This window comes from Thamnophis sirtalis, unplaced genomic scaffold (genome assembly GCF_051295495.1).
Source record: "Thamnophis sirtalis isolate CommonGarterSnake01/CBP01778 unplaced genomic scaffold, rThaSir2_p1.2 scaffold_4, whole genome shotgun sequence".
In the NCBI taxonomy this organism is placed as follows: domain Eukaryota; kingdom Metazoa; phylum Chordata; class Lepidosauria; order Squamata; family Natricidae; genus Thamnophis; species Thamnophis sirtalis.
In genome coordinates, this window is record NW_028261384.1 from 52491064 (window position 1) to 52623879 (window position 132816).

The following is a 132816-nucleotide window of genomic DNA, read 5'->3' on the forward strand; positions in this document are numbered from 1 at the left end:
GGGGCGGGCAGCGGCAGTGGAGGTGCCCTGGTTCTGCAGGGAGAGCTGGGCCAGGGGATCGTGAGGCTGGGAGGCATGCGATTGGGGAACGGAACAGCTGCCCGGCAAACCCCCTCTCCAGTTGGGCACAATGCCACTCACCAATCTAGTGGTATCCCAAAGGCATCAAGCAACTCAAGCACCTTCCCCCCCCCAGTTCCCGCAGCTTGGTGCCTTTGGGATACCGCTAGGTTGGTGACATTCTGCCTGGCCAGTGGGAGGGTATCCAGGGGGCTTATTTTCAGGAGGGGGCTTATATTTTTGCCCACCTGAAAAATGTGGCATGGCCTTAGTTTCAGGACATGCCGTATTTTCGGAGAAACACGGTAAATCATCCAGCATCTTTAATTTCTACCATTAGGAATAAATTTGGCTTAAAGAAAGAGTAGATTTTGTGTCCAATGAGCCATTTAACTTACAGAAAAGCATCTTACCAGAAAAGAAGCTGCAATAATAATTATGTACACACAGTCATTAAAAATGTGTCCCAATGTATCTGCGATGTGACATGCCCACAGCTCTGTGCTGATTTTTTTGTTCTTTTTTCAATCCCAAATCAGCATCATCTCCAGAGTTGCCATGGTTACAGGTGCACTGAAAAAGGAAGGCTACAATGAGTCTTGTCATTGCACAGTGACCTTGTGCTGTTGAAAAATGTACTGAAAGGAATGCAAGGTATATTATTTATATACCGAAAGGAAACAATGCTGGTGGGATATTTGGATTGCAGGGTCTTGCCACAACAGTTTATCTCTAAAATGCCTGGATGGTCATGACTCAGATTTGAGTGGATATAACTTTAGCTTTGATATATAAAGGTTGTGCTGATTCATAAAGCTGTATTGCGTAGGGTGAAATTAGAAGGGACCATAAAGGTCATCTAATCCAACCTCCTACTATGTACTGGAAAACCAATTAAATCATAACTGAGAAATGGGTGAAGGAGCTTTTAACTAAGTGACCATGATGTTTTAAAGAACAGCGGAACTCTTCTAAATGTAGAGTTCTTTATGCTCAGAACTTGATCACTCAGGCCTAAACTACAGATATTCTCTTCCATTGGAACCTTCTATATATTATTGCACCTCAACCCTCATCTGCCTGGTTAGCCATGGGGATGGCTGTGTCCGTTTTTGCTCCCATCATTTCCTGAAGCCTACTAGGCCACAGATGGGGGGTGGGGGTCCATTTTTGCTCCCAGCAGATCTCAATGAAGCTTGCTAGGCAAAAAACAGGGGGTACTGAGAAAGAAAAAGAAAAAGAAAGAAAGAAAGAAAGAAAGAAAGAAAGAAAGAAAGAAAGAAAGAGAGAGAGAAAGAAAGAGAGAAAGAGAGAAAGAAAGAAAGATTCAAGATTCAAGATTTAATGAATTTGTATGCTGCCCAATCCCAAAGGACTCCGGGCAGCTTACATAAAAACAGTTTTAAAAAATACTAAAAAAATTAAAATAAAGAGACAAAACAAGTTAAAAGGACACAACATGCACTCAACCTTAGTGGGGCTGGAACTCAATCAAGGGTGAAAGAAAGGAAGGAAGGAAGGAAGGAAGGAAGGAAGGAAGGAAGGAAGGAAGGAAAGTGGGGAGGGGGGAAAAGACAGGAAGGAAGAACTACAAATCTGGCACTAGACACAGCTTCAGAGGATAATCCAGGGCTGGAAGGGACCTGGAGGTCATCTAACCCTGCTCCAGCAAGACATTGTTAAAGTGAGTTTCTATCTTGATCCCCCAGGTACATGACTACATAGCCATGCCCACCCAGTCACATGATCCCACCAAGCCACACCCACCAAGCCACAGAACTGGTAGTAAAAAAAATTAGATTTCACCACTGATACTGTCCCACTTTAGGGCTTCTTTTGAAATCAGGGAACATTTGGCCGTCTCATAAAATGATTACTTGACATAGGAGCTTGTCCGTTGCATTTCGCACCACCACCAATGTACAGTATCTGAATGCTACCTGCCTATCTCAGTAAACCATCTACCTGCAGAACATTGGTTATTTCTATTTCTACTCCCCCCCCCCTGCTTTTTTTCTGGCCAGATATCTATACTGTACTCCAAAACAAAGCTGTCATTTTTTAATTTTTTTAAGAACGGTTTTTGGGTTCCATTTGGATCTCAGAGGTATTTATACAAATAAAGAAAATGCTGTAATGTAAAGCTTGGCTTTGCATTGTACTAATTACTCATAGTTTAATTAAAATCCTTTGTTAAAGAAGTTACAGTTCAGGGAACATGGCACACATGAAAGGAGGGATTTAAGCGCTATTAATGCTACTAGGCACCATTTTGGAGATCCCAGAACTATTGGTTATGTTACTATTTATCTCATTTTACTAAACTCCCTGGCTGGACTACAGAAGAACCCTTTGAAAGAAAAAGAGGAAGTTTTATCTCTTCTCACCCAAAGTAAAATATTCTGAACATTCCTTGTTCTGTTTAGGTCTTAAAGAAGCAATCAGAAAAATTCTTCATCATAAGATCCATATAAAATGGTTTTGATATAAATTAAACATTCACTCAGACATTTACTTGACCCCTTTTCCCATTTTTTGGGTGTTTTTGGCTGTATAATATCTGTTGATTTATTATAAATATTTTTTTCTGCTTTCTGTTGTATTTTTTAATTGATATAAATGGATAAAATAAACTATTTCAATATTTATTTTACTGAAAAGCAGCTTATAAAGCCTGCAATACCCATTCCCAATATTTGGCTATGTTAATATATCAAAAATAGTATTAAGCAGTGTATGTTTAATATTCAATTATTGAGAATCCAGAAATAAAGAAATAAGTTTAATCATAGTATATACTCTGTACCAAACGTAGGCCTCCCATCTGAACCAGAAAGTTAAATTGTCCTCTTCAAGCTCACTATCTGCCCTAGATGATGGTAGGTCCTCTGACACAATTCTTGCAATTTGAAGGGTTCATGAATGAACCCTTAGAAGGTAAGCATTATATTTGTAACTTTGTAGCATGTTATGATCCCCAAACTTTGACCTCCTGGGTGTTAACATCTAAACTGTCTTAGTTTTGAATAGAATGACCTACAGTTTGTCCATACAGAATGGTAGGCTGCAGTACCCCAACAATTTTCTTTTCAGAAGCTTCTAGCTTCCATTTGTGTGAAGAAATGTTCTCAGAAATGCAGATTATTCCCAAGGTCAGCAAGCTAGTGTTCCATTTATTGGTTTATTAAATACCAAATCAAGTCAAGAAGCAGGCGATAAGAAATTAAATGGACAACACTGTTAACATGTCTTAAAAGATTATTGTATACTTTGTATGGTGCATACAAAGGCTTGCATTATGTTCTCTCCCCACACCCCCAGTAAATAAATGAAGAGACATATATTCCTTCCTATAAAGAAAATTCTGGGAATTCTGGACACTTCCATATTGGAAAGTCAGTTTTACATATTATATATCATTTTGGCAAAACTTCATGTTATCTATAACATATAAACTGCAAATTTCCTAAGTCACAATAAAATAGCATGTGATATTCATTTTGTGGGGAGGTTCCTTCTATTTTGTTATTACTATTATGATTCAGACTATTTGAAGTTGTGATCTGCATCAAAGTGTTGCAAAAGCTGAGATCTGTTTCCTGTAGTAGAATCTGTTTTTTGCATCAGAGTTGCATCAGGCATTTTGGAAACTATGTTGGGAAAATTTTATTGGACAGCTTAGTCTCTTGAAAAAAATATGTGTTTCGTGCTTTTTGCAGTTGTTTTGAAGAGGGATAGAATACATGGAACCAAATATCCTATAAAATCTGATTCATCCATTCTATCATCCCATTAGAAAGTAAAAGATTTATTCTCTCAGAATTATTTTTTTCTTTTCCTTCTTTAGAATTGTTTGTAATTTATCGGTAAGAAAAGGGTTTTAAAAATAATAATAATCCAAAATTCAGGAGATATTGCCTTTATTAGGTCCACTGAAGTTTTTAAAAAATCAATTGCAGTTATTCCATCTCTCCAATTGGCAAATAAATTCAGAGGGAAAAATAAAAAGGGGTTAAGAAGAGGTCATCAATGAAATTGATCTCAGAGGGACGGGGGGGGGGTATCAGCTTAGACAGTTTAATGGAGTAATAGCTCTTCATTCATGCCATTTATTTTAACAGGTGCAAAGTTCTGTTGGATTAGAACAAAAGCTCTTCCTAAATTTGTTAGAAAGATATAAATAAGTGTGATTACAAGGAGGTTCAAAATCTGAAAATTATGAATGCAGCATTATAATAGCTGGGTCCATCATTTTGAAGATTTTGATCCATACCCGCCCAGTCACACTCACACCTTCAAACATCTCTGGAAACAAGAATATGTTTATAAATGTTCCTCTTGTGAGCAATTATTTATTTCCTATCACAATTGAACGTGACTCTCAACACTTTGAGCATTTAAATTCTACATATTTTTTCTTTTAAAAAAATCAAACAACCATATGATCTAATATTTTTGTGAAAGCAGAATAATCTAACACAATATCATTATCAGTTTTGTACAGGGGCAAAAATCATAAAAGATTGAAAATATCACATACCTAATATATTAATGAAGCTATTTCCTATAAAATTATATACATATATTTTAAGCAATATCATACTTGTTAATTAAAGGGAAATGTCTGACTATTTAAATACATTTCTTCAAATAAGTAATTGAATTCAGTGAATTCATAATCCATGAATTCATTTAAGGAAGGAAAGTACAAGGAAAGTGACTTTCCCTGTACTATGCAAACACCAAACTCAGCAAGAATTAATCATATCTGATGCCTAGTTTTGTTAAAATATTATTTTAGACATTTTGTTTCAGAGAATACTGAACTAGAATCTCTAGAATTCTAGAAAATATTCTGCTAATCTTTCTTTCAAAATCAACTCAAATCCCTTCACTTTCTTGGAGATTCACTTAGATCTATTTCGAAGTAGTTATTTTCTAAGATTCATCTTGACATATAGTCATTTAAAAATATGTATGTATTGTTCACATAGAATCAGAGATAATGTGTTTTCTTCAATTTCTTGCCTATATATGACATTCTGAACAATCTAGAGATACTTTTTTGATATTTTTAATAGCACACAATGAGAATACAAAGATACCTATACAATACAAAATTTTAAAAAGCTGAATAAAAAGAACAAGTTTGGTATAATGGTTGTGCACTAGGAACTGGGAGACTCTGTGTCTATGTCCCAATGTCCCATCTTAGTCATGAAGCCAGCTGGCTTAGTCACACTCTCTCAGACTTAGGAAGAGGAAGGAAAGAGTAAACCATTTCAAAATTACTCCAAGCAGTCATGAGAAGTTAGAATCTCTGTCTGTCTGTCTGTCTGTCTGTCTGTCTCTCTCTCTCTCTCTCTCTCTCTCTCACACACACACACACACAAAAACAAAACACACAACACATACACACCCACAAATAGGAGGTCTTCACTGTTGTGGTGCCTACCTGGAGGTTTGAATTGCCCCTAAACTGCTATCCTTTAAAGCAGGGGTCCACAATCCCTGGGCCATAGAGAAGTACCATGCCTTCTCCTCCAATTCACGGAAAAAATATTTTCTATGAAACCAGTCCCTGGTGCCAAAAAGGGTGAAGGCCACTGCTTTAGAGAGAATTATTTCAGAAAAATTGTCCAACTAATTTTCAGTTTATCTTGCAGCCATTCAATTTCTGTATCCAGATCCAGAAACACAAATGCCATTCAGTTCATCTAACAACATTAACAAGCTTTATATTTATTTATAAAACATCAGCAAATATTAAAAGAGTTAACTAAAAACTGGGACAAAGGGGAGCAAGACAGAAACAGAGAAAAAATATTTCTATTATCAATATATCCATAGGAAAATACAGAGAACTTTACTGGGGTCATTAACATGGACAATCCCTAAAAGAAGTACTTTTTGCTTATTCCAGCCTTAACCCTTTTGTGTATATAGCAGAATCAGACCAGAATGGAAAAGAAGACATAGTTTGGTGGATTGGGGTTGATGTAGCCATAGTTTGAAACCTTGGCTTTTTCTCCAGGTCTGAAACAGTGTGGGGTGCTTGTCTGGACTGAGCAATAGTTGGCTTCTTCATAGAACACATTCTGTTCACCTTGTTATAATCTCATTGTTTTGGGAGGCAGAGGGTTAAAGTCAGAGGTTGGATTCAGCTGGTTTGGAATGGTTTGAGTGAATCGATGTTAAATTTTTGTGCATTTCGGAGAACTGGCTAATGTTAATTGCACCACTGACTGGCCCCGCCTGCCCCACCCCTTCCAGTCACTCCTTATCCCTAGAGTCACGCCCACGGCATAGCTGCTGCTGCTCTCTGGTTCCTCGCTTGCCTCAACCATGAGGCCCAGCTGCTCTTTGCCTGCTGAGCCTTCCTTTGCTCCTTACCCTGCTGCCTCCCACATGGCACCCACTGCCCAGCATGCTTGCCTGCCTTCCCAGCAGCCTCCCACATAGCCCCCATGGCCTGGCCCACTTGCTTGATGCTGCCTCCTACTCATTGTCTGCCTGCTAGCAAATAATAGATGCTGCAGAGACAGGGTGATTTCCTATTTACCATTCCAAGCCCCTTTCCCACCATCTTGGGCTGACAAAATAAAAGCCATCTAAAAATTGTGACTGCCTGCCAAGCCTGCCTGGTGCATGCTGGCAAAAGGAGGCATGGGGAAAAAGGGAAGGGGCAACAGAACCTTCCCATTTTCCACCTCCATTAAGCTGTCTGCGCTGTGCTTGATTGGGATGGGGAGGGAAAAAAGCAAAAAACCCACTCAGTCCGTACTCACCAGCACGACAGTGAATCTCTTTTCCAGCTTGCCCAGTTTGGGCATTGGGAGCTTGAGGGGTATATTGTGTAACCCCCAGTCCATTTGTTGCTCCTCCAAGCCTCGCTCTGGCTTCAGCTGACCATCCAGACCCTAGAGGTCATAGCAGGCTTGTTAAGGCATGCAATATGCTGCTACTACGCTCCTGGGTTCCCCGCACAAATGCTGGAAGTCCGGTACTCCTTCCCTGTCCAGTCACCCGTGTTCCCCTATTTCTCCAGCGACCGATTCCCCCAGCATCCCATGAATGCAATCCTCCAAAAAATTTTAAGAATTAGAGCTGCATGGAGGCACGGCACACTGATCTCTGTCTCCTTCTAGGACTGGTGTTGGAAAAGCCCACCCTCTGCCTCCTCCCCACCATAATCGGATTCCCTTTCTTCCAGTGCTCATGTGTGGATCGCTGGAGCTTAGTGGCAGCTTTTCACTCCAAGCAACCCAGGCTGTAAAATGCAGGGCTGGGGTGAGCAGTCCTCTTTAACAAGCTCCAAACCATTGCTGCTCCTCCAAGCCCAGCTCTGGCTGCAGCTGACTGTCCGAACCCCAGAGGCCACAACCAGGCTGAGTGGAAAGGAGTACAGGAGCAGCCAGGGAATGACTCTACTTCCAGTGCTTGTGCGGGGAACCCAGGAACTTAGTGGCAGCATATTGCATACCTTAACAAGTCCACTTTGACAATGTGAATTGGCAATTTATGTTTTTACAACTGGAGCAGATGAATTTTGGCAAGAAATTTACTCAAACTATACAAATGATATATCAGAAACAAGCAGCAAAGATAATGGTAAATGGAGAATTAACAGATCCAATTGAAATAAAGAGAGGTACGAGACAAGGCTGCCCATTATCACCACTACTCTTTGTCTTAACATTAGAGGTCTTAAACAGAAAGATCAGAGAAGAAGAAGAAATAAGAGGAATGAAAATTAAGAGAGAAGAGTATAAGCTACAAGCGTTTGCAGATGACCTAGTTTTTATCCTTGAAGATCCATTAGAAACAGCACCCAAATTGCTAGAAAGAATAGAGGATTATGGAGAAGTAGCAGGCTTGAAAATAAACAAAGATAAAACAAAGAATATGACAAAGAATATCCCAGCAACACAAAAGGAAGAGTTGTCAGAAACGTTGCAGATTCAAACTACAAGTAAGGTTAAATATTTGGGGATATATCTATCACCTAGATGTAGCACTCTTAAGGAGGACAACTATACCAGACTAAAACAACAAATAGCAATTGATTTGGAGAAATGGGAAAATCTGCACTTATCAATGATGGGAAGAATTTCTACAATTAAAATGAACATTTTACCTAGAATTCTATACCTGTTTCAGACAATCCCAATCAGATTGGGTAAGGATTTTTTTCAAGATTTAAATAAAATAGTTTTGAAATTTATTTGGCGAGGGAAAAAAGCTAAAATAAAACTTAAATTACTACAAGATGCTAGATCTAGAGGAGGATTTGGCCTACCTGATTGGGAGCTATACTATCAAGCAACAAACTTGATGTGGATTAAGGAGTGGATATCATTAAAAAACTCTAGATTATTGAATGTAGAAGGTCATGATTTACTGTTGGGATGGCATGCTTTCTTATGGTATAAGGGAACTAAAGCACATGGTTATTTTAGAAGACATTATATAAGGGAGGCGTTGTTATTAAACTGGGAAAAGGTAAAAAAAATTACACTGTTTAAAAATTCCAGTCTGGATATCAACAATTGAAACATTTTCATATCCAATAATATATAAAAAGGAACAAACAGTTAGATATATTGAATTATTGAATGTAGAGGGTGAACTCAAATCTATTCAAGAGTTGAAACAAGAAGGGATGGAAATGAACTGGTATTCATATGTACAGATACAATCTAGATATAATGAAGATAGAAAAACCAAAGGTTTTTACAATAAAATGACTGAGTTAGACAAAATTGTAACAGCTACTGATGAAAAAGTAATTAAAAAACTATATGGATATTTATTGGAGTTTAAATTGCAAGAAGAACAAGTTAAAGAAACTATGATAGCTTGGGGGGGGAAATTTTAGGTATGGGATTGACTTAGAGAATTGGCAGAAATTGTGGTCTCAAAATTATAAAATGGCAATGTCTACTGCATATAGAGAAAACTTGTATAAGATGTTTTACAGATGGCATCTACCCCCAACCAGAATTGCAAGAATGTTCAAGAATAAATCAGAAAAGTGTTGGAAATGTCACCAGATACCTGGTTCATACTACCACATGTGGTGGACTTGCATTGAAGCTAAAAGATACTGGACTAAAATCCACATGTGGTTGGAGAAAATGACACACAAACAAATAGACTTTAAACCAGAGGTCTTTTTATTGGGGATCATTCCAGAAATCTACAACAAAGACTTAAAATATTTGATTGTAAATGTATTAACAGCAGCTAGAATTGTATTTGCAAAAAACTGGAAAAACGAAACAATACCAAAACAGGAAGAAGTTATCCGAAAAATAATGGACTGTACTGAAATGAGTAAATTGACACTTGAAATTAGAGAATAAGAGGATGAGCAATTTTATAAGATATGGGATTTGTTTTATCGGTGGCTAGGGGAAAAAAAAAAACCTTGGAAATGAAAAATGATATACCTATGTTTTAATTGAAGAAGTTGAATGATGATACAACTATGCTGTGAAATAATCTAACAATGATACAATGAAAAATTAATATATCAATGAATTGCATACTTTAGAATTTTTTGTTTTAAAAAGGATAAGGATAATAATGATTTTATGAATATTTAATAGAGGTCTGGTGATATAATGTATAATGTTAAGATCATATTATAATGATATTTCGCTGCTGATAAACAATTTTAATAAGGGAATAATTGAAAACTGGTATATATATGCAGTGACGTTTTGTTGAAAAAATGAAGGAATAAGATCTCTGTTTGAAGGTATGAAGTACAAGGATAATAATGAACATAAGTATATTTTCTGAAAAAAAAATACTAATGTTAACTGAATATATATTGTAGAATGAAAATGAGGTTTTTAGTTATACTAGATGAAAAGTTTGAGATGGTAAATATTATTCGAGGATGTGGATGTTAAAACACTTGTAACCAAACGACATGCTGTATGTGATGATGGTTTTTTTTTCTTTTTGTGTTTTTTTTTAATTGTTGTGTCTATTAAATATATAAGAGATACGGTGTGGGGAGGGGAAACGTAGTTGGGATGGATTGCCACAGGTAGGGGAATAAGAAACGATACTAAATTATAATCTATTAAATGAAACAATGAATGTATAAGAATGATAAATGTTAAAACACCTGTAACCAAACGACATACTGTATGTGATGATGGGCTTTGTTTTTTTCTTCTTTTGTGTGTTTTTTTTCTTTTCTTTTTTCTTTTTTTCTTTTCTTTTTCTATTGTTGTGTGTATATGTTGTCTATGTAACCAAAAAAAAATTATTAAAAAAAAAAAACAAGTTCGCTGGTGGCCTCTGAGGTCTGGATGGTTGGCTGCTGCAAGAGCTTGGAGGAATGCAGATGGACTTCAGGGCTCACAATCTACCCTTCAGTCTCCCAATGCCCAGACTGTGCGAGCTGGAAGAAAGATTCACCATCATGCTGGTGAGTACGGACTGAGTAGGCTTTTTGCCCCTCCCACACTCCTGCATCTCAATCCTGTGTGGTGCACACAGCACAATGGAGGTGGAATATGAGGGGTTTCCATTGCCCCTTCTCTTTTTTCTCCCCTAGCCTCCTTTTGCCAGCATGCACCAGGCAGGCTCAGCAGGCAGTCATGATCTTTAGATGGGCTTTTATTTTGTCAACTGAAATGGGTGGTGGTGGTGGAAAGGGCTCAGAATGATACATAGGAAATTGCCCTGTCTCTGCAGCATTGGCTCACCTGTGCTGCCGCACCTTTCTGTGAGTACATTGAGTTAGCCACGCCCAATCAGTTACTTGGCAACCCCCAGCCATACCCACCCAACTGTCACTAGGAAAAAATTGTTGTTAAATTACTTGAATCCCACCACTGGTTAAGGTGCTGTAGTTGTTTTTAATTTGTATGCCAACCAGAGTCAATTTTGAATTGGGCACCTTTATGAATTTCATTATAAATGAAATAGATATAAATGTTTTTATCTGTTATATGAATATCAGAAAGGTAATTTTTTAAAGCAAAAGTTATTAGAATTTTCTAACCAGTTTTGGCTATTGCTTGGAAACCAAGGGAGATATTTTTTAAAATTCTTATTAAACATTTTAAAAAGAACACGAGTGATGGAGAGTAGAAGAAATATAAAAAGAGCTTGGATTGGTTTAGTCATTAAAGCCTTAAGATAAAACCTGGGAGTTCTAGTCCCATGTAATCCATGAACGTTGTCTTGGTGAGTCTGATCTAGTTACTCTCTCTTACTTAATTCATTCACAAGGTCACAATTGTGGAAAAATAAGAAAAAGATGAAGAATAGGTATGTCTGCTACCTTTATTTATGTAGAAAAGCGGTTGGATAAAGCAGAAAAATAAATAAAAGTAAAATATTTGAAAATAAGCCTGGGATTTGAAATGTCACGGAAGGTACAGTTTTCAGTAGAACATTAATTATTGAAATAAATCATTAAAAAAAGAACCCAAACTCATTCTTAAACTTTAGGAACACATAGTGAGCACGGTATGGAACACTAATTAGAATAATAGGTTGCAATAAATCAAAGCAACACTGGAAGTCAACATGAGAGAATTTCATTTGCCAAAACCTTCCCAACTCGGAAACAAAAGTTTGCATTTTCCCAGACCTTACATTTGCTGATCTGGATTTGGAGCCTGGAATAAAGGGAGGAGATTTTATCTTGGATTTCATATGCTCCACAGGGATTAAAGGCTAAACAGAAAGGAAGGTGGAACCCACAGCATCTTATACCTCAATGGCCCAGGCGCAGCAGTAACACGTCTGCCCAATTTTTGGGATCAGAACAGGAAGAAAGTTCTCTCTGTATGGAAAGAATTTTATAAGAAAAAAGCTATTTCCCCCCGATAAAGCTATTTAAGCATATGAGGAAATTAACTGTTTCACCAGCTTTTCACACCTTAGTTGTAATTTTGTAATTTTGTTTTTGCTTTGATTTTTAATTAAATTCCCTGTATTTTATTTGCTGGTTTACAGTAAAATTTTATTTTCTCATGATTATTCATTCTCACTTGGTAAATCCTTAACAATTGAAAAGCATAATAATGATAATGATAATATTCTTAAAAGTAAAAATAGCATATGGATATATTTATAAATAAACATATTTATAATGAAGTTTCTAGAGATCTTCTCTCTTGTGAGTGAAACAAATTAGAGCTGAGAAGCTGGAGAAATAGGGAAGGACTACAGAACAACTTAACAACTTTTCTTATAATTTGAGAAATCCCTATACAGGTAGTCCTTGACTTACAACCACAATTGAGCCCTGTTACTAAGCAAGACAGTTGTTTAGTGAATTTTGCCCCATTTTAAAATCTTTTTTGCAGTGGTGGGTTTCAAATTTTTTTAGAACCTATTCTGTAGGTTTTTTTAGAACCTGTTTTGTGGGAGTGGCTCAGGGGTCATGTGACCAGGTGGGAGTGGCTTGGCAGTCATGTGACCAGGTGAGAATGGCCAACTTGGAAAATGTAGTAAAACTCACTTAAAGACTTTCTTGCTTAGCAACCAAAATTTTGGACTCAATTGTGGTCGTAAGTTCTCTTTCTTTCTTTCCTTCCTTCCTTTTGCCTCTCTCTCCCTTTTTCTTTCTTTCTTTTGTCTCTCTCTCCCACTTTCTTTTTCTTTCTTTTTTCTTTTCTTTCTTTCTTTCTCTTTCCTTCTTTCTCTTTCTTTCTCTTTCTATCTTTGTCTCTCTTTTTTCTCTCCCTCTCCCTCCATTCCTTCCTTCCTTTCTTTCTTGTGTGTATCTCTTCCACTTTCTTTCCTTCTCCCTTCCCTCTTTCCTTACTTCCTTCTGTCTTTTCTCTTTTTCTGTTTCTCTTTCTTTCTCTCTTGCCTTCTTGCCTTCAGGCAGAGCTGATTCTGCACCCTCTACATTTTCCTGGGCAGAGTCACGCACTCGCCAGCCTGCCTATCTTGTCTTACACAAGTTGGCCAGCAAAACCTCCCATCTTCCTGAGCAGCTGGCAGCTGCAAGAGGTGCGAAGGGGAGGCAGGCGAGCCATGGCTCAAGGCCCAATTCACGCTGCAGAAATGAAATGCCAGCCTTCGGGTTGCAAAGGTGAGAGGCGCTCGCCCACCTTTTGTTCACTTCGCATGGGGGCACCCGATGAACCAAACAATTAAGCATGAACTGCTGGGCTCCTCCTCCTCCCTTTCCCTGCTGTATTGAGCACAGGTGTGAGGGAATTGCAGTGGGTGGACTCAAGCCCTGCTCTCAAGGAAGGAGGCAGAGATGAGGTCCCGGGCTTGCTTCCCTGCCTGCTTCCTCTGCAAGTCATGGCAGCGGAGAAACAGAGGCTTCTTTTTTGCCACCCTCCCAGTTGATACAGTCCTCCTTACATATGCACTGTGTGTGAGAGAGAGGGGAGAGAGAGAGAGAGAGAGAGGGAGGGAGGGAGGGAGGGAGGGAGAGAGAGCTGCCTCATTTCCAATGGGGGGAATCCATGCAGAGGGAGGAAAAACGCCTGGATTCCCTCCCATTGGAAACGAGGTGGCTATCAAAGAGAAGGAAGAACACGCACCATGTGGACTTCTCCCAATCCTCCACTCTGGCAAAGGAAGTGGGTGGGCGTGGCAAGCCTGGTGCGAGTGAGCAGCAATTGGACGGGCAAGGGGAGTGAAGGGGGGGAGAGCCAGGGGAGGGAGCATTCTAGTACGGAGTCTCTGGAACAATGGGTACAGGAAGGCACGCTAAAATTCACTATCCGTTGCAGACGAGGAACGCGAGGGGGATCCCTGCCCCCACGGATGGGTTCTGGACTAGAGGAGCCACCTCTTCCTCCTTTTTAACCAAGCGATCTTCAGCTGCTGCATAAGCCCATGAGCACACGCTGCCCTCTTCTCTCTGATAGCTGCCTGGTTAAAAAGGAGGAGGATGCTCCGCTAGTCCGGAGCCCATTTGCTGGGGGAGGGATCCCCCTTGCGTTCCTCATCTTCCCAGATGGGCTCCAAACCAGCAGAGTCGCCTCCTCCTTTTTAACCAGGCGGCTATCAGAGAGAAGAGGGTAGGGCGTGCCCGTGGTCTTGTGCAGCACCCAAATTCTCGCCTCCTGTTCTTCGGCTGTTGCACAATCCCAAGGGCATGGGCTGCCTGGTTTGCTGAATCCGGTGCGGCTTCAGAGAAAGAAGGCATGTGAGAAAGACCCCCTCTCCAATCCCCACTGGCTGAATGTTTGAATGAAGGAGGCTGCAGGCTCCTTTGTCCTCGGCTATGCGACTTTCTTTCGTTTTCTGCTGCCCAAATGAATGAATGAGGCAGAGGGAGCATGAAAGGAGATTGCGTCCCTTCTGTCTCCCTGTTGCTCAGAAAAGCAACTCCAGGAAGGTCCTTTGGTGGCAACAGGCGTCCTAGAACCTGCCTGCTAGCAAAGGACCTTCCCGAAGTTGCTTTTCTGAACAACGGGAAGACAGAAGGGACAAAATACCAGCCGGCTGGGAGGGGTATACAGGGCTGAGGGCAGGGCAGGCTTACTTCCGGGTCCGGTGAAAAAAATTGGGACTTTTTAAGAATGCCCCGAGATGCGGGACAAATTGTGCAGAATCGTGACTATCCTGCCAAAATCGGGACGTCTGGTCACCTTACACTTGCTCCAATGAATGGCCTGCACAAAGAGACACAGAAAGCAAGACTTTAATTGCATGCACTACCACATTAAGGATGAAACCAGCACACAAAGCAATAAAACAGCTACTTACATAGGAAAGATGACTGTCCTAGCAGTCATACTCTTTTGCCTCTTCATCCTGTTAAATAATACTTACTGCAGAAGAAATAAAACAATATTGGACTTGATTGTGGTTGAAGCTGAGGACTATATTACAGGTAACAGAAGGGACCTCTGTTTTAACCCAACAATGTACAGTCTTTTCAGGAAGGATGTCCCCCAACAAACATGAAGTTTTTCATCTAAGAAATTAGATCAAGAATGAATGTCATAGGTAGATTCACAGAGGAATACAGATTTCTTTTTCTTAAATTTATTCCTCAGTTAAAAAAACAGGAATATATGAATTAGGTTCAGTTCTTAGGACAGACCAAGTAGCTATTCAAGAGTTTTGAGTTTTGAGTTTAATAAAATTTGTATGCCTCCCATTCCCATTGGGACTCTGGGCGGCTCACAACAAGACAAAAGAAACATTTAAAATTTAAAAATAGAAAATACAATATTAAAATTCCACATCATGCATTCCATCTAAGCGGGGCTGGATATCAATCAACAGCCCCAGGCCTGCCGGAACAGCCAGGTCTTGACAGCTTTACGGAAAGCCGGGAGAGTGGTAAGGGTCCATATCTCTACGGGTAGATCGTTTCACAGGGCCGGCGTAGCAACAGAGACGGCCCTCCCCCGGGGGGGCCGCCAGCCAGCATTGTCCAGTTGATGGCACCCGGAGGAGGCCCAACCTGTGCGATCTTGTTGGTCTTTGGGAGGTAAGTGGCAGGAGGCGGTCTCTCAGGTAGCCAGGTCCTAAACCATGTAGGGCTTTAAAAGTAATGACTAGCACCTTGAAGCGCGTCCGGAGACCAATGAGGAGCCAGTGCAGCTCGCGGAGGATAGGTGTAACATGGGTGTATCTAGATACACCCCATATCGCTCGCGCGGTTGCATTCTGGACCAACTGTAATCTTCGAACACTCCTTAGGGGCAGCCCCATGTAGAGCGTGTTACAGTAATCCAGTCTTGAGGTGACGAGGGCATGAGTGACTATTCGAAGTGCCTCCCAGTCCAGATAGGGCCGCAACTGGTGCACCAGGTGAACCTGGGCAAAAGCCCCCCTGGTCACAGCCGACAGATGGTGCTCTAACATCAGCTGTGGGTCCAGGAGGACACCCAAATTGCGGGCCCTCTCTGAGGGGTGTATAATTTCACCCCCCAGGCTAAGAGGTGGAATGTCTGGACTAACCTTGGAAGGCAACTTCAATAGCCACTCAGTCTTGTCTGGATTGAGTGCAAGCTTGTTCGCTCCCATCCAGACCCTGACAGCCTCCAGGCACTGGGACATCACTTCCACTGCTTCGCTGAGTTGGCATGGGGCGGACAGATACAATTGAATATCGTCTGCATATTGATGATATTTGATCCCATGCTGGCATATGATCTCACCCAGTGGCTTCATGTAGATGTTAAATAGGAGGGGGGACAGGACCGAATCCTGCGGTATCCCATATTTGAGGGGCCTAGGGGTTCACCTCTGTCCTCCAACCAACACCGACTGCAACCTGTCCCAGAGGTAGGAGGAGAACCACCTTAAGACGGTCCCTTCCGTGCTGGTTGGCACCATTAGAGGCCTTAACGCATCTCAGTGTATTTAATTGGACAAGAAACATAACATATAAAGACATTATGACATTATGACAGAAGATGGCAACATGAAAACAAAGATGGAATTAGAGCAGCAGGGCAGGAATCTGGAATGGTGGGAATATTTACAGATTAGAAATAGGTTTAAAAGCGATAAGGTACGGTTTGGTGTACGCTAGATAAGATTTTGTTTGGTGGAGATAAGAAAACGTTATCGAAGATTTATCAGTTTTTGACCTGTCAAAATGCTAAAGAAGAGATGGATAAAAGCCTTCTAATAACATGGGAGAGAAACTTTGGTTATGAGATTGAAATGGGCAAATGGTGGGATCTATGGAGTAAGACTATTAAACTTACAATATCTATAGCATTTAAAGAAAACATATACAAGATGGCTTATAGATGGCACCTCCCCCCAACGAAGTTAGCCAAAATGTTTCCTGGGTTATCTCCACTGTGCTGGAAATGTGGAAGAAGGGATGGCACATTCTACCATATTTGGTGGTCTTGTACTGAGGCCACGAAATACTGGAGAAGGATTCAAAAATGGCTAAAAGAGGTTACTGGGGCAAGCATGGAATGGAAACCCGAGAATTTTTTACTAAGCATAAAACCAGAAAACATGAGTAAATCTATATGGTATTTGAGCCTACTTATAATTGTGGCTGCAAGAATAACCTATGCACAATTTTGGAAATCCACTACCATATCGCTGGAAGATGCCATAATTAAAAAGATCTATGAATGTGCAGAAATGGACAGAATGACGGGTCGGCTGAGGGACAAAGGAGAAACAGAACATTATCTTAGCTGGAACCTATGGTATATGTGGGCGACAAGGAGAACAGCAAGGACTTAAAACGGGGAAAGTTAAATAGCAGTTGTTAACAATGGGAACTAAAAGTGAACATGGGTATTGTAATAGATCCCTGAACTTTGTAACGAAAAGATGCTGCTTAGAGACTAAACAATGAGGAAGGGAAAAAAAAGTTGGGCTGTGAATGACTGTCACCGCGGGGGGGGAGGGGGGTTGTATGTTTAAAACTGTATTTGTATTTTTATGTTTTATCCTTAAAAAAAATGTTTAACCAATAAAGACTATTTAAAAAAAAAAGAAATAAATACCTCTCTACAGAAATAAAGCACAACAATGATGAGGAAAAAAAAGACAGTGCCTCCCACTCCCACCTCCTGTCGCAGAAGGATATCATGGTCGATGGTATCGAAGGCCGCTGAGAGGTCAAGGAGCACTAGTATAGAGAAATATCCTCTATCCCTGGCCCGCCAGAGATCATCGATCAGTGCGACCAAAGCAGTTTCTGTGCCGTAACCAGGCCTGAAACCCGACTGAAAGGGATCCAGATAATCTGCTTCATCCAAGGTCCGCCGGAGTTGAAAGTCCACTACCTTCTCAACAACCTTCCCTACGAACGGGAAGTTGGAGACTGGACAATAGTTGTTTAAAATGGCTGGATCCAGGGATGGTTTCTTAAGGAGGGGTCTCACCACCGCATCCTTTAGAGGATGCAGGAAGGATCCCTCCAGAAGAGAGGTGTTAACAATCCTCTGGAGCCAGCCACATGTCACCTCCCTGCTGGTTGAGATCAGCCAGGAGGGACATGGGTCCAGTAAACAGGTGGAGGCACTCACTGGTCCCATGGCCTTGTCCACTTCCTCAGGAGTGACAAGTTGAAACTCGCTCCATAAAATCCGATCAGGACCTTCCCCCAGTGCCTCGGCTGGTACCGTCCAAGTGGAGTCCAGGTCCGTCTGGATCCGAGCGATTTTATCCGACAGAAACTGAACAAATTCCTCAGCTCTACCCTGTAAGAGTTCGTCCGCATTCCTCCCTTTCAAGAGGGAGCAGGCTATTCTAAATAGGGCGGCTGGGCGAGATTCTGCGGATGCAATAAGAGTGGGAAAATGCACACATTTTGCCGCCTGTATCGCCACTAGATAAGTCCTAATAAAGGCTCTTAATTGTGTTCGGTCGGATTCGGAGTTACTAGCCCTCCAGCATCGCTCTAGGCATCTCTTTTGGTGCTTCATCTCCCAGAGTTCCTCGGTGAACCAAGGAGCCCTCCTGGATCCACTGCCGCGGAGAGGCTGTAAAGGCGCAATCTGGTTTAGAGCCTCCACCGCTATATTCCAAGCAGCGACCAAGGACTCCGCCGGACTGTGGGCCAGAGAGTCAGGTATCTCACCAAGTGCCGTCTGAAGTCCCATAGGGTCCATCATGCGCCTGGGGCGGAACCACCTAATTGGTTCCCCCTCCCTACAGTGGGGGATTGGTTTCCGAAAGTTGAGCCTCAGTAGGAAGTGATCTGACCATGACAAGGGCAAGATCTTAATGCCCTTCAAATCTAGATCACATCTCCACTGCTCTGAGAGAAACATGAGGTCGAGCGTGTGACCCGCTGCATGAGTCGGACCCTGAATTACCTGGGTCAAGTCCATGGCTGTCATGGAAGCCATGAACTCCTGTGCTCCATCAGAGCGTTCACCGAGCGACGGCAGGTTGAAATCCCCCAGCACTATAAGCCTGGGGAACTCAACCGCCAGCTCGGCTACTGACTCGAGGAGGATAGGCAAGGCTGTTGTAACGCTGTTGCGAGGTAGGTAGGTTAGCAACAAACCCATTTGACCCCCAAGGTCCAACTTCACCAGAAGGGACTCACACCCGACAATCTCCGGAGCAGGGATTCTACGAGGAGCTACGGACTCTCGGATGATGACTGCCAGTCCCCCACCCCTTAGTAGTTAGTAGTGTCATGGTTAGAAGCAATGGTAAAGCAAGATATGGATTTAAAACCAGTAATATCAAAGGGAATACAATACATATTTAATTTTACACATGTTTATAGCTGCTGGAATTGTGTTTGCACAACAGTGGAAAAACAAAGATATGAAAATGAATAAATATTAGAATGTGCAGGAATGAATAAATTGTCAATTAAAATCAAGAAAGCTTTAGATATTTTTTCATGTGGGATTTATTTTATCAATTGCTAACTAACAAACAGAAATTAGAAATCTAAAAGTATGAAAGAAAACACCAATTACGTAAGGAAAAGTCACTAAAATGTATAAGGAAATATTATTAGTACTTGATCATTATTAATGTGTAGATAAACTGCGGGACATTACACACGCATACACACAAACTATGACAGTGCCAGGAAAACACCAAAAAATAACAATTTCCCCCCAAAAGACTGCAGATGAAACCACTTTTTTTCCCTAACCCTAAAGATAGGAAAAACAAAGCCACTGGAATAAAAACCATCAAGGCATTGTGGGAAATTATAAAGGACAGTGCCAGGAAGCTCACAGAACCAGCAACCACCTCACAATTACCTAAACAACCAGGTATCACACAAAAACACACAAAATCTGGCAAAACTGCCTTGCACCAACCTGGCCTGCCCATAGAAAAGCAGCCACTTTGAGACACATAAACCATACACCAACCTGCACATTTAAAAGCAACATATTGCATCACAAATAAAACATTTGCAAAAAGGAATGACATTTCTTGTAATAAACATATTCTATAAACAATAAATAAAAAAAATTCCCTAAAAATATTTTTTTTAAAAAATATATTCTATAAATAATTTTAAAAATCCTTAAAAACCATTTAAAAATATTCTATACACAATATTTTTAAATGTATTGTGGATAGAATATTTTTAAATTGTTTTATTTAAAATATTGAGTAAAGAATATTTTTAAATGGTTTATTTTAATTTATTGTTGATAGAATATTTTTTTAAAATAGTCTAAGACAATTTAAAAAAAGATTCTACCAAAATAATTTAAAATAAAACCATTTTAAAGTATTCCACACACAATAATTTAAAATAAAACCATTTTAGAGTATTCTACAAACAATAATTTAAAAGAAAACCAGTTAAAAGTATTCCACACACAATAAATTAAAATAAACCATTTTTAAAAAGTCTATATGCAATACTTTTAAATAAAACGATTTAAAAAAATTCTATAGACAATAAATAAAATATTCTTTAAAAAAACATTAAAAGCATAAAAGAAAAAAAAACCCGGGTCACTTACCAGCAGGCAGAATCAACAGCTCTTGGATGCGATGGATGCAGCAGGGAGCAGGCAGACAACGAGGTAGCAGGTAAGCTGGACTGAAGGGACAAGGGACAACCAGGTCACCTAGGCCCACCGCCTGGCAGGCTTAGCCAGCGAGGTGAGGCTGGGGACTGGGGGGACTGGGGGGTTGCAGGAAACCCCCTTTCGGCCACGCAGATACACCAGCTTGCAGCATTCACGAGGAAAGGCCTGAAGATCTTCCCTCATGAAAGCCGCAAGCTGGTGTATGGTAGGCTCCCGCTGCTGCCCACCTCCTTTCAGCCACACGGCATATGCCAGCTCGCAACTTTTGCGAGCGAAGGCCTTCAGGCCTTCCCACGTGAAAGCCGCCGGCTGGCATATGCTAGCTTACCGCCACCACACCCCTTTCGGCCACACGGCATACGCCAGCCTCACTTAGCTTTGTTAAGTGAGCTTCACCATATTTTACAAGTTGACTATGCCCACCCAGTCACATGACCCCCAAGCCACGCCCACAGAACCGGTAGGGAACATTTTTGGATTTCACCACTGCTCTGCACACCCCTTTTTCAACTTCTTTTTTTAAACAAAGTTTTTATAAAAAATTGTTACAAATTTTATTTTTTATAAACAAAGTGTTGCTGTGGCTTTCCCCTTTAACATCTTCTCATATTCATAGTTCATTTTACATCATATTTCCAATTTCAGCTATATTATTTTCTTTCCATATTTTCCATCTTAAGTTTAATTTCTTCTTATTACATAAACAATATCATTCAAAGTTAATCAAATTTATCATTTCATTTCCATCTGTTATTCTATTTTACTATAGGTAGCATATATCCTCAAATTCAATTTTTATATAATAAGCATTTCAGTTAGTTATCCACAATTAATAATGTTAATATACTTCCTCACATCTTAATTAGCTGAATACCATTAACAATGTTAACACATTTTATTTTATTCTATTGGTAAATCCTTTTCATTCCCTTCCTCCTTTTCTAACCATTTTCTCTTAGTCTCTCAGAGATTCCACTTCTTTTATGTTCTCTTCTTTCCATCCATTCACCTACCTTCTTCTATATCTTCTTTTTATAATTTCTATATTTTCTAATTCCCAGTCCTTTTTCTCCCTTTTAATTTTATTATTCTGGTAATTTCCCCAGTTTTTTCCCCAATCTTTCCTCACTATTCCCTTCTTTACTGTTTATTTTTTTCTTTTTTGGGGACCATTCTCCCTCTTGTGTGCCACTGTGAATCTCAGTGAAATCATCTAAATATTTTTTTCAATCCCTCTTTCTTCCATGATATCTTCTTGTTCCTCATTTGAACCCTCTTTTACCCTCTTTTCTCTTCTTCCCTCATCTGAGTGCTCCCTCTGAATGTCTAGTTTTTTCTTACCATTTAATGTTTCACGTGCATTTTTTAACATATCAAATAGTTCATCATACATCCAAAGTTCCATAATGCCTGTTAAACTAATTTAACAAATTTTTAATTTGTTTCTGCTATATCACATTTAATTATAATTTAAAGTCCAGGGAATTTTCCCTGTTTTATTTCCAAGTTCTAAAGTCCAATTCCAATTTTAGTCCAGTCCAATCCACATTAAGTATTTTATTTTATTTTATTTCTTTCCACAACTATAGTAAGTGAAATCCAAAACATTGTTGCAAAAACAAATACTCGTTAAAGGTTCCCACAGCTTCAAAGTATCTTTTGTTGTAATCAAGGTCAAATTCTGCAGCTTTCCCTTTTGTTCCTCCACTAAATCTTGTAGTATTATCATCTCACCAGTAGATGTCTCTCTCTCCACAGTACACTCCAATCAGCTGCTGTTAAAAGCTGTCAAAATCCATTTTTAATCCACAAAAAAAGGAAAAAAGAAAGAAAAAGAAAGAAAGGAACTCCCTCCCCCAAGTTCTTTAGTTGCTTTTAGTATCTCGGTTCACTGACAAATGCGCACCCGACAAATGCACGACGACAAAACCACCGCAACAAAATGGCAAAATCTAAAGCGCGCCCACTAAAGTGCATTGACAAATGCGCGCTGACAAAAGCATGCCATCAAAAACAATGCGAAAACAACAGTAACAACGTTAACAACCCTAACCCTAACCCTAGCCCTAATCCTAACCTAAAAACCCTAATCGTGCTTTTCTGAGTGCGGTTTTGTTGGCGCGCTTTAGTGGGCGCGCTTTCGACTTCGCCGTTTTGTCGCGGCGGTTTTGTCGGCGCTCATTTGTCGGCCGCGCATTTGTTGGGTCACGAGTATCTCCAACTCCAGTTTTAGAAACAAAAATCTTCTAAGGCTTTTCTGTTTTGATCTCCGCTTTATCCTTCTTCCTCCATTAAAAATCCAGGCTGCCAAATAGCTGCTAATTCTGCTCCGGGTCTCTTTTTAGATCCAAATTTAAATTTTCTTGTTACCTTTGGGTTGGTCATTCTCTCACCCAAATCACTCTGTTCAGACACCGCTCCTGCTCAAACAGCTTGGTCTGGTTGCCCCGACTTTGAAGCAGTCGTTTGAATATGGCCACCGCCCCCAATGTCAGTTTTGGAGAGCTTATTTGACCTGCCGAGGAACTGCTGTTTCCTCTTGGTTGTCCAAGATATCTCTCCTTCTTCCCTGTCTCTCCACGATGGTTCTGATCCGAAGATCCCCTGACAGCAGTTTGTCCAGTTGGGTTTTTGCGGAGATCATTGGAGCTCCGCTATTTCCCACTGGTCTCGTTGCAATGCTTCCAGCTTCTCCCCTTTTTTGGCTTTCACGCACCCCATTTTTGGCCTCTTCCAGGCCACCTCTACCTATCCCTGCCACCTGGAATGGGCCAAAAATGGAACATGCAGAGGCTGAAAATGGGGTGCGTGGAGGCTGAAAATGGGGCTCACGGAGGTGGTGATAGGTGGCAGCGATGATGGGTGGCGATGGTGGTGATGGCAGAGATGGATGGTGGTGATCCCCACAGCCTAGAACAGCTGATAGGTGGTATTCCAAGAGGGAGATCCAATTGCCAAACAGCTGCTCATGCTAAATCAGGCTGTGCTCAAGCTGACCAGGCTGTTTACCGTTTGCTGCAAGGAAGCAAATTGCTAGGAGGCAGAGAAAGATTTATTTTTCTTTTCCTCCCCGAAAGCTAGGTGTGTCTTATAGTCTGAAGCATCTTATAGTCTGAAAAATGCAATACATCCCAGAGTTCTAAAGGAGTTGGCAGATGTCATCTTAGAACCACTATACCACATCTTTCAAAAATCCTGGAGCACTAGGGAACTACCAGAGGACTGGGAAGAGCTGGTGTGGTTCCCATTAAAAAAAAAAGTGGGGGGAGAACGGACCTAGGAAACTACAAACCAATCAACTTAACATTAATATTCTGGAAGATACTGGAAAAGATAATAAAAAACAGATCTGTGAACATCTAGTGACAAGTAAAGTAATAACTAGAAGTCAGCATGGGTTTGTTAAAACAGATCATGCCAAACTAATCTTATTTCATTCTTTGAAATAGTGACTAAATTAGAAGACCAACAAAATGCTGTGGACATAGTGTACACCAGTGGTAGTCAACCTTTTTCTACCTACCGTCCACTAATGGATCTTTATTGATGGAAAAATTTCCTTACCGCCCATCAGTTTTTGCGCAAGTGCGGAATATTTTTTAGAAAGGAGGGTGTTTTTTTAAAAAAAGAAATGTATGTACAGTTATCTTTTTATTTCTACTTTATGCATGTTTATAATGTTTTTAACTTTATAAAGTTTAATTAGAAAACAATAAAGTAAATTGAAATTAGCTATACTAGTGATTAATGAGATCTTTGTGGCTGATGCTGCGAGACTAAATATTTGATATCTGGTTCGATTTTCGTAAGGAACAAACAAAGGTCTCCTCTTTCGGTCATATTCAGATGGTTTTTCTGTTTGCTCATAATATGATTAACAGCACTAAAGCCTGATTCTACAAGATATGTGGTAGGGAAAGGTATCAATAAATTGAACATCATTTTCCACATATTTGGATATAATGCAGGCATTTTTTAATTTTGCCAGAGTTTTTGGTATCCACCACTGCCAAAATTACATTTACTCTCTTCGTCATATTTAAGTTCTAATAGTTCTTCTTGGCAAGTTATATCAACCTCAGCAATATTTGCTGTAAAAGGATTTATCATCCAGTCATGCACCTTTAAGTTTAAAATATCTTGAAATCATTTTTCCATATCCAATTTGAGTTTGTTGAGGTGGCTACTGAATCTTTCAATATCCCTGAGTTACATCATTGTTTATAGAGGACAATTCAGGAAACTGATGAAATTCTTTCTTTAAAATATTATGACGGAGAAGATCAAGCTTTTTGATAAATAATAACACAATATTTTTGCAACTTATAAGAGTTATATTGGCTCCTTGAAGCTGCAAATTAATTTCATTAAATCTCTGGAAAGTGGCTGCCAAATAAAAGGCATCATCATTGTTATTGTCCTGGCACAGCTGTCAAAACATTCTATCACACTTGGCATTAAATTTGATCTTATTTACAGCTTTAATTATTATACTCAATGATGAATGGAGACTTGTACTTAAATGTTTTCCTACAATATGTTGTCTATGCACAACACAATGAATACACAAAACGTTTGGCACTTCTTCCTTTAAGTAAGCAACAAACCCACGATAGCGGCCTACCATTGATGGTGCTCCATCAGTAGCACATGCAACAATATTGTTCACGGGTATATTATTTTTTGCAAAGTATGATTTCACAGCATTAAATATTGATAATCCTTTTGTATCTATACTCAGATTGACAGTGAATAGTATTTCTTCTTGCAATGTATTGTTTTCATCAAGGTACCGTACATATGTCATCAGTAGAGCATTATTATCTGCAATGACAGACTCACCCAATTGTATGGAAAATGAAGAATTTTGGAGAATACCTATAAGTTTATTTTCAACATTAGCCGCCATTTCGTCAATGCGTCTCTTTACTGTGTTATCGCTAAGGGGCAAAGTTTTTAAAACTTCAGGTATATCCTGATGCATTATTGTTGAGATAAATTCTTTGATAGAGGGTATTATCAAAGTTTCTCCAATATTATGACTTTTACCACTTTTTGCAATTAAGTGTGATATACGATAAGCTGCAGTTAATCCATCCTCATTTTTTGCATGTTGTTTTTGAAATGATGCAGCTATTGTTGAACGATTTTGAAATCTTTTATAGATTTCTTGAAAATATTCAATGGGCTTATCTTTATCTTGCGAATGCTTTGTAGCAAGATGTTCTCGCAATCGACTTGGCTTCATTGCTTCATTAGATAATGTCTTGTGGCACAGTAAACACATTGGAAGCTGTTTATTTGTAACAGATTCAATGAAACCCATCTTCAGATACTCTGGTAAATAGCCACGAGCATATATATTTTTTCCAGACATGGGTTCTAAATTTGTTTCACAATTTAACAACTACTTTTACGTTTTGATCTGCACTCTACACAGTGCTTTTTTCCCTCCTCTTTTCTCTTTTGTTACAAACACCAAAAACAATGCTGAATTAGGTGCCAATATTTATTAAGTGTCACCATAAAAAAAAAATCATTTTCCTGTATTCTTCTTCTTTACCTTTCTTATAGTATTTCACTATATCAAGAATCTCTTTTTCCCTTTTTTATTTTTTCCTTCTTCTTCCTTTACTTATTTCTTTCTTTTATTTTATAAGATAACAAAACTTAATTTATGAGCCAGACTAAACACTGCTTACTTTCCTCATTTATTTTATCCCGTTTTCTCTATTTTTTCCCCTTTTTTGTTAATTTTTTTAATCTTTTTCTTTTTATCTCCTTTTTTTTAACCTTCCTTAGGGCAATGTACAAAAGTAAGGCTGAGCTAGTTAGCCCACTTATTGTTATTAGCCAACAACAATTCTCTCCTACCTATAACTTTCCTTTCTCCTATTTTGCAACTGCTCTGCTCAGCTTCTGCCTGTCCCTGCTATCAGTTTCCACTCCTCCTCTTCCTCTTCCCATGTGTTTGCTTGTTTGCGTGCACACACTCTCCTGCCTATAACTTTTCTTTCTCCTATTTTGCAACTGCTCTGCTCGGCTTCTGCCTCTCCCTGCTATCAGTTTCCACTCCTCCCCTTCCTCTTCCCACATGTTTGCTTGTTTGCGTGCATGCGCTCTCCTGCCTATAACTTTTCTTTCTCCTATTTTGCAACTGCGTACGTTGGTTTATTGATATGTGCGCTTGTGCCTGCCCACTCGCTCAAAAGGAGGTTTTAACCTCTGAAGTACTTACCATCCACCTGGAATCCCAAAATGCCCACTAGTGGGTGGAAGGGACCAGGTTGACGACCCATGGTGTAGACTTTAGTAAGGGATTCTACAAGGTAGACCATAACCTACTTCTTGGTAAGTTAAAAAAATGTGGGATAGATAGCATCACCATCCGATGGATTTATATCTGGGTGACAAACAGTACTCAATGAGTAGTTCTTAATGGTACTACATCTATATGGAGGGAAGTAAGCATTGGGGTACCACAAGGCCCAGTACTCTTCAATATCTTCATAAATGACTTCTATTCCTTAGAATGAATAGAAGGGGAATTTATCAAATTAGTTTCTCCCAGATTAGCAGATGATGCCATGCCAAAGGTGGGGGGGAGCACAGGGGGGGTCATGTGCCAGCATGCCACACCCATAATGCTATGCGCGCAAACCCCCCTGCATGCACATGTGCACGACCAGCGAACCCCCCTGTTTTTGCTGCTGTTTTTTCACCCTCCCCAGGCTCCAGAGGCTTTCTAGGAACTTGGGGAAGATGAAAACAGCCTCCCCCACAGACACCCTCCAAAGGCCTCAGGAGCTTCGCTGAAGCTTCCAGAGGGCAAAAAATGGACCTACAGGGAACCTGGAAGTTCAGGAATGGTAACTTCCGGTTTGTCCATAGGGCTGATTTTTGACTTCCAGAGCCTTCAGGAGGGTTAGGGTTAGGTTAGGCAAATGGAAGTCACTTCCGATTTGTTAGTAGGACAGTTTTTGCCCTCCGGAGCCTACAGGGAAGTCCCCTGAAGTCTCCTGAATGCTCCGGAGGTCGAAAATCGGTACTACAGACAAACAGGAAGTCACCATTCCTGAACTTCTGGGTTCCCCATAGCTCCATTTTTCACTTTCCGGAACCTTCAGAAGGCTTCCCTGAAAGTGTCGGAGGGCAAAAAACGGCCTGAAAAGAAGGCCGATGTCAGTTGGCCAGCGCGCGCATGTATGCTGGCCAGCTGATAGGGCAACACCTCACATGCCCTGACAAATGGCTCTGTGTTCCACCTGTGGCACGCATGCCATAGGTTTGCCATCATGGCCCCAGATGGATCTTGACAAGCTGGACCCTAACTAACAAAATAAAATTCAATGTAGAAAAAAGTAAAGTTTTACATTTGTGAAAGAAAAACCCAAAGTACAAATATAGATTGGGAGAAACCAGGCTTAATAGTGGTAACTGCGAGGGATCAACACTGTGTGGTAGCAGCCAAAAAAGCCAATGCAATCCTAAATGGCATTAACAGAGAGATTCAATCAAGATCATGTCAGGTACTAATACCACTCTATAAAGCCTTAGTAAGACCACATCTAGAATACTGTATCCAGTTTTAGTCACCATACTATAAAAGAAGATGTTGCGACTCTAGAAAAAGTTCAGAAGAACAAAGATGATGAGAGGACTGGAGACTAAAACATGAAAAACGGTTACAGGAACTGGGCATGGCTACTTTAGTGAAGAGAAGGACCAGGAGAGAAATGATAGCAGTGTTCCAATATTTGAAGGGCTGTCACAGAGAGGAGGAGGTCGATATATTTTCCAAAGCACCTGAAGGCTAGACAAAGAATAATGAATGTAATGATTAAGGAGAGATTCAAACTAGAAATAAGGAGAAATTTTCTGACAGTGAGAACAATCAACCAATGGAACACCTTGCCTTCAGAAGCTGTGGAATCTTCACCCCTAGAAGCTTTCAAGAAGAGACTGGGCTGCCATCTGTCAGAAATGGTGTATGGTCTGCTTGAGTGTGGTGGGTTGGACTAGATCATCTACAAAGTCCCTTCCAACTATATTATTCTGTTAGTATAGTGTATACTATGCTGGCCACTAAAATTTGTAAATCATGGAATAGTGCAGTGTACAAAGCCTTCATTTAGAATTTATTCAACAAACAATAAGCCATAATTTAGCATGTATAAACCCAGAAAAATACTGTTAAATCAGGATGTAAAACTACATTTCTTCATCAAGCCACACTAGCTTAATTCATTAAGCAATAACAGATGGTTTCATGCATCACAATAAGATTAAAGCAATATGTATAATGAATGTGCAATGTTTTATCCAACCAGTATGAGTAGGTGCCAGAGTAGGTCAAAGACAGAGTTTTTGCAGCAATTTCCATATTAATAGCAACACTAAATTGCAACCTTTCATATATTTTTTGAATATACAAAGCTTAATGTTTAAATATAATATAGAATATTTCCCAAACAAATATAAAAGGCTTTTACAGTTGGTTTTTAACAAACAAAATCCTACAATGCAGCTAGTGTGTGTGTGTGTGTGTGTGTGTGTGTGTGTGTGTGTGTGTGTGTGTGTACAAAATCCTACAATGCAGTAGAACAAAATCCTACAATGCAGGGGGAACACTAATCCTCATGGTGGTATCCCAAGGCTCTGTTTTCTGCACAGCACTCTTCAACATCTTCATCAATAATTTGGATGAGGGGACAGATGGGGAACTTATCAAATTTGCAGGTGACACCAACCTGGCAGGAATAGCTAACACTCCAGAAGATAGGTTCAAGATACAGAAGGAACTTGACAGACTGCAAAACTCTGCTCTATCTATGAGAAAAGTAAGGTTTTACAGTTTGTAATGCCTTGGTTAGACCAAAATTAGAATACGGCATCCGGTTTTCGTGCCACAATATAAAAAAGATGTTGAAACTCTAGAAAGAAAGCTGTGAAAAGCAGCAAAGATGATTAGGGGTGTTAGATACTTGTTCCAACTATAGTGGTTTCCACCCAGGTCCTCTGTTGAGGCAGGAACAGAGGTTTAATCCTATTGATTGAAGGGTCAGACAGCTCCCTATAAAATGGCTGCTGTCAGACTCAACCTTCGCTGGATTGTTCTCACTTGTACTTAATAAAGAGCTGTTGTTACCATTAAGCCTGTGTGTGCCTATCCATTACCCAATCTAACAAGGGGACCGGAGGCTAAAATATATGAAGAATGATTGCAGGAACTGAATATGTCTAGTTTAATGAAAAAGATTAGGGGTGACATTATAGCAATGTTCCAATATCTAAGGGGCTGCCACAAAGAAGAGGGGCCAACTTATTCTCCAAAGCACCTGAAGGCAGGACAAGAAACAATGGATGTGAACTAATCAAGAAGAGAACCACCTAGAAGTAAGGAAAAATTTAATGACAGTTAGAATAATTAATCAATAGAGCAACTTGCTTCCAGAAGTTGTGAATGCTCCAAAACTGGAAGTTTTTAAGAAGAGATTGGACAACCATTTGTCTGAAATAGTATAGAGTTTCCCGCCTGAGCAGGGGGTTGGACTAGAAGATCTCCAAGGTCCCTTCCAACTCTGTTATTCTGCTAAACTGTTTTGGATCTCAAAATCCAATTCAGATTTTCCCCTTAACTCCCCCCCCCTGCATCTTCCTCCTTTGCCAGCTGGATCCTCCATTTTGAATAGATAGTGATGTTTGATTCCAGCATAAATCTACAGCATACGATTGACTCACCCAAACTAGAAGCTGCGTTAATTCTCTCAAAACCTATTAGGCAATTCTGTAGTCCATTTTTACTTTGCCAAAGTCAGCAAGGGGAACTACTATCAACATTTGTCTCACTGATGCTCCTTCAGCTTCACATCCACTCTGTCCTGTGAAGACAAAGCCCCTGTATTTCACTGCTGCCTTGCCAGTTCCATCCTAGATGGAAATTCTTGGAATGGCAGTGCCATCTGATCATTGTATTGTTGTTAGTGACCCAAATTTGAATTGCTGTGGCAGCCTTGTCTGAACAGTGGGAGAGAAAACAGCCATTAAAATTGAATAAAATAAAGTGCTTCCTATTATGAAACTAGGTGGTTATGTATATGTATCAAAACCAAATAAGCTGTGGGAGATGCACTCCTCAGCTGTTAAAAAGTTAAGTTTTCCCCAGCTAAGCGTCAAGTTATCAGGGCCAAACACTTCAGCAGTTAAAGGCTGACATTAATTTACTAGAAAGATGTTTAATTGTCTGGTCACCATGGGAATATCTAAGTATGCATACAAACAGTAGCTAATATAAGGCAGCATTTGAAGGCTCTGTTGGTTGCTCTATTCATTTATTGAGCAACAGGCCTGAATACTTTTTGATTTCCTGCTGAAAAATATTCCAAAAGAGCAACATTCAGAATCAGCCCAACATCTTGTTGCTTGAGGATGACAAGATGATCCTCCCACGTTCCAGCAGATTGGCTGTTCCATCTTCCTTCAATTCCTGAGAAGGTACCATATGTCTCATCACATTTGTTTAGAAATATATATGGGACAACTTAGCGGTGAGTGAAACATTCACTTCAGAGAGTTTTTGTTTTAACTTAAAAACGTTGAGGAGGGAAAGATGATAGAAATAGCATATTTGGATTGAAATAGAAATAGCATATTTGGAGTGATCAGGGAACCCCTTGGTTTTTAAGGCTTTCATATAAATACAGCATGCCTGAGACTCTATACATGTTGCTGATAAGAATTGACTCAGATTTTTAAAAGTATCTTGTTGGCTAATTGTTCAGTTCTGCCTACCGAAAGTAAGTTTAGTGGAATATATATTTGGAATTTACTCCTAGATAAATAATTATAGCTCTATAGCCTGAAAAATTCTGCATGAAGATTTCCGATGTGCAAAAAAAAAAAAAAGAGGCACCAATGGGCAGAAAGAAAACTACAACCCCCAGGATGCAACGTGGCAGCCATGCCGGGACCGAGCATGAGCATAGGTGGGTCCTGCCTGGGAACAGCGCCGGCCGAAGAGAAATGGTGATAAACAAAAGAGCGATTTAAACACACTCGCTCTCGCGTAGGCAAAGGAGCAGCCGGAAGGAGGACTACTCTTCCAGTGATGCGGGCCACTGCCACTGCATCGACGCCGTGTGAGGCAAAGTTATGCGTTCCCAGTAGCGGGCGGAGAGCCTATTGCTGCAACAGCAGGGCGAGAACTACTGCAGTGTCCTAGGAAGCGCTGCAGGAGGTGAGGAGCTGGCTTGTCTGTAGAGGGCCAGTTCTTTTTGGGACGGAGACAGCAGCGGTTTCCGCTGAGAGAAAGAAGGGATTGCAAGACAAACAGCACTTTTTCCGATTGCAGAGTACGCTCTGAGACTCATATTCAAAGAAAGGCAGCTTTTTTACTCCGCTATTATTATTTTGATGGCATTCAAAGTCAGAGGGTGAGTGAAAAGACTTGCCTTCATTGCGAGTCCTTTTAATTCTTCTTGGCCTTCTGTTCGCCCTAGGGGGACTTCCCCTCGGGATGAGTGGGGTTGGATGAGCGAGTGCTTTCACGAAGTCTCCCAGTTAACTAATGTCCTAACATGGGGATTTATTTTACTATAAGTTTGGGAGGTTGAAATTGATGCTTGATAATGATATTTGGAATTTTCTGTATAAGCACAGCTAGGGTAGGGTTGGATTTAATCACAATCCCCCACCATATTCTCACAACCTTTGGAAAATGCCAGCGTTCAAAGCAAAGCTTTTTGAAAAGAGAAAGGAATTGCGGGACAGTTCCTTGAGGTTTCTTTGCTTCACTAAAACAAAAACACATCCGCCAGCACATTCAGAAATTAGTAACCAACTCTTTCTTGAGTGTATCACTCTATATTTTCCCCGGGCGTTTCCAGATCTGTTGAACTGCAGCTTGCGTGCTTCCTAGCAATGGGTGGGCAATTACCAGTACCTGCAGTCAGTGTTCAGGTTCTGTAGTGCAGCGTTTTTAATATTAGACCTGATTTAAAATGTTACTATATTTGGATCCCATTGCATGTTCACATAGATTCACAGTTGAGATTACCATATTAGATATCTTCAGACCTAATATTTACTAATTCATTATATCTGGAAAATTGGTTCTACAAATGAACCTTAAAATTGTTACACATTATGTCATATACTGTGTTGTTGGATAAGATTTGTAAAGGATTCGAACATGAGTAGTGTGTGTATGTGTGAGATAACCAAATAAGAGACGCAGTGTACTAAAAATGTATTAATAATTACCACATTAAAAACATGTGCTATGGCTGCACATTCTAAGCCATGCAGGAGTATCAGAAATATTACTTAGTTACCAGTACTGATATATTTGGCAGTATATCCTACTGAAAGTAGATTTCAAAGTAAATAATCCTACATTGTTGACTGAGGCAAAACAAACTTAACTGCTATTCCCAGGGAGCAAATCTATGAACTTCAGAATTCCCAGTTTAGAACTCAATTCAATAGAAAATAGTGAGTAAGTCTTAAACAAACTGATTTCTTAATTTTATTTATTTATTTCAGTGCAGTAGTAGAAGAGGTAGGGAAAGTCCAACATTCTTGTGCCCTTTTAAGAGAAAAAAAACATGTATATTCCTCATATGTATATCTGTCAGAATGTGTTCTATTAACTGGTATTCAGTTGATTCTGTAACATATACACTGCTGAATTCCACAGCCTACTTCAGGCCAGGGTAACAACAGAAATTATAAGGTTAAAAACACCCCCCCCCCCGCTGCCCCATTGTTGAGGAAAGCCACAAGTTGGATTTCTGGTTTGAAACTCTTAGGGACTTCTATTAAGATAAAATTAAGGTTTCCCCTGCCAATCATGTTTGACTCTACAAAGCGGTGTTCATCTCGGGTTCACACCCAAAGAGCCAGCGTATTCTGAGGACACTTCTGTGGTCATATAGTCAGCATAATTATCACTGAAGGCACATGGAATGCTGTTACCTTCCCACTAAAATAGTATATATTTATTTACTTGCATGTCCATGCTTTCAAACTGCTAGGTTGATAGGAATTGGGGCAAGAAACAGAAGCTTACTCTGTCATGTGGTACTTTGGTCTCGAACTGCCAGACAATCCCAGTGTCCTCCTTTGTTTGAATTAGCAATAATAATAAATAATGCATTGTAATAAGGCTAACTCCAGCAATAATTTATCCCATGAAATATGTGTGCATCTACTTCATTGCTTTGATTTAGCAGTAATATTTCAGCATAGTACAGTGTCTCAGACCCTGAAAGTGTTACCCTTATGCCTCCCAAGGGCCACTTTGCGCCTAGGCATCCTTCTTTAGATATTTAATTCAGAAAAATCTTCCCAATACAAATGGACTGCTTTAAAATAATATTAACATCACCTGTGCTTGCCTAAACAACATAATTGATTTTATTGATCTCCTTTCCAACAGCAAGTCAGGAAACCAGCAACAATAAAGGGAACAAACTAGGGGAAGAAATATTGCCTTGTGCTTTGGTAATGTGGTGCGCCGGTGGCCTGCGGAGCTCGCAGCAGAGTCGGACAGTGAGGAGGTTGGAGAGGAACATGGGCAAGTCCTGGAATCTGGGGAAGGCTCGGACAAGGGCTCTGCGTCGGAGGCAGAGAGGGGCCAGGGCCATCTGTGCTGCCTCCAGAGCATCCAGAATCGGACAGCAGTGAGGCAGAGGAACAGGCTCCCCCTGTTCCCAGTGCACGCATGCGCAGAGCTGCCAGAAGGCAAGAACAGTTAAAACAGAAGGGACGACTCCGGAGTAAGGTTTGGAGGTGATTGGCCCCTCCCATAGGACATAAAGGAGGAGCAAAGGCACATGAGTCTTTGCAGGAGGCAACTTGCTGGTCAGTTTACCTTCTGAAACTCCATTTGGACTCTTTGTTCCATGTGGTAATTGCTAAGGTAATTGCTAATTAAATCTTTGACAGTGTTTTCAAAGAAAACATCAGCCTTATCCCAAAGGACTTTGGCAGCCTCCTACAGAACTGTTTCCAACTATTTGGGACTCATTACTGGCTCTGAATGAATATAATTCACAGCCTTTGAAATAAAAAGAGGGTTTTTGGACCTAACCGTGTGCTTTTTATTATATCTGGATGCCTAGCTCAGAACAGGTAAATGCTGAATGTGTTCAGAAGCAAGTGCAATATTGCAGTTAGGATAATATGGAAGAACAAAATTCATTCTCCTGGAGCCTTTCAAACAAAAGCTCTTGGTTTTCAGTGCCTTTTATGTTTTTATGGGAAAGACTGATATCTCAGTAAATACTGCTTATATAAGTCAAATCTATAATTGGAACTTGTTAAGTAGGAGGAAGATCAGGAGGAAAACGAAGAAGCAATTTCATATTAAGATCTAGAATTGAGTCTTCTTCAGAGTTTGCCGAAACAATTTTTCACATCATAGCTCATGCTTTCTATATTTACGTCTTATATAGTTTCTGATAAAAGTGGTTGCAGAAGAAATTAAGTTTATCTTATTATATTCTTTGTATTTTCTAACATAGTGGTGAAGGTTTTCATAAGCTGGTGTCTTCCAGACATGTATGGTCCAACTTTTCGAGAATGTTTATTCCAATGTAGAGTTGGCTGCAACTTCTAAAAACTGTGTTCCTAGTGCCCCAGAGTCATGGTAGCGAACCTATGGCATGCATGCCAGAGGTGGTATGCAGAGCCCCCGCTGTGGACATGCAGACCATTGCCCCAGCCCAGCTCCATCACATTTCTCCATTGTATTTCTTGCTGTTGTTTGCAGGGAAACAAAAGTTTGTAACTAAAAAAAAATTCACTTTATCAATTCCAACTTCTCACAAAAGAAAAAAAGATCTTGCGAAGTTGGAATTGACTGAGTGAACTTTTTTACTCTCACGCTTCACAATGGGGGAGACGGGTCCCCTCCTCCTGAAGCACATTACAACTCAGAGCCCTGTGTCGTCTTGGCTCATTCTGGCCTCCAGATGTCAGTTGCTTTTCCTGCAAAACTGCCTTTGTTGGGATGCCCTGCCTCGCTACTAAGCAGCTGAACTTTGGCGCGCTACTCCTGGGCTCATCAGCCTATGGACATCAGATTCTCATCACCCAGCACCAGTTCAAGGGTTCTTCCCCCCCACCCCCAGCGGTGAGAGAGGGAGGGAAAGAGAGAGGGAGAGAAAGAGAAAAACAAGGGCAGAGGGGGAGGGAAAGAGAGAGAGAGAAAGGGAAAAGAGAAATAGAGGCAGAGGGGGAGTGAGGGAGGGGAAGATGGGGAAGAGAGAGAGAGACCCAGAGAGAGAAAGAGGGGAAGGAAACAAAAAGGGAGGGAGGGAAAGCGAGAGAGAGGGAAAGAGACAGGAGGGAAAGAGAAACGAGAAAGGGAGGGAAAGAAATACAGAGAGAAACAGAAAGAGGGAGAAAGTGGGAGGGAAAGAGAGGGGGGGAAAGGAAGAGAGGAGGGAAGGGAAAGAAAGAGAGGGAGGGAATGATATTACAAAAGTTTTTATTTTTTTATTGTTGCTAAACATAATATTTCAAAAGCAGAAAAAAAATGAAGGGGCATAAAAGTGCATATATTTTGTTTTTCTTAGAACAATTAGCTGAACGCTGCCTTGTTTATCATTATTTTAGGTAGTAAAATCTTGGTATTGAGGTTAAATTACTATGTTGGCACTTTGCAGTTTTGGGTTGCAGTTTGGGCACTCGGTCTCTAAAAGGTTCACCACCACTGCCCTAGAGGGTTACCAAGGTAAGTAGAGGTGCCTGAGCGAGGAACCACTGTGGACCAACAGCCTCTTGTTTAAGAGGCCAGGAGAACCGGGATTCCAGTGACACTTATGGGGGGTAGCGCTACACTATATTTAGTGAAGGAACTGTTTTCTAACTTTCCAAGCTCCCTTGCATTCGACCTTGACAAAGAAGAATTAAGGCCACTGCTCTTTACCTTGTAGGGAAGAGATATTGTTAGTTCTAATAGCCAATCCTTTTTATGTTGACCTCACTCCTGGCAGCTACTTTTTCCTGATCTATAGGTAGGAGGAAAGCCATCCATTTCTCTACTTAAAATGAGCAGAGAACTTTAACAGGAAGCTTTATGCATTTCTTCTTTTCTATCTTTGTGGACTGAATAATGCCTTTTACTACTCTCTAGTTTAAAGAAATAACATTTAGCATACTTACTGATATGGGGAGATTATTCTCACGTCCTCTATTATATTACTTGCTGTAGATATCTCATTGTGTTGTATGGCTCGTTCAAAAAGTTTTCAGAAGTGTACACCACATTTTTTTCCTCTAGTTTTTTCCTCTATTTCTGTTGTCAGGGTAATAATTCAGTAGAGAAGTACATTATTGATGACAGGTGAATTTTCTTTAAACCAGGCAAAAAGGAAAGACAAACAAAGTTCAAAGAAAGATGTTGAAGAGTTGTTTGCATAACAAAAATGTAGAGCCATTTTGTTTCTGGATGCCAATACCTTAGTTTTCCCAATTGTGAAATGTTTGAGTGCTAAGAGTTATTTGTTGTTTTAACTTACCACTGCAGTTCTGATTAGAAAGTCATTATTATTTTAGAGCAAAGTCGACTTCAAAGGCAGGATCAAGCAGGTGATTTCTTCAGTTAAAACCAGTAAGTTATTTCCAGTTTCAAACTAGTTCAATTAAATCTCAGCAAGATCAAAAAGCCAAGTCAATGATAATTAATCCCATGGGTTTTGTTTGGACCCAAATTCAGCTAACTTAATCTGATCCAGTCCACTGAGTTTTAATTAAGTATTTTTATATGCTATGCTTCACTTAGGATCATGTTTCCTATTTGAAGAACACATTGCCAATGCTCCTCCGAAGAGGTTCAAATGTATGCCTTATTGAAAAATGCATTTGCACTTGATTTCTCCAGCCTGCAGGCCCTGATGACATGAAACTAGGTAGTGGCACTTGCCGATCTTTGCCACTCATATTAGAGAATGAGAATTGATCATATACTGTGTCAGATCTTTGTTGCTTTTATCTTGAATTGCTACTTCTTTATTGTGTGAGAAATAAAACAGCCAGAAGTAGTCCTGCACATTCCAGTTTTCAATATGGTTCTGTAGCTATGGGCCTTCTTTGCTAACTTTTCAGACTCCTTGCTTCATATGACCTGAAATGAAATCTGGTGTAAAACCTCGACAGTTGTGCATTGACTGGGTGGTGAAGGGGTCCATGACCGGGAAGCCAAAGGGGTCCATTGGTTCCCAGAATAGAGACTGGTGCAGAGCCACTCCGAGTGGTCCACTGAAGCTCTGCTGAGCCAGGCTGCCTACACGTTGGTCACCCCAGAGATGTGCTCTGCCATGATGGATAAAAAGTGCCTCTCTGCCCAGAGACCCAGTCGCTTGGCCTCTTGCATAAGGGACCTGGAATGGGTCCCCACTGATGGTTGATGTGGGCTTTGTCGACTACGTTGTCCATTAGTATTAGAAGATGTTTGCCAGAGACCATTCCTTGGAACTGGTGTAGGGCCAGGTAAATCTCCCGCAGTTCCAACCAGTTGATACTGTGAGCCCATTCCGGCTGGGACCAATGCCCCTGGGCTATCTGTGTCTGAAGATGGGCCCGCCAACCAAATAGGCTGGTGTCTGTGGTGACCGTCAGTCTCTCGGGTTCCCTGAAGAGGCTGTCTCTAGAGATGGCTGAGGACATCCTCCAACGGAGAGATCGAAGGATGTCTGCTGGAACACATACCTTGGCTGATGAATTGCTCCTGTCTGCTCTCTGAAAAGGCAAAAGAAACCATTGAAGATCCCCGGCATGCAGACATGCCTGGGGAACGATGGAGATGCAGAACACCCTCTTCCCTAACCCTAACCATCTGGCAATGTCAAATGGGGATATGGAGATAAACCTCCATCAGATCAATGGATGAAAAGAAGTCGCCCTCCCTGACATCCCCCAGAATGGTTTGAAGTCAGTGCATCTTGAACTGCCTGTATACAAGATAGCGGTTCAGCCTCTTAAGGTCCAGAATAGCTCTCCACACACACACCTACCTTACCCCTTGAGGCCTTGGGAATTACAAAGAGGATAGAATAGAATCCCTGTCCCTGTTTGCCTTCTGGGACTGGTTGAATTGCATGGATGTCTAGCAGACATCCATTTATTGCTGACTCCATGAGGCCCCTCTTATCCAGTGACATGAACACAGGACAATGGATGAAGAATGTTGGGGGTGTGGAAAAGAGTTCCAGAGAAAGATTTGAGCTCACTGTCTCTTGAACCCAGGTGTTGGATGTAATTTCCTCCCATCAGTCAGCAAAATGGGAGGATTGGAGGTGCAGTTACTTGGGGCGGTGAAAGTAACAACCTCCTCCTCCATGAAAGGGCCACTTCGACAGTCGACCTCTGGTTATCCTGTCAGGATACTGCCTCTGCCTGGGGTTGTAGTTCCCTTGGCCCTGGGAAAAACCTGCACTTGCTTCCATAGTCTGAAAGGGTGGTCAAAGGGAATACGGAGATGGCTGAAAGGACCATCTAGATAGAAGTGGCAAGATCTTTCTGTTATCCCTGGATTCAATGAGGAGGGGTTCCAGGATTTTGCCAAACAAGTGTTGCCCTTGGGGCTGATGCTAGTCGCCATTTGTGCTGGGCATCCACCTGCTAATGATATACCATAGCATGATGTGGGCCACTATAGCTGATCCCATGGCCTTTGACACAAAGCAAGCCACGTTAAGTGTGGTGTCTGCAGAAAACTAGACCGCAGCCATGAGCTTGCCAATGTCCTGCTGTGATCGTAAATCCGCTGCTGGGATCCTCTCCTGTAGTTGTCTTAGCCAAAGCAATGAAGTACAATTAAAAAATGAAGCTGTCGTAGATGCCCAGACTGCCCTTGCAGCTCTTGGTTATATAGCTTATAGAAACTAACCGAGCCAAAGCTCTGTCTCCAAAGGAGGCATCACGATTCTACCACACTGCTGGGAGTCCGCAGTGCTTATTCATATTTTAAAAAGTCCATTGGTAGAATTAATGATAATCAATCCAGGGATTCCAAGAAGGAGGGAATTTTGACCTGTCTGTCCAAGCTGACTGCTGAGTCAAAAAGTTGGGAAACCCCTGCAAGAGAGGAGTGACTTAGCAGCTTTGACAGATTCAGTCCAATCAACTTGCAGAGAGGTCAACCCATTCCTGGATGCTATTTCCACCCAGATGGAGAAAAATCTCTTCTCCAAATTTTACTTTGCATGGGTTGATTATTTACTGAAAAATATAAATGTATTTTTAAGGTTTATGTTTATTCAGGAAACTTGTAATCCCTTTTGCTAGAACTCCAGGGTGGTTTATGATAAAATTTGGTAAAAACCACAATTTAACTCAAGTACTTATGAATGAGGTCATATAAATTTAAAGGTTTGCAATGGAACAAAAAGTTTTTTATTGATTGCTACATTTAATTTTTTTTAAACTAGAAACTTTTATTTTTATTCTTTTACTTTGTTGAAATTCTTTAAATATTTTGAATATTTTTGTTCTTTTTACTTGATTTGATGTCCAGTTATTATTCCTATCTGTATTTATGCACAGAGCGGGAAGTGTTGCAGTAGCAAGGGGCAGGGTTGTTTTATACATTGCTGAGTAACCATGCTATGACATAATAACATGAATGATTTGGGGGGTATTGGGATTCCTGGGTATATCATGCAATAAGAATGAGGGAGCCGAGTTCCCTCATTCAGAATCATCTCATTCTCTAATCCCACAAAATAAGCAGAGGAACTTTGTAAATACCTAAATAATGCTTCTAGAGATTCTGTTAATGAACAGGTAATGATAGTATTGGAAGTTTTGTGTGGGAAACACAATAGATAAAAGAAATAATGGTAGGAAGGGAGTCCTAACTCTTAATACAGCATAATGGAGATTTCAGATCCAACACAGTTTTTGTATCACAGGATATGCTGTATGTAATAAATAAGTATGATATATCTGGCTTCTAGGCCATGTCAAGGGTTTTTCCTAAGGCAAAGTTCCAAATTGTGATCCACAGAACCAGGATATGACTCAAAAATCCATCATCTGTTGCTGTTCACATAGATCTGTGAATTTATGATAGCTCCATTAGAAGCTCATCAGTCAAATTGATTTTTGCAATATATTGTAACATTAAAACTGAAAAGTACCAAAAATCTGTAACTTATAGTGGACTTTTTCAATATCTGTGTTTTCTAGGTTTATCAGCTCTTAGAATTTCCAGCTAGCATGACCACTGCTGAGAATTTTGAGAATTGGCATGAATCCAAGTTAGACGAATTTAGTGTACGGTATAGTGTACGGCACAGCAACCCAATCCTGTTTCCCAAGCAATAGGCTAGTAACTTGATAGTTCTGTGACTACCGTTGAAAATAAAATTTGGAGCTGCATTTAGGGAGTGTTTCTGCTTTTCCAACCAACCTAAAGCAGTGTTATTAATGTTCTGTTATATTCTCTGAACTGCTTAATGTAATATGGCAGTTTCATCTCATGCTTTTTGCCCCGGAGGCTTTAGTTATGAATAAAGTTAAACATATAAGACAAGAAACCTTTCAAATACATTTGGCTGCAGAACCAGTCCTTATGAGTATACAGACTTTCCCTCACCCAGCCTGCAATTTTCTGGCTTCCAGGGGTTGTAAAAAAGACCTTGTTAACTCTGAACTGTAAATTGTTGTGTATGGATGCCTGATAGATGCAGAGATGCTCACTCTCAAGTGGTTTTGAGGTCTCTTTTCATCATATGTAGTGATTGTGCTGATTCCAAGAAGTAAATTTTATGTTCCTTTTTTACATCTTACCTGCTAGTAGCCATCTCTGCATTCTGTGTCTCTGACCCAATCTTCAATCCAGTGATGTAAGATGGAAGGTGACACTTTTGTGCATTTAGATATCATCAGGCTGCTGCTTTACTTGCAAATGGGGACAAGGGAGGGAGGCGTATTTCAGCAAATAACTGGTCCATTGTATTGTTGGCCTCGTTTTTATACAATCCTTTTTAAATATCAGTTTAAAATCAGCATTGATTTCCACAACCTTTTTTCTCATGAAACACAAAGCTTTTATTTGTAATTCCTTGATATACGCAATAGCAGCAGTAGCAATAGCAATAGCAGTTAGACTTATATACCGCTTCATAGGGCTTTCAGCCCTCTCTAAGCGGTTTACAGAGTCAGCATATTGCCCCCACAGTCTGGGGCCTCATTTCACCCACCTCAGAAGGATGGAAGGCTGAGTCAACCCTGAGCCAATGAGATTAGAACCGCTGAACTGCAGATAACAGTAAGCTGAAGTGGCCTGCAGTACTGCACCCTAACCATTATGCCACCTCGGCATATAACTACGCAATAGTTAACATAAATTTCCAGAGAAACTTAAAATACAGATTTATTTTTTGTGCATAAATAGATTTGATGTGCATAATTTTATTCCATAATGTCAACTTTAAAAAAAAGATATAAACACTGCTTTATATTATAAAATGTACAGAAGCATACATTCCTTTGCAGATATCTCTTTCACAAGCCTTTATGGTGGGAGGGGGAAGGTGGAGGGTCTATGGGACAGTTTATGCTCAGAAGAATTTTAGTGGACTATCCAATGAAGTTATTCATCCTAAAGTGAAGTTACAACTTGATTCCAAGTTAATTTGCAATTAATTTCTTTTACAACTCTATAGTGGGAACTCAGTTTTAAAAAAGAACAAAAAAGGCTTTTCACATAACCTTTTTGACACATGAAGTTTAAAGGCCAATTAGAGCAGTATATTTCTGGAAAGCCAATTTTTTAGTCTAAGACTAGGTTGATATTTAAAATAATGCATGGCCTCAAAGTAGAAAAGCACTTTAGCATAGTTCTTTTTATCACAGCTAAATTGAAAGGGACAATTAAAAATGTCCCATATGCACCCAAGGGATTTCCAGTGGTGATGTCAAGATGAGTGTGGGGAAGAAGATCAGGGCTCTGACTTCTTATCTCAATCTACACGCTTGGAGGACCCCTGCGCTGATCTTGGAGAGAGACACAGAGGAGTAGGGAAACCCTAGGAGTAATGAAGCAGAGGGCGACCGCCCGCTACAACATGGGGCTACCATTTTAATCCAGCGCGCAAGCGTCTGCCTTGTTTCAATGGCAGACCTGAAGTTGTGACAAGCTATTTAAAGGGGAAAGAAGAATTTAATCCACATATTGTGTCATCAAGAGGATTAGTGGATCTGCTTGCAAGTGAAAACAGCGGTGATTGTTGGCAGAAAAGGAAGATTGCAGAGAAGGATGGGCAAAACAGTGAGTCTCTAGAGATTGGGCGAGAGCCCTACAAAAGAGTGCCAACTTAGCAGAGATGAGAGCAGCTTTTAGAGGCAAAAGTCCAGCCCAAAAGAACTAACTGATGTAAGTGAGCGATTGGGAGGGAAGACAACAAGAAAGAGCACGAACTGACTCTAAGACATCCAGACTCAAGTGGAAAAAAAGAAACCGAGAGGGAGGACTTGAAGAACTGTGGTGTGCTTGGGGGTAGCGGTTTGCAGACAGTAGTTGGGAAAAAGAAGAGGACAGCAAAATGGAAGGGAAGAGGCCGATGCAACAGCTGTGCCGAAACTACCTAGAACTGCTTAGAACAGAAGAGTATGGACAGTTTTGCAAAGACTGAACAGAAAAGTAATTTACCCAAGAACTTAAAAAAAAAAAGTAAAAGAAAAGGTGCTGAATGAATTGACTGTGTTAATAGTTTGGTGAAATACTTATTGGAAGATATACATAAGAAATTTTTTTAGGTTATGATAAATAGAATTTAAACAATTAAGTTACAATTATATACAATATTTATATATAATATTTATAATATATATTAACAAGTATTCATATCCACATTTACATTTATAAATAAGTTAGTGGAAGTTGGTGGATACCTACCTACCTACCTATCTATCTATAAATGCCTATTTGAATTAATTGCATTAAGGATATAATGAAATAATTGCATTTTTAAGTTATAGCACAATTGGTCTAAATAAGTATTGAGGTTTCCTCTCGCTGTCTTTCTCTTTCCTTGTTTTCTCTTTCTTTCTTATTATTACTTGTTTTATATATATGTATGTATGTGTGTGTGTGTGTGTGTGTGTACGCATGCATGCATGCATACACACACACACACACACACACACACACACACACACACACACACACACACACACATATATATATATATATATATATATATATATATATATATATATATATATATATATATATTCTGTCCCCCCCTTCACGGCTTTTAACACACGGCAAGACAGGCAAACTTAAAAGGACTTTTCTTTATCAGTTCACAGTTCAAACTGGCTTCAAGCCCAAAAAATAACATAAATACAAGTCTTTGACCAGATAACCTAATGGAAACAAATCTTTCTTACGGCAACTCAATTTGAAGAAAATGAAAGCAAAACACTTCTTCCAAAGTCTCTATGAATCAGGTTACAGACATACAGAGCACTTATCCAAGTGAATCTTACATAAACCACGACTGATGATCAAACAATGTTGTAGAAACTAAGGCACGTACGAAAGAACGTTGACTCCAGCCACTAGGGCATGGCAGCATCCATCCTTTTATCTCCAAACTTGCTTCTAACCAGCCCCAGCTGCATAATGAATCTTGTATCCCGAAAAGACTCACAGCAGACATCTGCTGAGTCACAACACTATCCCCCACTGCAGGGCCCTTTCCCCGGGGTCTGATGGTCGGGATGACGTGTCCCCAAGATGACCCGCACCCATTTCCCTTGGTGCCTTTTTCATGAATCCCAAACCTCTGGAGGCATAGCCCCCTTGAATCGGAACTCTTTAGGTATCTGGTGGCCACCATGTTTCCTTCTGCCCTTCCCGGCGTCGACACCCTGTCCAGGGTCATCCACCCTCCAAAAGACATACCCACCAGCCCCCCCTAACGTCGGAGGTTGATGGCAGCTCTACCAGCTTCGGCCGAGCCTTAACTCCCTGTCCAGGGTCCTCCACCCTCTGCAAGGCTGACCCACCAACCCCCTTTCCGTCGGAGGTTGATGGTAGCTCTACCAACTTCAGCCGAGCCTTAACTCCCTGTTTAGGGTCCTCCACCCTCTGCACGGCCAACCCACCAACCCCCTTTCCGTCGGAGGTTGACAGCAGCTCTACCGATTCCTGCCAAACCACCACATAATCCCTCCTGCAGAGCCCTTCCCCCGGTTTCGATGATCGGGGTGTGGCCCAGAAGGGTTGGTGATGGCCTCCCTGGAACATGGTCCAAGACATTGGCACCCCACTGGGAACCTAGAGACAAAGTCCAGTGTTGCGGGGACCGGAGTCGACAATGGCTGGAATCTCGGCGGAGTTCTCTTTGTAGACCTGGCCCAATGACACTGAGCACATGACTTCACGCACCTCCATACATCATTTTTCAGATGGGGCCACCAAAATTGACGGGAAGCCAGGCGCAACGTCCGAACAAACCCCCAATGTCTTGCTGCAGACGCGCAATGAATCTGCGCGAGCACCCGTCAACGGATGTGCCCTGCAGGAACATAGAACTGGCCCCAACACTTCAGAAGATCCCCTTCCAAAGTCCATGGGGACACCGGCCTCATTTCCGCCTTTTGTTGCTCCACTCAGTCGTCACCCCGCTGCGCAAACCCGTACCAGAGTCTGCATGCTCACGGGATGACAAACGGCAGCGCAGGATGCAATGGGTAGAACAGTCCGAGGTGGAAGCAAGTTCGCAGGGTCGGAGTTCTTTACTCGGCAGGGCATCCACTCTGGGACTCCACACTCCCTGAATGCACGCTATCTTGTGCGAATGGGGTAACACGGCCGCACCAACATGCTGGTTGTCTGACTTGATCGTGCGTTGCTGAGGGACGGCTGCAGTCTGCGCAACCTTTCTGTTCTTCTTGGGGTAGCTCCCTGCCAAGTGTCCAAGATCCCCACAGTAAAAACACAATCCCTCCGCACGTCTTCTGTCCATCTCTGTCCGTGACACTCGAGGTCGGACAGCACCCAACTCCATGGGCTCCTCCCAGTCCACTGCAGTCTCTTGCTGAACCAGCATGCTGGTGGTCTCCTGGAATACACGGCGAGGCTTTCGCCTCTGTAGCCGGGCGTCTATCCGGAGGCACAGGTGGACCAACGCGTCGAACATCGGTGGCCTGTCCACCCTCGCCAGTTCATCCTGCAAGGCCTCAGACAATCCATCTTGGAACGTGTCCAGGAAAAAGTGATAGAGATAATTTATAGAATAACAAAAGATGAACTGATGGTGTACAAAGGAAAGGAGATACAAACCCTGAAACAGATTCCGTGAAGAGTGAGGGAGCAATGCAGAGACTATTGATTTTTGGCAACACAACTGGTTAAACGAGATATACAAGATTAAACAAGGTGGTTGGTATCTGAAGAGATGCTGGTAATTTATCAGGAGAAAAGGATTAAAGTTGATAATCTGGAGAAGGCACAGGATTTATACGAGCAACTACTAGGCCCAGAAGAGGAACAGAGCAGTAAAGAGGAGTTAGAATCTAGAAGCCAGGAAGAACAACAACAGGGAATAAAAGAAGAACAAGAAGAAAGTAGTAGGGAAGAGAAAGAGCGATAGAGAGAGGATGAAGTGAGACCAATAACAAGGAGCCAAAAAAGAATCTAGAGCCAATAAAAAATAAAGAGAGGTAAAGAATTAGGAGGATGGAAGAGGAAATTCAATTATTGCCAGCATATATTAATCGTTTAAATTTGCCAACAAAAAGAAAGCTTATCTGGGCAAAATTAACAAAACAAAAGGCAGATATAATATGCTTATAGGAAACACACATTAAAAAACAAGCTATAAAATACCTAGAATATCCCAAATTAGGAATATTGTATGCAGCATCAACAGAAGAAAAGAGAAAAAGGATAGCAATATAGGTTAAAGATGGGATAAAGACAAATTTAATTTATGCAGACACGAAGAAGAATATTAATGATAGAGATATGGATAAACAAAAAACCGGTATTATTGATAGCAATATATGCCCCAAACGAAAATCAGAAGGACTTTTATAAAAAATTATACAAAAAAATTAGAGAAATTAGATTGAAGAATATTTGTATAATAGGAGATTATAATGCCATAGTGGACAATAAAAAGATTATGTAAGTGACAAAAAAACTAAAAATAAAAAGAAGTATTACCAATGACTTGTTTTGAGATGATGGAGGAGCTAAATCTAATCTAATTTGGTCATGGATTGATATGGGGAAATTGGGGCAGAAATACATATAATTGAAATATTACCAAACACATGGGCAGATCATAATCCCATTAAAATAATTTGGAAACTAGACGAAGATGGATATTAAATTTGCAAATACTAAAAGAAAAAGAATTTATTCAAAAATGTAGAAATGAATTGGAGTTATTCCTTAAGGAAAATACAAAACAACAGCTATCTATACAAAATCTATGAGACACCATGAAAGCTTATTCCTGTGGAATTATTATAGCATATTCGGCAAAAAGAAACAAAGAAAAATGGGCACAACAGAAGATACTAGAGGAGGAAATTAAAAAGTTAGAAATAGAATTATAAAATAAGCCACAGAATGACCAAATTAGAAAGGATTGGATGTTAGTAAAAGACAAATTAAATATATTAGACCAGGAAGAAATGGTAAGGGGCCTAAAACTAACAAAATAAAACTCATTTGAGCAAGCAAATAAACCCGGAAGGTGGTTGTCATATAGATTGAAAAAAGAGAGAGAAAAAAGGTTAATATATCAACTTCAAGATAAAACTGAGGAATTACAACATACAATGAAAGGGAAGAAAAAGATTGCCTACAAGTACTTTGAAAGTCTGTACAAAGGGGATCAAGTAGATGGGGAAAAAATAAAGGAATATTTGAACAGAGAAGAAAGCCCTTCAATAACAGAGGATATGAAAGAAATGTTATCAAAAGAAATAACGAGACTAGAATTGAAACAGGCGATCCAAAAACATAAAAATAATAAAACACCAAGCCCAGATGAGTTTCCAGCAGAATGGTATAAAATGTTAGATGAATTGAATGAACTGATAGAACCCTTGATGTTGGAGATGTATAATGAGACACTGATGAAAGCAAAAATACCTGATTCATGGAGAGAAGCACACATTACATTAATATTTAAAGAAGGTGCAGATAAAAAAAACAGATTAAAAATTAGAAGCCAATCTCATTGTTAAATGCCGACTATAAAATATTCACAACAATTATAGTGGAGAGACTGAAAAAAATATTGAATGACTACATACATCCTGACCAAAATGGATTTTTTTCCAACAAGGCAAATTAGGAATAATACCAGAATAATAGTAAATATCTTAGAGTACTATGAGGCACATTAAGAGAAACAAGTGGCACTTGTAAGTATAAGATTGATATGTACAGATATGATGACATAACAATATTAATGTGATAATTGTAAGATGTTGTAGAGGAAAAAACGATTAAAAATTGCTTTAAAAAAAACCTCCCATATGCGTCATGGATCTGCCCAGGTAGTAAGCGTATCATTGACTCAGCAGCTCCCGTTGTTTTTCGATAAGATATCCATTCAAGCCTTATAACTCCCTGTTGGTTAATTTTGCTCAAATTAATTTTATCTTCATTTAACTTTGGTAAGTATTGCAAAGTGTTGTTTTATTGCAGGTAGTATTCTTAACTATTCCATTTTAGTTCTGTTCCTTTACTATTACTGGTACTCTAGTTCTGTTGCTTTTGGTGTTACTTCATCTTCCTGTAAATTTTTACTACTTTATTGTTTCATTATCCCAGATTTTCAGCTTATTGATCCTAATAATACATGTTTTTAAGTATCTTATTTCTTTTGCTTATCAAGTGCTGGAATTAAATACATTAGCACATGGTTTAGGCTTAAAAAAAATTAGCTTCAGCATATCTGAAAGGTACCAGATTAAGGAATATAGCTGTATCTTACTACAATATATTTGCCATAAGTTACACTACTTATAGTTCAGAATGCTTCCACATCACATTTGAAGCATCAGTTGAAAAGATCATAATCTTATTTTACAGACGTACTATAACTCCACTCAGGTAGGAGTGCTTTCAAGCAGAATAGTGTGATGTGAAATCTTGCAAATTTTGATTGGGGGGGGATTATGGGGAAGCATTTGTCATTTTAAAATGGGCATCAAGGACAAGCTTGATAGTCGGCACTTGCCCCCTCGCTGCTTTCCCGGCCAGCCACCCAGCTAGGCAGGGCAGGAAGAGCTGCAGCTGGCAGACCACAGAGGTGGTGGGGGCGAGCCGTAAGTGAAGAGAGCACCAGCCAGTATTGCTGTCTCCTTCTTGTGCAAGCCGCAGCAGCGGAAAAACAGAGGCTTCTTTTTTGCCACCCTCCCAGCTGATCCAGTCCCCCTTACACATGTGGAGTGTGAGAGGGGGTGTGTGTGTGTGTGTGTTTGTGACAACTGCCTGGTTTCCAATGGGGGGAGAGAAATCCATGCAGAGGGAGGAAAAATGCATGGATTTCTCCCCCCCCCCATTGGAAACCAGGCGGTTGTCAAAGAGAAGGGAGCGCGTACCATGTGGACTAACTCCCAACAGCCGAATCCTCCCCTCCCATTCCTTGTTTGGCTGTTGGAAGAAGCCCATGTGGCACGCGCACCCGTCTCTTTGACCGCCACCTAGTTTCCAATGGGGGGGGGGGGAATCCATGCAGAAGGAGGAAAAATGCATGGGTTTCTCCCCCCCCCCATTGGAAACCAGCTAGCTGTCAAAGAAAAGGGAGCGCGCACCACATAGGCTTCCCCCAATCCTCCACTCCGGCAAAGGAAGTAGGTGGGCGGGCCAAGCCAAGTGAGCGAGCAAGCAGCAACTGGGCAGGCTGGGGAAACAGGGGGGGCAGGCCAGGGGAGGAAGCGTTCCAGTATGGGGCCTCTGGAAGCTCAGATACGGGAAGGCACGCTAAATTTCACAATCAGGTATGTATACCAGCTGAAACCCACTCCTGATTTGTCAAGCAGCAAATAAATCTCTGATATCCCATTGAAGGGAATAGGATCAGAATAACAAGATGATAAATCCTTTCCCTTGGAAATTACATTATTGGGTTAAATAAATAATGAACTATTTGTGGATCCTCAGATGTTTCTCTTGATGGAAAGATCAATCTTGAGAAACTGGAATTTATACATGGATTAAGTTGAAGAGCAATGCCTTCAATGAAATAATTCACCAATTGATGGCAGTGTTGATGCACCAAAAGCTCTGGCATATTCCTTAGAATTTGTTATTTTACCTCAATGGATGGAGAGTTGCTATGAAAAAGTATAGCCTGAGTAAGACCCGTGCTCCAGTGTCCCAGCAACAGCAGGACCAGCATGCAGAGCGGGCTGAGGCCAAGGTGAACTGAGAGTTTGGACCATTGCGGCCGCAGGCAAGTAGATGGTGGGATGGAGGGCGGGGCCATTGGTAGCAGTGCTCTCACTTCCGCTGGCCCCTGTACTCACTGTCTTCTGTAGATGAAAAAAGAGACATTCCTAGTGCTTATTTTTGATCCCAAAACTGGGTTTTATTTTTGGGGAAACACGGTAGGTAGGTAGGCAGGCAGACAGGCAGACATGGATGTGTGGGTGTGGTGTGGTGGAGGAAAGGTCCAGAATAGGGCAAACAGTTGTATTTTGGACAGGTAGGACAACTTTTTGTAGCAACAATCAGGGATTAAATCCAACCTTTTAAGCACAGGCAGACATTTAGTTAACTGGTTCATAAATCGGTTGTTTGAAATGCAGTCAAAACTCTGTACAGTATTTTAAATGTAGTTATACTATAGATTTAGGATGATTGAACCTCAACATTATGTGGACCCGGGAGGAGTCGGAACTGAGCATTAATTTGCTAGAACTTAGGGCCATAAGGTTGGTGCTACAACACTTTGTACCTTTTATTATGGACCGGCACATGTTGATCCTAACTGATAACATGACAGCTAAGGCGCACGTAAACAGGCAGGGGGGCATGAGGTAATGACAACTTATGAGGCAGGCAAGTGAATTGGGAGACTGGGCGGACCCATGTACGGTCCGTAGTGGCAAAACACATCTCGGGTAGAAAACGTTCAAGCTGACTGGCTCAATAGGGCCACGGTGGATCAAGTGGAATTGCAACTCCATCCTTGTATTTTTCAAGAAGTCACACATAGATTTGGGGTTCCAGTGGTTGACCTGTTTGCCTCCCCGTGCAATAGACAGCTACCCAGGTTCATCACCAGGTTCTGCATGGGGGCAGAGGGAGTGGATGCCCTGTGGCACCCCTGGCTCCAGGGGCTTTTCTATGCCTTCCCTCCGATTCCGCTGCTGGCCAGAGTGATACGCAACATCATCGACAACAGGGCAGAAGTCATCCTCATTGCTCCTCACTGGCTGCGCTGCCCATGGTTTGCGGACCTCAGGGTGTTGTCTATAGAGAGCCCCTGGAAACAAGCAGTTGGTAGAGAGAAGTATATGTTATTGTGGGAAAAATTGTAAGGAAATTAAAATAAAAAATGACAAGTACAACAACAATTAGTAAAATGAGTAGAAAGGCAGCATCCAATCCAACATCTTCACCCTTAAATCAGTGCACAATTGAGAGCACACTGGGTATAGAGAAAGCAAGCTCAACAATGAACCTTCAGTGTATGCAAGATGTATTAGCAATGATACAATAAACAATGAAAACACAAGAAACAATTACAAAAAAGCATGAAGAAACAATTACAAAAAAGCATGAAGAAACAATTACAAAAAAGCATGAAGAAACTAGGAGAAATCATGAAGAAATTAAACTAGAAATGGGAGAAATGAAGAGTGAAATTAGAAGAATAGATGATAGAATAGGGAAAATACAAAGTGAAATAATGAAAAATGAAGAAAAAATTCAAAAAGTAGAAACAAAGGTAGAAAAAATGGAGAAGAGAATAGAGATGGTAGATGAGAAGCTGACTACACTAAACAGACAATTAGGGGGGAAATAGTGTTTTTGGAGCTTGAAAAAGCTGGCTTCTTTCTGCGCTTTCAAAAATAGTAAAAGAAAAGGAAGAGGATTTAGAGGAAACAATCACAGAGATTGTTGCGAACATATCACAAAAAAACAAACAAGAAATGAGAAGGGTCATAGATGAGGTGACAAATTATGCCAGGAGACATAGGCTCCCAAAAGAAATCCACGTACAATTTACTAGAAAATCGGTAAGAGATGAAGTATATAAGAAAGTGAGAGAAGAACAAATAACATATAAAGGAAGAGAGGTACAAATCCTGAGACAAATCCCAAAAATAGTGAGAGACCAGAGAAGTCAATATCAGTTCCTTACACAACAACTAATAAGGTACAATGTAATGTTCAGATGGCTCACACCATCTGACCATCTCACATCAGAGGGAGTGATTATTACCTGGCAGGATAAAAGATATAAAATAGATACAGTTGAGAAAGCACATGAGCTCTTTGAACATCATTTTACCGCTGAGGAAGAACAAGAAAGTAAAGAGGAACCAGAGAGTAGAAGTCAAGAAGAATAGTCAGTTGAAAACAGGGAAGAAGAAAGAGAACAAAGAAGAAGACAGGAAAGAGAACAAATATAACAAGAAGGTAGTAAATAGGAATAGAGACAAGAAATGCAAGGAAACTAAGGGCGGCACACAAATAATACAATGGAACAAGAAATTAAGTTACTCTCACTAAATATAAATGGATTAAACTCACCGGAAAAGAGAAGGCAAACTTTGACTAGATTACAAAAAACAAATATGGACATAGTATGCCTTCAAGAGGTACATATTAAAAACCAATATAACAAACTACTAGAATATCCAAAGTTAGGAAAATTATTTATATTAGCAAAACAAAAAAGAGGAATTGCAATATACATGAAATAATGGATAAATGCAAAAAAAAATATATGCAGATGAAGAGGGGAGGATTTTAATGATAGAAATAGAAACAGAACAAAGAAAAATTCTTCTCACAGCAGTATATGCCCCAAATTAAAACCAAAAATAATTTTACAAGAAGATTCACCAAAAAATAACAGAAATAAAATATGGGGATATATGTCTAATTGGTGACTTCAATGCTATAACAGATACCAACAATGACTACAAGAGTAACAAAAGAAATAAGAAAAAAAAGAATGCTACCATCTACCTTTTTCGAAATGGTGCAGGAATTGAGCCTGAAAGATGTATAGAGAGAAAGTAATATAGGAAACAAACAATTTATATATTATTCAAACCCCCACAAATCATTGTCAAGGATAGATATGATTTGGTCAACCCAAGAATTGAGAAGAGATACAGGATTGAAATAATGACAAACACCTGGGCGGATCACAACCCAATAAAAATAACATGGAAAGGACCAAAAAAGAAAAAGAGATGGTCAATGAATCAAAGAATAGTGAAAGATAAAGAATATATAAAAAATGATAGAAAGAGAATTGAAAGTTTTCTACGAAGTAAATAAGAAAGAAGAAACATTGTTACAAAATTTATGGGATACTACAAAAACTTTTACAAGAGGGTTGACAATAGCGTTTTGGCAAGGAAAAACAAGAGAGAGACAAAAACAAGAAACATTAGAGAAAAACTTAAAGAATTGGAAATGGACCTGCAAAAAAAACCCCACAAGAATCAAAAATAAAGGAGAAAAAAGAACTAATAAAACAAATTAAATTTGATGACACATGAAAAGATGGCCCAAAAAAAATCAAATTTGCAAATCAAAACTATTTTGAAAATGCGAATAAACCGGGAAGGTGGTTAGCACACAAATTGAAAAAAGAAAAAGAAAAAAGAATAATACATCACAAGATGAAAGGGGAAACATACAATATCGAAAAGAGGAAAAAAAATAGTACAGAAATTTTTCAAGAATCTGTACAGCAAAGAAAATATATTACAAGACAGTATCGAACAATACTTAAATACAAGGAATCTACATGAAATTGAAGAAGAGAGAAGAGAAATGCTAAACAAAAAAAATCACAGTGATAGAATTAAAGGAAGCATTGAAGAGACAAAAAAATAATGAAACACCAGGCCCAGACGATATACCTGTAGACTTTTATAAAGCCATGCAAGAGCAGACAGAAACAGTGATTTTAGACTTATTTAATGAAGCACTTATAGAAGCAAAGTTACCAAAATCATGGAGGGAAGCATATATAACATTGATACCCAGAGGATTCGGACCATCAACAAATAAAAAATTACAGACCAATTTCTTTACTAAACGCAGATTATAAAATCTTTACATCAATAATGGCAGAGCGAATTAAAAAAATATTAAATGAAATTATCTACACATATCAAAACGGCTTCTTACCAAAACGTCAGTTAAAAAAACAATATGAGGATAATTATAAATACACTAGAATATTATGAAGAGAATCCGGGAGAACATGGGGTTCTACATGGGGTTGCCCCTGAAGTGCATCCGGCGACTACAGTTAGTCCAAAATGCAGCCGCGCGAGTGATAGTGGGCGCACCACGGTTCGCCCACGTTACACCTGTCCTCCGCGAGCTGCACTGGCTACCTGTTGGTCTCCGGGTGCGCTTCAGGATACTGATGACCATCTTTAAAGCACTCCATGGTAGTGGATCTGGGTACTTGAGAGACCGCCTTCTGCCGATTACCTCCCTAAATCGACCAATTAGATCGCACAGACTGGGCCTCCTCCGAATCCCATCCGCCAGTCAATACCGACTGGCGACCACGCGGAGGAGGGCCTTTTCTGTTGCTGCCCCGACCCTGTGGAACGAGCTCCCCATGGAGATCCGCACCCTCACCACTATCCAGACCTTCCGCGCAGCCCTCAAGATCTGGCTCTCCCAGCAGGCCTGGGAATAGGCTCCTAATTACCCGCCCGAGTGTTTGACTGTTGAATGAAAGTTGGGTTTTTATTACTTTTCTGTTGTTCACATATTGTTTTGTTTTGACCTTGCACCTCCCCTTCCTTGTGGTTGTAAGCCGCCCTGAGTCCCCTCAGGGAAAAGGGCGGCATATAAATCCCAATAAATACCTAAAAAATACCTAAGAACAAGTTGCACTGGTCTTTTAAGATGCCCAGAAGGCCTTTGATAACTTGAATTGGCATTTCATTATCACACAGTTAAAAATGATGAGATTTGGAGAAAAAATTATAAAAATGATAGAATCAATGTATTCGGCCCAGACAGCAAAAATAATAATAAATAATGACACTATAGAAGAAGTTAAGATATGGAAAGGAGTGAGACACAGTTGTCCATTATCACCTTTATTATTTATACTATCATGGAAGTTCTACTAAAAGAAATTAGAAACAATCAAGAAATAAAGGGATTGAAAATTTAAAAAAGAGGAATATAAAACAGGCATTTGCAGATGATATGGTATTCATGTTAGAGGATCCATTAAAATAAGAAATTAAATTAATCCCAAAAATAGAGGAATGCGATAAGGTAACGGGACTTAAAATTAATAAGAACAAAACAAAGATCATTACAAAGAATTTTACTAAAAAAACAAGAGCAAGAATTAGAGGAAAACATGGGAATGCAAATAGCAAAAAAAGTAAAATACCTAGGAATTTGACTGACAGGGAAATGCTCAGCAATTAAAGAAGATAATTATGTTAAAACGATTCAGAAAATTAAAGATCTGGAAAATTGGAGGAAACTATAAATATTTTTAATGGGAAGAATTGCCATCATTAAAATAAATATACTACCCAAAAAAATATTTTTATTTCAAGTGGTACTGATTAGCCTAGGGAAATTTTTTTTCATAGATTTAAACAAATCAATTGCGCAATTTATTTGGTCAGGGAAAAAACCACGAATTAAATTAAAAAAAAATTTTTTTTCACATTTCACATTTATTACGATTTATAGGCCGCCCTTCTCCCTGAGGGGACTCAGGGCGGCTTACAATCACGGGAAGGGGGTGCAATAATACAAGACAAACAGTGAGTAAACAAGATAGATAATAAAATACCAACTTGCATTCAACAGTCAACCAACACTCGGGCGGGTAATTTAAAAACTTATCCCCAGGCCTGCTGGGAGAGCCAGGTCTTAAGGGCCGTGCGGAAGGTCTGGATGGTGGTGAGGGTACGAATCTCAACGGGGAGATCGTTCCACAGGGTCGGAGCTGCAACAGAAAAGGCTATGCATTGTTACAAAACAGTAGAGAAAGAGGAGAATTTGGACTTCCCGATTGGGAACTTTATTAACAAGCAGCAACTCTCACCTGGATAAAGGACTGGATCAATTTTAAAAACAGAAGATTATTAACAATAGAAGGTTATAATTTGGAATTGGGTTGCCACGCCTTTATCTGGGATGGCAAAGACAAGATTCATAGCTATTTCCAAAAACATTTAATTAGAAAAGCTCTACTACAAACATGGTTAAAAATCAAAACAAAACATTATAATAAAATCCCAACCTGGCTATGCACCATGGAAGCTCTGATATACCCGAACATATTGGACATTAACAAGATAATAAGATATAAAGACATATTAGACAACCAAGAAAGACTAAAAACAAGGCAAGAACTGAAAGACGAGGGAATAGATATTGGCTGGTGGCCCTATTTACAAATACAGGCAAGATATAAAAAAGTCAAGGAAAGGGATGGATTCTATAAGGAGACGCAAGAGCTGGATAAAATTTTACAGGGAACCGAAGAAAAATTGATTAAAAATATATATCACTACTTATTAAAATTTAAAATGGAAGAAGAAACTGTGAAAGAAATGATGATAACATGGGTGATAAACATTGGGTATAGTATAGAATTGGCGGAATGGGAAAAAAATTGGGAAATAAACTACAAATTAATGATGGCAACGACTTATAGAGAGAACACGTACAAGATGTTCTACAGATGGCACCTTCCACCAGCAAGAATTGCAAAAATGTTCCCGGAGTGTTCACCTATCTGCTGGAAATGCAACAAACAACAGGGAACATACTACCATATGTGATGGACATGCACAGCTGCGAAAAAGTATTGGAAAAAAATAAAAAATTGGCTAGAGGAGATTACTACACATCAAATTGCATTAAAACCTGAATTATTTTTGTTAGGGATTATAAAAGGAAATTATGAAAAAAAAATACTAGATACTTAATTTTACACATCATTACAGCAATGAGAATTATATTCGCACAAAAGTGGGAAAATAATTATATACCAAGAGAAGAAAATGTAATTTAAAAAATATTGGAATGTGCAGAGATGGATAGGCTCACAAAAGAACTAAAAGAGAAAGGCGAATCTGAATACTACTCCGTATAGGGTTTATTGTACAATTGACTAGAGGAAAGGAGGGGAAAATCAGGAAAGCAAAAAAGAAAGGAAGAAAGATCAACAAAACAATGGACAACTACAAAAATGGAAAATGATTAAAAGATTGAAATATGAGATAGACAATAGCAAATATTACACAAAATGATGTAAATGTAGTAAAAACTGTTACGCATAGAACATACAGAATATTATATATAGAATGAAAAAAATGTATGAAATGTAAATGTACAAATATATGAAGTCGTAGTTATAAAAGATTTATTGGTATAGATAAAACAGACACAACAGACAGGTAAAAAATGTAATGTTGCAAAGATGTAAAGTTTGTACAAACAAAATAAAATTTATTTTTAAAAAAGAGAGCCCTTGCAGGATTCCACTGGACAGGGTGTCATTGCGCCAGGGGTCACTGGAGCACCCAGAACCACAATGGCTCCAGCTGACTGCCTGGCGATTGAGCAGGACACTCTGACTCATTCTCCCCTAGAGTAGTAGACACCATCCAGGGCTCCAGGAGGCCCTCCATGGTCCACATTTACAACGCAACCTGGCGGATCTTCTGTACATGGTGTTCCACAAAGGGTGTCTTTCCACCAATAGCCTCAGTGTCACAAGTGTTAGAATTTTTACAGGATGGGCTAGACAAGGGCCTATCACCTAACACTATAAAATGTCAGGTGGCTGCTCTGGCCATCGTTCTGTCCGGGCGTGGGGGGCCAACCTCTATCTCAACATATTGCAGTAAGGTACTTTCTGAAAGGGGCATCAAACTACGACCTCCTATAGTGCATAGGTATCCTACATGGCACTTATCGAAGGTGCTGTTGGCTCTTACCAACCCACCCTTTCAGCCCCTCCATTCAGTTTCCATGCAGTTTCTCATGTGGAAAGTGACCTTTTTGGTGCCCATCACCTCCACCAGGAGGATTTCGGAATTACAAGCCCTGTCAGTCAGAGAGGGTCTGTGTACCTTTCACAAGGACAGGGTGGTGTTGAGACTCCACCCATCCTTCACCCCCAAGGTTGGTTCATGGTTCCATAGAACACAGAAGGTGGTTCTCCTGAATTTTTGCCCAAACCCTAATAGACCGTTAGAACAACAGTGGCATGAATTGGATGTTAGACAAGCACTGAAAGTTTACATACAAAGGACAGTGGATTGTTCGGAATCCCTTTTCATCTCTTTTCAGACAGCATCCTTGGGACACAAGGTTTCAATTTCTACCATCGGTAGATGCTTCAGGGGATGCATAGTCGCTGCTTACCGAAATTCTCAGGAAGAGGTACCTCTGGGAGTCACCGCACACTCTACAAGAAGTGCTGCGACAACCGCAGCCTGGGTGACTCAGGCACCACTGGAGGAGAATTCTAGAGCAGCAACGTGGGCATCACCTTCGTCATTTATACATAATTATAAATTAGACAAGTTTGCATCTTCCTATGCAGCATTTGGAGGGAGGGTCCTGCAATCAGTGCATACTGACAGGTAACTCGGACCAGGGTAGATCCCTCCCATATGGTCACTCCAACTTGGGTATGTTCCATACATGGATGCTATCCCCACCTTATTGAGAAAGAGCACTGGTACTTACCCGATACACCTCTTCTAACAAGGTGATGATAGCATTTAACGTAAGGAAGAGTCCTCGTTGATACCTCTGGCAGGATTCACTTGATTCATTAAAGGTTGTTGGTTCAGGATAACGCTTTGAGTCTTTGTATATTTATTTTCCTTCGCCGAAAAGCTGGGTGAGAGTATCCACAGGGAAGGGTTATGAAGGGTACTAATTAATTAGTAATCAGACTCAGTCCAATCAGAGAGCAGACAGGGTTAACCCATATATGGATGCTATCAGGTAAGTACCAACACACTCTTTGGTTCTGAAGTGGGATCAAAATGCTAGCTTTGGAGGGAGCGTAAATCAACTTAAGAATCCCTTAACCAAACAAGAACCAAACAAGACGATTTAAAAAAAGCAAATGGAATTGATAAAATAAATCTCCTAGATAAAGAATTGGCACAAAAAAATCAAAAATGCTAAACAGAACTTTTTTGAAAATGTAAACAAGACAGGAAGATGGTTGGCATATAAACTGAAAACAGAGAAAGAGAAGAAATTGATACAAAGATTGGTAGATGAGAAAGGAGCTTTATACTACCAAAATGAGGATTTAAAAAAAAATCAAGATTATTATGAAAAGCTGTATGTTTCAGAAGAGAAAATTAAAGAATATTTGGAAAAGCAGAACTACTTAAAGTACCAGAAACAGTGAAAACTATGTTAATTAAACAAATATCAATGATGGAATTGTCAGAAGCAATCAAGAGACAAAAGAGCAATAAAACATCAGGACCAGAAGGGCCATTGGCAGAATTTTACAAATGTAAAATTCAGGCTAGAGGTCTGAAACCTTAAACACTCAGAGCCATTTGGACCTATTTCTCACAGAAAACAAAACATCGGGAGCCACAAAACCTGGGGGGCATGACCAACTCAACATCACTCCCACCCAATCACATGAAAGCCCCCACCACCACCACGCCTTCCCAGGTTTCATGGCTCTCAGTGTTTTCTGTGGGAAATTGGTCTCTCTCTCTCCCCCTCCCTCCTTCCCTCTCATTTCTGTTTTTCTCTCTTTTTCCTCTCCCACTCCCTCTCCCTCCTTTCTTTCCTTCATCCCTTTCCCTTTCCCTCTTTCTTTTTCTTTCTTTCTCATTGAATACAATAACATATCCAAAATAAAGTTATTAATTATGGGAAATTGCTTCTCTGTAGTGAAGAGAAGTTCTTATTGTTCTTAGTGAATTCTAAGTTATTAGAAGCTGGCAAGATTGTACTAACAGCAATAGCATATATATTTTGATTTCTTTTAGATTTGACAATATAATGCATTATCCAATTATAAATAATCTTATTTTCAGATGCAATTTTTGCCATCTCTGTTATTTTCTTTTTTTAAAAAAAGACAGACTTGCTTCTAATTTGTGCCTTCTAGCAAACTGCAATTTTTTTGGCAAGAGATGTAGCTTGCCATTGTTTTTGTCATAGATCTAAGAGAGTTCTTTCTTTCTTTCTTTCTTTCTTTTTTTTCTTTCTTTTTCTCCCCTTCTCTCATTTATTTCCCTCTCTTTTCCCTCTCTTTCATTCTCTCCCTCCAGCGCTCTCTCATTTCTCGGTCCCCCTCTCTGTCCCCCTTCTCTCTCTCTCAATTGTTTCTCTCTTTTTCCTCTCATTTTATTCCTCCATTTTCTCATTTCTCTCTTTTTCTCCCCTTTTCTCTCACTCTCATCTCTTTCTCACGTGCGCGCACATGGGCACAAGCAGGATAGCCTCCTGGGCCAGGATCATGGCAGCGGCAGGGATGGCGACTCCTTCTCCTGCCCCCCGACTTCCCAGAACCAATACAGGGTATAAATCTTTAGCAAAAAGAATCTAAAATACAGTTTAAGAAAAAAAAAAAAAGATGGTGAAGAACGTATTTCCATTGAACTCTAGCTCCTCCTTGCTGGACTAACTCTAGATAATTTATAATTCCTGATCTCTAATCATAAGCTATATGGAGTTTCTTAGTCCCGTATTTGTTTTGAGTATAATCAATCCATCTTTTCCACTCCAGTTTGTATCTCTCGTTTGAATGGTCCTTAAGATATGCAGATATTTTGGCCATCTCGGCTAGGTTTGTTACTTTCAATGTCCATTCTTGGATAGTAGGCAAATCTTCCTTCTTCCAGTATTGCGCCACCAACAATCTAGCTGCAATTATTAAATGCAATATCAGATTAATCTCTACAACTGTACAATCAGTAATTATGCCTAACAAAAATAACTGAGGGATAAACTTTATCTTTTTTTAAAGAACATTTTGCATAATCCACCATATTTTAATCCAAAATGCTTTAACCTTTTTGTAAATCCACCATATATGAAAATATGTAGCATCCATACACTCACATCTCCAGCATTTAGGTTGTAAGTTCGGATACATAGAAGCCATTTTTTTAGGATCTAAATGCCATCTATAAAGCATCTTATAAAAATTTTCTCTCAAGTTTTGGGCCTGTGTAAACTTTACATTTCTCACCCATATCTTTTCCCATGTATCCAGCATTATTGGTTCTTCGACATTTTGAGCCCATTTAATCATGCAGTCTTTAACTAGTTCTGTTTCCGAGTCAATTTCTATTAGTACATTATATAATCTCTTTACATGCATTGGACTTTGATCTCTAATTTGTTTAAATAAATTATCCTCGACTTGCATAAAGCCAAATTTTTGATCTATTTTCCATCTAGCCTGTAACTGCCCGTATTGAAACCATGTTTGAATTACTTTTTCCTTTTTTAGTACATCCAAGGGTTTCAGTTGTAGTACACCTCTTTCTACAGTTAGAAGCTGTCTATAAGTAGTTATATCCTGTTTTTATACTATATTCATATTTTCTATTGTCTAGGAATAGCTCACATAGGTATCTTATCATTTAATTTGTATTGGTATTTTTTCCAAACCCACAGTAGAGCATTCCTTAAAATATGACTTAAAATTCTTATCCACCTTTTTGTTGTATAGCAAATAAGCATGCCAGCCATACACCAAATCATACCCTTCAATATTAAGTATTCTATCATCTGTTAAATTAATCCAGTCACTAATTATAGACAGAACTACTGCATCATAATATAGTTTTAAATTGGGTAATTTCAAGCCTCCTCTTTCACGCACATCTTGCATTATTTTTAGTTTCACTCTCGGCTTCTTCCCTTCCCATACAAATTTATTAATACCCTTCTGCCATTCTAGCAGGCTTGCATCTTTTTAAAGTATTGGTAATGTTTGAAAAAGAAATAAAAATTTAGGTAAGATGTTCATTTTCAATGCTATTCTTCACAGCAAAGATAACTGTAATTTTTCCCATTTTTTCATCTCTGTCTGTATATTATGCCATAGTGGTTCATAATTATTCTTATATAACTTCCCGTTTGAGGTTGAGATATAAACTCCTAAGTATTTGACCTTTTTAACTATTTCACATCCTGTCGTTCCTTCCAGTTCTTCCCTTTGTTTAGTGTTCATATTTATAGCTAGTATTTTTGTTTTCTCTAAATTTATTTTGAATCCTGACACTTGACTATATTGATTAATCATATTCATTAATACCTTACTAGATTCCTGTGAATCATCATCATATAACATTGGGTTAATGTTATAACCAAGTCATCCACAAAGGCACGTACTCTATATTCTTCCTGCCTAATCCTGATTCCCTGTAGGTCCCCCGAACCTCGTATTTTATTCAAGAGTAGTTCCAAAGTTATGATAAACAATAGTGGGGATAAGGGACAACCATGCCTTGTACCTCTCTCAATATTAAATGAGTCGGTTAGACTCCCATTAATTATGATTTGGGCTGTTTGTTCCTGATATATTCTTTAATTGATTTTAGAAAGTGCTCTCCTATTTGCATTTTTTGCAATATTTTCAGCAGGAATTTCCAATTCACTCGATCAAAGGCTCTTTCAGCATCTAAAAATATAAGCGCAGCAGGGATTTGGTTATTCTTCCCCAGGCATTCTAATGTATTGAGAATTAATCTTAGTACCCATTTGTCTCCCTTGAATAAAACCTGTTTGATCATTATGAATCAATTGCTGAATAACCAACATTAACCTGTTCGCTAGTATTTTAGTGAAAATTTTGTAATCTATATTAAGTAGTGATATGGGTCTATAATGTTTTGGTTGAGTAAGATCTTGATCTTCTTTGGGTATCAAAGATATAAAGGCTGTCTTCCAAGATGGGGGAACCTTCCCTTCCACTCGGATCTTATTAAATAATTCCTTAAGCGGTTCTACCACTTCTAATTGCAAATTTTTGTAATAGAGCCATCTGTACCCGGTGCTTTCCCTGCTTTTAGCTGTTTAATTACCTGAAGAATTTCCCCCGAAGTTATTGGTTGGTTCAGTCTTTCTCTATGCTCGTCTTTAACTATAGGTATTTTTCTTTGTCCAGGTATCTATCTATATCTAGGCCTTGAATTTTATCACTCTTGTACAATCCTATAAAAAGACCTTTTGAATCTCATCCTGTTGATACACTTCCTTCCCTTTAAAATGTAACTTCGATATATTATGAGACTTCTGTTTTTTCCTGATCAGGTATGCTAGCCATCTACCAAGATTTATTTGCATTGCAGAAAGTGTTGTGTTTTGCATATAGCAAATTAGTAGCCACCTGATCTGACATCAACATATTAAACTGCTCTTTTAATAATGTGATTGTTTCTTTAATCTTTTTATCTCCTGGTTTTAAGATTAGCTCCTGCTCTCTCTTCCTAATTTCATTTTCAAGTTGAGTTCTCTTTTCCCCCGTTTGCATCTATGTAGTCTATTCATATTTATCAGAACTCTTCTCATATATGCTTTACTTGCATCCCATACCATTTCCATAGATGTACCCTTATTCATGTTAAAAACAAAATATTCTTTTAACAACTTTTTACATTCATTAATATTTTTCTCATATCTAAATAAGTTTTCATTCAGTCTCCAAGATCTTCTTGCTCGAATCCCAGCCCCCAATTCCATCCAAATCGGATTGTGATCTGATAAGGCTCTGGAGCATATCTTCGTTTTTTTTACCCTAAAAGCAAATAATTGGATATTAATATGAAGTCAATCCTGGAAAAGGATTGATGTCTATCAGAAAAAAAGGTAAAGTCATATTCTTCTGGATTCCTTTCTCACCAGATATCTCTCAATTCAAAATCCTCTATCATGTCAAAGAAGGACAGGTAATTTTGCTCGCGTTTGGGTATTTTGGCGGAGACCCTTCTTATCTTTCTTGGTATCCATAACACCATTCCAATCACCCAATAATATGCAGGATCTATAGTCCCAATGTACTAATTTAGCATGAAGCATTTTATAAAATTTATCTTGTTGTTGATTTGGAGCATATATTCCCAATAGCAGTGTCTTTTCCCCTTCTAATACCAAATCTATTGCAATATATCTTCCATGGGAATCTGCTTCAATTAATTCAGTTTTCAAATCCTTCCTTAAATAAATGACTATACCATTTTTCTTCTCTGTGGCAGAAGCTATAAAGTGTTGTCCAAGTCTTGTATTAATCAGGTATTTTTGATCAGTTGATCTAATATGAGTTTCTTGCAAGCAGATTATATCATTCTTGAATTGTTTAAGATAGTAGTTTATTTTCTTCCTTTTCTGTGGGGAGTTTAAGCCATTGACGTTCCAAGTTAGAAACTTAGTTGTCATCTTTAGCTCCCTGAAGCTTTTTAAGAGCCATCTGAACATCTTGGAATTTAATCTTTGGCCTGGCTCCTCCTACTGCTTCTGAAGTAACACCTGTAGGCTCTTGAACGGTGGCTTGTGCTTGTTGCTTTTTTAATTCCTGTTCCATTCACCTAGTAACCACACGAGTTTGTCTTTGTCCCTTAGCTTCTTGTACCTCCGAGAAAACAAGTTGATCCACCTTTGTTAATTCTTGAGTGGTTTGCTGTCTATCCTGTCCTTCTTGCTCTCTTTCTCTGGATCTAGAGGGGGGGGGTGTCCAGCCTTCAATATGTTGCTGTAGAAATCTTGGGCCTTCAATACTAAATTGAGGCGATATCTTTGTCCAAGATAGCTGAATGCAATGCCGGCTGGCGCGTCCCATCTAAACTGTATCTGGCGATTTTTAAGCTCTTCGACTAAAAAGGCATAGTCTTCCCTAGATCTCAACATTTTAGGTGGTATCTCCTTCAATACAGTCACCTCCTGACCCCCAATTTGAAGCTTAGTTTTATAGGACTCCTGTAATATCGTATTCCTCATATCTCTAGTAGCAAAATACACCACAATATGTCTTGGTAGTTGCTTTTGTCTTGCCAGCCAGGAGTTAACGCGATAAACCTTTTCGATTTTCCAGTCAAAATTCCCTCCTGGCCTTCCCATCATCAGGTCAAAGGCTTCAGAGAGAATCTGTTTCAGGTTCTCTTGTGTTTTCTCCAGGAGGCCCCTTATCCTTAAGGCAAATTCCATTTGTCTATACTGTAACATTATGATTTCATTTTCTGCATCGCTAACCTTTTGCTGGACCACATCCATCTTCATTACCAAGTTCATATTAGAGTCGTTAAGATCTTCTAGCCTTTCTTCAAGTCCGAGTGTGTAGCCTGATAGGGAATTCAAAGCCATCAGGAAATCCCCTCTATTTGCTTGATTACATGTCATAAGCTCTTCGGACATCTGTTTGTTAGCAGCAGATATCTCTTCCTTGATTTTTACTTCCATCATATCAGCATGATTTTTTAAAGCATCAATTAATTCTTTCTGCAAGATTTCTCTTGTCAAGGGCTCCCCTGCAGAAGTAGGAGAAAGTAATGACTGTAATTTAGTAGAGGGCACTGGTGAGCTCCTGGCACTTTTCGATGTGGGGGGAGGAGGGGGGAAATTTTGCTTAGAAGCCATCTCAGGTTTAATCTTCTTTAGTCAATTAAAAAGTCCAAGCAGTCCAATTACACAGCAGTTGCTATTTAGTTTGATAATAAATCACTTCTAGGCTTCGCAAGAATGCTATCAGAGTCTCGCCCCTCCTACACGCTCCTACACAGCTCGGCGCCATTTTGTAGATCTTTCAGCAAGTAATTATCAGAAGGAATTCTTTACAAATGGAGCTAAGGATTTATACATACAATTAGAAATTCACAGGTATTGGTTCAGCTCGACTTGAAATCCGCAGTAAATCATTCATTGTGCTGAGGATGAGCGAAGACCTTCATTCTGCAGCAAAAGGCAGAATAAATCCTGGCGCAGAGCTGCTATGCTGCCGGTGCCCCCCCCCCCTTCCTCCCAGATTTTAGGCTGAGAGGATTAGTTAGAGGGCTTCCCAAGCATAGCTTCTCGCCTCCCCCTTCTAAGCCCGAAGGGGAGGTAAACAAACTGATTGCTGTTTAGACAGTTTAACGACGCCAAGATTCGAGAGCTGTTAGAAATAACAACTCCCTGTCAGGCCCTGCCCACCGGAAGTCTCTATCCAAATGTTATTGATATAAAAAATGTTAGCAGATATAAAGATATTGTAAATGAAAAAAGGGGAACTTAAAACTAAACAACTGAGTGATCAAGGGATTGAAATAACTTGGTGGTAATATGTGCAGATACAATCTAGATATGAGGATGTTAAAATGTATGGTTTAAATAAAGAATTAACAGAATTAAATCAGATATTAACAGGAACAATTGAAAAATTAATAAAGAAAATACATAGCTATTTGTTAAGTACAGGGCGGGGCATAACCTTTTCCTAGGGGGTCACAGCAACACTTGTAATAACAACACAAATAATTCATACACCATTCGAAAGCCCATCAAAAACTGAGTTTATTGACACGATTTAATAGTCAGTATGACCACCATTAGCCCTTCGAACAGCATTCAAACGAGGTGGATAAGAACACAACAAATCTTCAAACAGTTCCGTTCGATTTTCCAGATTTTTCAACACAGTTTCCAAATTCATTCTCAAAGTTTCAACCGAAACAAATTTAACATTTAATAGCTCATTCAATTCAGTTTTTTATGGGCTTTAAAATGAGGTGTCGCGGAAGTTGTAAACTGCTGTCGATCTTGCTGTGACCCCCTAGGAAAAGGTTATGCCCCGCCCTGTATTAAGATGGAAGATGAACAAGTAAAAGAGATGATGATAGTATGGACTAAAAAATTGGTCATTCGATTAAGTTAGATCAATGGCAGAAATTATGGGATAGAAATTATAAATTAACAATGTCTGCTGCATACAAAGAAAATCTTTATAAAATGTTTTATAGATGGCATTTTCAACCTACAAGGTTAGCAAAGATGTTTAAGGATAATGTCACCAGATACCAGGTTCATACTATCATATGTGGTGACCATGTCAAAAAGCGAAAAAATATTGGACAAAAATACATACATGGGTGGAAAAAATTATAAAACAACATCTAGATTTTAAACCAGAGACATTTTTGATGGGCATTTTATCCAGCAAGAGATCCCAACAGATGAGGATATGATTAGAAAAATATTACAATATGCAGAAATTGATAAGCTAATACTTACAATAAAGGAAAAGAAAGAAACTGAATATTTTTTGACTTGGGACATTTTTTTTATCAATGACTAGCTGACAAAAACAGGAGCTAGAACAGGGAAATATATGGAAGGATCAATGATATAAGAAAGATGCGTTAACTTGGTTAAACAAATATTATTATGATTATTATTACTATCAATATTAATATAGGTTATATTAATGCAGTGAATATTGTTGTAAACACTTTGATTATTATTTCTTAAAATGATTTGTACCCATATAACACTGTTCAATTGGAATTGGAATTTTTGTATGTTATAAAAAAAAAAACCCACTTCATCCTAGGTTCCCATGTTAATTGTGGGTTTTTCTACCCACCCATCCACTTGTATGGGGTCACTGCACTCTTATTTCTGAAAGGTTGCAATCTAAAATATTAATCTTTGACAGGAGAAGTATGCTTGTATATATCAGTGTTTGTGATTTGTAGCACAAATAGCCCTATTCTTGGAGAAAAAGTGTTGTTATCTTGGGCTGATTTTCCAATGGTTTGAGATAGCATAGCTTTTACAAAAGAGGCAGGAGATCAAAATGGGTGATTTCCTGTTTTAATTTCTTTTTTTGCTAATGTTCCATTTTTCTCCTAGCCTTTTGTTTTGGTCTGATCTGTGTGCATGCATGCATGCCTCTCCTTTTCATTGCTCCAAAGTATGACAACCCAATTCCCAACACATTTTTTGGCTTTGCAAAAATGTTCCCTGGTAAACTGTTTCCATTTCCTTGCCCTCTGCAACTATTCAGAAACATTACAGAGATTACCCAATTGCCCTCAGGAAGAAGAGGCAGCTGGAGCAATAGACCAGCCTGACAGGGAGCTTGCTCAGAGAGCCCCCACAGAAGGGGGCAAAAGGATCCCTTTGGAGTCGAAGATGAAGCACAAGCGCCTGCTTTTACTCCTCTAATGCTGATGATTGGGGTGGATGAATAGGGAAAACATGGAGAAAATTGCTGAAGATCTTCTTTAGCCTGTCTCTCACTGGGGATGACAAAAGTGGGAAATGTAAGCAAAACCAAATGCTCAGGTGTGTATTTGTGGTTGTAACTTTAATCTGCATACATTTTTATTTCCGCAGCTGTTAGGATTAATAAGAGTTAAGGCTATTTGAAATGTACTGATTTGCACATGCAGTTCTTCAGTTCTGGTCTCTGTTTGGGCTATTTTTAATACTGTGTTTTAATGTTTTGTTTGTGTTAATTGTACATGTGTGTATGCATATGTTCTCATTATATGAGTTTTTCATTGAGCCACTTGTACTTCTTTTCCTGCAAGTTGAAGGAAGAATAGTTCGAAAGTCTGGATTGGGATTTTCAATTTTCTGTGGTCAAATTTTATCCAATAGGGAAAGATTACTGTTGATTCACAACTACAGTGCTCCAAAGATGCTGACCATTCCTGTCACCCTCAGCTGATACAGCTTCATGGAAAGTAATAGGACTTGTACTCTAATTCATCTGAAAGGTATCCAATGGCTTTTAAGTATTTTCATTGATGTGACATCCAATCCTGTGAGGCCTTGGGACAAATTTAGTGCATAAGAAACAGATCTAAATATTGCCATATCTTGATCTCATCTCAAATTCCATAGAGTTCATATTTTGGGTCTTTACTAAAGTGATGAAGCGAAGCACGCAGGTATCTTGAAGAAATGTATCTTGTTAGAAATGAGTTCATGCAATTTTAAATGTATACAATTTACTTTTTTAGATTTCTCTGTATATTTTTGCTATGCATATTTTTGACAGTTTCTTTATTGATATTCAATTATTTTTAGAGCTAATGGACTTGCAAGCCAAACCTAATAATGATAATTAGAAATAATGCTAGAGTACAATACAAATAAACTTGTAATTTCTGATTCACAATTGAAACCAACATTTCCATTGCTAAGCAAGTCAATTGTTAAGTGAGTCGCACCCAATTTTACAATCTCTTTGTCACATTTGTTAAACAAATCTCTTCAATTATTAAGTGAATTTTGTGATTGTTAAGCAGTTTCCCCTATTGACTTTGTTTGTCGGAAACCAGTTGGGATGGCAAACAAATAAGTCAGGTTCTCCTGTGTGCTGCTTGGGGAATCCAAGCATGGATTAACTTTGTCCATTAGCCTAGAGACTGAGTTATGTAAATTGGTGACCACGCCTCCTCTGACTGGATGGGTCAGTTTTTTAACTCAATCCAGCCAGAAGAGACGTATTCCAATTTTCTCCAGACTAATGAGACAAATTTAGGATTTTTCTTGGATTCTTCAAGGGTTTGTTCTGCCTTTTGACTTATTTTGCCTTCTAAGGGAGAGGCGGCAGCTCGCTGCCTGCCCAATCTTTGTGTCTTGTTCCTCCGAAAAGGACTTTTACTGCCATTGCATAGTTGCATCGGAAGCTTAGTGCCTGACTCCGGGAGCCGTTGGAATGGGGCTTTGTGGCAAGCGCCTGAGACGTTTGAGCTTGGTGTCTTGCAGCCGTGCGGGTTTTATTGCCGCCAGCCCGATAACAGCGCCTTGCGCTTCTCTGCCACGTCGGAGCCCGAAAGACACCCGCCGTTCGCGGCGTGGCTTAGCCGGAGATTTCTGAGGGGGGGTTCCCACCGTTCGTGGCGCGGTCTGCCTTGCCTCTTCATTGCCGCTTGCGCTGGGAGAGCGCTGCCGCTGCCGCAGCACTCCACGTTGTAGGAGCCTCAGAGCGGCTTACCGGCTGAATTGGCAACTTAAATTTGGCGCCTGAGGTTGCGGTCGCCATTTTGGGGGTGTTTTCGGCGCATGTGCATTAGGCAGCCTAGTTACGAGCATTGCTGCTCTCGGCGCCTGAAAGTCTGCTGACTCATCAGCCGCCCATTTCCCTCACTTCGGCCCTGATTGTTCGAGTGGGAGGACCGTTCTATTGCAGCTCCTGCTGACCACGCAGCCTGTGCTCAATCGTGTAGTAAAGCCTGTGCTTTGTGTGCCCTTTGAGTCTTTTCACCTCTATTCTTACAATGGCTGACCAATCCACTTCAGGAGGTACAGTAGAGCCTTTGGCAGATAGCCAGCATTCTACCCAAGCGGGGGTTAGCTCGAGGCCTGGCAGAGCCGCCTCTAGGACCACCAGTCATAGGCCCAGGGAGGCATCCAGGGCTCCGGATAAGGCCCATAAAAAGAAAGACAAGTCTAAGGCAGCAACTAAGTCCTCTGGGGAGGATAGAACTTCCCCCCCAGCACTATTGCCTCAATGTGTTTCTCCAGCCTCAGTTCCTCAGCCAGCAGGGAGTCAGGCCTGGTCCCTTGATCGCCCTTTGTCTGTTATTCCGGAGGCAGGGGTGGGGGGGTTGGGGATCCAACTTCCCCCAGTCATTCATGAGGCGCACGCACTCTCGGCCTATGCTCTGCCACGTGCTGGGCTTTCTGCTACCTTTACCCCCACTGCTGCACGCCTGAAGCTTATTGAGGGCCATGATCAGGGCCTTTCTCCAGATCTCTACCTGATGATCTCTGCAGCTATTTCAAGGGGGGTGGATGAGGAATTACTCCGTAGGACTCAAGCCCCAATAGTGGCCAGCGCCCTAGGTGGGCCTTCTCTTCAGGTTCCTCAAGTAGATCTTCCAGATTTACCAGCGGGGCCTTCTTCTTCCCCTCTCCCCTCACATTATAGGGAGGATTCAGCCTTGGTCGAGGAAGAGGAGTTGATAGATAGAGATTTCTCTGATGATGAGGGTCTGATTTTTGATCAGCCTAATTCCTCTGGCCTGTTTAAACCTACTCTATTTAAGTCCTTATTATATAAAGCTAAGGCTACTACTCGTATGGGAGAGATGGCTCCCAAAAATAGTTCTGCAGTAGGCCTGGATACTACTGAGCACCTATTTGCTGAACCAGTTTCACTACAGGAAGTGATCCCTTCCCCAAAGTTATTCATGGACCTTATTCAGAAACAATGGGATCAACCGACTGCGGTTGCTCCGCCCAGCAATGGAGACAGGAAATTATACACTTCCACTCCTGACTTAGAGAACATTCTGCAGTTTCCGACTGTGGATCAGCCAGTAGCCACCCTAGCTTCCCCTGCACTGATTCCATCAGAAATTTCTGAGGGCCTGAAGGCCGAGGATCGCAAGGCCGAGACCGTCATTCATAAGACCCATCAGGCTGCGGCCTGGGCCTTGCGTGCTGCTACTGCGGCATTGTTCTTTAATAGAACCTCTGTGCTTTGGCTCAAACAATTACAGGAGAGACTGATCCCTGATGAGGTGCGTCTTCATCAAGATGTCACCAAGATTATGGCCGCGCTAGAGTTCTAGGCGGATGCCACTCTCAATGCCGCCAAGTTTGCTTCTCAAGCTGTGGTGTCCAATGTGGCGTCACGTCGCCTGCTGTGGCTCCGCCATTGGCAGGCTGATGTTAAGTCTAAATGGCGCCTGGCGTCCACCCCTTTCAAGGGTGGTGCCTTATTTGGTTCTGTGCTTGACCCCATACTCATAGAGACCAGGGACAAACACAAGGTTCTCCCCTCCTCCGGGGGGCGCAATACCAGGAGGCAGCAGCCATATAACAGGCAACAGTCCTTTCGGGGAGGTTACTCGGAATACTCCGCAGCTCCCTTTGTTCCCCACTATAACAGGGGCTTTCACCAGCTATAGGACCATGGCCAGGATCATGCGGGGGCCAGAGATAGGGGGCGCCAACAGCATCAGGCGCAATCCCACAACAGGAGGTCCTTTCGTGGATCTGGGAACCGGTCCTTTCGGAGGTACCGGTGACTCCCAAGGGGAGGAGCAGGTGGGCGGACGTCTTCTGGCCTTCGCTCATCAGTGGGCGGAGACCACGTCCGACGCCTGGGCCCTTCAGGTGGTGCGGGTGGGCCTCACCCTAGAGTTTCTCTCCATTCCCCCAAGACGGTTCATCAGGTGCCCCGTCCCCAGGTGCTCAGTGAAACGACGTCTCATGGAAGCCGAAATACATCATCTCATCTCCATCAATGCCATAGAACAGGTTCCCAAGGGGCAGGAAGGCCTAGAGTTTTACTCCATCCTGTTTCTGGTGCCCAAAAACTCAGAGGGATGGCGGGCCATTCTAGACCTGAAAAGACTCAATTGGTACATCAAGTATCAGAAGTTCAAGATGCAGTCTTTAAAGAGCATCCTGGCATCCATCCGCCAGGGCGACATGATGACATCAGTCGACATCAAAGAGGCATATCTCCATGTGCCCATCCATCCAGCGCATCGGAGGTTTCTTCGCTTCCACTTCGCGGGCCATCATTTCCAATATCGGGCCTTGCCTTTCGGTCTCTCATCGCCCCCCCCCCACACCTTTATCAAGCTCCTAGCAGTGGTGGCGGCCTCGCTTCACTCTGTTCCGGTGAGAGTGAATTGTTACTTAGACGACATCTTGGTCCTGTCGTCGTCTCGAGAACAGGCCCTGTGGGATTTGCAAGTAACAATGGACTCCCTGCGGAGGCACGGCTTCATCTTGAACCTCCCCAAGAGTCATCTGCAGCCAACTACATCGTTGCTTCACTTAGGGACTGTCATCAATTCTGCCACCTGCAAAGTCTTCCTGTCCCTGGAAAGGCGGCAGATCATCCAGCGGCTGGCAACTCAGGTATCCACGCTGCTGCTGGTGCCCTTGGCCCTTCTCTCTCAACTGTTAGGGAAGATGATATCTTGCATCAACATCGTCCCCTGGGCCAAGTTTCACACACGACCACTCCAATGGTTCCTGCTTCCCTATCAAAGGTCCCATACCAATCATTCACAACTCAAGGTCCGTCTTCCGCCCAAGCCCCTCAGATCACTTCGGTGGTGGGCGTCCTCCAAGATCCTCAAGGGGTGCCCGTTCAAGGAGCCGGAACGCATCCAGGTTACGACGGATGCCAGCCTATTCAGATGGGGCGGCCATGCCCTGGATCGGGTGGCGCAGGGTCGCTGGTTGGACCGGGAGCTGTCCAACAGCATCAATTGGCTAGAGTTATGGGCCATCCAACTAGCTCTGCGAGAATTCCAGGACATTGTGACTCACAAACACGTTCTGATCTTAACCCACAATGTGGCCTCCAAGGAGCATGTCAATCGCCAAGGGGGCACACATTCCAGGGCCCTCATGTTGGAGGCAGAGAAATTGCATCATTGGGCAGAATCCAGACTGTTGTCCCTTCGGGCGGAACACATTTCGGACGACTCCAACGTCCAGGCGGATTGGCTGAGCAGAGCCACAGTGGATCATGCAGAGTGGCAGCTCCACCCCGACCTCTTCCAACAGCTCTCCCGCCGGTTCGGCCATCCAGCGGTGGACTTGTTCGCGCAGCCCCACAATGCGCAACTGCCCCGGTTTTACTCTAGATACGTGACTCCTGGGGCGGAGGGAGTGGATGCCTTGCACAGCCCGTCGCCGGCCAGCCTTCTCTATGCCTTCCCGCCTCTACCAGTGATTCCGGCGGTCATCCAGAAGATCCTGTCGGAACAAGCGAAGGTTCTCTTGGTGGCTCTGATGTGGTCCCGACGAACCTGGTATGCCAACCTGGTGCACCTGTCGATCTTGCGCCCGTGGAGGATTCCAGACGATCAGATCCGGCTCAACCAGGGGGCCCTCGTACATCCGAACCCCCAGTTGCTACAATTAGCCGTGTGGAACGTGAGCAGACTATTCTGACTGACCTTCATTATTCCAGTGAGGTCGTTGACACGATTCAAGCAGCCCGTCGTCCCTCCACCACTCGAATTTATGAGACTACCTGGCAGGCCTTCTGCAGGTGGTGCCTACGGAATGGGGCAGACCCTCTCCAGGATTCGGTGCCCCGAGTATTGGACTTTCTGCAATCGGGACTCAACAAAGGTTTGGCACCCAACACGCTTCGCAGGCAGGTCACGGCCCTTGCCACGGTGATTGGGGGAGGTCAGGGACACTCCTTGTCCCAGCATTCGCAAGTCAAGGCTTTCCTGAAAGGGGCAGCCAACATCCGGCCTCCGACCGTGCACCGCTCCCTACATGGGATTTGACTTTAGTACTCAGGGCGCTTATGAGCTCTCCATTTGAACCTATTACTTCTATCAGTCTTCGACTACTAACTCTTAAGACCGTGTTCTTGGTGGCTATTACATCAGCCAGGCAGGTTTCCGAATTGGCGGCCCTGTCAGTTCGGGCGGACCTCTGTATATTCCATCCCAACAGAGTCGTTCTCCATTTGGACCCAGCCTTTCTACCAAAAATCAACACGTTGTTCCACAGGTCTCAGGAACTCGTCCTTCCGGACTTTTGCCCCAACCCTTCTCATCCACAGGAGCGCCAGTGGCATCACCTGGATGTACTCAGGGTTCTTTGTCGCTACATGAAACTCACAGCGTCTTTCAGGTGGTCGGAAGCGCTTTTTGTGTCCTTTCAGCCATCATCCATGGGACAGAAGGTTTCTCCCTATACGATAGGTCGATGGTTGAAGGCGTGCATTGCTCTTGCTTATGACAGCCAATCTTGGCAAGTACCCAGGCGCATCACTCCTCACTCTACCAGGAGTGCGGCCACCATGGCGGCCTGGGCCACGCAAGCCTCAGTGGAAGAAATCTGTAGGGCGGCTACCTGGTCTACTCCATCGCCATTCATCAGACATTACAAGGTTGACGTGTATGCCTCGGCTGAGGCCTCCTTTGGGCGGCGTGTGTTGCAACAGGTGCTCCCCCCTGCGGGGGACCCTGGCCAGCCTAGCTCCCACCCTGGATCTTAATTGCTTTGGCATGTCCCATGCTTGGATTCCCCAAGCAGCACACAAGAGAACGACCATTGACTTACCTGAACGGTCCTTCTATGTGTGCTGCAAGAGGAATCCAAACCCACCCGCAGCTTCGGCTGGCCAGGGTTGTCGTGACTTTGACTTGACTGACCTTTCACTGACTTGTGACTTTGACTATGACTGACTTTACCTAGTTGTGACTTGTGTTCTGACATGTTTGTATACTGTTGGGCTACGGCCATCACTTGTTATTGTTATTGTTATACATCATTAAACGGCTGACTTCGTACAAAACTGACACATCCAGTCAGAGGAGGCGTGGTCACCAATTTATATAACTCAGTCTCTAGGCTAATGGACAAAGTTAACCCATGCTTGGATTCCCCAAGCAGCACACATAGAAGGACCGTTCAGGTAAGTTAACTGTCGGACTCAGCAACTGTTGTAGTACATACTGGTTGCCAAGTGCCTGATTTTTGAGCATGTGACCATGGGGGTGCTGCCACAGTCATAAGTGCAAGAACATTTTTTTTCCATTTTTTGCCCTCTGGAGCCTTCAGGAGGCTTCCCTGAGGCCTCCGGAGTACAAAAAACAGCCCTATAGGCAAATTGTAAGTTTGGGAATGTGACTACCACTTTGTTTGTAAGGCCATTTTTTGCTCTCCGGAGCCTCGTGAAGGCTCCGGAAGATGAAAAACAGCTCTGTGGGCAAATTGGAAGTCATCATTCTTGAATTCTGGGTTCTCCATGCAGCCATTTTTCGCCCTCCCGAGGATTCAGGGAGGGTGAAAAATGGGTCCATCATGGGCCAAAAGCGGGGGAGAGGGCAGGGGCCACACGTGCATGCGTGCAAGGGGGTGTCACATGCATAGCATGGGTGTGTGCACACCCACGCATGCCCCCCCTTGCGCTCCCCTGGCTTTTGGCACATGATCCGAAAAAGGCCTATACTAAATACCATAAATACCAACCCAGGAAAGAAAGGATCAGGTGACGATAAAAAGCTACCACTAAGAATATGGCAATATGAAACAGTAACCTACCTGACCATTTGAGACAAAATTGAGAGAGAATTAATGGGCACTTTCTTGACAGTGTTTTAAGGCTCTGGAGATTTAATGCACCGATTTTATTGATTTAAAACAAAAGGTGGAAATTTGGCCATAGGAAAATAAGAACATAAATTATTTTTGGGCTACATATATGAGAGACAATTATTAACAGTGTTTGTAAACCTGGATGGCTTTGAGATGTGTGGACTTCAGTTCTCTTGAGGAATTCTGAGAGTTGAAATCCACACACCTTAAAGTTGCTACAGTTGAGAAACATTGTCCTAATATGTAGAAAAACCCTTTGAACTCCTTTTTAGAGAAGTGGAGTGTACAGATCAAGTTTAGCATAAAATCCAAATGGATTGTTATTGGCTGAAATCAATGCAGTCTGATTAATTAATTAGCAGTTAAATTGCTTTGGGCATTGTTAGGAAAAGACAACTTTAAGAATTTACTTATGGAAATGAGATTTTTTAATAGCAATGGCTTATTTTAGTAATTTTACAGTGTACCTGTAGGATAATTTAATCAACTTTACTTTGATTTTATAGTTTATATTTTTTATTAAGATTATTTTGTAAAGTGCCATTTTCTCTTCACTTTTTTAAAATAATCAGGACACTGAAACATTTTGGCATAGAAGTTAGCTAAACAAGAGAGGTAAAAGCATGTTTCAATTGTCTTAACTGTGAATAAATATTGATACTTTGGAAACAAAGAAACACTGTGGTACTTAATATTTCCTTTTTGTTAATTACATTGTTTTAAAAAATCCCTAATGTACATTACATGTTGACTTACCAGCTTTTACAAACTTTCATGGTCTAGATAAGCCATTTTCTTAACTCATTCTAATCCATGATGTATAGGTTAGTTTTATATGTCACTTGCTCCTTTGCAACTGTGCATCAGCCAAGTTAGTTGCCACATTTCCCACTGAACTCAGTGGATTCTCTTCTTTATTAAGCACTGCAAGGAGGCGCTGGGCCAGGAACTGGAGAAGCTGGTGAATCGCTCGGAAGCCACGCCGCGCCCTTTCCGAGGAGACCTGCCTGGAGCGAGGGGGGCCATCGCCAGCACCGCCACCGGCTTTCGAGGAGCCGGTGGCGGCGGCTGGTGTTGCTTCCTTGGTTGCAGTCGGGGGCGGCCGAAGGTGGCGGCACGATAGGAGGCAAGGACATGGCGGGGGAGACCTTTTCTCCTCCTCCTCCTCTGTGTCCTCGCTCAGCTGGGCATCTCTTCAAAGACTCAACAGCTCCAGTGGAGTTCCTTCCCAGCCTTTGGCGAAGCAGCTCAGCGGGGCAGCAGTCGGCCTCGGCAGTGGCGGGGCACTTTGCATCGCGGGAGCCACCAAGCGCCCGGGTCTGCAGCAAAGGAGCTTGGCGGCTCCCGAGATGCAAAGTGCCGTGGGAGCCGCCAAGCACTTTTGCTGCAGGAGTCTATCTAGCCAGTAGCACCAGGAGACACCCCCCCCCAGAGAAGAATTGGGGCCACCAAAGTTCCCACACCCACCCACCTTTGGGATGCAAGAGACGGCAAGGCTCTCGTGTGGTCTCTTCTGACAAGAGTGAGTGTCCTCCTTCTCCCCCACTCCTCTCTCCTTTCAGGTCCATCAGGCGCCTGGGGCGGAACCATCTAGTTGATTCCGCCTCCCTGCGGTGAGGGGTAGCAGTACGGAAGTCAAGCCTGATGAGGAAATGATCCGACCATGACAAGGGTTGGATGGAAATATCCCCTAAATCTAGATCATTCATCCACTGCCCAGAGACAAAAATAAGGTCGAGCGTGTGTCCCCCATTATGGGTAGGGTCTTGAATTAACTGAGTTAGGTCCATAGCCATCATGGAAGCCATGAACTCCCGAGCTGACTCGGATGTCTCGCCAATGGAAGGCAGATTGAAATCCCCCAGGATAATAAGCCTGGGGAAATCAACTGCCAATCCAGCTAATACATTCAGCAGCTCCGGCAGGGCCGATGAAACGTAGCAGGAAGACAGGTACATAACAAAAAGGCCCACCTGAACTCCAAGGCCCCATTTCACAAAAAGGGACTCACACCCGCCTATCTGAGGCACAGTGACCGCCTGAGGTCTGAGACTTTCCCTAATAACCTCTACAAAAATAGAGTTCACATTAATTTGAATTGAGAAAGATATTAAAATGCTTTCAATATTTGAATAATGTATCCATAGCCACAATAAGAGACAGTGGTCCTATTTCTACTGTCTTTCCTAGAAAATAAGACAGGGTCTTATTTTGTTTTGACCCCCAAAATAAGCACTTGGCCTTATTTTCGGGGAGGTCTTATTATTATTTTAAATTTTATTTTATTTTAATTGAACAAAAACACAAAAAAGAATCATCCTTCATTACATCTTGTAGAAAGCGTGTTGATTGGTTACAGATAACTTTCGTGCATTTCTTGCACAGTCATTACTTATAGTTCATATTAGATTATACACTTTAAATCAAAAATCTTTGTATATCTTATTATTAATGTACCACAATTCTCATTTGACTACAATTATTTGAACATGCTTTTACCTCAAATCATTCATACTTAAAGACACAACCACATAATGGCATTCATTAGCTATTTCAAAAAATCCTCCAGTAACATTACACCTTTATAACATCTTTTAAATATAAATCAATTAATAAAGTTTCTAAACCTTTCCTCCCCCTTTTTTCCAATTCACTGTTTAGAATTTATATTCAGGTTACTTTTGCCAATACCATAGCATGTATATATTGTTAAACAATGACCATTAACATTTCCTTGTTATTATTATAATTGGCTAAAAATCATTTACTATTTATGTCTCATCTCGTCTCATCAGACACACCCCCCCCAAAAAACCCCACACCTTTATAACAAGATCTAAATAAAAATGTGTTAATACAATATTATAGGTCTTTTTCCTAAGTCACAATTTGCAATTTATATCCAATTTTTTTTACTAGATTACCATACATGTATATATCATTAAGCTGTATCCATTACCATTTCATTATTATTATTACAGTTAATTAATTCTTAGCGAGTAAACATTTGATAACAATCTAAAACAATCTAAGAGTTACAAAATTCCTACTTATTAATCACCAAAATCAACTAATTTTTTATTATCAACATTCATTGTCAACCTGTATCTTTCCAGTAACAAAACAGTCTTATCTCTCTTGCCAATTGTGGTGTCAGTCTTCTTTTTATCTCCTTTATAAGGTTTTTATAGACTTCTCTCCGCACTTTGTTGTTTGAAGGGTCTCTCAGATAATCTCGTTGTCCACCAGTTGTTACTAAAATTAGCTTGTCTTTGGTTGTCAATCTTGCTTCTAAAAAATTTCTCTTCTTACGTCATCATTAGTAATTTTTTTTTCCTTCTGTGTCCTGGAATCTGGGATAGAGCTCCAATTCGTCGAATTCCCTTTTCCATATTCCCTTCTTTCCACTTTCACCCACATTTGCTCCATTAAGAAATTCATCTATTGTCTTATCTTTATCTTCTATATCTTCATTCTCCCCTTTAATTTTTGGGGCTCCAACCCCATCATCTTTTGCTGGGAGGAAGACTAGTCTTTCCAACTTCTTCTCAATTCTCCCATATCCTTCCAATAGATTTTGAATTCCAGCCAAGATATTTTGGAATTTTAAGGTTTCCTCATCTGAATATTGATCCATGTTTCCAAAACAGAAGAAAGGAAAAGAAAAAAGAAAAAAACCGAATAGCGACTGCCACTCTAGCCTTCCAGGCCTCTTTTATTTTTTATTTTAGATTGACTTGAACACAAGTTCTTTTATGCTCTTCAAAGGAGAAGGGTTCTGTTCCCCTCCCCCTTTCTTTCCCCTGCCAAAATAATTCTCAGAGGCACCTGTGAAAACAATCCATGCCCTTGGTTCTTTATCAGTTTCTGTAAACAAGTTGCAAACCCTTCAGCTACAAAGTTAGTGAAGTCAAATAAGGAAAGAAAAGAGCTACGTTGTTTCAAAAAACCCAGCCTCTAACTGGGGAGGGGGGGTGTCTTATTATTTTTGAGGTGCAGGAGGTGGCGAGCATAGTCACCTCACGGTTGCTGCTGTGTTGCAATATTTTTGGGGAGGGCTTATTTTGGGGGGAGGGTTTATTTTAGTGCATATGCTCAAAAGCCCAATCTTATCTTTGGCTGACTATTTTAAAACATTCTCATAATTTGAAAACAAAGGAGACTCAATTTCTTACCTGGATCCTACAGGTCCTTCTGCAATAGATTCTTTGCAGTTTCTTGGCACTGATGTGATGGATGCAGGGTTAGAGTTATAAAATGTTTATGTTGGACTGACATGTCCATTAGGCAGTAATTCTATACATACATAAGTGGTCATATGTCACACTGAAACTCAAAAGAGTCTTCTTTTTTCCCTGCTGTTTTTTTTTTTTTTTTGCTGAAAGAAATAAGATACAAAAATAAAAACAAATCACATAATCAGTTTTTGATAAAAGAAGATCAATGAGGCTATACATATACCTTCTTTCATAAAAGTGTCCATGAATAAAGTTTAATATGAGTACTTTAAGTGCAGAAATTGTTTGCTGGTATGTAGCATCTACAGTATTAGTCTGTAATGTAACATGTATTTTTGTTTAGAGAACAAGGCTAAAATTAGAGTGAATCTGCTTGGAGCAGCTGTTTCAAAGAATATTTTTAAACATTATCTGCAGTTCTTCCTTCTTGCACAAAAACTGAAGAATTTATCAAGGGTGGAGGGGGCAAGATGGAGATTAGCCATTATTCCTATACAACAACATAATAAATTTTAGAGGACTGTTATAACCATAACTGTTTTTGCTCTTACTTTATTTTTTTAGGTCTCTGCTCCATTATGATAAAGAAGACTGAGAATGCATCCCTCTTCCTTAGTGTTTACCACCTACCTACTTGCTAGGACCTGGGTCCAGAATGAACATAGCAGCAGTATTTAACGCCTTGCTAGTGTGTGTCCTTGCTGCTGTGCTGTGGAAGTATATCAAGCTGCATGATCATGTCTTTGTGCTGGAAGAGGAGTTAGTCCTCATGCGTCAGTCCCAGGAAATCTCTCAGGTCAGCATTGACTATCATGTCGCACTTCAAGCTCTGGTAGAAGATGGCACCAAAATGGTGTGTACTGGCAGGATGCACACTGACCGTATATGCCGTTTTGAGTCTCTCTGTTATTCTACCGAAGCTGAGGAATTTGTCTTCTTCCATAGCAGTTCTTCTGTTATGCTTCCAAACTTGGGCTCCAGAAGATTTCAGCCTGCCCTACTTGATCTCTCCTCAGTGGAGGACCATAATACCCAGTATTTCAATTTTGTAGAACTACCGGCTGCAGCTCTGAAATTTATGCCAAAGCCTGTTTTTGTTCCTGATGTAGCACTGATTATGAATAGGTTTAATCCAGATAATTTGATGCATGTTTTCCATGATGATCTCCTTCCAATTTTCTATACAATGCAGCAGTTTCCAGATTTGGATTTGGAGACCAGATTGTTCTTCATGGAAGGCTGGGGTGAAGGACTACACTTTGAGCTATACAAATTGCTTAGCAGCAAGCAACCACTCCTAAGAGAGCAGCTTAAAACACTTGGGCGGCTCCTGTGTTTCACCAAATCATACGTGGGTCTGTCTAAAATCACAACCTGGTATCAATATGGTTTTGTTCAGCCCCAGGGGCCGAAAGCCAACATCTTGGTCTCTGGCAATGAGATCCGACAGTTCAAAACATTCATGATGAAGAGGCTAAATGTGAGCTTGGAAGGAATACCTGGTGAGGAATATATAATAGTATTCAGCCGAACCATCAATAGACTAATCCTAAATGAGGCAGAGCTAATTTTGGCACTTGCCCAAGAATTTCAGATGAAAACCATTACTGTTTCCATAGAAGACCATACATTTTCAGAAATAGTACGCTTGATTAGCAATGCATCCATGCTTGTCAGCATGCATGGAGCTCAACTTGTGATGTCTCTCTTTCTACCAAGAGGAGCCACTGTTGTGGAACTCTTCCCTTTTGCTATAAATCCTGAACATTACACCCCTTACAAGACATTATCTACCCTTCCTGGCATGGATCTTCAGTATATTTCATGGCAAAACACTGAAAAGGGGAATACTGTGACTTATCCAGACAGACCCTGGGATCAAGGAGGAATTGCCCACTTAGACATAGCAGAACAAGATCGCATTATTAAGAGCAATGAGGTTTCCCGGCACCTGTGTTGCAGCAACCCGGAATGGCTTTTCCGTATCTATCAGGACACCAAAATTAATATTGCTTCCCTTATCCAGATCATCAGGCAAACGGTGAAAACCAAACCAGGGCCTAAGAAGCAAAAGTGGACTAGTGGCCTCTATCCAGGCAAAGTTAGAGATGCTAAATGCCAAGCCTCTATCCAGGGTACCAGTGAAGCTAAGCTCTCTGTATCTTGGCAGATCCCTTGGAACCTGAAATACTTGAAGGTCAGAGAAGTAAAATACGAAGTTTGGATTCAGGAGCAAGGAGAAAATACATACATGCCTTACATTTTGTCCCACCAAAACCATACATTTTCAGACAACATTAAGCCGTTCACAAACTATCTAGTGTGGATCCGATGCATTTTCAACAAAAATCTCCTTGGGCCCTTTGCAGATATGTTAGTTTGCAGCACATAATTGTTCTTTAGCTACTAGCTTCAAAGACGGCAAACCCAATCTTGGTCTCCTGTTGTTTAAGAAGGTGGATAAGAACTTGCAGACCATGGTAGTGCCTACGTGCTACTTTATTGCATTCTGAATGCCTTCTCTGTTCTGTGTAACATTACATCCAGTTAGTAGATAAACTCTCTTAGTTATTTAAAGAGGCAACAGGCATGAGGCTACAAAATTGGAGTGGAATAATTGTTTTGTCTTATTGTTCTAGGAACTTTTCTGTCTCTCTCTTGTGTGGTAAATCTTTTAAATCTAGCTTTATACTGGAATTTAGTTATGTTACTGAATGTACAGTTTTAAATTTATTTTTGTTTGTTTCCTCAAAGGTCTGTATTCCAGAGTAGAAATTTGGTGCCAGAATATTTATTAAATTGTTGAAAACCTATTCAAGCACCTTCTTATTTGTCTTGGATATTTATGCATTAAATAGAACTCTGTTCAATCTGAATAGGGGACCAGTGCTGATATGGTTGAAAAAGCCAACAAAATATGATGTTTCAAAATGACCTGAGTAGGCAAAAGATGAAGAAAAGTCCCCCAGTGCATTCATATGGCAGATGCAATTGGCTCAGATTATTTTTTCCTCCAATGGAAGTCCTTTATGATCTAAAGCAGAGCTGTTAATAAGGAGTTTGAAAGAATTCCAGTACTCTGGATGGTTTCCCTAAGTTATTTTTGCTTTTTGCTTTATATTCCTATTTTTGTAGTAGAATATCTACTACAAAAGCTGCAGGCTACTTCAGCTGACTGCAGTTCAGCAGTTCGGCTGTTCAAATCCCACCAGGCTCAAGGTTGACTCAGCCTTCCATCCTTCCGAGGTGGGTAAAATGAGGACCCGGATTGTTCTTGGGGGCAATATGCTGACTCTGTAAACCGCTTAGAGAGGGCTGAAAGCCCTATGAAGCCGTATATAAGTCTAACTATTGCTATTGCTATTGTTGCTTTTTGCCCAAACCCAATGCCTAGAATAAACATCTGATAAAAAATATAAAGATGAAATCTATGAAGACAGCAGATCTTTGTTCATTAATATAACAATAAAAGTCACCCTGTAAAGAAAACATGGAGTTAAGAGATATTTAAATGTTTAAACTGGTAGGAAATTTAGAAAGAATTGGGATATTGAGCTATTTATAACAAAAAGTGCAAGATTCTCACAAAATCTTCTTCGACCAAATGTATTGAAAAGAGGAAAGTCACTGGAATCTTGGTAACTAGTCATATTTACTTTAGCATCCAAATAGAGACTTCTTGGTCATCTTTCTAAACACTTATTGATATAGTGGGAGGTGACTATCAGTTTCCCTGATGGACAGTATAGACGAAGCTTTGCCAAGAATCTTCCTGATTTTTATGCACTCCAAACCCCCTTAGCTTTAGCTAACAAAAGAAATACTCAGGGATTTTGAAAGTTCAAAAATACCTTGTGGCTGCAATTCCGCCTTTCCTTACACAAATACTGATAGGAAAAAAGTCATCTCAATGATCTGTAGATGAGAGTGAATGGGAGCAATGTCTTTTCTTTCCATTTTCACCTTCCTAGCACTAGAGGATGAATAAATGAAAAGTCATTGAGTATATAAAATTTGACATACATTTAATATAGAGTATGTAATAAGATTGCTGTCCTTTTTTCATAATAGTTGTTCATCAAGTAATTTATTCCATATACCATATAATATTGTGCTCAGTCTTGTGTTACAGTTATGAGATTCATCCAAAATTATGAGACCTATTCAAATGGATATTTTCCCTTAGTGTTATTTGCAGAACTGTGCCATTTAAGCATGTAGTGTTTGGGAATTCAAGGATTATCTCAGGTATGTACTGTTGCTGTACCCATATACTTCTATGAAGCTTCTTAAATTAAGAATCAATTATAAATACATGTCAGTTTTGTTTAGGGTTGTCCTTAAGGAATGTTAAAAAATGCTATCATGGTGATTGCAATAGTATAATTGAATCTCTGCCTTTTTGTGTGCTGGACAAACTGTGAAATTTTGATTGTACCATCATTGCTATCATCTTAACTTGTTTGACTCTTTTGTGTTGATATAATGGGTTACATTGAATGGACTGTTGTCTGTAAATTCAAGACACCTGAATCCCCCATGATAATGTTTGACCTTGAGATGGCCAAAAGCAGTATGTTTAAATAGAATGTTTAAAAACAGAAACATTAACACAATAGAACGCTTCTGTTGTTTCCCTCTGGGAGGAGGTTTTGAAGTATTTCCAGCAGGACTACCTGATTCCATAACAGCTTTGTTCCCTATGCCATCTGTCTGGTAAACTCGCAAGTTTCATTTTTCTTACCATATACATGCATACATCCAAACTAAACTCTGTTGTTTCTCTGTGATATATATGAGGATATATGTGTATGTATGTATGTGTGTGTGCGTGCGTGCGTGTATGTATGTATTTTATCATGTTTATGTAGTGTATATTGGAGGCAGTGACCCTTTGAGAGTTGTATGCAATGACATTTCATTTTAATGTACCGTATTTTCACGACTATAAGCCGCACTGAAAATCCTAAAATTTTATCAAAAACCGGCAGTGCGGCTTATAACCCGGTGCGCTTTATGTGTGAAAAAAGATCGAAAATCTCTCCCTCCCGACGCTCAAACTTGAAGCTCGCAAGCATGCACACGTCACTCGGGTCTCTCCCTTCAACCTCGCTACTTTCTGAGTCGGAGCAGAGAGCCACCCAGCTCCCAGCCCCTATAGACTGGGCTGTTCCGTCACCCCCGCCGCCGCAAGAAGGGACGGCAGACCAGCGCAGCCCTTCAGGATTTGCCGGCGCCGAGCACCCCATCCGCCCCGGCAGTCGCCCTGCCTAACTCCGCTCCGCGCCCCAGCCGGCTCTGCGCTGCCGGTCAAGGGTGCGCGGGTGGCCGGTGCGGCGCCGGTCTTCCCAGCACACCACGCCGGCCGGGCAAGAGCCGGGAGAGCAGCGGAGCCCGAAGCCCTCCCGCGCCTTTCAACTTATGTAAGCATTGGTGATGAATGGTAACAACACAAGAAATTGTTTGTGGAAAAAGAGCACCAGTGAGGGAAAAGTGATGAGAAAGTCAGGATTTAAAACAAAACACATTTTTCCAGATAGACCACTTCTTGCTATATTTCAATTGTTTGGAGATACAGTTTCCCTAATTCATTTCTGGCTATTGAAACATCAGTTGTGCAGCTGGAGAAGAAACTCCTCAAGTAGCACCAGTAGAAATTCACAACAATATTACAAATAGTGATGAATGTGTTCATTTTTCTTTTTCAACTCAAATTAAACCTTTGGAGAAACGAGATTTCAGTTGGCATTAAAGGGGTACATCACCTCAAGGTGATTCATTTTTAGGCTTTCATTTTAGTACCAATCAACTGTTTATGTTAGGATTAATGATGTCAAATGAGAACTTCTAAGTTAGGCCTTCTTTCTGATAATAGTTTCAGAAAATCTATCTCATATTGCAGAAGCTTTCTCTATTATGTGTCTTTTCCATGAGTTAGACTTCAGTGCCTAAAATCTCTCAACTCACTATGATATATTTCTGTGTGTGTGTGGGTGGGTGGGTGTGTGTGTGTGTGTGGGTGTGTGTAATATGTGGGTGTGTGTGTGTCATGAAATTAATTTTGAAGGAACCAAATTAATCTCCAAAACTGAACACTTCAACAAGAGAATAATCATGGAAGCTATCGAAATAGAGAAACATCCCCATAACATGAATAAACATGCCGATACCTCCTGCCTACCAGACATCTGGAAACCAGCCTTAGTCAACAAACGAGCCCCACCCACCACCCAGGCCGTTATAACACGAAACAACAATGGACACACAGCCAGACACACAGCCAGCACCAATCAGCACCAATCTACCAATCATGATACAACTACACAACCAATCATTCCACTTACTGAAACAAAGCCAGCACTCCATACACACCCACCAAGATTTATAGAAAGACAGCAGCTCCGACATATATACGTGTGTGTGTGTGTGTGTGTGTGTGTGTGTGTGTGTGTGTGTGTGTATATATATATATATATATATATATATATATATATATATATATATATATATATATATATATATATATATAATATGTATATATATGTGTGTGTGTATGTATGTGTGTGTGTGTATATACATGTGTGTATATATATATATATAAATCACAACCACAAGTCCATCAAGAGTCCATCACGACAGAAACCCAATATTTTTACTGTTGCCTTTGTTATATTTGTGTTTTTATTTGTGCTGATTTATTTATTTATTTATTTTTATTTTTATTTATTTATTTATCAGCACAAATAAACACACACGCGCGTGCACACACACACACACACACACATATATATATGTGTGTGTGTGTGTGTGTGTGTGTGTGTGTGTATGAATAAATAAATGCTGGTCTTGTTGTATTCGGGTCTTTTCCCATGTAAGATTGAGATTGTCTTGGCAACATTTCAGCGAGGTCTCACTCGGTATCTTCAGGCTGGGTTTTGGGCTTAAAGCGTGATCGGAGCTGCCAACTCTCTATAAATCTTGGTGGGTGGATGTGGAGTGCTGGCTTTGTTTCAGTAAGTGGAATGATTGGTTGCGTGGTTGTATCATGATTGGTAGATTGGTGCTGACTGTGTGTCCATTGTTGTTTCGTGTGGTAATGGCCTGGGTGGTGGGTGGGGCTTGTTTGTTAATTAGGGCTAGTTTCCAGATGTCTGGTACGTGGGAGGTATCGTCAAGGTAACAAGGAGTTATTGTTTTCTGCACCTTTTGTTGCTATCCAAAGGTTCTCTTAATTTCTGTAGACCAAGATATCCCCTTTTCTTGTTAGCAAAACATCCAAACTGTTTTTGTTTCGTTTCTGTTGAGATGTAACCAACCAGGAATGGGAAGGGCTTCTGAAATGTAATGTTCCTTTTTGTAATAAAAGCAACACGATTTCTGTTTTATGCACTTATGCTTGAAAACATGGTATAATCCGAAGTTTGAATAATGTTGAAGAACAGGAGGAGGAAGACAACCAAGGTAACAATTAGATAAGAGAAATCTGAGCCCTGGCAAAATGCAATTTGAGAAAGTATCTTAGATATGACTGTAATTCTCAGGAAAATAAACTGAGGGAATCAGTCTTGAAAACTTTTTTACTGTAACCTTATAATAAAAATAATATTAGAATTTATAATTCCGGATTCCTAATCTGGTCTACATTAAAAGGCTGGTATATATTTGAGGTCTGACTGCACATCTTTGTGGGGGAACATTGATGACATGTTATTCATATTTAATTTTTAATTCCTAGTATTGATCAGCTAGAGAGAGATCTGGTTGGCTCCTGGTATTCCCCATCTGCTCCCAGAAGTTCAGCGCCAAAGAGTAGTAAAAAATTAAACATCAGCTTCAAATTGGTTTATGGACAATTAGGGGAAATAGTCCAGAGGTGGCATTCAGCAGGTTTTGACCAGTTCTGGAGAACTGGTAGCGGAAATTTTGAGTAGTTCAGAGAACTGGTAAATACCACTTCTGACTGGTCCCACCTGCCTCCATCTATTCTCTGCCTCCCGGGTCCCAGCTGACCGGGACCTTCCTCTGGAGTGGGGAGAGAATGGCAATTTTACAGTATCCTTTCCCTGCCATGCCCACTAAGCCACGCCCACAGAACAGGTAGTAAAAAAATTTGAATCCCACCACTGAAATAGTCTAAAAATGAAACCACCTGGAAGCATTTTGATATCAGAGATAGCTAAGCTTAGAATTCAGGAATTATCTCTAAAGAGATGGCAAAATTGCAGTCTGTATGTGCAATTCTTTTTGAGAACCACCAAGTCCTCCAAGTTGGAACAGTGGCTAGAGAACATACCCAAGAACACAAACCGAATATTATAGGGCTTGTTAATTGCAATGTGTTCCCTAGCAACCAGGTTGAAAAGCCAAGTCTGCTATTTACTGTAAGTCTGGTAATTTCTCTTGTAAGGAAATTACTGTGTTTGTTCTGTTTGTGAGCCTGGTTGCCTTTTGGCAAAACAAAAGACCAGATTCTTTGGTGTCAGTTTGTTTCATTAAAGGCCTCTAGACTTGGTCAATACAGTTTGCAGTTTATTTATCTTTCCAAACCCCAAAAAGATTGTCTGTACATGCTGGGAGGGATGGTGAATTTTGTCACAGATGGCTGGTTGCAATTATTCCTCTACCTTCTACTAGAAGTATTTTATTAGTAGAAGTGTTTTTTGGAGAATTGGTTCATGATCAATACATCTATGATTTTAAATCTTAACTAATGTGTATGTGTTCAGCAATGGTGGGTTGCAGGTGGTACGCCCCGGTGTACCGGAGCCTGCCTGGAGCACCAGGTACCATTCCGGTACGGTGCTCCAGAGGGCCCATCCACGCTCCTTACCGTGTTTTAAAGCTGTTGGCACTTCCGCGCACACTCATGGTGCGTACAGCGCCTGCACAACACTCCGCTGAGCAGCTGGAGCATCGTGGAAGCTTGTGGAAGCATCATTTTACACTACAATGCATGCGCCCACTGTGCGTGTATGTACGCATACTGAGCACATGCATGTGAGTGATGCCGGGGCCCACCACTGGTGTTCAGTGACTTCTGCTTATCCACTAGATGAATTTAATGTGATAAAGTTTAGTGGAAAGGAGATCAAGTGACCGAATAGGATCTTGACATCACTATGCAAACTCTATAATTGAAGTCCTTATGTTAGACACCAAGATGCAGGAACATAAGGGTTGAATTTACTTTATAATATCATCACATGTCATCTTTCTATCATTGTAGAAAGCTGCAGCTTTGTGGACTTCCATATATGCCTGCACTTGCAGACATACTCAAATATTTTCAGAGAAGTGGATTTGCCCTGTGCTGTATGGAAGTTCAATTTCCAAAGTTTCATATTAGAATCCTAAGTAACAAGAGGCCACTGGTAACTGCATGAGCTTATGCATGCTATAAACTGCCGAAGTGAAATGACATTGTCTGCCTTTTTCATAGTCCAAGATATTTCTAATTTGCTTATTAACAGACTTTTTCACCCTTTTAATAATGTATGTTGGGATTACATTAGGAGAAATTGCGGGCTGGTAGATTTGGCACCAGATTAATCTTTTTTATTGTCATCATGTTAATCTTCTTGTTATGATTCTCTTACCTGCTCTCTCCATTAAACTTATAATATTCAGTGATGTATAGTTAGACAGGATATTAAGTATTGAGACTCAAAGAACACTTTAAAAAGATTAAACCTTTATTTGGATGTTCTGGTAGTGAGTATATATGGTAGATTTGGATTAGAACAAAGTGACATCAAAGATTCAAAAAGTTTAAAATGGCACCTATCTGGGGAAAACAAAATCTCTGTTATTATGTGAAAGGAGATATAATGAACTGGTTGTACAATAGTACCCCTGCTGCCAAAATTCAGAAGGGATGATTTATTAATAAATCCAGCTCACAAATGTGGTAGAAAATTAGCCTTCTCCTTCCCAACAATCTAACTACATTACAAACAAATTCTGGCAACCTTTTTGGTCTGCTGCAGCCTCATGTCATCATCCTCAATTGGTCTGAGCCCTAGAATAAGACACATTTAAGTCATCTTTCCATCTGTTGATATAATAGTAGCATATCCCCCCCACCCTAATTCTCAAGACAGCCTCAAGGTATATAACATTGTTAGGCTTTGTCATCTTAAAGAGAAGTTAAATGGCTGCAAGATGACAACACATTTTGTACGAGTTTTATTTTCTGATTCAAGAATGACCAGAAAGACTCTTAGATAACCCTTTCTAGAGCTTGATCTAATATTTCCTGCTACATTTCATATGTAAAAATCTGACAAAATACAGAGTATGCCTTGCTTTTTTTTTGGGATGACCATGAGGTTTTTTTAGACATCTTAGTTGATCCTAAAAAGAAATATTGTCCAACCAGGGGTTTAGGATTCTTTTCTTAAGGATTAACATATCAGAGTTTATTTTCATTTTCACAAGAGTGCTAGTTCAGAACTTTTCTGTCATACTATGTTCTGCTCCATAAATACTGATTTTTCCTTTTTTCTTTCCAGACCAGCACTGAGAAAATGTTCTTTTGCTGAATTCCTTCAGCTGTAGGTTGCTGAACTTTCTTTAGTTTGAGTCACAAAAACATTAAAAAATAAAAATATTCCTTGGGTGGAGCTTGAATGTTGATCACTTCATATCCATGTATCACCTAGTAGTTAAGCATTGTCTTTTTCCAAGATGTTTTTTCTACTTCATAGTCTAACATACAGTCCTCAATTTTTCTGTGGATCTCTTATCGAAGCATCAAGCATATACAGCAATAATAAAACTACAACAGCTACCCTGTTCATCTTATCCAGGTTTAGTTAGGGTTGGCTTGGTGCTGCCATCTGCTGTAATCACAAAGCTACAGTCCATATCTGTTTTTAGTAAGGGCAACAATTGGGAGTTTTCAGACTATACAGATTTTATTAAAAGGCATACATTTTTGTTAATTATAGCTCACTCATCAATTGTTAATTGATAAAATACTTGTGATCTGTCTCTCATGAACAGTAACTTGCATTTGCAAAGAACTAATCTATTTTCCTCTTTCTCTTCCATTTATCCCAATTTAAATCTTACATCAATCTATACCTTTGATGAAGAGAGCTGTAGCTCACAAAATTTATGTCTTTTAATACAATTTGTTGGTGCTATCAGATTTTCTCACTTTTTGGCTATCATAAACTAATAATCTGGCCTCCTAGATTATCCCCAGTAAATTAGGCCATGGTATTTGAAAGTTGTAAAAAAAGACTAACATTTTCAAAAGGAAGAGAAATATTAGAAGTGTAGCTATTCAGTTTTCTTCAAACTTACTAGAGGTTTACTAAAATCTGGTCTTACAAACTTATCTTTCTTCAATGGACTTTATAAATTACAATTCAATAGATTTCAATCCTGATGAACATTCAGGGCATTCGCTCCCTCCCATTTTTTTAGCTATTATATTTGATATATTTATACATGGCACATGCAAGGCAGGGGAGCTGTTCAAAGGCAAAATCCTGAAGAAATGGGAGTAATTTAGAATTAGAAGGAAACTCAAAGGAGGCACTTCTTTAAAATCTCTTCTTTCTTCTGCTTGATTAATTTTGAATTCAATTTCATTGGTACACTAAGGACCGCAGACATACAATTAATTTTAACTAGAATCAGGCAGTAAAGTGCATACCAGAAATATTTTCCACCTTTAGCTTCATGTTTCTGCATATCTAACCTTTTGTTGGGGTAGTACTTTTTATCTCAAGGGATAGGATATATATTTATCAAAAGGATTTAATTGTTTAGTTTTCATGCCTCTATAGGTAAGGTGACCACACGTCCCGATTTTGACAGGACAGTCACGATTTTGCACAATTTGTCCCGCGTCCCGGGGCATTCTTAAAAAGTCCCGATTTTTGTGACCGGAAGTAAGCCTGCCCCACCCCCAGTCCTGTATACCCGTCCCAGCCGGCCGGTATTTTGTCCCTTCTATCTCCCCATTGCTCAAAAAAGCAACTTTGGGAAGGTCCTTTGCTAGCAGGCAGGTTCTAGGACACCTGCCGCCACCAAAGGACTTTCCTGGAGTTGCTTTTCTGAGCAACGGGGAGACAGAAGGGACGCAATCTCCTTTCATTCTCCCTCTGCCTCATTCACTCGTTCGGGCAGCAGAAAACGAAAAAAAATTGCATAGCCGAGGACAAAGGAGCCTGCAGCCTCCTTCATTCAAACGTTCATGCAGCGGGGATCTTTCTCTGAAGTCGCGCCGGATTCAGCAAACCGGGCAGCGTTTGTCCTTGGGATTGTGCAACAGCCGAAGAACAGGGAATTCAGGTGCTGCACAAGGCCATGGGCACGCCCTACCCTCTTCTCTCTGATAGCCGCCTGGTTAAAAAGGAGGAGGCGACTCCGCTGGTCTGGAGCCCATCCGGGAAGACGAGGAACGCAAGGGGGATCCCTCTCCCCACAGATGGGCTCCGGACCAGTGGAGCCTCCTCCTCCTTTTTAACCAGGCAACTATCAGAGAGAAGAGGGCAGCGCATGCCCATGGGCTTATGCAGCAGCCAAAGATCGCTTGGTTAAAAAGGAGGAAGAGGAGGCTCCGCTAGTCCAGAGCCCATCCGCGGGGGCAGGGATCCCCCTCGCGTTCTTCGTCTCCCTCGATGGGCTCCTCCTCCTTTTTAACCAGGCGGCTATCAGAGAGAGGAGGGCAGTGCAAAGGAGGAGCAGAACAGCCTTAATCATGCCGAGCTGCCCAGTCAAAAAACACTTTCCTTCTGTAGAAGAAAAAGGGGGGTGGAAATTCCAGAGACCGACTAAAAGAGGGAATCCTCAGCCAGGGCACCCTTTGCTCTGCCACAGCAACCTTTTCAAGCAGGATCAGACTAGTTTGAAAGCCTTGCCTTCTACTTCGGTGGGGAAATTCCCTGTCGCCCAGGCTCCATCCCGCAGAAAAAATCCCCTTCGCCGAAGCTTGAGAGGCAAGCGCTCCTCCACCTGCCAGAATCTCTGGAGAGAACTTTGCAACTAGCTGAGGAACAGCGAGCAGCAGACTTTAGCGTTTGCACGCATTCAGCCAAGGTCCTGCTGAGCCCCGCTACTTTAGACGACCCGATGGATTTTACGATGGATGTGCACCCCCGGAAGGTGCTGAAGAAAGACAGGCAGCTCAGCCTGATCCAGGACAATAGGCGCGACAGCGGCTTACAGACAGAGACAGAGAGACACACACACAGAGTGAGAAACACACACACACACACACACACACAGGGTGGGAGGGGAGACAGAGAGAGACACAGAGAGAACGACAGAGAGAGATGGAGGGAAGGAGATAGAGGCAAAGAGCCACACAGAGAGTGAGAGACAAACAGATAAAGAGAGAGGGGGGGATTTAAGAAACTTCGGAGTGAATCCAGGAAGAGGGAAGAGATGGAGGACTGGCTTTTTGCTCCGATTTCTGAGCTCCCAGCTGTTAGTGACGGAGGAGGAGGAGGACGAAGGAAAGGGTTGCATTTTGTCGGGCTGACAGCTCATTCTGTGGCATTTTTTAAAAGTCCCATTTTTTTTTAAGCACAAAAGGAAAAATCTGCAAAAAGTAACCGGGAGCCCCTGGGATTGTTCCTCGCAAAGCATCATGGCCGCACAGAATGCAAATGAAGGTGCTTATCTCCCCGCCCGGCTTCGTGTCCTTCTATTCAAATCGGAATCACGCTGAGTCCCATTCAGAGGACGGAGGGACGCTGTGCTTTTTTGTTTTGTTTTGTTTTACCTATGTTCTCACAACCATGCAAAGGTATGTTTTGTGCTACAAGGATCTTTCTTTCCTTCCCTGTCTGCGGTTCCGATTGCAGTTGCTTCGGATTAAAGCACCGTTTCTCATTCCTTGCAAAACTGGGGAAATGGCAGAGCTGCCTCCCCCCCCCTTTTCCTTGCAGCATCCTCGGTTGCAAAATGTTCCCCTGATTTGGTTTATAAGTTCGCAGCAATGCGATCCCACAAATAGGAAAGTTTTAATAAGATCTACTGACTTTATTTGGTCTCTGCTGCCCCCCACCCCCGCCCCCTTAGCCCTTGGGTTTTGTCCCCTCCCAAGGAGAGAGTGGGAAGGCGAGGAAGGAAGGAGGGAGGGGGGAAGGAAAAGAAGAAGGGAGGGGGGAGAAGATGGAAGGAGAAAAGATGGATGGAAGGAGAAAAAATAGAAGGAGGAAGGAGAAGGAGGAAGATGGAAGAAGAAAGGAAGGAAGAAAAAGAAGGGAGGGAGAAAAGAGGGAAGGAGGTAGGAAGAGAAGGGGAAGAGAGGGAAAGAGCAGAAAGACAAAGAGAATGAAGTTGATAGGCAAGAGGAAGGAGGAAGGAAGAAAGAAAAAGAGAGGAAAGAAAAAAAGATGGAACTAGAAAGGAAAGAAGGGAGGGAGGAAAGGGGAAGACGGAAAGAGCAGAAAGACAGAGAAGGTGAAGGTAGATAGGCAGAAGGAAGGAAGAAGGAAGAAATAGGAAGGAGGGAAGGTGAAAGGATGGAAGGAGGAAGGAACAAGCGAAGGGGAAGAAAGAGATGGAAAGAACAGAAAGACAGAGAAGGTAGATAGGCAAAAGAAAGGAAGCTGAAAGAATGGAAGGAGGAAGGAAGAGAAAAGGAGGAAGGAAGTGAGTGAGGAAAGAGGATGGAAGGAGAAAGGAAGGAAGTGAGGGAAAGAGCAGAAGACGGATAAGGTGAAGGTAGAATAAGCAAGAGGAATGAAGGAAGGAAGAAGTGAGGTGTCTCGAGAAGGGGGAAAACGTTTAGTACAAAGTTACAATGGCATTGAAAAAAGTGACTGATGACCATTTTTCACACTTCGTGACCGTTGCAACCATTTTTCACACTTAGCGACCGTTGTAGCATCTTCATGGTCACGTGATCAAAATTTTGTTTGGCAACAGATTCGTATTTATGATGGTTTCAGTGTCCTGGGATCATTAATCGCCTTTTGTGAGCTTTTGACAAAATATAAAATTTTTAATCAAGCCCACCCCCAGGTCAATGGTGTCCCTCTTTACCAATCTGAAAATCTAGTCACCCTAGCTATAGGTTGAGTGGGAAAAAAGCAAAAAAAAAATTTTTTTTAACAGAAATATGCACTTTTAAGATTTTATTTAAGCAATGTACCCCTAGAACCATGTTGTCAACCTTGCAGACACCAAACAGAATTTGTTTCTCATTCTGTCACTTACCTAAACCAGGAACAGTTCATAAATCAAATTTCAAGATCATCAGGAAGCAATACATTGCAGAAGAAAAACACAATTTCAGTACTAAGCAGAGATTTCTTTAGAGCAAATGAAATTGATTTGTCTTGAATTATTGACATTCTTGAGGCAGATTAAATATCACACAGAAGTAAATTTAAGTAAGACTTGATTTTGTAAGTCTTTATTCACAAACATGTGGCTGTTGCTGGTACCAAGCTGTAACTTGAAAAGAATCCTGATCCAGCCAAATTCTTGCTTCACTATCATTAAAAACTCTGCATTATATGAACAAAGGAAATGTATATTTATAAAATTTACCATGAAAATAATGAGAAAAGAAATAAAAGGAGTTAAACACACACACATACTCATACAGATTACAATAATAACCAAAATAGAATTCACCTTACATTTCCACTTTATCTTTTATTTTTTCCAGAAATTGGCCATGCAATGCTTTGTTCTGCCAACTCTCCATTCTTGATTTTATCACATGTTTTCTGTATTCTTGTTTCGTCTGTTGGGCCTTCAGTAGTTTTTTGTTCTTTACTTTAATTAATAGATGTTCTTGACTTTCTTTTAAATAATCAGCCAGTGCATGTTTTTCTTCTTCAACTGTTTGCTTCACTTGTAATAATCCTCTGCCACCTGATTTTCGGGGGCAGATATAGTCTATCAGTATCACCACAGGGATGTAAACTGTAGTGCATTGTCATTAGTTTCCTGGTTTTTCGGTCCAAAATGTCCAAATCAGCTTGTGTCCAGTTAACTATACCAGCTGTGTATCTTATAACTGGTATTGCCCAGGTATTTATGGCCTTGATTGTATTTCCACCATTCAATTTAGATTTCAAAATTTTCCTAACTCTGTTGGTGTACTCTCGCCTGACAATAGTTTTTACTTCTCCATGCTTGATGTTATCCAACTGCAGGCTTCATTTTCTTTGCATTTAATTAATTGGCCATTGGGCATTTCAATTCCCTCACATGCAGTGATTTTGCCCCTTTTTATGGATAAAGTGGCACATTTTTCCATGCCAAACTGCATTGAAATATCAGTGCTGAATAGTCGGACTGTGTTTGTCAGTGATTGGATTTCTATGTCTGACTTTCCATAGAGTTTCAAATCATCCATATATAATAAATGCAATTTTTTTTCAGCTTTGGCTGTTTGGTAGCCTAATTTCATTTTTTAAAGATTACTGATAGTGGGATCATCGCGATGATGAAGAGAAGAGGTAAAAGTGAATCACCCTGGAAAATTCCTTCCTTTATATTAACCATTCCGTAGTTCTCATTCCCTACTGCCAACTCAGTTCTCCATTGTTTCATCGCCTTTTCAGTAAAGGATGTAATATTTTTGCTAATGCCAGTTATTTCTAAGCATTTTATGATACAACTGTGTGGCAATGAATCGAATGCCTTTTTGTAATCAATCCAGACCATATTCAAGTTCGTTTTTCTGTTCTTACAATTTTCTAATATCATTTTATCAATTAGGAGCTGATCTTTTGTGCCCCTGCTCCTTCTTTTGTTGCCTTTTTGTTCTACTGGCAAGATGTTGTTTCTTTCCAAATAATCCATAATGTTATCTGCAATAATGCATGTGAGTAATTTGAAGGTTGTTGGCAAGCATGTTATTGGTCTGTAGTTTTCAGGTATTGTTCCTTTAGTTGCATCTTTCTGAATCAAGTATGTTTTTCCAGTTGTCAACCATTCATCAATTTGACCATTTTGTAAAATTTCATTCAGTTGCCTGGCCAATATTGCATGTAAACTGGTCAGATATTTGAGCCAGAAACTATGTAATTGGTCATTTCCAGGTGATGTCCAATTATTTACTTTTTTTACTCGATTTTTGACCATTTCAGTTGTTATTTCTAATACTTGCATTTGTTTATTGCCAATGCTTTTCTCAACGTCATGTATCCACTTTGCTTCCTTATTGTAGTCCTTTGCATTTTCCCACAATTCTTTCCAGAATTCAACTGTGGCCTGCTTTTCTGGTTTTTCACTTTTGGTGTCACCATTCACATTAACACTTTGATAAAAACGCCGTTGGTCTGATCAAAATTGCTGATTTTGTTCGTATTGGATGATTCGTGCCTCATATCTTTCAATTTTTCTAGCTGTTGCTGTTATCTGCTGTTTTACAATCTCTATAGCTTCATTGATGTTTCTTGTATCCAATCTATATCTTCTGATTAGTTGATCTCTGATTTTGCTGATTATTATTATTATTATTATTATTATTATTATTATTATTAATTGTTGTTATTATTTGGGGTTCGGTATTTTTGTTTGTTTGTTTGTTTGCTGCTGCACCACCTTAAACAAAAGGTGCTACTGCTGTTTAAGAGTGTTGTTAACTTTAATAAACTCACACCTTAAACCTGAGGCTTTCCCAGGATCAAAGAAATCAAGCTCCTTTTCATGTGTGACCTAGGTCAATATAAAAAGGGAGTGGGGTTATAACTGCTTTGTCATGATCACCTTTATCCCTACCTTAAAGCAACTGTAGCAATTGCAAAACAGCAACTGCAAAAAAACTGAACTGCTTCAGCGGGTAGCAGGGAAGTCTTGAGTTTGTGTGAGGTCTAAAGCACTTTCCAAGTGTGCAGAGCCCTCTTCTGATCCATACTGCTGCATCTGGAAAAAATAAACTTTGTTGCCTGATAATGGCTACCTTGGGATTTAAGTGAAAGTCAGGGAAGATGCCAGCACTGTCTATGGAGGAAAAAGAATCCCAAAAAGTTAGATGGTTGTTGAAAGCCTCATCCTTATCAATGTGCCTTGATGTACAAAAGAGGTAGGGCTTCAATCCCAAGATCTTGATTGAGTGACCATCATTCCTTCCAAGAGGTACAGACAACTGGTGAGATGATTGTACAATAAAAGTCACAACATCCACAAACACATTAGTCACTGATCACATTTCACCAGACTTCTACTTTGTCAGAGGTTAAAAACAAGTTCTCTCTTTTCAAATTAAAGAGGAAAAATGCAAGGTAATTATTCTGCATTATTTATCTTAAATCCTCTTTGCCAACTATCTATTTATACCCTAAATGTATCTTGGGTATCCTTTTCTGGGCTCAGAAAATAAGTTGGATTGAGTCTGGATGGTATTTGGAAGTTTGGCATCGTAAGCTAAACTTGGAAGGCAACCAAATATTGCAGATGTTGGTATTGGCAAACTATGTAAAAACATGGACTTTCTTGAGGAAACCACAAAGAGTTGAAACTGACTCAAAGGAAACCTTATCCTGATTTTCATAAATCATAATTAGCCTTTATGGTTCAAATGTATAATACTGATAGAGCTGGTATCAGATTTAAAGATGTCTTAAGCATAAGGGCCTTCAGACTACTAATGCATAAAACTGTTGCCTGGTACTCTTCTTCCCATTCCAAGCTGATCTGGCTCTATCCTTGTACTACCTCAACTATATTGACCAAGTCAGGCAGTAACTAAGCAACAGGTATAGAACAGTATATCTTAAATAGGCTTTACTCTACAAAGTCAGTCAGAGTTCAGAAATGTTCTGGTAAGTGAAGATCCCTTTCACTCTGCTAATTCATCATTGATACCTTCATAACAAGAGTGAAAATTGATGTAGGAAGCCAGGGTCAACCCAGTGCAATATCAAGCTGTTCATTGCATTTTGACTACAGTTTGCAAGGAGATAAAACTACAACTTTTCTCAATACCATCCAATTTTCCTTGTGACAAGGACTGCTACTCAATCCTCAATCTGAAGTAGCAATAGCAATAGCAGTTAGACTTATATACCGCTTCATAGGGCTTTCAGCCCTCTTTAAGCGGTTTACAGAGTCAGCATATCGCCCCCACAGTCTGGGTCCTCATTTCACCTACCTCTGTAGGATGGAAGGCTGAGTCAACCTTGAGCCAGTGAGATTAGAACCGCTGAACTGCAGATAACAGTCAGCTGTAGTGGCCTTCAGTACTGTACCCTAACCACTGCGCCACCTCGGCTCAATAATAATCTCATCAATTGCAGAAGCTAAATCTTTAAACCACAATAGCTCCTAAAGCAAGTTACTTTCTAGCTCAGCACACAGATGGTGAGCTAAATAAGGAAAATTAATTTATAAGGTGTCAGAAGCTGCTAGGACAAAAATAAAAAATTCCAATCTGATCTCTATAATACTTTAAATGGGGATTATTGGTTAAAATTCAAGTTATAATATATGTTTCTCTCAAGGCTTCTTTGTCTTTGTCTTTTGTTTTTGTTGAGATAGGTCAGAAATGGGGACACCATTTCAAATGCCCATGCTGGCGATGGGAATATTCCATTTCTCAAAGTAGTGTGCAGAACACAAATAGAAATATGCCAGCATAAAACATGGAATTGTAACCTTAAACTGAAGAGCCATCTGCTGCTTTCTGTCTGCCTACAGAACAATTAAAGTTGTTAGTATTCAATACCTACACAATCTTTAATGGCAATTTAATGTTTCAGAGATACCCCAAGCAGATTCTTTTCAGCTCTTATTTTAGTCGAGCCTGTTGCCAAATCTCTCACCAGTGGGACACCCATGCTAAAGGGATATTATTATTCCTTTTTCTATTTTTGGATATCAAATAGGAAAAATGTTCCTCTTCTGGGTATAAACTTTCTAGAACTTTACCAATATCATTAAGGAGTAGAATGCAGATGCAAGTTTAATTCAGAATGACCGTACATCCTTTATTACAAAGGATAATCCTTTAGTTCAGAAATCTGATATTTATTTAATTTAATTATTTGTTTTCTTGGTTTTGCTCTTGAATTTTTTTTTGTAAAGCAAAGTTATAAACATAAACAATTAAAGTATCCTTACAAGCCTCTTCCATATTTGCCTCTCTTTCAGGTTGTGCTTTATTTTTTCCAAGAAAATGTGGTCACTGCAGCAAAATAATAGGAAGTTCAAACAATTCTGAACCTCACAGCTCATTCTCTTTTATCCAACATAAACTAAGCAGTCTTTTCAAAGGTGCAGACCATGAGGTTGGTTAGCACCATGAAATCATTCCCTCTGTCTTTCAATTAACAATTATTAATTTATAATCCATTCTTGCCATTTGAAATTGTAAATATATTCTGTTTTTGTTTTAATATTTTTTACTTTGTGAGGAAGATGAGCAGTTTCAAAAATGTGATAAATAACATGAATATTATAAATCACACTCTGCCAACTCCCTGACCTCTGAGATTCTTGATGGTGCAGTATAGAATGCAGTATTGAAGGCTAACTCTGCCTGCTGAGAGGAGTTAGATCCTGACTGGCTCAGGGTTGACTTAGCCTTCCATCCCTCTGAGGTCAGTAAAATGAGGACCCAGATTGTTCAGGGCAATATGCTGACTCTGTAAACAGCTTAGAGAGCTGTAAATAGGGGTGGGATTTAGCCGGTTCAGACTGGTTGAGTGAACAAGATGCTAATTTTACATCTGGTTTGCCAAACTGGTAGTTGAATCGACTGGCTGGCCCCACCTACCCTGCCCTCCCCTCCTAGGAATCTCCACGTGGCCTGTTCATCATGCCAGGTAACTGCAGGGCCCATACGGAGGCTCTGGGGGGGCAAGAAACATGCCTCCTGGAAGTTCTGGAAGTCCAGAAATGGGCCTGTTTCCAGCCTCTGGAGTCCAGGGGAAGCTGTTTTTGTCCTCCTGGAGGCTCAAGGAAAGCCTCTGGAGCCTGGGGAGGGTGAAAACATTCCCTCTGCCATGGTGCAGGAAGCCGAGTAGGCCATGCCTCCATGGCCACACCCACCCAGCAACTGGGCAGAGAACCGGTTGCTAAAAATTTTCAATCCCACCCCTGGCTGTAAAGCACCATGTAGCAGTATATAAGTCCAAGGGTTATTGCTATCTATCTTCTCTACATTATTCCATTATTCCTTAACCTTGGCAACTGTAATATGTATAGTGGATTTCAACTTCCTAATTTCTCCAACCAATGTCTGAGGAATTTTGGGGAATTCTGAAATTGAGGTCCACACATCTTAAAGTTGTCAAGTTTGATAAATGCTGTTCCTACTCTAAGTCTTCTTCCCCTTTCTGACTATTTGGAGCTGGTTGCCTGGTCTAGCAGAAAGTGCAATTCATTTTGTGCATCTCTCCTTTTATAACGTTGCTTCATATTTTTCCCAGCATTCATCACTGTGCTGTACTTATATTTTGTATAGCCTGAGCTATTTGATGTAGTACATCACATTTCCCAAGTATGCCCAAGATGTATGCATCAAAACCTTTTTATTCATTCCAACTCCATTCTGAAAGTCCAGTAGAAGCATTTAAAAAATATTGTATCAAGGCTCCGACTAATGAACCCAAGCAAATCAGAGACTTAGCTCTTTCTCAAAAGTCTTCTTTAATGAGTACTTCATATTGGCACAGCTTCAAGGGTAAACCAATTTTAAATTTTGCCTGTGATTTCAGTATAATTAAACTAGTAAATAATCCCATCCTCAAATGTCGCAACTCATGTTGGCACGTTGGGTTAATTGGTGGAATCTTTGTGTATTCCTTCTCCAACATTATCTGTTGCCAGTAGAGATCACCTTGGTTCTCATGAGAAAGCTCTTTGTTGTATCTGTAATGCATTTCAACCTCCTTCCCCACTTTCTCCTCTCTGTGGCAACTTTGAGGAACAGAAAGATGGCTGTGGCCAGGTTCAGTTCAAAGTCGGCTCTCCCTCTGCCCAGTTTTTGAGGAGTATCCAGAAAACACCACATGCAGATAGGTTAATTTTCTTTAGTCACCCCTGCCATCACCCAGTTGTCCTTTTGGCTTCTGGGGATTTTTCTTATGGAATTTTCTGACCAACCTGTCTGCTCTTACTTTCTGACTCTTCATCTAAGTGACTTCTGAAAGAGGGTAGCCTTTCCACTGTACCAAATACTGTAACAGCCCCTTGTACAGCCTAGAATCTAGAATTCTTTTTTACTTCATAATGGGTCATCCTGCATTGCAATGGGACCTGGGACATCCCGAGATACTGGTCTTAACTCCTAGCCTATTACTGGCTTCAATAGATTGCTTTGGAAAACTGGGTGTATTTTCCTCAATAGCTTTGTGAGTTTCAGCTCTGCTGTGACTGGATTAATGATTTTTTACAATGGGAAAGGGTCCTATAAACCTAGGACCCAGCTTTCTACATGGCAACTTTAGTTTCAGGTATTTGGTAGAGAGGTAAACTTTATCTCCTATGTGAATGGCTTTGGAGGGGATCGCCTTTTGTCTGCCTGCTCTTTCTGCATCTCGGTGGCTTTGTTGAGTGGCCACTTTACATTCCCCCAAGCCTCCTACAGGGAGTCCACCCATTCAACCAGGCTTACTGAGGAAGAGGGCTTTTGAGGGAACTCGGACATTGGGACAAACTCCACCCCTGTGGACACTTTGAAAGGCATGAAGCCCATGCTGCTATGTATGGCATAGTTCAACTCAAGAGGTTTTTTTTACAAGGGGATTCAATGGGCGAAAGGGCGAGGAACGCAACGGACTTGGAAAGATAAGAGGTGCACCTCGCTTCTCCCCCCCCCCCCATCTGCCACCTCTCGCTAAAGGGATGGCGGAGAAGGGAACCAAGCAGGCTGCCTTTACCATTGGGGTGGCTGGTGTTTTTTTGCATACAAAGGAACAGGCGGGAGGGGATGATCGCATTGCTGGTCTGCCTGGCGGGCTCTTTTTGTGTGGGAGGGAAGGGCGGGAGTTGGAAGCACTTTGCTTCGCCTGCCGCTGTTTTTGCGGTGAGCTCTATTTTTGCCCCACAAGCTGTACTGGTAGGTGGTACAGTGGTAATGGCAGGGACCAATTGCACATGCACTTAGATAGTTGGGGGCGGGCTTATTTTCAGGAGAGGGCTTATTATGGCGCATGCTCTGAAAAGCCCAATTGGGTTTATTAGCAGGGTATGTCTTATTTTCGAGGAAACACAGTAGTAAGACCATTGTGGGTACCTGTGCCATTCAGGAGGAGGCTGAAGCTGTCCTGACGGACTTGCTGCCGGCCACTGTCTTGGGGGGGCTCTGAGTTTGGCTTGGACTCGCTTTCTCTTTAGTATCTAAATGTACTGCTATGGGAGAAAAAATAATCTATAATAAACAAAGGGTTTAGAAAAACAAAGCTGCAAACTAAAAACAATTCTTAGAAGTAAGCCCAGTGAATTCAAAAAGACAAATAATAACCTTAAGCAATTTTCTGTATAATTTTAAGGTTTAAAATTCTTGGGATTTCCTTTTTTTTGTGCGTGTGTATTATACTCTGAATTGTATCATGGAACAGCAATATATAAAATCGTTGAGTGCAATTGGGGCAAAAATATGGTGGTATGGATGGCTTCTCTGTTTATAACCAAAGGTACTTTTTCAAGAGGCAAGTGGACTTTCTGGTTTCTGGAAAACTATTTAATAAAGAAAATGAAGGGAGCAAGTCTGATTGCTTCTATAGTATAGGCAGGCAAAGAATTAAATGGCACTTAATCATGGTTTGTTCCAGTGGTGAAATTCAATTTTTTTTACTACCAGTTCTGTGGGTGTAGCATGGTGGGCGTGGCAGGGGAAGGATACTGCAAAATCCGCATTCCTTCCCCACTCCTGGGAGTAAGGATATTCCAAAATTTCCATTCCCACCCCACTCTGGGGCCAGCCAGAGTAGTATTTCCTGGTTCTCTGAACCACTCAAATTTTCCATTCTCTAGAACCTGTCAGAACCTGCTGAATTTCATTCCTGGTTTGTTCCATATTTTAAGAGGCAAATATTGCTTTAAAATAATTGTTCTTCCAGCCAAATTTGTATACTTTTTTTTCTTTCAGATTCAGCCCATATTGTTGGAAGTTACAGATAAATAAAAAACAATTAATCATATTTATTAGGAATGATGAATCATGGTTAAATTGTTATTACAATACAGAATGAAAACACCATAGGGAACCTGAGGAAATGCAAGCTTGGGGGGGGGGTGTAATATGACATAATCTGATTCATATCTGTTAGCTTCAAATGCAGATTAGAATGTAGTTATTCACCAACCACTATGCACCAACGAACACATTTATATTCTGAGAGAAAATTCATGTACAAATAAATATTTAAATGCAAATTATTAGAATCTTTTTAAAGGCATAAATGAATATAAAAAGAGGACAGAATAAGGTGAGGAACAGACTATTAGTTTTGAGCTGGGTTAAAAAAAAGTCACAATGTCAGCAAAATAGCATCTTATTAGCGTGAGTTATTTAAGCTTTCCAGGTACTAAAATGAGGAAAGCGAATACTGATGAATCTTGAAAGGCTCTATGCTTTTCCAATGTGAAGCTAGTAATAAGAAAACAGAGTAAATATTCAGGGACAGAAAGATTCCAGGCTGTCAAATTAATGTTTAGCTAAAATATAAAGATGTCATAAAAGAAGATGGGAGGGGATATTAAGATTTTATCTGAACAGTTAAGTTTTGCAGACAAGTGGAAAAAATCTGCTCTGAATGCAGTATAACCTAAGACAATATTTATGACAAGGGTTTTGAACACAATGTGACAAACACAATGTGACAAAATATTTATTTTAAGTAGAAGAATAGGTTGATGACTAGATTGGAAATCTAAAAAGCTGCCTACAAGAAGCTGTCTGGGTTTTTTGGTCTCTTTTTAATATTTAGTTTCCAATCTCCTGAGTATGCCTTATGAGTTTCTAGCTGACATAGTTAAAGATAAATGGGAGTATTTGTTCAGTATTACTCCGAGGCCCACAGGTTCTCTACCTCTGATACAGAATAATGGATGTATTTAATATTGGAATAATAAGTCTTTAATTAACTCCAACCTCTGGGCTGGAATGGGAGCTCTCCATTCTATTTTTTTAACATTCTACCATTTGTAACATTTTGCCTGGAAAAGAGAGTAAGAGGGAGGATGTTATTGCAATATCTTTAAGATGTATATTACCCTATTGTAAATTTAGGAAGGGGGGGTGGCGGGTAATATCCAAAGGCCACCTTTGTTTATATTTATTTGGAAGTACAATTCCCATTGCTTTCTCTAGAATTTGCCTTTAATTTGTAATTCATGGGAGCCACAGTTTTGTGTAAACTAAAGTGACCAGATTTTAAAATTGGTTAAGCGGGACACCATTGACGGGGGCGTGCAGTGTGTTTTTGATTAAAAATTTTGCCGCCCAGCACTGCGGCTGAGGTGAAGCTGCCAAAGCTCCCACTGGCGCCCCCATCCGTGGCAACGGCAGTGCCACCTCCCCCTCCGCTCGGAGCACCAGAGCTGGGCACCGCGTTACTCCTGCTGCCGCCACCTCCTCCTCCGCCGTGCTTTTGAGAAGCCATGGGGCCTTTTGTTTCCTGCTCCCGCCCCCTCCGCCGCCTTCCTACTGGCTCCCGCAGCCTCATGGCTCCTCAAAAGCACAGCGGAGGAGGAGGGGGCAGGAGTAATGCGATGCCCAGCTCAGGTGCTCCAAGAGGAGGGGGAGGCGCCGCTGCCACGGGCGGGGGTGCTGGTGGGAGATTGGCAGCTTCACCTCAGCCGCAGCACCGGGTGGCAAAAGTTTTAATCAATAACAACCCTCCATTCCATTCCCAGGCAGAAGAAAGAGACTTTGGGGAGGAAAGCTTGGCCAGTCATTGGAAGGTGTTTGAGAAGGAGAAAAGCAGGCAAGGAAACTTCTCAAGAAGTTCCATAAGCAGCTGCTTATCCTCTGGGCTGGAGGGAGGGGAGGAGAAGGAAGGAAGGAAGGGAGGAAGGAAGGGAGGGAGGGAGAGAAGGAAAGTGGGGAGGGAAGGAAAGTGGGGCGGGATGTGAAGGGGAAAGGGAGAAAGGGAAGAGAAGGTAGGGAGGGGGGAAGAACCCGGCTTTCCCGAGAACCGTCTGTTCTGGGCCGGAGAGGGCGAACCAAGAAGTTTAGATGTGACTTTGCTGGCATTTGCAAAGCAGCCTTCCCCCGATTGCCTTCCCCCAATGCCCCCCAACCCTTTCAAAAGCCACCCCCATTCGCCAGCCTCTCCCAACCAGATCCCCGCCTGCCTCTCCTCGGCTCACCCGGACCAGGTTGCTGACATCGGCTTGCACGGCATGGCTGCAGGGAGAGCAGTGCCCGAGAGAAGCGGGCAAAAAACCCCACCTTCCGACGGTTGAGCCATTTGGCCCGGGACCGAGCCTCCTTCTCGCCGCGCTGCCACCGCCGGAAAGCCGTCGCTCACCCTGCAGAAAAACATTGCGCGTCGGCGCGCACACACACAGGAGGTGAGGGAGCCTCGGCCCTTGTCGGGTGCTGCGAGCGAGCCGAGCAGAGAGAGGGAAACCACTGCCCTCTAAAGGCCACATCGGGAATGACACTTCAGAGAAATACAAACTTTTTTTTTTAACGGCGTGCCTTTTTAAAATTGATGATTTGGCATCTTTTCTTTCTTTTGGAAAATCGGGACTTTTTGAACACGCCGCGGGACACGGGACAAATTATTAAAAATCGTCTGGTCACCTTAGTGTAAATATATCCAGAGAACATGACAGTTAGAACAATTAATCAGTGGAACAGCTTGCCTCCAGAAGTTGTGAATTCCCTAACACTGGAAGTCTTTAAGAATAATAGCAGTAGCAATAGCAGTAGACTTATATACCGCTTCATAGGCCTTTCAGGCCTCTCTAAGCGGTTTACAGAGAGTCAGCATATTGCCCCCAACAATCTGGGTCCTCATTTTACCCACCTCGGAAGGATGGAAGGCTGAGTCAACCCTGAGCCGGTGAGATTTGAACCGCTGACCTGCTGATCTAGCAGTAGCCTGCAGTGCTGCATTTAACCACTGCGCCACCTTGGCTCTTGATAAGAAGATGTTGGATAGCCATTTGTCTGGAACGGTATAGGGCAGCGATGGCAAATCTTTTTTGGCTCGCATGCCATAAGTGGGGGAGCGCAGGGGGATCATGTGCGGGCGTGCCGCACCCATAATGCAATGTGTGACACACACACCCCAGTACGCATGCGTGCACTACAGGCACTCCCCCCATTTCTTGCATGCTTTTTTCGCCCTCCCCAGGCTCCAGAGGCTATAGGAGCCTGGGGAGGATGAAAACAGCCTCCCCCCCTGGAGGCTCTCCAAAGGCTTCAGGGATCTTCAGGCTTCTGTGAAGCCTTCGGAGCGCTCAAAATGACCCTCTGAGCAAACCAGAAGTCTGTTCCCGAACTTCCAGTTTGCCCATAGGGCCATTTTTTTGCGCTCCGGAGGCTTCAGGGAAGCTCATGAAGCCTCCAGAGGGCCTTCGGGAGGAGGCTCTTTTCACCCTCCCCAGGCTCCTATAAAGCCTCTGGAGCCTGGGGAGGGCAAAAAATGGCTTTTAAAAAGGGTGAACTCAGCTGGCCAGCCCACACATGCACGCTGGCCAGCTGACAAGGCAGCACCTCACGTGCCCTGACAAATGGCTCCGCATGCCACCTGTGGCACGCGTGCATTGGCATTTCGGGTATAGGGTTTCCTGCCTAGGCAGGGGGTTGGACTAGAAGACTTCCAAGGTCCCTTTCAACTCTGCTATTAAGAACTTAATTAAGAACCCACTGTGTTTGATGATATACATAAAAAGAACATGTATTCCTGATCAAACAACTGCAGACACTTTTGAGAGAACAATTTATCTTTGCCTAAATAGAAAGACTATATATCATGCTGCTAAACCTTAAAGAGAAGCATTGGTTATTATTATCTCTTATGGGTTTAAACATTGGCTAGATTAAACCAACTGTTCCTCAGGAGTTTAATAACAAATGTTAAAGTTCTGAGTTTCTGAAGTGGGAAAGTTGAATCTCTGGATCAAATGAGGATATTCTGACTCCTCAGATCAAATCTCTGGACTTGATCCAAACTTCATTCTGTTAGAAGTTAAAACTAAAAGTTATATTAAAAGGCAGAATATTTCCACTAAAAGAGAAGTAGAAAATTGTGCAAAATTGCACATGCAGCGAACTGGCAGTAATGCCAGCAGCAACTCACCCCTGCTACAAAGTTAGCTAAGACCTCCACCACCTGGGAATCTGACAAACAATCTGGATGCATTTCTTGAACAGGAAACGGAAGCTGTGGGGTGGGGCTGAACAGAGGGTATAAAAAACTCAGGGACTCTCAACAAGACCCTTGTTGAGTTGAGTTGAGTTGCGTTTATTTATAGGCCGCCCTTTTCCCTGAGGGGACTCAGGGCGGCTAACAACTTATGGGAGGGGAAGACATACAATGACATAAAAACACAGTATATAGTTAAAATCAAACAACATTCATTCAACATTCGGGCGGGGGCAAATTATGGTCTTTACCCCCAGGCCTGGCGGGATAGCCAGATCTTGAGGGCTGTGCGGAAGGTCTGAAGGGTGGTGAGGGTACGAATCTCCACGGGGAGATCGTTCCAGAGGGTCGGAGCTACTACAGAAAAGGCTCTCCTCCGCGTAGTTGCCAGCCGGCACTGGCTGGCAGATGGCACTCGGAGGAGGCCCAATCTGTGGGATCTTATGGGTCGAGAGGAGGTGATTGGCAGGAGGTGGTCTCCCAAGTACGCAGATCCACTACCATGAAGGGCTTTATAGGTAGTAAGAAGCACCTTGAAGCACACACGGAGATCAACAGGTAGCCAGTGCAGCTCGCGGAGGATAGGTGTTATGTGGGTGAACCGGGGTGCACCCACAATCACTCGCGCGGCCGCATTCTGGACTAGCTGAAGCCGCCAGATGCTCTTCAAGGGCAGCCCCATGTAGAGCACATTGCAGTATTCCAGCCTAGAGGTCACGAGGGCGCGAGTGACTGTTGTGAGAGCCTCCCGATTCAGGTAGGGTCGCAACTGGCGCACCAGGCGAACCTGGGCAAATGCCCCCCTGGTCACAGCCGACAGGTGGTGATCAAAGGTCAGCTGTGGATCCAGGAGGACTCCCAAGTTGCGGACCCTGTCTGAGGGGTGTAAATTTTGGCCCCCCAGCCTGAGCGTTGGAACACTAACCAAATTTTTGGGAGGGAAACACAACAGCCACTCGGTCTTGTCTGGGTTGAGTACAAGCTTGTTAGCCCTCATCCAGTCCCTGACGGCTTCAAGGCCCCGGCTCATCACGTCCACCGCTTCATTGAGTTGGCACGGGGCGGACAGATACAGCAGCGTATCGTCCGCATATTGATGGTATCTTATCCCGTGCCTCCGAATGATCTCGCCCAGCGGTTTCATGTAGATGTTAAATAGTACGGGGGACAGGACCGACCCCTGCGGCACCCCATATGTTAGGGGCCTCGTGGTCGATCTCTGACCCCCGACCAACACCGACTGCGACCTGTCCGAGAGGTAGGAGGAGAACCACTGCAAAACAGTGCCTCCCACCCCCACCTCCCGCAGTCGTCGCAGAAGGATACCATGGTCGATGGTATCGAAAGCCGCCAAGAGGTCGAGGAGAACCAAGATGGAGGCGTGGCCTCCATCCCTGGCTCTCCAGAGATCATCGGTCAATGCGACCAAAGCGGTTTCTGTGCTGTAACCAGGTCTGAAGCCGGACTGGAAGGGGTCCAGGTAATCGGCTTCCTCCAAGGACCGCTGGAGCTGGTAGGCCACCACCTTCTCAACAACCTTCCCAATAAAGGGGAGGTTGGAGACTGGACGGTAGTTGTTAAGTACCGCTGGATCCAAAGATGGTTTCTTCAGGAGGGGTCTCACCACCGCCGTTTTAAGTACGGCGGGGAAGTGCCCCTCCCGAAGCGAGGCGGTAATAACCGCTTGGATCCAGCCCCGTGTCACATCCCTGCTGTTAGCAACCAGCCAGGAGGGACACGGGTCCAGTACACAGGTGGAGGCGCTCACAGCCCTCATGGCCTTCTCCACGTCCCCGGGGGTAACATCCTGAAACTCAACCCAGCGATGGTCAACCAAATCGTCCTCTCGTGCCTCGGCTGGCTCTGCAAAGTTGGAGTCCAAATCCGACCGAAACCGAGCAACTTTGTCCGCCAAGAACTGGGCATAATCTTCAGCCCTACCCTGCAAGGGGTCCCCCGTATCCCTCTTATTTAAGAGGGAGCGGGTTATCCTAAACAGGGCGGCTGGACGAGACTCGGCGGACGCAACCAAGGTGGCAATATAAGATCTCTGTGCTGCCCTAAGTGCCCTGATGTAATCCTTGGTGCAGGTTGTTAAAAGTGCTCGGTTCGGTTCGGATTTATCGGACCTCCACAGGTGCTCTAGGCGTCTCCTCTGGCGCTTCCTCTTCCGGAGCTCCTCGGTGAACCAAGGAGGCCTCCAGGATCCGCCACCTCAGAGGGGCCGTAGTGGCGCAATCCGGTCGAGGGTCTCCGATGCTGCCGAATGCCAGGCAGCAGCCAGAGTCTCTACCGGACTGTGGGCGAGAGTATCAGGAATAACCCCAAGCTCCGTCTGGAACCTCAAGGGGTCCATAAGTCACCTGGGGCGGAACCACTTGGTCGGTTCCTCCTCCCTACAGTGGGGGTTTGGTCTTCGGAAGTCAAGCCTCAGTAGGCAGTGGTCTGACCACGACAGGGGTATGATCTCATTACCCCTCAGACCAAGATCACAAGTCCACTGCTCCGAGAGGAATATGAGGTCGAGCGTGTGACCTGCAGAGTGAGTTGGGCCCCGAATTATCTGGGTCAAGCCCATGGCTGTCATGGAAGCCATGAACTCCTGCGCCCCATCCGAGTGTTCACCGAGCGTAAGCAAATTGAAATCCCCCAGGACCATAAGCCTGGGGAACTCAATTGCCAGCTCGGCTACCGACTCGAGGAGCGAGGGGAGGGCTGCTGCAACGCTGTTGGGAGGCAGGTACGTTAGCAGCAGGCCCACTTGACCCTTGAGGTCCAGCTTCACCAGCAGGGACTCACACCCGACAAGCTCCGGAGCAGGGATCCTACGAGGTACCAAAGACTCCCGAATAACAATAGCCACACCCCCACCCCTTCCCTGAGATCTCGGCTGATGAAGCACCTGAAATCCTTCTGGGCACATCTCTACGAGGGGGACTCCTCCCTCCTGGCCCAGCCAGGTTTCAGTAATACATGCCAGGTCTTCCCCCTCGTCTAAAATTAAGTCCTGGACGAGGGGAGCCTTGTGAACAACAGACCTGGCATTTAGCGACAACAGCCGGAGACCAGGGTCCTGATTGCTCGCGCCATCTGGCCTCGGAGTGGGACTCTTTTTCCCTTCTTTTTCTTCACTCAACATCTTTGAAGCTTTTTTGCCTTCACATCTCAAGCCATGTGATCCTGTCCCCAATTAAAACCATCTTTCCAAACAGCCTTCATGTTTCCAGTTTCTTTTTCCCCACTTGGAGCTGAACCCAGAGGGACATTTCTTCCAACAATTAATTAATTAATTAATCTATTTAATATATAATATACCATCCATCTCACTATTCCAACTATTATGTGTGGAATGGGAAGATTATCTTTTTAAATAATGATTAAAATTTAGAAAGAGTAAATAAAGAGTAAAAACCAAGAGGACAGGCAACATAGTGATGGGGATCTTTTCTCTATCCCACCTGCATAGAGTGCCTTATTGGGGCCCCAGCCCAGCCAAAAGAATCAGATTTAAGGCTCTTGCAGACCAGGAGAATAGGGGCTGGCCCAACTTCTAGGAAAAGAATATCTCAAAGGAAGGCCACAGAAAAGAGCAGAAAATGCTCTTCGACAGGCTAGCCAAAATTCTTTCACATATGGGATCCAAAGTAGGACTCTTTTGCTGAACAAGCAGGACAAGCCAAACCCATTGGATTGAGAAGGCTGCTCAGATATCCTGGACCCATGCCATAAAGGGCTTTAAAGGTAATAATCAACATGTGCCACCCAGGAGGCCCCCAGAATTGTCAATGCTGCTGCATTCTGTACCAATTGTAGCTTCTGAATACTTGTCAAGGGTATACCCTACATGTATAGTAATCCAACATTTTATCTCTGTACCCTATAGGTCTCCAATCCCTGGGCGTAGCCCACTACCAGGCCATGGTCATTTGGAACCAGGTTGCATAAGCAGCAGGCACACATGCCCAACACTAGAACAAATGGAGTTGTGTGTACTCATGCCTGCCATTTGCATGGAACCATCCCCCCTCCACCAAGCTGGAAAGATTGGGGACCACTGCTGTAGATTATGCCTTCCTTGTAGCTCTCCTCCAGATTGATATTATTCTGCTCCAATCTGACTCTGATAGATAAAATCCTAAAGTTAGAGTTCATCAGCATTCCTGAGTTGAGTGAACACATTTGAGAGCTAGTTTGGTGTCACGATTAACATGCTGGCCCAGAAATCCGGAGAATGTGTGTTCTAGGCCTTCCTTAGACATGAAGCTAACTAGGTGATTGAGCCAGTCATTCAGGTTTGTTTTCTTGATCTTGAATTTATCCTCTCATTCTAATGTTTTTGACTCTGTAATGACTGTCACTTGAGCTAGAGAAAGAGTTAAAGCAGCCTTTCTCACAACAAATATTTTTATCTATTCAGGTTGAAACCTGATATTCAAACCAGGTTTATATAAAGCCATGTAAAGCTGGATGCGCATTGATGGGAAAAGAGTTCAGAGGCTGTAGTCACTCTACGGATCTCCAGTTTAATACTGGGTGTAGGTGTCTGCCTTTGAAATTAGCCTTGGTTATTGGTGACTACTGGACTAGTCCCTGCAAGTTTTTTGGCAATATTTTTGGAAACACTTGCCAGCTTCTTTCTAGAGCTGAGAGAGGGAGTGGCCCAAAGTCAGCCATATGATTTTCTGGCTGAGGCAGAAAACTCATAGTGATTTCTAATCTGGTGCCTTAGCTGGCTTAAATATTTGACTTAATTTCTCCCCAAATACTTCAGTAAATGACTGACATTGCTAGCATATCATGAATGTGTTTCTGCCATACATTAAATATGTGCTGACTATATTCTAAGACTGATCAGTTTCAGTCTTGCATAGGCTGGCTTGTGGTTTATTGTGTTCATTTATTTTAATGTTTAATATATTATGAAAACTCAGCAAATAGATTCATGGAAAAATCAGATTTAGGCTGTTGTGCAAAATCAGTCACTTGAAAATGAAGAAGCAAGCTGGATCAAATCAGACCTGGACCTAGCCTAGTGGGGATTCCCACAATAGCCAGAAAGATACCTCAAAAGGAAACTAAAAAGGAGAATGATCGTCATGGCGTCATCATGTGATGTATCTGGACTTTTCCCCCCTTTGCTAAACCAGGTGTGGGTGTGGCCAGTGTGTGACACATCCAGCCTGCAGGTCGGGAGTTTGACAGCCCCGGTATAGAATGACAGCATGATTGTATAATTACAGTGGTTCTGTGTAGATACAGAACAACACTACACAACAAGCTGATGCCTTTTGATAAAAAATGCTAGCCAAAAAAGTTTCCATCAAACTACTAATTTTTGTACTGCAAACAAACATGACTTACTTCCTATGACGACAAAATACACTTAATGTGTGAATCATGTGTTACATGATATGGAGGATTATTTGGGAATACTGTCACACCTGTAAATAGAAAAAATAGCACATATTAGAGGAACATTATCTGCCATGCAAGTGGTTCAGACCAGACTGCTAGATCAATGGTAGTCAACCTGGTCCCTACCGCCCACTAGTGGGCATTCCAGGTTTCATGGTGAGCGGTAGAGATTTGCTATAACTCTGCTTTATAAATTTTATAAAGTAAAGTTACTTCCCTACTTTATAAATCACCATTACTGTGGAACTGGTGGGCGGTTAGAAAATTTTACTACTAAAAGAGATACAAAAGTGGGCGGTAGGTATAGAAAGGTTGACTTCCCCTGTGCTAGATTAATATTGGCATATTACTTTTTAAATTAAATTAAAATCCTGAGTGGTCAAGTTGGTAAGAAAAATATTTCTTATTGTGAAGAAAAATATAAAAGAATGTTCAGTATGCTGCCTTGAGCTGCAGTATGAAAGTAGGCATAATTCTCCTATGATCGTGGAAACAGCAACCAGACTGGACTTGCTCTGTCCAGTAACCAATTGGACTGAGTCTACATTTGTAATGTCATTGAGCCCTGGTGACTCCTCCCAGTTTAGACTCAGTCCAACGTGGACTAGCTTTGAGAATTTTTCTCTCCTCATTGGAATTATTCCAAATTGTTTTTTTCCCTTTTCTTATTATTGGCATTTTTCAAATTTTATTTTTTTGATTGGAAAATATTTTCCCCTTTTTTCTCCTGCTTTAAATTCATCGGGAGATTCAAAACTGCCTTCAGGTTTCTTCTAGCTTGCCTGCCTGCCTCGTGACCAAGAGTTTGCTCTGGGACGCACTATGGACTTAGCGCAGCGCTGACTCTTTAGTTAACGAGCTGCGGCTCAGAGGCTTTTAAATCGTCGTGCTCTGCTTCTCCTGGCTGGGTGAGAGGATTGCTGGCTCTGAAGGTTTGTGGACTGCGACTTGGAGCTCCTGCCAGTGTCGGAAGAGCCAGCTGCCATTTTGGGACCTACTGGAAGTTGGAAAGAGCGCGAAAGCAATGGCCGCCATCTTGCGACCTTGGGAAAGAGCGCAAAACAGCAGCAGACACCCTTTTACACACTTCACATTCTGAGGTCGATGTGAAAGCAGAGGAAACACTCCAGACAGCGGCGGCGTTGCTCCTAGACTGTTGCAGTGAGATCGCTTCATTTCTTTACCGGGGGCTACATTTTGCAGGCATGGCTGATCTCCCAATAGTGGAGGCTATTCCGGACAAGAATCAGCAGGGGACAGGACCATCAGGAGTAAGGAGCAGCTGCATGAGGACTGCTAAGGAGGCTCCAGTTACTGGAAAAAATCCCAAAAATTCCAAATCCTCTTCTAAGGCTGAGAAATGGAAACAGGCGGCCCTAGAGAAGGAATTTCAGTAGGTCCAGAAACAAGCTAGCCAGAATGTGCAGGCCTCTCCCCACAACCATGGAGGATCAAGCTGCCTCCCTTGGCCCCCTGGGTTACCACCCATCGGTCCTTGCCAGTCTTTGGATGATTCAGATGGGGAGCTGCCCTCTTATTCATCTTCTTCCATAGAACCTGATATAAGGGGAAATTTCTTTGATGTCCCTCTCAATAGGAATTGTAGTTTTGAACAGACCAATCTCCTTCCAGCTCAGGGCACTGGGATACCTCAGACCTCGCTTTCCTCCCCTATAGAAATGGTAGCAATAATCTCAGAAGCTGTAAAACAAGGCATTTCTGCTGGACTCCAGCAGCGCCCTCCTCCTGGCCCATCTCACAGAAACAGGCATAGTTCACCTGGGGATACCCAGCAACACCTTCCTTCTGCTTCTGCCACTCTTTGGGGATCAGGACACCCTCAGACACTCTGATCTATCTGATGACGAGGGAATCACACCAGATGCCCCTACCTTTGCTGGATTATTCAAAACTGATCGCTTTAAGTCCCCCCTGTTCTAAGCAATAAAAGCTGCTAATTTACCTTCTGCTGCTTCTTCTACTACCCAGGATCAGACTGCGGTGCCAGCTCCCTCTGATCCCCCTAACACTCTTTTCTCTGAACCTACAGTGGAAAAAGAAATCATTCCATTTCCAAAGATCTTCATGAATGTTGTCCAATGACAGTGGGATTCCCCTGGTACAGGTCCACAACCACCCACCCACCCACAGTGGTCTCTGGAGCCCCCGAAAAAGTCCTCAAGCCTGAGGAGAAAAGGTCAGATCAAACATTAATCAAAGGTTATCAGGCAGGTGCCTGGACAGTTAGAGCCTCTATAGCCACTTCTTTTTCTCCAGGGCTGCATTAGTCTGGATTGAACAACTCCAGGAGCACATTGCTTCCACAGATACCAGGTCACATGGAGATATGAATAAGATTAGGGCTGCCATTGAATATTCAGTTGACCTTTCTTTAAATGCGGACAGGTTTGCTTCTAAAGCCATAGCCACTTCGATCACGGCCAGATGTCTGCTATGGCTCAAACCATGGCAGGCGGATGTCCGTACTAAGTGGCGCCTCGCAGCCTCCCCTTTCAGTGGCACTCAGCTCTTTGGAACTCCCTTGGACCCTTACCTTACATAGTCAAGCTTAAAGGCAAAGTCCTGTCTTCTATTTACAAAAAACAGGACAGCCATCCTTCCACTTTTTATAGAAGGCTGAGGGACGGGGGATCTTCCTTCCTCTGTCCACAGCATCAGTCCTTCACCCTCAGACAAGGATCCAATCGGGACAGGTCTAACCAAAACACCCAACGTTTCGCCCCTAAGAAGTCTTACCGGGAGGAGGTAACCGCCATTTCTCAAAGCGAAAATGACTATCTGGACTCTCTCCCAATAGGGGGTTGGCTAGCATTTTTCGCTCATCACTGGGAAGAGACCATGACAGACAATTGGGTAATCAAAACAGTCAAATTTGGCCTTGCCTGGAGTTCCCCTCTACCCAGGAACACTTTGTACCTTGCCTGATCTCCGAGTGCCCTCACAAAAGGCTGCTGATGGATCAGGTCATCCAACATCTGCTAGAGATTCGGGCCATCTTATCGGTCCCTCCCTATCATAGGGGTCAGGGCTTTTGTTCCTGTCTCTGAAGTACCAAAGGCTTCCAGGGGCTGGACAGCTATTCTGGATCTAAAGTCATTGAATCGTCACATTGTTTATCAGCAATTCAAAATGCACTCCCTCCACACCATTCCTACAGGGGGTCAGAAAGGGCGATTTCCTTACCTTGGTAGACTTGACCAAGGCTTATCTTCACATTCCCATATTCACAGACCACTAAAGATATTGAGTGTTTAGAGTGTTTATTAGGATTTGTATGCCACCCACTCCCTAGAGACTCTGGGCGGCTTACAGATAGAAACGGGGGGCCATATATAAAAATTAAAAAGAAAACAAACATTAAAATTCCACAACATGAATACAGCTTAGAATGGGGCTGGATAAAATCAACAGCCCCAGGCCTGCCAGAACAGCCAGGTCTTAGTCGCTTTATGGAAGGCCAGAAGAGTAGTAAGGGTCTGGATCTTTACAAGAAGATCGTTCCATAGGGCCGGAGCAGCTACAGAGAAGGTCCTCCCCCAGGGAGTTGCCAGCCGACATTGACCGGCAGATGGAACCCGGAGGAGGCCTAATCTGTGTGATCTTATTGGTCTCTGGGAGGTAAATGGCAGGAGGCGGTCTCTCAGGTAGCCAGGTCCTAAACCATGTAGGGCTTTAAAAGTAATGGCTAGCACCTTGAAGCACGTCCGGAGACCAATGGGCAGCCAGTGCAGCTCGCAGAGGATAGGTGTAACATGGATGTACCTAGGCACCCCCACTATCGCTCATGCGGCTGCATTCTGGACCAACTGCAGTCTTCAAACACTCTTCAAGGGCAGCCCCATGTAGAGCATGTTACAGTAATCCAATCTTGAGGTGGTGAGGGCGTGAGTGACCATCCGAAGGGCCTCCCGGTCCAGATAGGGTTGCAACTGGTGCACCAGGCGAACCTGGGCAAAGGGCCCCCTGGTCACAGCTGACAGATTATGTTCTAACGTCAGCTGTGGCTCCAGGAGGACACCCAAATTGCGAACACTCTCTGAGGGGTGTATAATTTCACCCGCCAGGCTAAGAGGTGGAATGTCTGGACCATCCTTGGGAGGGAGCATCAATAGCCACTCGGTCTTGTCTGGATTGAGTGCCAACTTGTTCGCTCCCATCCAGACCCTGACAGCCTCCAGGCACTGGCACATCACTTCAACTGCTTCGCTGAGTTGGCACAGGGCAGACAGATACAATTGAGTATCATCCGCGTATTGATGGTATTTAATCCCGTGCTGGCATATGATCTCACCCAGCGGCTTCATGTAGATGTTAAACAGGAGAGGGGACAGGACCGAGCCCTGTGGCACCCCATAATTGAGGGGCCTAGGGGTCGATCTCTGCCCTCCAACCAACACCGACTGCGACCTGTCCGAGAGGTAGGAGGAGAACCACTGTAGGACGATGCCTCCCACTCCCACCTTTCATAACCGTTGCAGAAGGATACCATGGTCGATGGTATCGAAGGCCGCTGAGAGGTCAAGAAGCACAAGGATAGAGGAATAACCTCTATCCCTGGCTCGCCAGAGATCATTGATCAGCCCGACCAAAGCAGTTTCCGTGCCGTAACCAGGCCTGAAACCCAACTAATAGGAATCTAGATAATCTGCTTCATCCAAGGTCCATCGGAGTTGAAAGGCCACCACCTTCTCAACAACCTTCCCTATGAAAGGGAGGTTGGAGACTGGATGGTAGTTGTTCAAAATGGCTGGGTCCAGGGACGGTTTCTTCAGGAGGGGTCTCACCACCGCATCCTTTAGGAGGTGCGGGAAGGATCCCTCCTGAAGAGAGGTGTTAACAATTCTCTGGAGCCAGCCATGTGTCACCTCCCTGCTGGTTGAGACCAGCCAGGAGGGGCACGGGTCCATTATACAGGTGGAGGCACTCACCGCTCTCATGGCCTTGTCCACTTCCTCAGGAGTGACAAGTTGAAACTCGCTCCATAAAATCCGCTCAAGGTCTTGCCCCGGTACCTTGGCTGGTACCGTCTAAGTGGAGTCCAGGTCCGTCCAAATCCGAGCGATTTTATCCGACAGAAACTGAACAAATTCCTCAGTTCTGCCCTGTAAAGGGTCGTCCATGTCCCACCCTTTCAAGAGGGAGCGGGCTATTCTAAACAGGGCGGCTGGGCGCGATTCTGCGGATGCAATAAGAGCGGAAAAACATTTTGCCGCCCGTATCGCCACTAGATAAGTCCTAATAAAGACTCTTAATTGTGTTCGGTCGGATTCAGAGTTACTAGCCCTCCACCATCGCTCTAGGCGTCTCTTTTGACACTTCATCTCCTGGAGTTCCTCGGTAAACCAAGGAGCCCTCCTGGATCCACTGCTGCAGAGAGGCCGCAAAGGCGCAATCCGGTCTAGAGCCTCTGCCACCGCTGAATTCCAAGCAGCGACCAAGGACTCCGCCAGACTGTGGACGAGAGAGTCAGGTATCTCCCCAAGCGCCGTCTGAAATCCCATAGGGTCCATCAGGCACCTGCGGCAGAACCACCTAATAGGTTCCCCCTCCCTACAGTGGGGGATTGGTTTCTGAAAGACAAGCCTCAGTAGGAAGTGATCAGACCATGACAAGGGCAAGGTCTTAATGCCCTTCAAACCTAGATCATGTCTCCACTGCTCCAAGAGAAATACGAGGTCAAGCGTGTGACCCGCTGTATGAGTCGGACCCCAAATTACCTAAGTCAAGTCCATGGCTGTCATGGAAGCCATGAACTCCTGCGCCCCATCAGAACGTTCGACGAGTGAAGGCAGATTGAAATCCCCCAGCACTATAAGCCTGGAGAACTCAATTGCCAGCTCGGCTATTGAGTCGAGGAGCACAGGGAGGGCTGTTGTAACACTGTTGGGTGGTAGGTACGTTAACAACAAGCCCACTTGACCCCCAAAGTCCAACTTCACCAACAGGGACTCACACCTGACAAGCTCTGGAGCAGCGATCCTACGAGGAACTAATGACCTTCGGTAGCCACTCCCCCACCCCTTCTCTGATGTGGCTGATGGAGCACCTGAAACCCTTCTGGGCATATTTCAGTGAGGGGGACTCCTCCCTCCTGGCCCAGCCAGGTTTCAGTAATATATGCCAGGTCTGCCCCCTCGTCTAATATTAGGTCCCAGACAAGGGGAGCTTTGTGAACCACAGACCTGGCATTTAGCAACAGCAGCCTGAGACCAGGGCCCTGACAACTCTCGCCATCTGGTCCTGGAGTGGAGCTAACAGGGCCGGAAGAAGGGATCGCTCTGACATAGCGGACCCTCCTTCCCCGGTAATGGCTAGCCCTGAAGCTTGCATCGTACTTGCCCCTCCCAGTCATGACCATAATGCTCCGGCCCACCCCCATGCCCACAGACCCCCCTCTATCTTCCAAGGCTCCCGTTCTTCTCGGCAGGCCATACAAGTCAGACACTCGGGATTGAGAGGCAGAGCTGGGCCCCCATCCACTTCTGCTTCTGCACTCAGTGGAGGGGGCACCAGGCTGCACTCTCAGTCCACTCATAGGCACCACGCAAACACTCTCTCAAGCATACCCTACTGTAATCATTAAAACATATAAAATACAATAATACAATAATATAGTTGAAAGTGGATTCATTCATCTTCATTCGCACAACACGCACTCCACATGCAAAATTTAGCGCAGGTCTTAATTCCGCCGGGGCGGATCAGTGTAGGTTCGGGTAGCCGGAACTAGTAATGGTGCAGGAGGGAGAGTTCCTCGATCTCTCTTCCCTCCTGTGGGTCCGGAATGGGCAAATGGGCCAAAAGGCCAACTGTCCAGAGTCTAGGATGGCCGGGGCGGCTGCAGGGGGGTGGGTGGGTGCCAGTTGGAAGAGGAGCTGAATCCACGTCCGCATCCCCACCGCTTCCCGTCACTTCCTTCCATCTAGGGCGTGTGACACGAACCAGTTATAGAAGCTACCAGCATGCCAGGAGATCTTTATAGCCGCTACAGCGTTGGTACTGTTTGGAAGGTAGACCGGAGAGAAGAAGGTGAAGAAGGTACCAGTCGGGACCAGAAATGGTGGCCACTGGAGGAAGTAAACGCCCAATCCCCAGGCGCACCACCTACCCAGAGTAATGGCACCAGAAATAAGATGGTCCAAAAAATGGCGCTGTCTGAAGCGGTGCTCCTGAGGAAGCAGTAGATGACACTGGTTATAGCAAAAGGCCAGGCGCAAGGAACCCGGAGCCGCGGTCCAATCAAGCAAAATGTAGGGCAGTGCGGAGCCCTGCAGTGGCAAGGTAGAAAAAATGCTGCGCCAAGAGGGGAAGAGGGGGGGCCAGAAGAGCTGCAGCGGCATCAGAAAACCAGCCACCCAGTCCTGGCAAATATTATTGTAAAACTCCCCACCCTCCTCAGGGCACAAACTGTTGCGCCAGCACCACCCGGCACAAGTCCAACACCTCCCAAGGCAGCGAGGCTGAGACTGCCGCCGCCTGCACAATGCCGTCTCTGTCGCCAACCAGCCCCAGCACAAGGGTACAGAGAAGCCGCCGAGGGAGGCAACGCCATCCAGGAGCCGCCCGAAAGCAGCCTCCCCCAGGTAGTTGCCCCCCTGGATCATCCGAACGCCGGTCTCCTGCAGGAACCCCTCTTTTACCATGTCCGAGGTCCTGGTCCCAGAGTTTCTTCCATTTTTGTTTTCAGTAAGCCGGAGCGATGAAGCTCGGCAGCCATTTCCCATTCTCACACATTCTCACCTCACTTCTCTGGTTCTCTTATGGGGGAGGCACTTCCAATACCGAGCCCTCTCGTTTGGTCTCTCCTCCGCCCCCAGCGTCCTCACGAAGGTGCTGGTGGCTCTAGCTGCCCACATGAGGTCATCACCCATCAGAATCCTTTGCTACCTGGACAATATACTCTTGTTGTCCAGGTCACCCCATCAGGCAGAGAGGGACCTAACCCTAACAATCCAGACCTTGGGGGATCACAGGTTCGGAGTGAATCTCAGGAAAATGCAGGAAGCCAACCTGTTATGCTGTTGTGCAGAATTGCATCTAACATCCCTCAGGTCTCCAACCTCCAGGCAGACTGGCTAAGTCGAGCCAGAATAGACCAGGTGGAGTGGAGATTCACCTGGACCTTTTCTACCACTTCACGCTTCGATTTGGCCTGCCAATCCTAGGCCTGTTTGCAACAGCGGACAACAACCAGGTCCCCAGGTACTTTGCGAGGTTTGTGGATCCCAATGCAGAAGGAGCAGACACTCAGGTGCCAGTGGCCCAGGACCTTCCTGTATGCATTCCCTCCATTCCTCCTCATCCAGAGGGTAGTCCAAAAGATGTTGGAACAGGAGGCAGAGCTCTGGCTCCTGGTTCCCCACTGGCCACTCCGGCCTTGGTTTGCCGACCTCTTGGCACTGTCAGTCTCCCCCCCATGGTGCATACCACGACCACTAGTCTCTCTTCATCAGGGGTAAATCCTACATCCAGACCCACAGTGGCTACAATTAACTGCATGGCAATTGAGTGGCAAGCCTTAGCAGCTGATAACATCTCCCTCATCATCACTACTATCCAGGCAACTCGTAGGAGTTCCATAAACTGCATTTATGATGCCACATGGTGAGCGTTTGCTCACTGGTGCTCTAATCTCTCTATTGATACACTTCCATTCCTCAAGTACTGGACTTCCTACAGAGAGGTCTTGATCAGGGTCTCACTCCAAACACATTATGGTGGCGGGTTGCTGCTTTGTCTTCCATTCTAGAGGGCTTTTCCTCAGAACATCTTTCCATGCACCTCTTGGTCCAGAGATTTTTCCGCGGAGCTTCAAACCTCCGACCTCCTGTCATCCATCGACTTGGGATTTGTCCTGGGTGCTGGAGCCTCTCACTTCCCCTCCATTTGAACCATTGAGGTCCACATCATTTAAATTGCTGTCATTCAAGACTTTGTTTCTAGTGGCTATAACATCTGCCAAACATATTTTTGACTCAGCTGCCCTGTCTGTGAGACATGATCTCTGCATATTCCACCCAGACCTTGTTGTTTTATGTCTTGACCCAACCTTCTTACCGAAAGTCAATAGTCATTTTCACAGGGGCCAAGAATTCACTTTACCTGATTTCTGTCTGACTCCTCGTCATGACAGAGAGTGAAAATGGCAATGTACCTTCAATGTACGCCGAGCCTTGAAAATCTACATCGACCGCACAACTGCGCTCCGTCATTTGGAATCTCTCAGCCATGGACTTGACCCAAGTAATTCGGGGTTCAACTCATTCAGCGGGTCACACGCTTGACCTCGTATTTCTCTTGGAGCAGTGGAGACATGATCTAGGTTTGAAGGGCATTAAAACCTTGCCCTTGTCATGGTCTGATCACTTCCTACTGAGGCTTGACTTTCGGAAACCAATCCCCCACTATAGGGAGGGGGAACCGATTAGGTGGTTCTGCCCCAGGCCCCTGATGGGCCCTATGGGATTTCAGACGGCGCTTGGAGAAATACTGACACTATCGTCCACAACCCAGTGGAGTCCTTAGTCGCTGCCTGGAATACAGCGGTGGCGGGGGCTCTAAACCGGATTGCGCCTTTGCAACCTCTCCGAGGCAGCGGATCCAGGAGGGCTGCTTGGTTTACCGAGGAACTCTGGGAGATGAAGCGCCAAAAGAGACGCCTAGAACGCCGCTGGAGGGCCAGTAAATCTGAGTCAGACCAAGCACTGATGAGAGCCTTTATCAGAGCCTATCTCGTGGCAATTCAGGTGGCGAAATGCTCGCATTTTGCCGCCCTTATTGCATCCGCTGAATCGCGCCTAGCCACTTTGTTTAGAATAACCCGCTCCCTCTTGAAAGGGAGGGATGTGGATGACCCTTTACAAGGTAGAGGAATTTGTTCAGTATTTAACGGATAAAGTCACTTGGATTCGGATAGAGCTGGACTCCAATTGCACGGTACCAGCCGAGGTACCGGGGGAAGGTCTTGAGCATACTTTATGGATTGAGTTTCAACTTGCTTCTCCTGAGGAAGTGGACAAAGCCATGGGAGCGGTGAGTGCCTCCACTTGTATACTGGACCCGTGCCCCTCCTGGCTGGTCTTGACCAGCAGGGAGGTGACACGCGACTGGATCCGGACGATTGTTAACACCTCTCTCCAGGAGGGAATTTTCCCGCTCCTCCTAAAGGATGCGGTGGTGAGACCCCTTCTGAAGAAACCGTCTCTGGACCCAGCCATTTTGAGCAACTATCGTCCAGTCTCCAACCTTCCCTTTGTTGGGAAGGTTGTTGAGAAAGTGGTGGCCTCTCAACTCCGATGGTCCTTGGATGAAACAGATTATCTAGATTCCTATCAGTCGGGTTTCAGGCCTGGTTACAGCACGGAAACTGCTTTGGTCGCGCTGATCGATGATCTCTGGTGAGCCAGGGATAGGGGTCACCCCTCTATCCTTGTGCTCCTTGACCTCTCAGCGGCCTTCAATACCATCAACCATGGTATCCTTCTGCGACGGTTGCGAGAGGTGGGAATGGGAGGCACCGTCCTTCGGTGCTTCTCCTCCTACCTCTCGGACAGGTCACAGTCGGTGATGGTCAGAGGGCAGAGGTCGACCCCAAGGCCCCTCAACTATGGGGTGCTGCAGGGCTCGGTCCTGTCCCCCCTCCTATTTAACATCTACATGAAGCTGGGTGAGATCATGCGCCGGCACAGGATTAAGTACCACCAATACGTGGACGATACGCAGCTGTATCTGTCCGCCCTGTGCCAACTCAGCGAAGCAGTAGAAGTGATGTTCCAGTGCCTGGAGGCTGTTAGGGTCTGGATGGGAGCAAACAAGTTGGCACTCAATCCAGACAAGACCGAGTGGCTTCTGATGTTCCTTCCCAAAGATTGGCCAACTATTCCATCTCTCAGGCTGGGGGGTGAAATTATACACCCCTCAGAGAGGGTCCGCAATTTGGGAGTCCTCCTGGATCCTCAGCTGACTTTAGAACACCATTTGTCGGCTGTGACCAGGGGGCCCTTTGCCCAGGTTCGCCTGGTGCACCAATTGCAACCCTACCTGGATCGGGAGGCCCTTCAGACAGTCACTCACACCCTTGTGACCTCAAGACTTGACTACTGTAACGCGGTCTACATATAGCTGCCCTTAAAGAGTGTTTGAAGACTTCAGTTAGTCCAGAATGCAGCCGCGCGAGCGATTGTGGGTACACCTAGGTACACCCACGTCACACCTATCCTCCGCGAGCTGCACTGGCTACCCATTAGTCTCTGGACCCACTTCAAGGTGCTGGTCGTAACCTATAAAGCCCTACATGGCATTGGACCTGGGTACCTGAGAGACCGCCTCCTGCCGATTACCTCCTCAGACCGATTAGATCTCACAGGTTAGGTCTCCTCTGGATTCCATCTGCCAGCCAATGTCAGCTGGCGACTCCCCGGGGGAGAGCCTTCTCTGTTGCAGCTCCAGCCCTCTGGAATGACCTCCCCGTGGAGATCTGGACCCTTACTACCCTCCTGGCCTTCCGCAAAGCCACCAAGTCCTGGCTGCTCCAGCAGGCCGGGGGGCTTGTGAAATACCCAGCCCCACGGAAATTGTGAATGTTGCGTTTTTAAAGTGTTGTCTTTGTCTATTTATCCCCCTTCCCTTGTCTATTGTGAGCCGCCCGGAGTCCTTCGGGAGTGGGTGGCATACAAGACAAATAAACTATAAACTATAACTCTTTGATTGCCTGAGTTTGGCCGCAGAGGGACACCTTGCTTGGGGGCAGCACTTTGATGGCTGTGGATGGTCTCTGCGGGTGCTAGTGAACGACCTGTGGGTGCCCCCCCCCCCACAAACGACGGCTTTTTCCATCCGGCGGCAGTTTGTTTTGGTTTGAGTTCAGAGTGCTGTGGCCCTGTTTTTCATTGGCGGGACGCCGCTGGGCCATCTGCTGCCCTGGGGGGTTGGGCAGGGTTGGGGAATTCATTACTCTGCACTATGGATCCGTGTGACTGGCCTTCTCATTGTCGCCGTGGTTGATCCTCGTCCGTCCCCCCACTCCATCTCGGCTTTCTGACTTTAATTATCATCTAATTATCGCTGCCACAGATCGGCTTTTACAATCCTGGCTTGTGATCCCCGTGGCCGACTTTTTGTCTCCGACTCCCACTACCACTGCCGCAACCATCTCTGATTGTTCTCGGCTTGCCTTCTTCAGACAACGCTGCCTCCCTGAACTGTTCCCACCTGAACTGTTTCCATTTTTCGACCGCTCTCACCCCCTGCCACTCTGGCTGCTGCTGCTCGGCCATGGAGTTCTTTGATCTCCGTTTTTGCCGAGAGCTTTGCATGCCATTCTGTATTTACAACTCTTGCAGAAAAGGAAAGTGGAGGACAAAGAGGACGTGGGTAGGGAATTTGCTCTCCCCCTTTGCGACCGGGATTAACCCCCCACCTACTCTAAACTGTAGAACTTTGTCCCTTTTATTTGATCCAGCGGAAGAGGAGCTCCCAAGTGTAAAGGACTTTTCCTCTCTTGTCCTATTACTATTTATCTCCAAACTGCGCCAATCGCAATCTTCCGTGTTTTATGTATGAGGTGTGACTGGTATGTTTGATTGATGACTGTACCCACTTTTTAACCCCATTATTGTTGTATTTTTTGTGTTTTAACTGACTTATGTGGGGAATGCATGGATGAGCAGCTGTGTTTGTGTGAGAGGATGATTGATTCGAAGGGCCTGTCAGGAAATGCGGGGGCCATAGGGGTTGGCGGGACTACAGACATGGGAGTGGGCCGGAGCATTACGGTCTTAACCGGGAGGGGCAGATATGGCGGGGACTTGGGTGGAAGAAGGCGGGGCTTAGCAGTGAGAAGATGGAGTTTTAGGCTACTCCTGAAATTCCTCTATACCAAAGGATTTTTTGGACGGGTTCTTTGAACCCCAGCTGTCCCGAAGACGACAGTGGAGGTGGGGAGGGACCCAGGACCCCAGAGATAATCGCAAATCTCTGGGGGAGGGTATTAACTCCCCGTGCCAATTCCTTTTTGGATTAGCTGTGTGCTAACTGAAACTGCAGGTCGCCCCTAAGAATGGAAGAAGTGATATCATCTGGTAAGCTGATTTTATTATCCAAGAGAGATTGTTCCTGTTAAAAATTAAGCTAATTGAAAACCAAACAACAGAAGATCAGCGGCAAATTAGCTTTTCTAATGGTTTTATGACTGGTGGTTACTCTACCTCTTAAATGCTTCAAGAAACTCCGCGATATTCTCCCCCCTCTGAATCTCCCTAAGTGGATCGTAAAACTTATTTCCTACTAACTAGCCCGTCACGATTCGACATTTTTATTACTTTACTATCCAGCTCTGTTTACAACTAGATAAGATTGACAGCCGGTAAGAGACTAAAAAAAAAAAAAAGTTAAAAAGTGCTTTGAAGCCTCTGGGGGAAAAAAAGAGAGCCTTTATTTTAACTACGACACATCATGGCGTCCCAAGATACTTCCAAGACTTCATTTCAGACTCTTTTCTCTGCGTGTAGAGAACTTTTTCATTCTTACCAAAGATTGGAAAGAAAAATGGATCAATTTATTCTAAAATATGAAGCTAAAACTGAGAACGTTGAATGCTTAAATGTTCCTGAAACACAAACGGAAAATGTGAGAAATGGTGTCTGGTCTATCTCAGAGGAAGAGAAGAAGGGGGAAGCCATAAAGACGGCTCATTTAAAGAGACAGTGTGCAGAAGGAATGGAGAATCCACCCTTGAGAATTAAAGTTAAATTGGGAAGCTTTATAAACCAAGAACAACTTTATTACTTCATCACTGACATTCAGAATCCAAAGGTGCCGAAATACTTTTGTTTGGACTTGCTTATGGAAACATTTGGTAAATTTATTCAACGAATGGCTACTGGACGGAGAAAACCTTGTGGCTGGAGGGACACAGGCTGACAGATGGGACAATAAAAACTAAAATTAGCTAGATCGAATTACTTTAATTTGTAATAGATATAGCTGAATAATGACTGATATGGATAGCAATATATATAATCTGGAACTGGCTGATAGATTGTTGAATACAATTGAAAACTAGTTAAACCTAATTGCTTTTCTGTGTAACAAATATTGTTGAATAATAATTGATATTGATAGCAATGTATATAATGTGGAGTTGACATGATAATTAACAATGGGATATGAGAAAATACTTTTAGATTACACATAAAGAGTATTAACTATAATAATTAGCACTATTAAAAAAACTAAATAGAATCCATACAATCCAATGTTAATTAATACTGGGAAAATGTTATGATATATGATATAATTGAATATTATGGATGTTTAGCTAAAATAGAATCTAGATTGGATCACTTCAATTTGTAATAGATATAGCTGAATAATGATTGATATAGATAGCAATATATATAATTTGGAATTGGTTGATAGATTGATGAATATAACTGAAAATTAGCTAAATCTAATTGCTTTTTTGTGTAACAGATATTGCTGAATAATAATTGATATTAATAGTAATGTATATAATGTGGAGTCGATATGATAACTAACAATTGGATATGAGAAAATACCTTTAGGGTATACATAAAGAGTATTAACTATAATAATTAGCACTATTAAAAAATTAAATAAAATCCATATAATTAAATGTTAATCAATATTGGGAAAATGTTAGGATATATGATATAATTGAATATTATGGATGTCTAGTTAAAATAGAATATGAGGATTTGATGATAATAGAGGATTTTACAAATAAGTAAATGAACTGCCAGCATGTGTTATGGATTAATTCCTTAGCATAACTAAGGATGAAGGATGTTTAAATAATTATAATAATTAAAACCGGAGGTATAATGATGTTGATATGGCAAATATTCGAGTTAAGATACTTGAATTAATAGGAGTCAATCGAAGAGAAGCACCAAAACATGTTGTAACCAGTTGATATACTTCCTATTTTTTCATAATAGATACCTGTGTTTTGTTTTGTTTTTCTGATTGTTGTCTTTGTTTTTTTCTGTATTATCTGTAATTGATTGATATATTAAGAAAGATGTTGTACCAGCTTTAAACTAAAACTAAAAAAACATTTAATAAAAAAAAAAAAGATATGGCGGGGACTTTAGGGCTGGCCATTACCGGGGAAGGAGGGCTCGCTACGTTACAGAGATCCCTCCTTCCGGCCCTATGAGTCCCACTCCAAGGCCAGATGGCGCAAGTAATCAGGACCCTGGTCTCAGGCTGCTGTCGCTAAATGCCAGGTCTGTAGTTCATAAGGCTCCTCTTGTTCGGGACTTAATTCTAGACGAGAGGGCAGACCTGGCATGTATTACTGAAACCTGGCTGGGCCCGGAGGGAGGAGTCCCCCTCGTAGAGATGTGCCCAGAGGGCTTTCAGGTGCTTCATCAGCCGAGAGCCCAGGGAAGGGGTGGGGGTGTGGACATTGTTATCCGAGAGTCTCTAGTACCTCGTAGGATCCCTGCTCTGGAGCTTGTCAGGTGTGAGTCCCTGCTGGTGAAGCTGGACCTCAAGGGTCAAGTGGCTTGCTGTTAACGTACCTGCCTCCCAACAGTGTTGCAGCAGCCCTCCCCTCGCTCCTCGAGTCGGTAGCCGAGCTGGCAATTGAGTTCCCCAGGCTTATGGTTCTGGGGGATTTCAATTTGCCTTCGCTCGGTGAACACTCTGATGGAGCGCAGGAGTTCATGGCTTCCATGACAGCCATGGGCTTGACCCAAGTAATCCGGGGCCCAACTCACTCGGCGGGTCACATGCTAGACCTCGTATTTCTCTCGGAGCAGTGGAGTTGTGACCTTGGTCTGAGGGATAGTGAGATCTTACCCCTGTCATGGTCGGACCACTACCTACTGAGGCTTGACTTTCGGAGACCAAACCCCCACTGTAGGGAGGAGGAACCGACCAGGTGATTCCGCCCCAGGCGACTTATGGACCCGTCGGGTTTTCAGACGGAGCTTGGGGTTATTCCTGATACTCTCGCCCGCAGTCCGGTGGAGACTCTGGTTGCTGCCTGGAATTCAGCAGCGACAGAGGCTCTTAACCGGATTGCGCCTTTACGGCCGATCCGAGGCAGTGGATCCAGGAGGGCCCCTTGGTTTACTGAGGAACTCCGGGAGATGAAGCGCCGAAAGAGACGCCTAGAGCACCGATGGAGATCCAGTAAGTCCGAGTCGGACCGAGCACTTTTAACATCCAGCATCAGAGTCTACATCCGGGCAATTAGGACGTCAAAAAGAACACACATTGCCTCTCTGATTGCTTCCGCTGAGTCGCGCCCAACCGCCTTGTTCAGGATAACCCGTTCCCTCCTAAATAGGAGGGATATGAGTGATCCTTTGCAGGGCAGAGCTGAGGACTACATCCAATTCCTCGCAGATAAAGTTGCTCGGTTTCGGGCGGACCTGGACTCCAATCCCGCAGAACCAGCTGAGGCACCAAGGGATAATCTGGTAGGACATCACTGGATTGATTTTCAAGCTGTTACCCCTGAGGACATGGACAAGGCCATGAGAGCTGTAAGTGCCTCCACATGTGTACTGGACCCGTGCCCCTCCTGGCTGGTTGTTAACAGCAGGGAGGTGACACGGGGCTGGATCCAGGCGGTTATTGCCGCCTCCCTTTGGGAGGGGGTCTTTCCCCCCGCATTAAAGGCGGCGGTGGTGAGACCCCTCCTGAAAAAATCATCTTTGGATCCAGCCGTCCTAAACAACTATCGTCCAGTCTCCAACCTCCCCTTTGTGAGGAAGGTTGTTGAGAAGGTGGTGGCCTTTCAGCTCCAGCGGTCCTTGGAGGAAACCAGTTATCTAGATCCCTTCCAGTCGGGCTTCAGGCCTGGCTACAGCACGGAAACCGCTTTGGTCGCATTGATCGATGATCTCTGGAGAGCCAGGGATGGAGGTCAGGCCTCCATCCTAGTACTCCTTGACCTCTCTGCAGCTTTCGATACCATCGACCATGGTATCCTTCTGCGACGACTGTGGGAGGTGGGGGTGGGAGGCACTGTCTTACGGTGGTTCGCCTCTTACCTCTCGGACAGGTCGCAGTCGGTGTTAGTCGGAGGGCAGATATTGACCCCTAGGCCCCTAACGTATGGGGTGCCGCAGGATTTGGTCCTGTCCCCCCTCCTCTTTAATATCTACATGAAACCGCTGGGTGAGATCATTCGACGGCACGGGATAAAATACCACCAGTATGCGGACGATACACAGCTGTATCTGTCCGCCCCGTGCCAACTCAATGAAGCGATGGACGTGATGAGCCAGGGCCTCGAGGCTGTTAGGGACTGGATGGGGGTTAACAAGCTTGTACTCAATCCAGATAAGACCGAGTGGCTGCTGTGCTTCCCTCCTACTAATTGGCCAAGTGTTCCATCTCTCAGGCTGGGGGGTCAAATAGTACGCCCCTCAGATAGGGTCCACAACTTGGGAGTCCTCCTGGACCCACAGCTGACTTTTGAACACCATTTGTCAACTGTGACCAGGGGGGCATTTGCCCAGGTTCGCCTGGTGTACCAGTTGCATCCCTACCTGAACCGGGAGGCTCTCACAACAGTCACTCGTGCCCTTGTGACCTCTAGGCTGGAGTACTGCAACGTGCTCTACATGGGGCTGCCCTTGAAGAGTATTCGGCGACTTCAGCTTGTCCAGAATGCAGCCGCGCGAGCGATCGTGGGTGCGCCTCGATTCACCCACGTAACACCTATCCTCCGCGAGCTGCACTGGCTGCCTGTTGATCTCCGGGTACGCTTCAAGGTGCTAGTCGTCACCTACAAAGCCCTTCATGGTATTGGATCTGGGTACTTGAGAGACCGCCTACTGCCAATTACCTCCACTAGACCAATAAGATCCCACAGACTAGGCCTCCTCCGAATTCCATCAGCCGGCCAGTGTCGACTGGCGACTACCCGGAGGAGGGCCTTCTCTGTGGCTGCTCCGACCCTCTGGAACGAACTCCCCGTGGAGATTTGTACCCTCACCACCCTCCAGGCCTTCCGCATAGCCCTTAAAACCTGGCATTTCCGACAGGCCTGGGGCTAAAGACTTGCAGCCCCACTTCGAATGGTATGATTGTTGTGCTTTTTAATTGTGTATGGTTTTTATGTTTTGTAACTTGTCTGTTTTTCCCCTCCCTTGAGTTGTGAGCCGCCCTGAGTCCCTTTCAGGGAAAAGGGCGGCATACAAATAAAGCAAAATGAAATGAAAAAATGAAATGTTTCTTTTCACCAGGCATCCTTGGGAAATAAGGCCTCACCATCGAGTCTAGGGTGGTGGCTCAGGGCCTGTATTAAAATGTCTTATGAACTTCAGTCCATACAGGTCCCACGCAACATTACAGCACATTCTTACCCAGAGGGCGGCAACTACGGCAGCATGGTCTACACAGGCTTCCTTGGAAGAGGTTTGCCGGGCAGCCACATGGATGTCTCCCACGGTTTTCATCTGTCACTACAAACTAGACAAGTATGCGTCGGCTGATGCATCTTTTGGTCGCAGAGTGCTGCAGCAAGTACATGTGCCTTAAACAGTCCTTACTCTATTGTTCACATCCTGTGGACAGCCCACTCTTTTGTACGTCCCAGTCTGGCTGCTATCTCCATGATCATAGGAGAATGAGAGTATGCTCATTCTCTCTGATGTGGAGACAGCAGCCAGCCCTACCCTAAATGTACATTTTTTTGAGCTCAACTTGTTGTATGGAGGAGAGAAAGTATGCATTGCGCAGTTGATTTTTTGGGGGGGTTTCACAATTCTCACTTGAGTCTACAGTATACGTCTAAACTGGGAGGAGTCACCAGGGCTCGATGACATCACAAGTATAGACTCAGTCCAATTGGTTACTGGACAGAGCAAGCCCAGTCTGGCTGCTTTCTCCATGTCACAGAGAACAACCGTATCAGGTAAGCACCAAGGCCCAATCTAATGAATAAATGACTACTAATTTATTTATATCTTCCTTTTCCTCCAAAAGTTCAAAGCAACATAAATGTAATTTATTAGATTGTGTAGTTTTCATATCCAAAGTGCGGCAGATTCTTTGAATCCAAATACTTTAGACCAGGAGTGGGTTGCTGCCAGCATTACTGCCGGTTTTGA

The 132816-nt window shown here is 42.5% G+C and overlaps 1 protein-coding gene across 5 annotated transcripts; it reads left to right on the forward strand.

The window, feature by feature from the left end:
* Nucleotides 1-31534: 31534 nt before the first annotated feature.
* Nucleotides 31535-82848, forward strand: POMGNT2 (protein O-linked mannose N-acetylglucosaminyltransferase 2 (beta 1,4-)). 5 transcript variants are annotated; one of them, XM_014062065.2, is made up of 3 exons: nucleotides 31535-31954; nucleotides 68347-68465; nucleotides 80595-82848. In XM_014062065.2, the coding sequence occupies exon 3, from the start codon at nucleotides 80686-80688 to the stop codon at nucleotides 82420-82422; it is 1737 nt and encodes a 578-aa protein (XP_013917540.2). In that variant the 5' UTR covers nucleotides 31535-31954; nucleotides 68347-68465; nucleotides 80595-80685; the 3' UTR covers nucleotides 82423-82848. The 5 variants fall into 5 exon arrangements, 4 of the variants coding, with proteins under 4 accessions (XP_013917540.2, XP_013917539.2, XP_013917541.2 ...); XR_015696370.1 differs by lacking the exons at nucleotides 68347-68465; nucleotides 80595-82848 and adding an exon at nucleotides 33961-35655; XM_014062064.2 differs by lacking the exon at nucleotides 68347-68465.
* Nucleotides 82849-132816: the final 49968 nt, after the last annotated feature.

Excerpts from the sequence above, each read along its gene's own strand:
- POMGNT2 (XM_014062065.2), top strand. The coding sequence starts at position 80,686 with ATGAACATAGCAGCAGTATTTAACGCCTTGCTAGTGTGTGTCCTTGCT.